Below are 138,685 nucleotides of genomic sequence, written 5' to 3'. Positions count from 1 at the left end.
CACACAGGAGCCCAGACAGAGATGCATACACACCCCATCATGCAAACTCAGGCAGCTGCACAAACACCAGTGTGCACAGAGGTAATAGTAGGCACGGCAGTGTTAGGCTCGTCCTCTGAATGATGGCAGCAGCATACAGCCACAGGTGAGAGTTATCTTACCACTTTACAAACTCTGTGGTGCTGTAATGTGACACCAGCATGGCTAATAACATGCAATTCCCCCTCCCTTTTCACAGTTTCGCATCTATCTCCTTCTCTCTTCTCCTCTTTGGCTTTCTCGCTGGCTCCTTTAAATTGCTCTTCTCGCATCTTTTTCACTGCTCTCCATCTCTTTTCTGCTCTCCTGCTTCCTCTTCTGTGCTCTGTTTTGTTCACTTTCTTTTTCCAGCTCTTCTGTGATTTCTGTTGCAGATACAGTACAGGAAATCTGTTCTGTGGGGAACCCTTGAGGCAACAATGCTGAGACCACATCACACAAGATGCATATAGATAAACAGTACTTAGGTTGAATGTAGTGCAGCACGCATGCTGCTATACAGAGGACTTATGGGATTATGCCTGCAACAGCACGTACACTCTTTAAATTTCAGTGTGAAAACGTATACATAATGCAAAAAGAGAAGAAGTAAAAACACAGGAAATGTATCGTCTTGAGAGAGAAACACTGTGGGGTGTGCACTGGCGGTGTATCATTAATGCCGTCTCACAAGACCGATCAACCAAATAAATTACTTGTTTATGTTATGACCACCTACTTTATTCATTTATTGTTTACCACAGCACATATTTTTAATAAATCAGTTAAGAATAGCATTGTGTGTTTGTTTGGTTTTTCCCCAATATCTGGAGCGCCTGTCGAGAATCAGATTATGAAATGCAAATTCATAACACTTTATCAGTAAGACCCTGTAAGGCACTGAAGCTGAAAGCAGGAAATTCTCCACAGAAGAGGAAGTGAAAGACCTACTTATGGCTCCCAAACTAGAATTCATTGCACCTGACAGCAAGAGCTTGTCCCTTTTATCATCAATAAACAAATACGGATGGGAGGAAAACAGTGGACGTAGCCTTCTCTGTGCAGAACCCAACAACGGTCAGTTCTGTACTGAGACGACGGCCCCACTATATATCGTATATAAAAGATGGACGTGGAATATGAATTAGACACACAGTGCGTGGGCTCAAAATTGACACAAACATTTGTAAATCTTAGTTTATGCTTGTGGGTTATATGAACTATAATATGCATCTGTAAGACTTTTGAGAGTAACTTCACCCATTATACACATTTTATGGAGCAAGAAGTTAACATACCTGGAAAGAAGTGGTTATTAGTGGTTACAGTATGTATGGGTGCAATACACAGACACAGATAAAACATTAGAATTTCACTCATACAAACTGGAGCAAAACCTTCTTGGATGACCTGCTAGCACAGTTAACTACACAGCAAGCCATAATATTTATTATATAATGCATTAAAAATTCAAAAACACATTACAGTATCAGTTCAGTGCCTTAAATTAGCTGAGGTGAAGCCTGACAGACTGTACTGTCACTCAAAGTGACCAGAGCCCTAATAAAAACTTTAAGTCTTAATAATATTTAAGCAGATGAGCGTGTTCCTATGCACATGCTCCCTCTAGGTCAAATTATTCATCAACACAAAATCTTTTCTTTGCTATGCAGTATGGATTTACCTTTGAATCTTGGAAATCACTGTTCCATAAGAGGGCTCATTGAGTGCATTTAGGATATAAAGTTTCTTACAGCTAATTGAACCTAAAACAGGGATCATATTGTTTGACCCTCCACTATTAGCTGAGAAGCTGAAGGATAATTGGGGTTCTTATTTACTTACTTTATTAAAACAGGTTTAAAACCTTGAAATAATCACAAATTTGAAATTAGACAAACAAATTCGTGCTCCAGACTATCATCTATTTTAAAATCATCGCATCTGAAAAGGTTTTTTTGTTTGTTTTTTAACATCTACCACTGTAATGCACTACATATAGGAGTTAGTCAATCATCTCTAGCTCATCAGCAATTAGTCCAAAATGCTGCAGCCAGATTACTGACTGGAACAAGAAAAGAGAGATCACATTACTCCAGTGTTGGCAGCTTTGTGCTGGCTGCCTGTGCACTACAGAATGAAGTATGAAGTGGCACTCTTTGTACTTAAAGCTGTCTTGCACCTGCTTATGTGGTAGACATGCTGCATCCATACATTTCCTCATTCCTCCTCATTAAGGTCTGGTACCCGATCACTACTGCCCATCCTGTGGCTGAAGCTTATTTAAAAGAGGTCATGCCTTCGCTGTGGTTGCGCCAAGACTCTGGAATGATCTCTCGAGTCTCTCAGAAACGCAGCGACTGTGACTGTCTTTAAATCTAATCGAATACCTTTTATTGTCAAGCTGATCTCTGGAGCTGTGGTTGAAGGGCAATATGTTGTTCTGGAATTTTATATAAATACTGTAAATGTATGTAGCATGATTTTTTTTAGGAACCCTTTTGTTTTATTTATTTTAACTTCACTATTTTACATTTTTTAAATTGTAAATCAGTTTTGTTTTAAATCTAAGTAAATGAAATTTGCTTACTTTATTGCACTTTACTTATTTATTTAAGAAAATCACCATCTGAGCATTAGTCACGAAAGGTTTTAAAAAAATTTTAAAGATTACATTCGGCTGTAAAGTTGTGCATTTTTATCTGGAATCTGTGCGGATTGGCTGGTTTGTTATTGGGGGGTGGTAGCCATTTGAGGAATTGCAGTTTTGAGCTTCAACTCTTGGACCCATATTTGCAAATTTCCAGCTGAAAACATTTTCCAGTAGGCCACAGTCCTATCACTGGTCCATTTGGGCTAATCCAGCTAATCCCTCCTCTCTCCACGGACACCTCTAGCCTCTTGGCTTTCTTCCTTTGATCCAAAGTTGCTGGGGAAGAAAAAATAACTCTTGTCTTGTCTATGTTTCTCCATACAAAAATCCAGTGGGAGGAGGAGGAAACTTGGCAGCCCAGCTTCCCCCTCTCTCTCTTATTTCTGAAAATATCCTGTTCCCTAATCCAGCTAGAGATGGCAGGGAACAGAGCAGGTTGGCGTCCAAGGTGGTATATAGGATTCTGCCTGTTCTCCATCTCCATCCTGCAGGGACTTTGCCTGTTCAGTAATTAAGATCTAACACAGAGAAGATTCCCTGTGATTGTTCTGCATGGTTAATGACTACTGTAAAATGAAACAGTGACATAAGAGCAATGATACCACTGCACTGCTCAGCAGCCCCCACCCCGCAAAAAATATCCTCAAACACTTCACACACTGAGAAAACCGACTGCTGACAGAAGACAAAACACACAGAGAAAAATGTGCTGTGCTTTTTGAATAAACCAAAACCACCAAAATGTCATGTCAGCCACTGGAGTAATTGCTTGTGTGCTTTACTCTTTGCATATTTGTTTCACCTTTTTTTTTCCAGATCAATACTTATAAATACAGATAAGCCAAGCTCGCACTTGTAGTACATTTAGACAGATGAAATTAATGAGGAGTAGCCTGTCAGAAGTCAAGGATCAAAGAAAATACTTTTATTTTTGTCAGACCTTTAAAAAGAAAAAGCTCCAAATCCAATCAATAGCATTTTGTTTTGGTTTTCGGTGTTACTGGGTGAGAGTTTTTGTGTGCGTGTGTTTGCATATATTAACGTCAACTTTTGAACTTTATGAGCTACTGTGTGGATGCGTTTGTGTTTTTGTCTTTTTTTCTGGATGCTTTCAAAGACGTCTCTGTGCGTAAAGATGTATTTGGGACTGTAGGAGTGTGGGCTTGCGAGGGACGGTGCTTGAGGACTGTGCGATCTGCGCGAGATGTCATTCAAATAGCGCACGGCGTGTGCTGCAAGGCTGCGATAAGCGTAAAGATCTGATTTCACTTCTCCGTGTGCCTACCGTTTCGGCTAATTTTCATAATTAATTAAAAAGCGGGTAAACATTACATCACGCAGCTGATAAGGTTCCCTGTTGTTCTCCTTGCTTCCCATTAACTGAGCATTATCAGTGAGCAATGCATTTTCTCCGCTTCATTATTGAACTTCAATGGAGTGATAGTATAGACCTAATGTTTGACACCAAAGCTAACTGACACAGTGTGGCCCCTGTCAGTCTGCCAGTCAATGTGATGAGGCTGATGTTGGCATCAAAGACTCGCGAATGTGATTGGTGGGTATTCAAACTGGCCTCTTTATCGGAATAGGCCCTTTTTATTTTGGCTTAATGTTCCTTAATATTATCTTCTAAAGACTTATAAATATATTCCCTATAGATAGAGAAAGAGAAATAAATTCATGAATCACATCGGGTTATTCTCAACTTCCTTCACATCTTTTCAATAATGAGCAAGTGGAGGAGGCTTTGGCCCACTTACACCCTGCACGTTTACTGCCAATTTAAAGATGGAGTGAAAATCAGAAGAGGAGGCGAAAGAGAGTTTTTAATTTACTTATTTTTTTCATTTTAATTAACCCTTTTGTGTAAAGTGACTCCCACTGTGATCTAAAATCTCATTTGCAAGCTAAAACAGCTGCTTCATAAAGAGCCACAAACAAACCAACAATAAAATAAACAATTAATAATAAGTGACATGCAATCTAAGCAAAAGGAAGCAGGAGAGCGGGCAAAGACAGGGAGAAGAGGGATGTGAGAGAGGTTTTTAAAATGATGTGCTTGCAGCTGCCTGCTGTGAACAAGCCCTCTCAGCATCCAGGTCCTCATTGGTTAGGATGACTTAGAGTGGCGCCACGGGCCCTTCACTCTATTCCACCTCCATCCTCCATCTCCATCTTCTCCCCATTAATCTTTCACTCGTATTCCTTCTTTTTCTTCCCCTTCCTCCCACTTTTCTCTCTTTTTTTATTTGCCGTCCTATTCAGCTTCCTTTTTGGAGTCCTTTCCTCTTTTTTGCCTCTCACTCATCTTCACATCCCCCATCAGCCAAGCATCCTCTTCACATGCTTTTCACTCTGTATCTGTGTCTATCTCACTTTCTGAGAGCCATTACACTGCATGCCAATCCATATTGCCCCGCTGCTTGTCGTACTTGTGTACCGGCCTGCATATATCGCACAATTGCGACACTCGGTATAACTGTCTCTTCCTCTCTCCAGCCCTCAAAGAGTGCACTGGCTGTCAGCATCACCCACCCGTAGCAGCTCCACTGTTTGCTTTGGGCTTTTGGTGAATAAGCAGGTCTCCTGTTGTTCGAGCGTCTCCTCGCTGCCCTGTATGTGAAGTGTCGCTGTCAGGATTAAAGCCTCGTAATGAAGAGCAGAGGGAGAGTCACGGACCCGAAGGTTGGGTTAGAACACTACTCTGAAGGATTAACACAGCACATAAGTGTTTGGTTGCACCACGGTGTGTTATTTGACAAACTCATTCTTGGGGAAATACTCTCTGTGGGTTACTGCGAAGCCAACAATGAACACAGTAAGCTTGAGTGAGACTGGCGCATCAGGAAAATCAATCGATCCTGTTATAAAGAACAATATTTAAATGTTTACATGCTGACATGGGTTGTTATTTAAAACACTCAACTAGGCTGTTCAGGAACATCAGAAACATGTGTGATTTGTGTTGTGTTGTCTCCTTCACAGGCAACATGCTCATAATACTGTTTCATCCATTAGTGGGAATCCCTAAAGAGAAAAAGATTGGGGAAATAAAATGGGCTAATTCCCACTGGATGTCGCTCAAACCTAGAGGTGACAGAAAAGATGGCACGAAGCAACGAAAAACTCCCGAGCCCCTGAAATCAGGTGTAAGCCTAATAAATATGGACCCACAAAGCGCAAAATAACTGTCCACTTTAATTGCACATTTTCCCACCGTAATTGACGGAATAATTAAGACTCAGAGGAGTCACTGAAACCATCTGTGCAGGCAAAGAGAGGAAGTGCAGGAGGGACAACAGAGGAAGAGCAGAGAGAAACTATAGCGGGGAAATTAGGAGGGGGAGTATGTATAAGAGAGACAAATTGAGACAGAGTAGGCTGAAAAAGAGAGACAACAATAATGCAATGTGAGGGAAGGAGCAGGAAGTAGAGACAGCTGAATGTATTAGCTTCAATGTTACTCGTCATAGAGGAACTATGCTGCCAGATTACACTTCTGCCAAACAGATTTACACAAGAAGTGCCAAGTAAGAATAGGATGTACACACCCCATAGGTGTATATATATATATATATATATATATATATATAGCAGGGATTCATTCAAGTCCAAGGAGCTCAGTGAAGCTCTAAGAAGGAGAATTGTAGATTCACACAAGTTGATAAGGCCTCTTGGAGCTATTACTAAACAACTGCAGATTTGTTAAACAAATGCATGTAAGTACAAGTTATTCACATGTGTCACTACAGTGACAAAGTCTGGAAGAAGACCCATCTGTCACAGCCAGATAAGAGAAAACTGATAAGCATGGGAACAGGTGCAACAGAAAAAACATCAAAGCTCAAATCTGCAATTAACTGAAAACCTTTTACATCAGGATGGTGCCAACCAAGAAATAATGACAAGAAGCATGTTTATAGGAGTAAAGGTGAGGCTTTCAAACCTAAGAATACTGCACCAACTGTCAAGTGGTGGTGATAGCATTATGCTCTGGGGCTGTTTTGCTATATTACACAAAGTGGATGAAATAATGAAGAAGCAGGAATACCTCCAAATTCTTTAACTTCACCTCTAATCAACAGCTAGATGGTTGAAACTTGAACACAGCTGGGTGTTCCAACCGAGCAATGATCCTAAATACAGAAACTGGTTTTGGAATTGTTAAAGCGGATTAATATTATGCTTTTGGAATGGCCTCCCAGAGCTCTGACCTCAACCCTATTGAAAATCTGTGAACTATGTTTAGAAGCTGAATCCATGCCAGCAAACCATCTGCTTTAAATGAACTCTGCTAATTCTGCCAAGAAGAGTTGTCAAATACCCACCCAGAATTATGCCAGAAGCTTGTTGATGGTTAGCAAAAGTATTGTGGTTGAGGTGCAACCTTCAAAGGTACAACCAAATATTAGTGCAGTGTATGCATATATATGAGCCTGTATGAGTAAGTTACGGCATCGGACCCCAACCCCCGGGCCTCGGACCGGTACCGGTCCGTGAGTCCGCGAGAGTTGAGGCTCAGGTGTGAAACGTATGGTTTTCAGGATTTTTATCAGTTTTCAGCGTTATTTTGTTATTGTTTTTATCGTTAACTCGGTTTCCTGGGTCTTTTCACATGTGTTATGAATAAATCTTCTTTTTTTCGGTACCGGTAGTAGTTTTATTTTGTTGTATTTATCCGCGACACCTTAAAGGCCGGTCCGTGAAAATATTGTCGGGCATAAACCGGTCCGTGGCGCAAAAAAGGTTGGGGACCGCTGAGTTACGGTAGCTCTGAGAGGCCAAACGGACTGCAACTTAAGAAAACATCAGCAATAAGAAAAACGCTGCAAAAGCACACAAAACTGAAATAGGAAAAACAAAAACTGAAATAAAAAAGAAAAGAAAAGAGAAATAGGGAAAACAAAAACGGAAATAGGAAAAACGGAAACAGAAATAGGAAAAAAAATGATTTCCAAAAGCACAAGGGAAGTGTTTCTGGGGAGACAATAACCCAACGGACCAGTTGCAGGAACCAAAATATGCTAGGTAAGTGTGTTTTAATCTCATGGTTCATATAATACTGATGACGAATTTTTAGGCTAATAGTTAGGCTAACACACTTACCTCTCATCTTTTCTTTCCTCACAAAACCGATAGATCCTCCACTTCTTTCAAGTGTCTCCCAGCGCAATTCTTAGCATATTTTGGTTCCTGCAACTGGTCCGTCAGGTTATTGTCTCCCCAGAAACACTTCCCTTGTGCATTTTGAAATCTGTTTGTTTTCCTATTTCTGTTTTCGTTTTTCCTACTTCTGTAGTGTTTTTGGGTGCTTTTGCAGCGTTTTTCTTATTACTGGTTTTTTCTTAAGTTGAAGTCCATTAGGCATCTCAGGGCCACAGTAGTATGTCTAAATTTATGTAAAAGTCTAAAATTACCATGAAATTCATGCCCATGATGAGTGTATTTAAACTTCTGACCACAATTGCATGTGTGCATTTCCGATAGCAGTTACTTATCAGTGTGTCAGGGAAATAATTCAGTTTAGAGGACAAACACGGGGACAGAAGGCGATATGAAGAAAATAAGGAGAGAAAAAGACACCACCATTTCTCTTCTTTCTGTACAAACATTCATTCTTTGGTTAGCATGGATATGCACGGGCCATCTGTGCATCTCTACACATGTTACAGCTAACACAGCTAAAAAAACCCACCAGCCTGTCTTTGTGCATGCTCGTATTACAAATTGTTGGCACAGACATGTCATCAAGACTGGCTCACAAAAAGATGAAAAAGATTTACTTTACAGTACCGCGCTACAGTTTTTGTTTTTATTTTGAGGCTGTGCATCTGTAGCTACATTTGTGTTGTCAGTGTTTGAGAGTGACAAGCTCTTTGCTAATGAGAGTGAATTTCAATTTGTGGTGCACAGCGGAACAGAATGAAATAAGGGCTCTGTGCGTGCGAACAGGTAAACACAGTTAGCTCCCTTAGCCAATGAATAATGCCTTATTACGGTCTGTAACCATAGTAACATTTAGTACAGACAATACATGGCTTGTACCTCACCAAATAACCAGAGGTGTGTATTTGTCCACTACATTAGGTGACAAACTGATGCCAGTAAAAAGCTTGTGAGAGCAGTGGTCGGATTTTCATGTGGAACCGCAGAAAGCTGATAGAAAATGTGACACAGTTGTTGCACATTTGTCGTTACCGGCAACTTAAAGGTCTCTCCAGTCCAATCATTGCAGATACCAACCACATGCACAGTGTTTTTCAGCTGGATTTAGTTTAACGCTGATGTGTGAGAGCTGTATTAAGCTGTGGTGTGAATATGCTGCAGTCTATCATTATCCACTGTAAATGTGGAAAGAAACGGCACGGGTATGGATGACTAGAGTAGATATAAAGGCTTTTTTTTTTCAAAGGCAGACTATATTTTTGTTTTCTCCAAGTAACATTACCGCAAATCATGGTTGTTTTTTTCTCTTGCTCAAAGGTAATATTTCCTTTTAATAGGAAACAGAATACCTATCCAATTTGTGCCACTTTTTCATAATCCAAATCATGCTATTGTCACATAATCCAATTTTTGGAGTGGGAATGCAATATAGCCATTACTCGAGTCCAGAGCACACAATCTGCATTTTCAGTTTTATAAGAATATATTGCAACATGTGGGCTCTCTGCCACATGGGCTTTCTCTAATAGTTTCTCCATTTCTGTTTGTTTAGTCTTTGAGAGAGAGAGAGAAAATAAACATTAACCTTTAATAAAGGCAGGACAAGAAACCAGCATGGGATAAAAACATATTATTAAAAAAATGGGGAAGAGGTAGTCAACAGGCTTCAGCTCCCACAACGTCAAGGAAATCCCAAGAGGAAAAGACAAGGAAGGGAGCTAAGTCCAGGAAGGCCCGTAGGGAGGGCAAGAATACATTACTGTCAACGATGGCACAGTTCCCCACACTCACAGAGCTACAGATTAGTGTTTAGGGCAAAGGGACCGAAGAACACAACCAATTTTTACAAACTACAAAGACAAAGAGTCCTAAATGTTAATGAAGCTGTGAATGATGGGTTTTATAGCAGTATGCATATTTGAATGTAGTAATCCTTGTACTGTATGGACATTAATCACCTGGCATTTATTTCTGAAGCTTTTTACAAAGGTTTGCTTTTTATAGATGTACAGTAAACCATAGATTTGCGTACTTGAATCTGGAAAGGGCTGTTTTTTGTTCTGCAGTTGCTCCTAAACAATGAAACCCTTGCTTTTTTTCTCCTATGGCACTTTGGAGAAAATTTCTACTACAGAATATAGACAATTTCACAGAAACCACACCCTCAGTCCTCACCATTGCATGATTGCAAATTGTGCTCGAGGGGACATCATAAGTGAAATGCAAAGAAAAATAGCGGTGGTTGGCAAACAAAATAATCCCTAGCCAGTTGGCTCTTCCATTGATCCTGGTCTTCTATCATCCTTTGCCAAGAGCTTCAGCTGTCTTTGTGTTCACATTATAATAACATAACAACCTGCCATTTAACATGATTGACAAGAAGTCAGAATTTAAGCCTGTATAAGAGAAAATTACAGTCTCTTAGCAGCACTGTGTTTTATTCCTCATGTGTTAGACTGAAGTTGTTGTTACAGTATATTAGCTATATTAGAACTGTTTAGCATGCTTACCTCAATAGACATCACAGTAACAAATACACTCACTGGCCAGTTCACTAGTTACACCTTGCTAGCACCAGGTTGGAACCCCTTTGACTTCCAAACTGCTTTAATTCTTTGTGGCATAGATTCAACAAGGTGCTGGAAACATTCATCAGAGATTTTGGTCCATATTGACATGATACCAGCACACCGTTGCTGCAGAACATCCATAACGTGAATCTCGCATTTCACCACATCCCAAAAGTGCTTTGTGAATTGAGATCTGGTGACTGTGGAGGCCATTTGAGTACAGTGAACTCATTTTCATGCTCAGGAAGGCAGTTTGAGATGCTTTATGACAGGGCAAATTATCCCGATACCGTCAGAAGATGGGTATGCTGTCGTAACAAAGGGGCTGAAATCGTGCCAAGAAAATATTCCCCACACCATTAGACCGGTTCAGCAGCCTAAACTGTTTGTATAAGGTACTTTATTAGGCACACCTGTTCCTATAATTATTAGCACACATATTTAATCAAGCAATCACTTGGCAACAACACGATGCATTTCAGCATTTAATGGTGGAACAGGAGATTCTCATCATGGATGTGCACCTGGAAATCTGCAGCGACTCTGTGACACTATCATGTCACACGGACCAAAATCTCTGAGGAATGTTTGTAGGACCGTGTTGAATCTGTGCCATGAAGAATTAAGACAGCTCTGAAAGCAAAAGGGGGTCCGACCCAATACTGGCAAGGTGTACTTGATAAAGTGTCTGGTGAGTCTATGTACTGTCTTTTGGCCTTTATATGTGAAGTGGATGCAGTCTGGAAGTCTGACCACAGCCATTTAGGTACCACATCGACTGTGTGGTTTTGCAGCTGCAGTTTTAGCTGTTGGGGTTCAAACCATTTTCCAGCAGGAACACATCACCGCTGTCTCTAAAGACTCACATTTATGTGCAGTTTAATAGCATTTTTCTAGGATAACTCTTTGGACTGCTACTATTTTGTTTAGCATCATATCAAAAGCAGCGGCCATCTGTTTACCTGCAGCACAAAGTTTTCCACACAACAGTAGAAAAAAAAAGCTTGCTTTAAAAAAAAAAACCCTGTGCATTTATTTTCTAACAGCTGCAGTTACAGCTAACCTGAGAGATGAATACATTGCATCTGTTCAGCAGTGAAAAGTACTCTTTGTTTCAGCAGTTCAAAACCTTAAATGATAAGCCGCTGCGTAGAGCTGGGCGATAGAACGATAACGATATGTATCGCGATATAACTTTTACTCGATAGAGAAATTAAGCTATCGCGATAGACCTCGCCGCTCTTGTCCTCTTTAAAAAAAAAAAAAAAAAAAAGGTCAGCCGATCCAAATTCAGTAGCGCAGAGCCGAACCAATCACAGCCGCAGCGTCACGTCGCGTGACTTGTTACGTACAGCACAAGTGCCAAGCCGCACGTGTGTTTGTTTGGGAAGCAGCCAGCGGGTAATGGAGCCAGCGCATAATGGAGGAAATGAGTGTGCCGACTAGAAAAATCAACCGAGCGTGACCGAAGAGAAAACAGATGATGGTTCCAATGCCGGAGAGATTGTCGAACGGAAGAGCCATAGAAGTTCCGTAGTGTGAAGGTATTTCGGCTATTTCAAGTCTGACAAAAAACAGAGTAGCGCGCACTATAAATTGTGCCGAAAGCAAGTCTGGAAATACAATAAACTGGTGCATGCGTCACACTGTGCGCCACGTTATTGTTTCGGTGAAATGAATTTCTACAATACTGTTACTGTTAATTCTACTCTCTGCAGTGTTTAAATGCTTACATATACACACAGTTACTGTCCGTCCACACATACGACTCGGTTCTGCTTCTATGCCCCAGCTTTGTTTACTTTTTCCCACCGAGGCTTCTAGACTTCTGATTGGCCAACATTTCTGCACGGTTAGGAATCTAGCGCCACCTGCTGCTTTGGCATGTTCATAGCAGCGTTTTCCTTCATTTCTGCCTTTATGTGTGGACGGGATTATTTTTCAAAACGAAAACGGAAAATCTCCGTTTTCAAAAACACCCGTGTACGTGTGGACGTAGCCTCAGTCTCTGACTGGAAGCGCTAATTCGTCATTCGGCTTTTGTCAGACTAAAGTAACTGTTAAAACTGTTTGAAAAGCTCAGCTATACAACAAGGAGAGATTGAGAATTTCCTTTTAGTTCTCAGTTTATTTGATATTGACAAAAGTTAGTCAGTTTTGTCTGTTCTTCTGTAAAACAAACTAAGATTTATTTTTAGAATTAATACTTTATTTCTAAGTGGAATTGACAATTTAGTCAGTTTCATTTGTTCTATTTTGAAACTTAAACGCTTTAGCGGCTGCCTTTTGTGTAGTTTGCAATATTTGCCTTTATTTAGCTGAAAAAGTCTCATGTTCCTTAAGTACATCTACCCTGTTGAACTTATTATGGGAAATAAATATTTAAAAACAAGCTGCTGATTATTTCACATTTTACTTGTGAGCAACGGCACATTTAAATCTTACAAATATAGTTATTTGGCTTATATCGTGATAGATATCGTTATCGCCTGAAATGAAAAAAACATATCGTGATATGAAAAAATCTCATATCGCCCAGCTCTACCGCTGCGGTAGGAAATATTAGTGGTGTGTTACGGCCGCTGGCCTCAGGTGGCCCCGCCTTCCTCCCTGGAATCTACAGTGCTCCAGGACTCACGGGGGATTGGCTGGCCCGGACATATGCCCGCCCCAACTTCATGCGGATCCGAGCCTGTCAGACTACACACACCATTGGCTCCCGCAGGAGCCTGGAGTACGACGGACAAGTGACACAGCTGTCTGCAGTTATGACAAGTGACACAGCTGACTGCAGTTATGACAAGTGACACAGCTGACTGCAGTTACCTGATAGTATAAAAGGCTGAGGAGTCTTCATTCGTCGAGGGACTTGTTGATTTGAACAGACTGTACAGAGAGTCCCTCCCTTTTGCCTTCTGCCTGTGTTTCGTGTTGCCTCCTGCGAGACGTTTAGTAGAGCAGTGCTCTACTGGTGTTATTAATCGTGGTGTTTGTTTAAAGTTTCTCTGCTGCCTAGTGAGTTGTTTCACTAACGGATTTCAGTTGTGTTAATAAACCTTATGTTTGTCGTCCTATCTAACTCCTTGGTCTCTGGGCTCGTTTATGTTACGTCCGCTGCCGCCTAGCCGAGCCGGGCCGTAACATAAGTGGGGGCTCGTCCAGGATCCCTCATAGGGGGTCTTTGTTCCTGGGAGTGGGGGTCAGACAAAAAAAAAAAAAAAAAAAAAAAAAGGGAAAAAGGAGAAATTGAATTTGCTAAAGATTAAGCACTATGTCGGCTGCGTTTTGTTTACAGCACTTTTTAGCTGCCCCGTCTCTTGAGATTATTAATAGCTGTCGCAAAAATGATTTGCTGCAAATTGTGGATCACTTTCAGCTGCAGGTTTCGAAAACTCTCCGTAAGAGTGAAATAAAAGCCTTAGTGGTGGACAAGTTGGTGGGTGCTGGGGTGCTTCAAGCGCCTGTTTTGCCTGTGGTCTCTGGTGTGCCAGGCCAAGCTGCCGTAGTTGAAGAGGGCCAGAATGGTTCCAGTGGGGATGGTGAGGGGGATGAGCGGGGAAAAACGCCGCGCACGCTTCCTCGCTATGATCCACTCTCTTCTGGGAGTTCCGAAGGGAGAGAAGGAGCTCGGCTGAAGGTGCGGCTGGCACGTCTCCAGATGGAGGCTGAGGAGAAGGCTCAGAACCGGCGGGTTCAGCTTGAAATAAGGAGGCTGGAAATAGAGGCGGACAAGGCCGTTAGGCTCCGACAGCTTGAGCTGGAGTCACAGTCTCAAGCCTCATCTGTCTCTGCTGTTCATTCCGGTCCCACCTCCACGTCCACTTCTGCTTTTAAAATTGATAAGTGCATTTCTTTAGTGCCCACTTTTAGAGAAACTGAGGTGGATACATACTTTGCAGCATTTGAACGTATCGCTGGTGCGCTGCAATGGCCTAGCGAGATTTGGCCTCTTTTGCTACAGTGCAAACTGTCCGGCAAAGCTCAAGAGGTGGTGGCTGCTCTTTCTTTAAAGGACAGTTTAGATTACTCGTGTGTTAAAGCAGCTGTCTTGAAGGCCTATGAGCTAGTTCCAGAGGCCTATAGGCAGAGGTTTCGCCAGCAAAAGAGATTGCTGTCGCAGACTTATGTGGAGTTTGCAAGAGAAAAGGGGGTTCTCTTTGATAAGTGGTGTGTTGCGTCAAAAGCGACTGACTATGACGCTCTGCGCGAACTAGTTTTGTTAGAGGACTTTAAGAAATGCATTCCTGAGCGTATCGTGCTGTATTTGAATGAACAGAAAGTGACGTCACTCACATCTGCTGCTGTTCTTGCTGATGAGTTTGTACTCACTCACAAAGCCTCATTTACTGACAGTGAGAAGCCACGGGTTAGCCCTGTGCAGCAGCGCCACACAGCTAAAGAGTCTGGGTCCAGGGAACACCGTGAATGTTTTTACTGTCATAAAACCGGACATGTGATTGCTGACTGTTTAGCATTAAAACGCAAAACATCACATGCTCAACCACCCAAAGGGGTGGGTTTTGTAAAAGCTGAGACCCGTCACGAGGACCATGAGTGTGGTGGTAGGGTGCCTGACCCCTGTTTCGAACCATTCATTTTTGATGGCTTAGTATCGCTAACAGACAATCCATCCGAGTTAAAACCTGTGCGTATTTTAAGGGACACTGGAGGTTCTCAAACTGTCATCCTCTCAAGTGTATTACCATTTTCTGCTAAAAGTGAATGTGGTTTTAATTCTGTTCTGCGGGGGATAGAGATGGGTTACGCTCCTAGACCAGTTCACAGAATTTTTATTAAATCTAGCCTTGCTACAGGATTTTTCCCTGTTGCCGTTTGCCCGGCCTTGCCAATAGAGGGTGTGGCCATGCTGTTGGGCAACGACATCGCAGGAGGGGTAGTGCTCCCTCGTCTGGAGGTTTTAGACAACCCCCTGAATCAGAAAACTTCTGATGTGTCTATGCACCCTGGGCTGTATCCAGCCTGTGCAATTACTCGAGCACAAGCTCGGAAAGATACTGATATTGCCCTCTCTGATTCTGTGTTGATGTCCTCGTTTTCCGGGGAGAATGATGTACCCACTAACAGAAACAATGTTCTGTCACCTCCAGACTCTGTGACGCCTGAGGAGCCTGATCCATTTCCTAAGGACTCCGTACTGCCCTTGACTAGAGACCAGCTGTCAGCAGCTCAATTAGCTGATGAAACAATAAAGAGCTGTTTCAAACGTATGGTAAGTGCTGAGCAAGCCAAAAAGGAGCAACAAGCCTATTTCATAGAACATGATGTTCTAATGCGTCAGTGGTCTCCACCAGGTGCAGAAGGTGCAGATTGGAGTAAGGTCAAGCAGATTGTAGTGCCCTCTGCGTACCGGCAGAAGATCCTGGCCCTTGCCCATGAAAGCCAGTGGTCAGGACACTTGGGCATCACAAAAACATACCAGCTACTATTAAAACATTTCTTTTGGCCTGGTATGAAGCGTGATGTTTCTAAATTTTGCAACAGTTGCCATGTATGTCAGATTGCAGGTAAACCCAATCAGGTCATACCCCCGGCTCCGTTGTGTCCCATTCCTGTAGTGGATCAGCCGTTTGACCATGTCATAGTAGACTGTGTGGGTCCACTACCCAGAACAAAATCAGGAAAGCAATACCTACTCACGATCATGTGTGCCGCTACCCGCTTCCCCGAGGCTGTCCCGTTACATAAAATTACAGCGAGATCTGTCGTTAAGGCGTTGACAACCTTCTTTTCAGTGTTTGGCTTGCCTAAGGTCGTACAAACCGACCAGGGCTCGAACTTTCAGTCTAAGGTATTCAAACAAGCAGTTAGCACTCTGGGTGTTAAGCATATTGTGTCCTCTGCTTACCATCCTGAATCGCAAGGTGCATTAGAGCGGTGGCACCAGACCTTGAAGACGATGTTACGCAAATACTGCCTGGAGAGTGATAAAAGCTGGGACGAGGGTGTTCCATTTGTGTTATTTGCTGCCCGTGACGCCGTTCAGGAGTCACTTGGGTTTAGCCCTTCTGAGCTAGTATTTGGCCATAGGCCACGGGGACCCCTCAAAGCTCTGAAAGAGGCATTTTTGAGCCCACAAGGGGTTTTCAAAACAAACGTCAGCAGTTATGTAAAACACTTCCGTGAGCGTTTGAATCAAGCCAACGCTCTGGCTAAGCAACACCTTGCCGCGTCACAGGGAAAGATGAAACGCCATTATGATAAGGCTTCTGTTAAAAGAACCTTTCAGGTGGGTGACCAGGTTCTCGTGCTCTTGCCTGTCCCTGGCTCAGCCTTGTCTACTAGGTATAGTGGCCCATTTAAAGTTTGTGAAAAGAGAGGGGAGACAGATTATGTAATTTGCACTCCCGACCGCAGACGCAAAACACGTGTCTGTCACGTAAACATGTTGAAACTGTACCATCCGCGGTCAACACCAAAGCCTGCAGGGCTCTGTGTTCCTCTTGTAGCCTCAAGCCACCAGGAGGAAGGAGGGGCGGATGGGGGTGATGGGTTAAAACTATGTTATCCCACCTGTTCTAGACCCCGTTTGTCTAACTCTGAAATGCTAAAAGCATTGCCGGGTTTGCTTGGGCATCTGATGTCAGAGCAGCAAGAGGACCTAATTGCCTTAATTAGGGAATACACCTGTTTATTCGGGGATGTGCCAACTGCCACTACGGTGCTAGAGCATGACATTGATGTCCAGGGCGCTAAACCTATTAAGCAGCATCCTTATCGAGCCAGCCCCCATAAGCGCGTGCTCATGAAACAGGAGGCTGACTATCTGCTGCAACATGGTTTAGCGAAGCCCAGTCAAAGCCCCTGGAGCTCGCCTTGTATAGTGGAGTCTAAGCCAGATGGCTCGCCCCGTTTTATTACAGACTTCCGGAAGGTGAACTCTGTGACTGTGGCTGACTCACATCCTCTCCCAAGGGTTGAGGATTGTGTAGACAGTATTGGGACTGCTCAGTATGTCTCCAACTTAGATCTTCTTAAGGGTTACTGGCAGGTCCCTTTAACTGAACGTGCCTCTAACATCGCTGCCTTTGTTACACCCGATGATTTTTTACAGTACACAGTCATGGCTTTCGGCATGTGTAACGCTCCTGCCACCTTCCAGAGGCTAGTAAATAAAGTCCTCCGTGGTCTGTCCAACTGCAGTGCCTACCTAGATGATCTAGTAGTTTACACTGAAACATGGCAAGATCATTTGGAAACGTTACAACAGGTATTTCACCGTTTGGCACAAGCTACCCTAACTCTCAACTTAGCTAAGTGTGAGTTTGCCAAAGCTACTGTGACGTACTTAGGCAGGGAGGTGAGACGTGGACAGGTCCGGCCCATAGATGCCAAAGTGGAAGTGATTAAACAGTTTCCCACACCTACCACCAGGCGTGAGTTACGTCGGTTTCTAGGGATGGTGGGCTACTACAGGAACTTTTGTAAGAATTTCTCCTCTGTAGTAAAGCCATTGACTGACCTGCTCAGCCCAAAGGTTGAGTTTAGCTGGTCGAGTGAGTGTCAGGATGCTTTTGAGAGTGCAAAAGCCCTCCTCTGCCATTCTCCTGTGTTAGCTGCACCTGATTTGACGCGACCATTCAAACTCGAGGTTGATGCCAGTGCTGTCGGGGCTGGGGCAGTGCTGTTGCAAGAAGACTTGTTGGGTTTGAACCACCCCGTTTGTTACTTTTCCCGCAAGTTCAATAAAAATCAGTTAAACTACTCCACCATTGAAAAGGAGACCCTGGCTTTGTTGTTGGCTCTTCAGCACTTTCACGTGTACCTGGGGTCCAGCATGTTGCCTCTTGTCGTGTACACAGACCACAACCCACTTGTGTTCCTGGCGCGTATGTTTAATCACAACCACCGCCTTATGCGCTGGGCTCTGTTGTTGCAGGAATACAACTTAAGTATCCACCACAAAAAGGGGACTGAAAATGTTTTAGCTGACGGTCTGTCCCGTTTGTAAACATGTTTTACTGCTTTTGTCTTTTGTTGTTGTTTATGCTCTGTAACGTTGGCTTCAGCCCAACATAGTTGGTATTTTAAGGGGAGGGGTGTTACGGCCGCTGGTCTCAGGTGGCCCCGCCTTCCTCCCTGGAATCTACAGTGCTCCAGGACTCACGGGGGATTGGCTGGCCCGGACATATGCCTGCCCCAACTTCATGCGGATCCGAGCCTGTCAGACTACACACACCATTGGCTCCCGCAGGAGCCTGGAGTACGACGGACAAGTGACACAGCTGACTGCAGTTATGACAAGTGACACAGCTGACTGCAGTTACCTGATAGTATAAAAGGCTGAGGAGTCTTCATTCGTCGAGGGACTTGTTGATTTGAACAGACTGTACAGAGAGTCCCTCCCTTTTGCCTTCTGCCTGTGTTTCGTGTTGCCTCCTGCGAGACGTTTAGTAGAGCAGTGCTCTACTGGTGTTATTAATCGTGGTGTTTGTTTAAAGTTTCTCTGCTGCCTAGTGAGTTGTTTCACTAACGGATTTCAGTTGTGTTAATAAACCTTATGTTTGTCGTCCTATCTAACTCCTTGGTCTCTGGGCTCGTTTATGTTACGTCCGCTGCCGCCTAGCCGAGCCGGGCCGTAACAGGTGATTAATTACAGCTCTGATATGAAACTTATCAGTGAGATAAAATTACAAACAGTAATGTATTATTTGCATGCACTGTTTCTTTTTCACAAATATCAACTGCAATAATGAGAGATAATTATAGAATATGAATACATTAGCAAAATATGGCTCAGATTTCTTGAAAATCTTTAAGATATCATCGTACCTGTTGAAGCTCAACAGCACATAGTTAAATGTACTTATCAGTTCAGCTTCTGTGGATTAAAGTGCCCGGCTTCTAATCTTCAAGAATTCCTCTGAGCTGGTATTTAAGGTATAATGTGTACAATTTCATAGCAAACTAAAGGTATGAAAGAGACAAGCCTACTAAGGCACTCACATGTCCTTCTGCTGCTATTATTAACCCAGGAAAAAAATTTAATATAGAACTTAAAACGAATGAGATCAGTTTCTTGATGTTGCTCATTTCAAACATTAGCTAGATACGACAGTCCCTGCCCTCTCCAGGTTATTAAATTACCCATTGAGGGCATCTATCTCCTTTGATAATTAGGAGCTGCTGGGAAGCTCTTCCTTTTATTTAACAATTACATGTCTGTGAGACAGTCTAAGTGTAAAGATATATTTTCTCCCACCTATGCTTCATTCTTTCTGGCCCAGTTTTGTGCTGCCATCTCTTCCTAGATCTAAAAAGCTCCAACGAGAGCGTGAAACTGTGAAGTTTGTGAGAAACTCTGAATCTGAACGTTTAAAGAAGCAGGGAGCTATAGGAGGAAGCGTTTAAGGAGGATGTAGGGGGATAATGTAAAAAAGTGTAGAAGAATTTTTTAAAAGGATAGAGAGAGGACTATAGAAATAGAGATAGGCCAAAATTCAGAGTGTGTCCATCGGAGACAGAAGGAGGTGAGGATTTGTTCGTTCAGCACAGTCAGGGTGCAGTGACTGTGAAACTGCTTAAACAAACACTGCATGAGAGTCAGAAGGGGTGGAGGGAGGGGGAGAAACTTAGAAATTTGTCCCCTTTCAAGGAGACAGAAAAAGGAAGAGAAGAAAGCGTAAAGGAAAAGAACAGAGCCTTTAAGGAGTTAGGCACGAGGGTAAAGAAAGCGAGGTAGATGGTGTGTGTCACCAAAAAAAGAGAGATAAAGAGGCAGATTATGAACCAGACCGTGGAATTGAACTCAGAGGTGGGGCGTTGTAAAAGATGGAAGCAATGAAGGTGAAATGCGGTTGGCAAAATAAAGGGAAAGATAGTGAGTGAGTGAGGAAAGCGAACTGATGGAAAGAGATGACTGCCAGAGGGGGGAAAAATGCCTCAGGGACCGTTTCAACCTTAACTCACATAACGCGGCTGTGACAGAAAACCCTTTACCTCCAATCCTGGTAATTTCCATTTTCAATTCAGCCAGTGTTGGCACAGTCTGTTATGTGAGGAGCCAGAGTCATGACTCTACAGGGATTATACAGCCTGTTTAAACCAACTGACATTTGCAAAAACAAATGGATATTTAACAGAAAGTGCTGGAGTTAAGATCTGAGCTTTTTATCCATCGGGTGTCCTGTCTTTTTTCCAGCACTGCGAGTGTACTTTTGCCAAAGGCAGAAAATAATTTTGTAGGAACAGGCATATAATTACTGTACACTACGCATGGGTGATTCAAAATACATCTCAAATGGCATTATGTTTGGAATTTCTTGTATGTTTGACTTTTATCTTCACTCTTTCTAGTTTTACAAATTGCATTTTTTATATTATTTTTGGCATTTTTGCCTTTTATTTAATTGGACAGTGAAGGTTTTCCTGACAGAAAAGGGGAAGGTCATGGAGCAAAGGGCTCTGCAGTGGAAAAGAACCCACGCTGCTCAGTCAGATGGTTGAGCAGATGAGTTAAACTGGCACCCTCTAAATTGTATTTCTGACTTGTTTAGGCATTTCTGGCATCTGATGTTTATCGTTTATTGATATGACCGATCAGAAATCAGTAATCTTGCAACATAGCTAATTAGTGACTACATGTGTGAAAAGGGGTAATCAGGGTCATGGTGGGGCTGGAGATGGACAAATGTGATATCCAAGTTCTTATCTGACCACAGTTAATAATAGTCCACTCAAGGATTAATATCAGGTCTTAGACTAGTGTTATACTTTATGTGTATCCTGAGTCTTAGACCAGGATTTTACATTCTTGTTTATTATTTATTGGCAGTTTGAATCTTAGTTTGCTTACTGTTCTTTAGTTTTTAGTTCCAGTTACTGTTTGTATGAACGGTTATTCTAACTGTCTAGTTCACGTGTGTTTGGTGTTATTATTTCCACTGAGGAGGTTATGTTCATAAACATAGGTTATGCTATGTTTTCATAGCATTTGCATGCATGTCACCATTCTGTCTGTTAACACAATAGCTCAAAAAGAGTGATGTCTTATTAGCAATCCATTAAAACTTAGCATAGATTCACCAAGGTCTTTAAGATCAACTTAATAATTCATTGGTCAAAAATTGACAGAAAGCCTTATAACTTGTATTGTATTGTCACAATATATAAAGTACTGCATAAGGATTTAAAATATCAAATATCATTTGACATCTGACCTGTCCTTCAAGGTCAATAGATTGATGCAAGGTCAAAGTGAAAATAATACCACATAGAGCTTTTTAAACTGACAACCAATTTTCAGACTGATTATTTTTAACATGACTGTGTTATGTGCATTAGAGTAACAGGTTATAACCATTTACATTCACAACAATTTGAATACATGAATACATCTTTGTAAATAAGAAAATATTATTTTTAGAAAACTGGATAAAATTTGTTTTCACTTGATATTAATTACTAGTCATTCATATTACTTTTACTAAACATGAAATGAATGTACTACACACATGTACTACATGCATGGTAAATAAAATTATGTCAAGTATCTTATTTAAATCTAAATGAGTTTAAAGGGGAAAATGGCAAAATTTGTATTTTAAACTTGCTTTTATGCAACTACGGAAATTCTGAAAGTATGAAAAAAAAAATCAAAATGAATATGTAAAAAATACAACATGAATCCCTTAAAAGTAAATACTGCCCAGAGGGTGAGGTGCCCTGGCGGAGATTTGCGTTCTCTGAGTGCTTCTTGTTGATTTTATAAAGTTCTCATCTCTGCATCTTCCTGTTCCAGTGATTACTTCTCACTTCCTTGTAGTATTTTGTTAAGTCATTTGTCTCCTGTGTCTTGCATTCATTTTGAGTTCTTGTGTGTCATTACCTTGATTAGTTTCAGCTGTGTCTCATTATCCTCCTGTTTCCACTTCCCTCATTACCTTGTGTATTTATAGCCCGAGTGTCGCTGGTCTTCTGTTGTGTCATACTGGGTTTCTGCCCTGTAGTTCTTAATGTGGTCCCTGCATGTATCCCTGCATATTTCTTCTTATAATTTTGGTTGTTCTGAGCTTACTTTGGATTTTGGACTTTCTTTCACTGCTCTATTAAGGTGCACTGTTTTTCTGTCAAATTTGTCTAAGAAGTCTGCATTTGGGTCAGCGACTTTCACACACTTCCACCTTATGGCACCTGCAGTTTGTGTCAGTTTGTTCACACAGACACTACAATACAATGAATCATTTCCACATCCTCTGGACTTCAAGTGGACTTGAAAAAAGTGCAGTTGTCCATAACTGCCTATACACATCCCAAAGCTGCTGTAGTCTTTGCATTATTGACAAATTATTGACATAATGGGTGTGTACATATGAAATGTGAAAACGGATTAGATTTGTTACGGGTTTCCCCAATAACTGTTCTCTTACAGGTTATTTTAGAAGGTAAAGAAAATAATCATCCATAAAGAATATTTTATTTACATATGAGGTGAGTTGTTTTTTTTTTTTAATTTGCTTCTCATCAGTTTCCTTGAACATATAAAATAAAGCACATGCAGCACATGCTCTGGTAAAGCTTCTCATGAAGTTCAGTGATTTCCACCCGTGAGACTTAAATTTAATATCTGGCTTTTAGACTTTAGTTTATGTTTTGGCAAGGAAAAACATCTCTGACATTTGAATCGACTGAAGATAATAAATGATTTCTTCAAAATGTTGGACTGTTCCTTTAAAGTTCTGCAGATAAAGCCAAATAATAGTTTTTCTGCTTGTTGGGGGAAGAATTACTTTTTTTTTCTCGATAATAAAAAAAATTCAACAAATGTTTATTTTTTTGCTATTATAGCGAGGTTATGTCCTTTAACAAGGTATCATAAGAAAATGTGAACTTTCTGAATTGATGGATATTCTGCACAGGCCTAGTTTATCCACTGAGGAAGACCTCACATATAATTCTATGTATCCTCATTTCAACACTACACAAGTAAAGCTGACAGTGTTGTTATTGTTTTTGGGGAAGAGGTTTGCAACATCAGATTAGTTTGGAATGTTATTACTCTCATATATCATATTCTCATACACATTTCTATTTTGTACTACATCGTGATACCTTATGCGTTTCCCCAAACTCATCCAAAGCAAAAGTGTGTGTTTCATCTTTCTGGCTGTGTTTGTATATGTATGGCCTACCCATGTGTGCATGGGCACTGCTGCTCCAGCTGCCACCTTCTGTCTGTCGTCTCCGGACCAAAGGTCAGCAGCTCAACTGTCACATTTTGTCCGTCACAGGATCTGCTCTGTCCTACAACAATGGTGTGCAGTTCAAGCTCCGCTGACGACATTCGACCCTCCAGTGCGGGCTGCATGTGAGCCGGGACGAGAGTGACAGGGACGGGTTGAGAAATGGCAGTCGACACAGGGGTCATGGAGCCAAAGGGCCATGAAGACAGTCGCAGGGATGACGAAAACACATCCAGGGTGATGGAGGATAACCAGAAGAAAGGGCAACTTCACCAGGTAGCATGTGGGTCTCTCGCATGCTCCCATGCTCCATCTTCCTATATTTCATTCTTCCACACCTGACTCGGCCTCCCTCTGCCCCCGCACCCTTTCTTTTCTGTTCTGCACTTTCTCTCTTCCTTTCTCTCCCTCTCCTTTGCTCGCTCTACTGCTCCGTTGGCTTCAGGCGATGCTGTCCGTTCCCCCCGCTCACTCTGTGATGGAGGGATGGTTTGTGGAGTGAAGGCGCAATGAAGCGATGGAGGCCTTCAGCACAAGGAAAAACTTCCTTCCACTTGCAGCTATTACGCTCCCTAAATATCAGTTTTAATAATTCTTAACTGGATGAAAGTAAGACTTGTAAGAACACAACAGCCACATTTATGTTAAAATAAAGGGCCAGCTAACATTTTCTCTCATACCTGTAGCCATGGAGTTTTAGCTGTGCAGATCAATCTGTTGAATTTTATTTTTAGCTGGCTGGAAACTCTTGACAAAGAATTGTCATGGTACAGACAATCCAGAGAAACAATTGTGGGTCGTAACGATGCCTTTCTTTATTAAAGAAGAAATTGTTCCCTGGCAACAAAGTGCTATATCCCCGTTCTTATGTCCTTATTCTAATGGACAGTGGTTGTGGAAAGTACCGGGCTCCCTGCCGGGTGTGCATATTGAGCGTTGCACATACTACATTAGTATAAGAGTTGACTTTTCTAAAACTCAATGAGAATTTCTGCCTCAAGTTAAAAGAAAAAAAGTGCCTTTTGAGTTTTTTAATATCCCCTAATCCGTTCTTTAATTTGTTTCTTGACGTAACCAAAAAAGGATGGAGCATTTTTTTAGCTATAATTAGAGGATGGTGCATTTTAAAGCTGGATGTGGTTGAGAAACATTTAAATAACTGCCATGAGATTTTTACTGATTTTGCTTTAATGATGTTTCCTGTTTCCTAATTATGTTAATGAAAAATAATCTTAGACATAAAGCATTATGTCTGTCCCAAAGGTCTAGGCTATTGATTATAGCCGTCAACCTATAGTTATACGCGTTTTACAGCGTAAATAAATGTGCCAATAATGCATTAATATAAATACCTAAACGTACACATAGGAGGAAGGAAACACGCTGTGAAATTAGGCAACAGAGGGTAGCATAATAGACACATCCAAATTATTTAGGCATGATTTTAATTAACAGGTACCCATTCTGTTACAGGATACCGCGTGATCATTACCAAACAACAAAGATGGAAGTTTAGAAGATATGGTAATGAGTCCTGTGGCACCTAATAAACCTGCTCTAATTTACTTGCAAATTACCATAAACAACTACAGACAGTAGATTGGAACAGATGTTAAGAAAAAGGGTGTAACTAAACTATAAATGCCTCTCTTTTTTTTTACATTTGGGGTATCAACTGAATCACTACAAGGCAGATTTGTGTTTTTACACTGCATCAAAGAGTGCAGAAAAAAAGTTTGAATTGATTTTGTAGTTTGAAGACAGTCTTGTTTTTATTACAGTTTATCCCTCGTCATTATCTAGCTTCACATCTTGTTCCCTTATAACAATGCTTCTCAAACTTTTTGTCTGGCACCAAGCTCTTGTTTATTCTCCCCAATAAAACTGTTTTTGTTCAACTTTATTTCACCAGTATTGTTTTTCATGCCTCTCTTTGTACTGACACGTTATTAATACATAAAAATGATACTTTTCCATTATTGTGCTATATGTGTTACATGCCATAATTTAGCATTAAGTTTACTTTCTAGGAGACAGGATTGGGCTGCATATGGTCTGTTGGTTGGGTAGAAATTGGGTGGAAACAATCTTCAGAGATACAAGTTACAAGAACCTGGAAGAATATAACAGAATACATGCATGTCCAGGTAGTTAATGGGAAAAATGGGTATTTGCAATTTGGTTAAAATGACCCTTTAACAAAACTCATTATGCGCATTGAGCTGTGCCCTTAACGATCTCAATTATTGGAAGCATGTGCTCCAAGTGTGTGCTTATTGAGCTGACACAGACGCCTGCATAAATGTGTCCATATAATGCCATGTGTGAATTGACTCTGCTTGGGATTTGCATGCGTTGACTTCACATTTTTCTTTAACTTTGCACTATCCTTCGTTATCTCCTTGCACACCTTAATGATCCAGTTATTCACGATTGGACCAATTAGTCTCAGTAACCTGGTCAATTTAGCCTCTCTGCCGTCTCTCACTGCTCTCCTGTTCGATGCCTTAGCACTGAATTGAATGGTACTGGAGGAAAGAGGCATGTTATATATTTGGCTTGCGCGGAGGTCAGTGGGGGTGGTGGCGGGAGGAAGGTGGAAGCTATCGGCAGTTCAATATCATAATGGTGCATTACGGCTCGGAAAGCTCCCAGAGCGCCTCTGCTAGTTGCGTGCGAGGTCAGAGAGAGTATCATTTAGCTGTGATAGAAGCATCTGTGCTTTGAGCGGCAGCCTCTCTCTAGTTTTCTCTCCCAAAGGCATTATCGTTTAATTGCAGGTGTAGCGGGTACACAGGGTTAGCAGGGGTTATCCTTAATGTGAGGCAGTGTGGCTCTAACCATGTATTGCAGCCACTCGTTTCTCCATTAGACTGAGGCAAGCATTGAGGGGAATCGATTTTCAGGCTTCATTTACATCCGTGCTTTAACAATTATCTGAGCTTTAATGAAGATTTTATATCTGTATTTGGATCTGGTGTGACCCCTGTGTCTAGATGTGTGGTCCGTGGCCCCATGTGCCTTCCCCCTGACCCTGGCTCCATTTTCTCTCATTATATAGTGACATTTGTGCAGCAAGCATGACTTCAATCTAGCATAATTAGCCCCTACGTATAATTAAAGCAGCTCTTGTTGCCCTTCTCTATCTGATTGTTTTGCTGCGTTATGCTGTTATTAACTTTGCAGAGGAAAAACTCTACGGCTTCTGCTTTTCTGCTGATTTTCTCCTCGGGAAGACACTCACTTAATACTTTAATGTATATGTTTTGCAACTCTATATTATAGCTCTGTGGCAATTTTCTCTCTTTTTTTGGGCTTGTGAACATGAAAAGACACATTATTCTTGTCTGAATGAATGAAATGGAATAAAATTATAGATAAATCTCAGATTTTAACAATAAAACAGTGCTATTACATCTTGTGCAACCCGCTGGTTTATTTGTCACATCATCTTTCACTCTTCCCTGCTTTAGGTGTGCATAAATGACTCCTTCATCAAAGTATACGCTAGCAAAATGAGCAGTTAATTGAGATACAGCATGTTTGTCTGGGACTAAATATACTAACATCATATCGATCCCATGGCCTTGTTTATGTCACATTTGACTGAGCACAATCAATTCTGTCTTGGGACTTTGATTGATCACCAATATGCTGTCATAGGTATTGACTGGGGCTATGGTTAGAATAATGCCACTATCCTAAATGGAGTGAATGAAGACGAACATGCTGAGCTGGCCCGATTTGGTTTTGGTCTGTCCCTTCTCCTTAAAGATTCTCAGTATGTTTCTCCCTGCTCTCTGTTTCGATTATTGTCAATGTTTTTCCATTTCTGTGTGAACATTTCTTTCCTTCCTTCCTAGGCTCTCTGCAATAAGCTTCCCCTTTTTCTCCACGTCCCTCTTGGCTTTGGCCCCCTCCAATTTGCACACAAACACATACTTTCTCCTCTACATCTCTGCTCATTATCCCACCTTCCCCAACTTCTTGACTTGTCATTTTTTTTCAAAGCCTCTCCCATATCTCCTCTGTGCATCTGTGTATTGTCTCTCTCTTCATAGCAGTGCCCCTGTACAGCCAGACTCTTCACTCCATCCATCTCTGTCTGACTCCTGCCTCTCCCCATTCCTCTCATCCATCTCTCCTGCTCCCTTATTCATGTCCTCTGAGCTTTTGCTCCTCTCCACTTTGTTGCGTGTCATGGCAACCAAGTTTCTCCTTGACCCTTTACATCAGAGGAAAACGCACATATTACTGTGAAATGTCAATACGTGAGGAAATCGGTTTTCCTGTGATGTCCATGTTACATTGTTCTACCTACCAAAATTTGTGATGTTGGCCACTGATGTTTAGCAACAAGGCGATGATGCCTGGTTTGCACTGTCATCCATCCCGGAGGTGTTGTTTGTGGTTAAGGTGGGATCTCGGTGCAGGCCGTGGGAAAGCATTTTCTTATGAGTGTCTCTTTGTGCTTGAAAAATATACTTCTTATTAAAATTGAATGAGATATTGTGTAAAATATGTACCTTGAATATACTGAAGGGTCATTCTGGTTTATTTCCTCTAAATGTGGCCATTACAGTCTTATGGTCACTTTTATTTAAGACATTCAGCCTGCAGTGGTGCAAACAACAGCAACAGTTTTACAAAAAAATTAAGTAAAACACCAAAAGTAGCTGACAGAAGCAAACATTATACCTAACTGCATTAGAGAGTGACATCAGGGGCAACTCACACTCTCGGTTTGTGTTCACGAGCTAATAGCAAACAAGTGCCGATCCTAATTGCCAAAATGAAATGGTAAGAAATACAATGCTGCTTGATAACAAAGCCTCCAGCTGTGGCTAATTGACAAAAACACTGCTGTGAGATGTGACACTCGTTTCATTTATTTATCCACTTATTCTTTTTAAACATTTGAAACTTTGATTCAGCCTTGACTTTAATATTATTAAGGCACACATTGCACTCCTTCACGTACATCCACAAGCCATTACACTTTGAAATCTCAGGCATTTGGTCTAGTTGGCCTCTGGCTCATCTTTAATTGTTGGTTAATGCCAGTTCAGGTAAATAGACCATCCATTCCATCCAAAAGCCAAATGCAATTCCCCTTAAAAACAGATAACTAAATGGTGTTTCCATCACTTTCAGCCCAAGGCAAGTATTTAAAATTAGTAATTTAAAAATCCAGGAGGCTCTTGTTGCTTGCTATGCAGTCTTTTGTATAAGTCCTCATTTCTTCGCAACTATGGAAAGAGGTAAAAGGTGAAAAGTTAGCACGGATGAAACACAGGAACAACTTTTAAGATATACTGTCAGTCCATAAGCATATGGACAATAACGCAACTACAATGGAAGTCAAATTAAACAAACAAGTAGGTCTCAGTGGCGTCTCACAAAAGTATTGCATTAACTGAATTATAGCCATTTTTACACATAGCCCCTGTTCCCAGATGCGCAAAAGTAATTGGACAATTGACTGATAAGCAGTTTCATGGCCATGTGAGGCCTTTTCTCTTATTATGGACATGTATGACAGTGTGCCACATGTGTGCAAATGGATAATGATCCAAAGCATACTGAAAAAGAGTTTCTCAAGGAAAGAAATGGCTTCAGTGGCTAAGTTACTCATCTGATCTCAACCCAAAAGGCCTAGAAGCTCAATCTCAAAGATATAAACACAGCATTTGGTTACACCCATGAATTAGATCAACCATTAAATCCTTAAAATTATATGTGACATCTTAACTCATCTAAATTCTACTGGTATGTTGTACAGAGTCAACATTGCAAAGAATTTTATCATTGTCCAAATATATATGGACCTAACTGTATGACAGGTGAAAAACAAAAACTGCAGTTTTCCTTCCATATTTATCTTTAATCCAGCTAAACAGACCATGCTGGTAAAAGCATAACTTCTGTAGATGAGAAGTATAAGTAGAAATAAAATATCAACCTTTATTTAATATAACATATTCCTGAATGTAAGATAGCACAAAAGCTCTGTAAGTATGTTTATTATGTTTATTTTTTAACATACAGGTAACATGACAAAACTTGAAGTTGTGATAAAAATTCAGGTTTTTATGTACATTGTCATAAATTACACTTTTTGTGTGTAGTAATTACACTACATGGTCATGGTGCTACTGATGCAAAAAGCCAAATGCAAAAATGTCTTCCCTCCTATATACGTATTCCACAATCAGCTGTGAGTGGTATTACTGCACAGTGAAAGTGTTTAGGAACCACAGCCACTCAGCCTTGTAAAATTAAAGAGCAAGGTCGCCGAGTGCAAATGCGTAACAGTCACCATCACACTGCAGAGCTCCAAACCATCTGGCATTAAAATCAACACAAAAACTATGCACTGTGAGCTTCGTGGCTTGGTTTTCCATAGCCAGGCAGCTCCTATAAGCCAAATGTGTGGAATGCTGCACCACTATATTTGAACCACTACATCATAACTGAGCAGTTATATAACCTAAAACTAACCTCCAAAAGTATTTCAAGAACTGCTCTGAGACTGTCTTGTCTCTTAGGGCTTGCATCAGACTATCGGTTCTACTGTACCAGTTACTGTTCATTAAGCAACAGCAGATAGGAACTAAAAAGAGAAGATCACTACATGCTTGCCTGATATACTGAAAGTAACTGGTTACTTTACTGAAGCCTGGCCTATGGAGACTAAAAGCAGGGGGGGAAATAATCCTCCAACCAGCAGTTTGTTTAATATGAATAAAAATGTTGCAGTTTTTATATTATCATTTCAACACATTACTAATAAGATAACTGTTTAAAACTTTATACAGAATGGGTCATTCCAACTTACCTATCAGCACAAGGTGTACTTTGGGGTGTACATTTAAACACACCTCTATATTGGACACTGAGAGGTAATGATCACACTTTAAACAACATTTAACCCCACTGACGGCATTAAAAATGTAAAATTTTAACTGCATTTGAATGTAATTTTTCGGGCATCTGAAAATGCGATAAGTCAGGAGTGACAGACCCATCTCTCTATTACTTTGTATCTGTGTGACACCGGCAGCTGTGACAAATTTTCTTTCATCAAAGTACTCAACATGAGTAAAGTAAACTTACATAAGTTGTAGTGAATACAGTAAATAAGGTTACATATCTACCAGACGAAAGTCCAGTCGTTTCTCCCGCTTCTCTTCTCCTCCCTCTTGTGCCTGTCTCATCTGTGCTTCTTGCTTTTTCCTGCTTCCCTCCCTCTCCACAAAGCAAGGCCAATTAGAGAACATCCCATGCTCCTTCTTGGCTCAACCAAGACACTCTCCAGGGCCGCTAATTAAACACAACCCTTCCCCCTTTCTGTCTCTTTCTTCCTCTCTTTCTTCCTCTCTCTCTGCACTGTCACCTCTCTCCATCTGCCTCGCCTCCTCCCGCTCCTGTTCTCCCACCCTGCCTTCCTCCTCCACTCACAGCAACCTCTTTCCATCAATTCACTGGTGCTTCTCTCTTTTCACAACTCTCCCCCGGCCCTTCATCCCTCACCCTCTTTGCCTATTTGTCACGGTGGAGGTTTGATATTCACATTGGGACAGTCTTCAGAGTCAATCTGTACAAAGCACTGGACTTGTTATTCTCTTCTGCTAGTGTTAACCATGCACCCTGTGACCTCATGTACACTTTAGGAGAATGTCCAGATCTGACAGTGCTGCTCCTTTTTAACAATGTTCCTCCAGAACTACTGTTGCCCGCTGTCCACAGCTGAGCCCACTGACACTGACAACCAACCCTGTTAATGGGCCAGTCATAGTTACTGGATGTTCTCCTATTTTCTCCCTCAGTTTCCATTTTTCTTTTTCACCCCTGCTCGTCAGGGAACTTCACGGGGAATATATGCGGCTTTTTAGAACCATTCACCTGGCTTGGCAAAGCGTTTGTTGTCTCTGCACATAAATGTTGGCATACAAAAAAGGAGGACATCTGTTGTTGCCATATTTTCACATAATGAGTTTCATCCAAGAAACTCAATTAGTCAAAGATATGATCCAGTCGTGGTGTTTATTCCCTTTAAGCACATATATTTGTTCTTTTTTTGGCAGCAATGCACACTCATGTAACAACCAGGGAGCTAGTTAGTGCTCCTTTTTTTTCTTTCCTTTTTTTCCCCCTCATATCCACACAACTTTGAAGAAAACTTCAGACACCACAAATGGTTTCTTGCATCATTTTCTTACCCTCTATCACAGGAAACAACACCCAGTTGAGCACTATTTCTATGTTAAAAACTCTCTTGACATCCTCAATAAAAGGAAAAAATATATCACAAGCAAATCTTTCATTTCCAAGGCAAAATAGGAGCAACGAGAGATCCCTGCCAACTGCTAAAGGAACAGCTGTAGAGGATTTTTCTGACTCATGTGCTGTAAACTAGTTTCTTGTTTTTGGACTGTTCTGAGTAATTACTTGTGATTTTTAGGAATCCCAAAAAAAAAAAGAAATCTGAATGCACTATTATTCGCACTAATCCGCACTTTGTTTACCCGTAGCTTCCATAAGCAGAAACTGGCTGCCAGTATGGGTGTAAAGACTTCAAGAATAAAAGATAGATCTGCATATGCAGAATGATTATTATTTTAGTAACAGCTGCAAAATAAAGCAAATGTTTATAGAAATGTAGCTTGTCCCACATTCTTTGTGAAATACTTGGTGATCCTAACATTGACTACAGTACCATGCAAAAGGCTTGTGTCCCCACTCATTTCTTTATTTTTTGGGGATGAAAATGGAAAATAAGTACAGCAATTTATTGAAACAAGCAAACTTCTGCAATCTGGTAGAAGGTTCCGCATCTTCCGGGCAAGGACAGAGAGACTCAAGAGGAGCTTCTATCCCCAAGCCATCCATGCCCTAAACACACACACCCGCCCGCTCACATCATCTATAATTGACTGAGTCAGGACTCTCTTCCAGACACTAAACCAAGGAACAATGTACATTTCAATTCCTTTAATTTTAAATATGTTTATATTGTCTATCCTGTAAAATAGTCAGATGTCTATTCATATTAATGTACAGAATTCACCTGCTTGCTGCTACTACTGCACATTCACCCAATGTATATACTATATATATAATGTTCTTCCTCTACACCCCCCCCCCCCCCCCCCCCAATTTCTTTGCACATGTCGAGGAGCGTGTCGGGCTACATTTCACTGTGTGTTATACTTGTATAACTATGCATGTGACAAATAAAGAACCTTGAACTTGAACTTGAACATGCGGTATATGAGACAGAAACTTTACAATTCTAACAAGCTTAAGAGTCAGTATTTAGTATTACCACATTTATTCTTCAACACACCCTGAACTCTCTTAGGAAGCTTTCTTGTAATTTCCTTAAGTAGACTGCAGGAAAATTTCTTGAAGGACATTCAAAGCTATTCTTTGGATGTTCTCTGTCAAGATGATCCCACACTGCTTCAACAATGTTGTGGTTTGCACTCTGGGGAGGCCAGTGCATTACTGATAGTGTTCCAGTGTCTGTTTTTCTATCCATGTACAGTATGCTTCTACTGCATTTGCAGCATGTTTGGGATTGTTGTCTTCTTTGCTAACTACTAATGACTGTGGAAACCTGCTAATGACCAAACAAGCACGAATACATTTTTAGTGCAGTAATTTGTACTCTTTGTGAAAAATTTCATGCTAGCAGCTGCCAGCAGCCTCCAGTAATCACTCCCTAACCAGTCACAGAATACACAGTTTCTCCTGGGAATGGGTGTTTAGCGAAGGTGACTGATCTCTAAGTTTGCATCAATGTGATTTTAGCAGTCAGTTTCAGAGTGGCTGCCAGTAACTTCAAGCAACTACTTCCAGTTGGTCGACAAATACACATTTTTCTGGTTTTGGGGGTTGGTAAACCAGTTTCCAGGCCTAAACAGCACAGGTGTTGTGTACTTTTTAAAACATATGAAATTCAACACTGTGTTTATTTTATACATTATGGCCACCTTTAGTGACCAACGGGATGATAAAGCAGGGTTTGCTTGAGGGCTAGCATACCTTGTTAATGAAAACTCTCTATATGAGCGCAGTGTCCTTCGATTTTACAGTGAGATCCACAGTTTAGCATCTTGTTTCAAAAGAGCTAAGACAGCCATGGATGAAATAATCAGCTCGAGGCTGCACAAACCAGTGAATGAGGTCATGGTGGCCCGGTCCATCTTTTCTACTCAGTGAGCGGAAATCACCAAAGTCACTGTGATTCATCTTCTGGGAGTGCCTTAAAATTTCACAGCAATCAATCCAAAAGGTTGCCAAGAAAAATGACTAAAAGCCAAAAATGTCAACCTACAGAAGCAGCAGAGGAGTTAAAGGATCACCATGTGAGTAGCATTTAACTCAGTAGTGGATAGGCATATGTATGTTGTTGTTTTTTAGTGTACCAAAAGTGATTACAAAGTTAGCAATATTTTTAGGTATTTTTTTCAAGTATAGACACTGCAGTTCAAATCTTTTATTAACTGCTGCATCATTAGTTATAAACTGTGCTGCAGGTGACGTTCAATAGATAGACACATCCCAGAGGGCTGTGAGAGTAGGAAATGAGAGAGATTGCTCTGGGTCTCACGTTGTCAACAATTGATTGATAAGAGGTTTTGTTTTCATGACGCCAACCAGATCACCCAACTCTCTCTCCCTCATCCAATCCCCAGCCTCTGAAGCAAAACTAATCCTAACCAAACTCCCAGGATTCCTCCCATCTCCCATCCCACTCCTCTTTCTCTCACTCACCCATGTTCTGTCATTCCTGAAGTGGCACTAATCCTCCCCTCTTCTCTCCTTTTCATCTCCTCCTTCCTCCCCTTCGTGTTTTTATGATCTGTCGTTACCGGACCAAAACTAATCTTCACCCCTCCTCCTCTTCCAGCATCCCAGTCCTCTTTGCTCCCACCGCCCTGCCCTCCCTCCTTCCCACTCTGGCTCCCACTTCTTCCCTCTGACACCCAGCTGTTATTTACCTCAGACCATAACTGTATTTACCTCTCAGCCTACTCCCTCCCCACCGCAGTACATCTCTTCTACTCTCTACAGGTAAAGTCATATTGACAGCAAAGCCTTTGGAAAAAGGCTCAGGTGAAAGCTGCCGCCACGCATGTGATGCTCCTCCTCAAAGCATCTTACACAAATAGACTTCATCTGACACTTTGTATCCAAGAGCTGCACTAGGAGGAAGAAGATGTACTGTGTGATTGTGTTCTCCCACCTTTCAAAGAGGAGACAGTGGCAGTGCACAAGGAATAAAAGCAGAGCCGAAGAATTTCCCCATACTTACCTGCAGCCCAGCAAGATTCAGACATCCTCAGACGTCTCATTCATATACTGAGATACACCCGTGAGTCCTCACAAAAATACTTGTGCATTTGCACTGATAAATGCCCTGCAATTTTTTTTTCGCTGCATCTCAAAGTCCAAATAAGGAAAGTGGATGTGGAGAGAGCATGAGGCTGTCAGCTCATTCTTCACAGCTTTGCTACAAATGTGAATATCTGCTGTAGCCGCATAATTACAGAGTTATCAGAGCCTTTCTCAGGTCCTCTGCTACCGACAGCATATGAAAAGACCCCAATTAAGCAATTATCTTTAAAGGTAGAGCATAATACAGTCATTTGAGCGCCAAAGAAGCATTGAGAAGGAGACCACAGTGGCTGACAGCTAATTCAGAAAGTGGGGCTAAAAGCATTAAGGCTCAGATAAAAATGGAGAGGGCTTGTCATCATGTAACGCTCTGAAAAATTGCAATAGCGGCGCGCAAATGTCAGACTCTTTTCAGAAAAGATTACAGTTTTTACATGCATGCCTTGGACACTTATATTACTTTATCATACATGTCCATTCTTTCCAGTGGCTTTCACATTACTATAGCACTTACTCATGGAGTGCAATTCACTTTTATAAGGCAATCAAGTGTGGACTGTTTTTGTTTTGTTTGTTTTTTAACTAATTGCTAAATTCTCAATAAAATGTCATTTTCTGTTTCATGCCACAATTTAGTGGCTTAATGCTGCTGCCATTTTTACAATCAGTTTCTCACGCTTTCACTCCGTCTTTTTCACTCTCGCTGATGTGAGAAGACCTCCTCCCTAAACTGGCTTCTCGCTGTAATGATTCACACAAATCAGCAAAGCACTTACGAAATTCCACGTCTTTTTGAAGCAAATTAGGGCATTTTCTTTGCACCCATTTGCCACTTTTGCTCTTTTTATTTATTTATCGTTTTAATTTTGTAACTTTTTCATTGTGCACATCCTTTGTATATCTCCTCTCCGTGCTTGATCACTGGAACGTAGTTGTCCAGAGCTTTCTGTATGTCTCTGCGGTTGTATTAATCTCAATTGTCTGTGTTATACTGTTTGTCAATGTGTCTGCACTACTGGGGCAAAGCGAAGTGATAGACGACTCAACTACCTTCTTGCCTCTTGAGCTTACACTTTATGGGGAAGGAACTGACAACTGCAGTTCTAGCGTTTTATAACTTTTGGGTGTAGTGCCACATTAAATTCGAACTGTATAGGGGAGGCTGAAGATATGTATATTTGCCTTCGGACAAAGTGAAAGAGCTGCGCTGAACATCTTTTCCCTTCAACAACAGTACTTTGGTTCATTCTGACAACAATCAACACTGTGATAACCAGACATATTGTGATGCATTATTCATTTTTGTCTGTCTGATTACCCGCCACCATTTGACAACCATCACACTCAAATGTGTTTGGATTACAAGCAGTGAGCAGTGCAAAGGGGAAAAATGGCTCATATATTGCCTATCTATCATGCAAAGAGGGTATTTTGCAGCAGCAAGTAGGGTTGCCAACTCCCTGAAAAATAAATAAGGGACACCTCGTGGCCAGGGCCGGGCAACCCAGTTGTCTTCACCCTTCCCAGTGTGGTGAATTTTCTAGCTCTTTTTTTGTGTGTGAAATTATTTTTTTTAGTTGATTTAAGTAGATGCATATTCTATTCTTTGTGATATGAACACATGTGAAACAAATGATCATTTAGCCATTTATTTTTAGCTCAAAATGACAACATTAACACAGTAAAACAGGTCTCTTTCTTAAACAGAAGCCTGTCATGCTTAACTTTTGAGAATAAAAGTAAATCTTTCTTTAAAAGCACTCTGTCCTGCTTAACTTAAAATAATAGAAAACAATAGAAAGAAAAATATTCTTGTAACTGTGCACATTTAGTGCATTTAGTACAATTGGCTTCAGTTGAGGTATTATTTCAGCTTTTCTAATGCTAATCAGCTGCTCCTGTTTGTAAACCCGCTTGTTCCCATGATTACGCATCATAACTCATCATCATTATTCATCTATGTATTACTTTTATGTATTAGTCATCAATTTGTTGTAATCATCTATCCTTGCAGTTGTTTATTACACAAAATAAATTATATTATCACACTTCTGGCCACATAGCGCTGATATTCACTGCACATGCCCATATTAACTTTTTCCAGCCAGGTGTTTTCCTTTTCCCATTCTTCCCTTTCTCTGAGGGGAACAAACATTGCTGCTCTAACGCTGGGCTCACACTGTGCGATTTTTGGCCCATTTTGAGACGATTTTTGAGTCGTGCGACGGTTTTGGCGATCGGCCCGATTTTGGCCTTCATCGTGCGTCGTGTAGTATACGTGGGGTAACGAGAAGTGATTAACACCTCACGACCAGCTCCCGATCATCAATCGCTCGTGAGGGTGTCACCACAGCCGCTCACACTGCTCACGCGCAAACACGTAAACGTTGGTGAAAAAGACGAAGCAGCGCGGCTGTGCAGCGTGTGATCTGGACACAAGCGATGGAGGCACAACTTGTAGAACTTTGGAAAGCTCATCCGAGCCTTTTCGATGTGGCCTCACAAAATTATCACGACCACAACAACCGTGAAAATAGTTGGATTTACATTGCTGCTCATTCACAGCTGCCTGATCATGTTTTTCATTAGCAATTTAGCAAAGTTGATGGTGGTGGTGTGTCTGTGTGAGTGAAAGACTGAGAGAGCGAGCGACAGATTGTCTGTTATAACCTTCATGTTATGGAGGCACAGTGTGAGCACTCAGGTCGCATCAGAGCATCGGGCGGTATAGTGTGAGAGTACATCGTGACATACGAACTTCTAACCCTGCGAGTCAATCGTGCAGTTTGAGCAGGAGCTGAATAACGTGACTGAAAAAAATCGCACAGTGTCTGCCCAGCTTTAGGTGTACTGTCATCCGAGACTTGCACCGCAGTGTCGGCGTTTGTTTCCCTGTTGGCCATGCTTCTTGTTGTGGTCATCTGTTGTCTTCCGGTATTTTCTCCGCAAGCGACCTTTCCTCGACCAATGAGATGAGCAGTAATCTGAATTGTCATACTCGAATTGTCATAAGTGTGCTGTCAGCTCATTGGTCACAAAGCAGGAGAGGGGCTGGGAATTATGTTTTCAAACAAAGCGTTAATTCCATTAAAAGTTATAGACTACTTTTGATTCTCACTGTATTACGGGACAAAGTGCGTCCCTTATTAGCTCAATACGGGACGTGTGCTTTTGTTTCGAAATACGGGACGATTCCGTATTTTAAGGGACGGTTGGCAACCCTAGCAGCAAGGGAAAAGAAGTAAACATCCGCTGACTCACCGTGGGTATAGTTCATAAACACTAAGCCCCAGCTTGACACAATGTCTACCCTGAGGGAGGATAAGTAGCCTCACGAGTGGTCAATAAGTCAGACAGTACCCCACCATCCACAAAGATAAATCCACTGTTGCAAAGGCAATTCATAATATTTGAGTTGTGTGGAGGGTCATTTAACCATTTCCATTGATTACTGTCATTTTGGAAGTGGTTACTGTCAAGGGGCCTGAATGGAGCGACTACTTAAGACTCGACATGCTGATCAATAGTGCAGTCTCTAGGTCCAGACAGCATCTCACACCTCAAGGCCATGTGGAAGTCCTCTCCAGCTCTCCTCCAGCTAGATCAATATGCCATGCATACTCGCATGCACTCCATTTGCTCCAAACCACACATCAACAGGTGCAGATTAATATGCCTCATTTATATGAGTGAGTCCCTGATTCACCTCAGATTGAGCTGCCTTGTTCTACATAAAGAGCGCAGTCAGACGATTCGACCGCCACTTGCCAGTGCAAGAAATATACTAATGTTTAAAACACCCCTAAAGGATCTGCCAAGGTTAGAAATCAAGATAAAGCGCTCAGCCTATCCTAAAATTGATTTATAACTCACCTCTTACAAAGAGCTCTTGAAAATACACGAGCCAGTGCCACATTGTTTAAGGCTGATTTCATTTTGAGCTTTTTCCCTTTCAACAGAGTCTCAAGACATAATCTGAAAATATTCTTGGATAATACCGCCACTGAATGATGGTGAGGAAAGAATGACACCTTGAAATGCTGGGTTATGTGTTTACTGTACAGCACTTTAAGGACAGGCAGCTTGACCCCTGCCGCTCATATCGACTGACATTACTGATTTTTCTGCTATACAACTTAGTGTGACGCTTGCTATTCCAACAGGTCGGCTTACGAAAGAACTCTTCCTGCCAATCTCATTATTCTTTTCAAAAGGCCAATTCATAGTATTGCTGTTACACAAACATGTCTAATGAGCAGTCTGCAAGGTTAGATCAATACAGCTAACCAGAAAAGTGCCCGGAACCAAACATCTTAAAATCAGTATCACTAGGTGATGGACTCATTTCTCAGGCCAGATCAATGGCTGACCAGAAGACTCCATTAGAGGACCTTTTAACAGCAGCAGTGATTGGTGGAGGCTTTAACATTTTACAGCAATTTCCAGTAGTTGGATTCTTTTTTGAAGAAGAAGAAGAAGAAGCATTCAATAGAAACAATTAAGCCACATTTAAACCCCTATACGAACTAATTCCAGAATTTAGGCCAAGTTTGGCACCCTCAACAGCAAAGATAGTATGAAACTGAACAGCCATGCAGTTCTGGGTAAAGGCTGTCAGTGATTATAACATTTATACTTATATGCACTACCATCAGAAAAGTATATTATTGGTCACAAAAGCAGTCATGAGGTGCCATAAAGAGTTGCCTTCGGCAACAAGGAGAACAAAGAGCACTGCAAACAAAGGCTCCAACAGAGCCATCATTTCAACATTGTAGAATCAGTCTGAGGTTACACAAAGAGACAGAAGATACAGAGTCCACGGACAAAGTGTTATCTTCCAACCAAATCCCTTGAAAATATGTTTACCTTGGAAAATGTGCTATATTTTAAAGAATAACAGTAGTCACAGGAAAATATTTATCTTATTCAAGTTTTCATTCTGCTTCAATGACATGAAAAGAGGAGGAACTTAACAGAACTCCAACTCCTTTGTCCCAATCAGCCCAACAGCAAATTATTCTTTATACTGATCCACATCTGCCAGCCCAGGAGGACTGCAGCTGGTTAACATTACTGTTTTCATTCTGTCATGAGGACGAGCCACTTGTTGCAGATAGAGGAACACTTCTCCCGTGCAGTGTTTGGCAAATATGAAATATGTCTTTTATGAAAAACGCACCTGAGATTTTTGGATTAATGCTGAGATATTTTATCTGTGAGGCACCATAAGATGACTGCTCTTTGCTTCTGTTATATTTGAGATACAGGAAGACAAGTGTCGAATCAGTCTGTCACACCAAACAATAAATAAAAATAGGTTAAAACTAAGAATGCATTTTAAAAATGACAGAAAAGATATCTAAATTTGATTTTGGGAAGGATGGCACAGATTTGCCAATGTTCTGCCTGCCAAAGTTTGGATTTTATGCTCAGGTTTCTTTCCTCAATTGAAAGACATGCATGTTGGTAATTGGTTGTTCTGATTTGGCCTGAGAATGAGTGGCAGGAGTCCATCCAGGGTGTGCTTTGTGATATATTTGAGCTAACTTCAACTGCTGTAATAGGATCCATACAAAAAAGCCTGTTAATTAGTTTGCACAGGGTTAAAACTGAACCTATTTATCAAGTCATCAAGTTTCTCTGACCCGTGCTTTACGGCATATGACAAAAAACTCTGACATTTGATTCATCTTCAATAGATTAGTGACCGAATATATTCCGTGCACCATACGAGATACTGTTGTCATATTTGTTTGCATTTTTCTTGAGCAGTGCAGAATAAGGTATCCAGATTTGACAATTACTGAACAATGTTAAATATCATAATGCAACCCTTAAGCTGTCGCCTTGACTGACGTTCCCTTTATTTTAATTTTCATTTAAAAAGAAAAAAAAACATGGCATATGAAAAACTCACAGTAGGGTTTTTCAGATGCTCTTTTCATACCGAAACGAGTTATTTTTTCATTTCTTTTTGTCTTCTAAAATGTGCTCAGCTTTGTGCCTTTGGCTCTGGACAAATCCCACCAGGATCTTTAATTTAATATACACTACAGCACTCATTTCGACAGAATTGCCCTTCTAGCCTCAAGGTCTCATGTTGTGTGTCTTAGGGCTGGGAGATCATTTTTATATTTTCACTTTCCTTGACAGAATCAGTCTGAGAAAAATCGGTAAATCATATTAGCTGAATTATACATTTTGTGAAATGTATTATTAAAAGATTAATTTATCACAGACAGTTTGTTTTTTCACAGAATATTAACCTTAGAATGACTTCCAATCAAGTGGCTTTTTTGTATACTTTGATAGATTAGTCTTATAAATTATTCCATGCTTCATTTTTAGAATATGATTTTCTGGACAGTCTAATGGAGCAATTTTGGGCTCTTTGTTCCATCAGCAATCTTTCAAACACTAGCGCTCTCATCTCTCGCACTCTGTATCAAACTTGGCTTCTTTCAGGAGGTGTCCCACTGTGCTGACGACACCCAGACATAAATATCCCTTCTCGCCAGAGCACTTTTCATCTCTCTGTCTGACCTTCTTTCTCTGCTCTCCTAATGTCTTTCTTTCTCTGATTCCTCCCTTTTTGAATTTCTTTCCCATTCACGTCTCTCTTCCACCTGCTCCTGTGAAGACTTACCTTTTTGCCCAGTTTGGCTTTGTCTCTTTGTGTCTCAACTTCTTTTTTTTTTTTTTTTTGCAGTTTTCAAAATTTTCCTCCTCTGGTTCTCTTTTCATGTCTTTAACTGAGCACATCTACACACCTCGCTGTCCTCCATTACACCTTCTTAATTCTTTTCAGTTGAATTTTCTGGTTAAACTTACTGACACTTTCGAGGTCTTTCGGAAATTGTCTTTTTTTTAATTGAGGTAAGAAGTGATTTAATAATAAAGATATAGAAGAATCAAACAAAAGCAAACTCAGATTCTGTCCCTGAGTTTTTTATCCACTGGGTTTTTTGGTGTTCGAGTTTTTTCTATCATTATTTTTGGTTCTCTCTGGATTTTGGTTCAACATTCTGTATTGTTGGAATACAGATTTATGGTTTCTTTTCTGATGCGTTGTAGAAGTTACTGTTATTTCATGCCTTCACATCTGAGCTTCAGTTTCATTCAGTTAATCCCATTTTGTGTTCTTATTGTGTCCCCCCAGCTTTGTCTTCATGTCTGTCTTTTGTCTCTCTGTGTTGAGTTTGGATGTTTGCATCTTTGCCTAAGTGGTTGTTATTTCCTGTTTTATTTTGATGATTTTCTGTCACTCGTGCATCTTATTTAATTCTACGTCCTTGTCTCGTCTTCATGTGATTCGTTTCAGCTGTTCTCCCAACTGTTTCCTTTCCCTGGTTACCTGGTGTGTCTTTATTGTCTGAGTCTCCCCCTATCCTTTTTCATGTCCTCCCTCGTGGTTGTGTGTCTTCATCTTCAGTGTTTCCTAGTTTTCAGTTTCCCTCTTCCTGCCCTGCTACTGTGTTGGACTTTTATATTCTGTTTAAACTACAGCATTAAAATTAATTTTGAGTTACCACCTCATGTCCCTCGTCTCAGTCTAAATCCTGCCTGCCACGCCACACATCTGTTTTATGAAATATTTGCTGTCATGTTGCATAAACATTTCGATTTGGTGTCCTAATCTAGTATGTACGATGGTGTAACAGTTCTAATCAATCACTGCTATCACAATCCAAAGTGAAATACCATTTTTACTGCTTTACTTGTTTAATTAACCAAGCCTTTACAGAATTAACACAAGATTAATGATTGAGTGAATATAAGCTCTATCTGTAAAGAGTAACTTAGCACCAGACTGACAAGTAGCACCTTCACTACAGTAGGTGGATGTTTGAACTCTGAGCACGTTTTGAATCCTTGAAATGGGTGTTTCCATTTTACCATCTTTATTGCAAAAAATCAGATGTGACGAGGAAGTGCAAGTCTGACTGGGACTTGTGATTGACTAGTTGTTAGCTAATGAGCATCCACTTTAGCTAATAACTAATCAATCACAGAAGAGACTAGTCAGTCACTGATGGACATAGTTGGATGCAGAAAGGACTGCAATTACCCCTGAAAATAATTTGTACAGCAGATGTTCCTGACTGGCCAGCACTTCTGAACACACACACACACACACACACACACACACACACACACACACACACACACACGTCTGGTTTGCTATCCTCATGGGGACATCCCATTGACATAATGCTTTCCCTAGCCACTTACCCTAACCCTAACAATCAAAAATAACCTAATCCTGACCTTTACCCTAAACCTAACCATAACCCAATTGTAACCCTGACACGAAAACCACATTTTGAGTGAGAAAAGGGGACCTGGATTTTGGTCCAGTATAGTAAATTTCAGATTTTGGTCCCCACCCAGATAGTAAGAACCTGTACGCACGCGCGCACGCACCACAAGAGAAACTTATCTCAAATCACATTGTGCACCGTTTCAAGGAAACATGTTGTTCGACCCAGAAAAAGCAGAAAAACAATATTGTGCACCGTTTTCAGATTGAACATGCCCCAGGTGAGCTGTTGCACCTATAAACACACCCAACAGTGATGTCACAGGGTCATGGAGCCCAACTGTGCATCGTTCAAGAGGACGAGGCATTAAACGTCAGGAGGTCAGCAAAAATGTTTTCAGACAGTTTTTCTGCAGAGAGGAATTTTTAGCAGAGCCAAAAGAAAATCACCACTATTGAAATAATAGTTGAGGCTTACCACTAAGGAATAATATTGGTCAACAAAACAGCAGAAATAACAAGAAAATTCATCAAGTGCTGTCAAACAGGAAACTGACCAACGGCCAACTGTACATGGAACAATGGAACAATACTTATTATGCTGTCACCCAAGGCCCAAATCTGAGCCATGGAAAAAAATGGGTATGAGGTTAGAATTTAACTAAAAATTGCTCTGTTTAAAATGCTGGATCAGCGCAGCACTGATACACAACACTGAGATAACTTTGCTTTGTAGAAATAGGTTGTTTCAGCCCTATGTTTATATTACTGTTGGGGTTACTAGACCAAAGTAAAATATAATTATCTTTACATTGAGTTATAGAAGTTTTGAAAGTAAGATATTCACCTGAGGCTTCCTGTGTTTTGTTCATTTTCTACATTTAGACTGAAAGGGAAAGATGCAAAAGGGAAAATGCAATTTATCATCGGGCAATGGCAATTTTTGTACAAATGGGAAACGTGTCAGACATGCTTAATTTTCTTGTAACTAATGGTACAGACACGGTCAGTTCAGCAGTTGTTAGTTTAAAAAAAAAAAAGATTTTCTGAGAAGATCCATGGGCGATCGTGGCTCAAGAGTTGGCAGTTCGTCTTTTAATCGGAAGGCTGCCGGTTCGAGCCCCGGCTCGGACAGTCTCGGTCGTTGTGTCCTTCGGCAAGACACTTCACACGTTGCCTACTGGTGGTGGTCAGAGGGCCCGGTGGCGCCAGCGTCCGGCAGCCTCGCCTCTGTCAGTGCGCCCCAGGGCAGCTGTGGCTACAATGTAGCATCACCAGTGTGTTGCTTCACTGTTGACTTCGGAAATTTAGGTTAAAAAAGAGAAAGTTTACATTAATCAACAAAAACTTTGTTTGATAAATGCGGGAGAGTCTGGGCCGTGAGCTTCCACAACTTTTTCTGTAATTTTACACATTTATCATGTAGAAAAACTGAGGGGTGCTGTTGAAATGTGTGTAGTTAAACACCTTCACACAAGTGGATTTTCACTTTAAGTGGGCTGTATGTAGCCCTCTATGCAAAATGAGTTTGACATCTCTGGTCTACACGCTGGTGGTGGCAGAGGTGAAGCAGGTGGAGACTTAGACCTCTATTTGTGATGGAGAGGAGGTGGGTGGCATGATTGAAAGTCTGAAAAGCAGAATGACTGAAAGGCAGTGAGATTTTAAGCACACAAGACAGAAGCTGATTAGCTCATAGAAGGTGGATAAGGTGGCGACTGGGTCAGAGTGATGACAAGTTTGACAGCGTGAGAACCAGAAGTGATGTAAAGAATAGATTAGCAGCTCAAACACCCAGGAATGCAACCAGATGTGTCAATACAGGTCCTTCCTACAGTTTGGTATTAACAAATAATCTTGACATAAAATGTAGCTGCCATGATGTCAGCCATTGCTTTCTGAAGTCCCGTCTTAAAGCCTTTAAATGAGCGTTTCCATTTTTACCATCCTGGTTTCAAAAAAATCAGGCAGAACAAAAGCGGTTCTGCCTGGGATTAGTCGTTAGCTAATAAGCGTGCACTTTCATACCACAGATAACACTGTTTTACATAATAGACTTCATTTTGTATTCAATCTGTTCCAAAACGAGTGACTAGATCAAAAACTCATCAGTAGAGGTCAATACAGAAAACAGTTTTCTCATTGACTTCCATAGGATCAAAGTCTTTACTAATGGTGAATAGTTGTCCTTCTCTACCTCTGCGATGTAGTAACAACCACCTCTCACCTAATGTCAGGTGAAATTGGTTTCAGCCATCCCACGATCCAAGCTAGATTACATGAAATCTAAAACTGCTTTAGTAATCATTTCTAAATTAATTTCAAGGAAAAAAATACTGAGTGCCAGTTTTTGAATTTGAATTAGAACATATGCAGCATCTTTGGGTTTTAGGATGGCTAGTCAGGGAAACAGAAAAATCTGAACACAAGTGTTTGTTTGACATTTTCTAAACCAAATTATTCATGAATTATATGTGAGGAGAATCTGAAGCTTACTCAATAATGAAAATTAGCGATGTTTGAAGCTCTAATTTCAGCTTCCATTTACTCCGTGTTTCCTTCCTGGACTTGAAGTCAGGGTGAAATAATCTCCTCCTCTAAAAATGACCACAGTTATATTAGTAATAATATTATAAGGCGCTGACTGGTCGAGTTTCAGTGAAAAGGTCGTCGGCCTCATAAGCTGGTTCACCATTTTATTTTGAGAGTACAGTGTAGGTTACCATTTACCTTTAAGATTCCACAGGAACCAATTTTCAGCATGATTCATAGATATCTGGCCCAGAGTCAAGGTTTTTTTTCCTCCTTAAGGCGCCAAACGTCTTATTCTGCCCACTACACGTCTCTGAATCTCAGCAGGAGGCACAGATTGCTGGCCATCATATCCTAGTTATTACCTGTAAAACATTTCACAGAAACTGCGAGACATTTTGCTGTAATTCAAGAAACATTTTCTTTCTTCCATTACCTCTGACTTCCAAAGTTGTGTAGTTTCTACCCACAGTGTGCGATTGTTGCCATGAGCTGCTTTCACCCACTGTTAGTCTGCATGCGTCGGGGACCTGCACACTAACACGTTTGCTTTTAACCACAGAGACACTACAAGCCTACAGTTCAGAGATGGTTTTAAAAATGTGATTCATGCAAACATAAGATTTAGATTAATTCTAATATAACACTGAGTCAGACATTTGTGTTTATTTTCTGTGTTCATTGCAGAATATATGCAAGATACCTGCTGAATTAATGTAAATGAGCCCCTCTGCTTTATACCTGTGTTGCACTGCCCCCCACAGTCCAAAGTGTGCAACTATGATTTTGTGGATGGTTGCAGAAACATTTTGACACGATGCTGTATTTGATGAGAGGGTTCTTTTTCATTTCTTTCTCTGTGAATGAGTCCATCACTTTGTGACTAAAACCATTCAGCTTAAGGCATCTGGTGCGGATGGTAAACACCTGTTATTCACATTTCTTTGTTCTCAGAAATGACCGATTTTTGACTGCCAAAACCAGGGGTGTCAATATTTTATCATGTGCAGCTCAATTTGCCCTTAAATGGACCACACCAGTGAATCAGAGTGTTTCCTAATAACCTACAGTATTGTGCAATAAGTAAAACCCCTCGTTTTACTTCCAATGAGCCAGACTTTGGTGAAAACGCAACTTTCTTTCGGATAAGCGGAGGAAAAAAGGATAAGAGGCAGGCCTACAAAACAATCTACAGGAGATGACTAGTATCTGAAAGCCATGTCTTTAAGAAATTAGGGAAAATGTTTGGCTGAACTATGCCAAATTACACAAGAAATGAACTGAGAATAAGTAAAAGCAGCTCTCAGGAAGTGATAAATTCAAAAATCCAAATTTTGGTTCAAATGATTCTCAATATGTGCAGAGGTCAGAGAGGTACAACAGTGTCTATAGCCATCTTTAGAACACGATGGAGGTTCGGTCATGGTTTAGTGCTCCATTTCAGCCAGCAGTGTCCATGATCTTGTTAAAATTGACAAAAACATTATGCACAGAGAAAAATGATCATTTGTATCAGCACGTGCAATGCTATCTGGAGTTTCATTTTTCAGCATGACAATGGTTCCGAGCCAGTGCAGTAAATGCACACCTGGATAGAAAAACACACACTGGAACACTATCAGTCATAGACTGGCCTCCCAGAGTGTGGGATAACCATGACAGAGAGCAGAAAAAAGGCAGCCAATATCCAAGGAAGAGCTTTAATTGTCCTCTGAGAAGCCTGTAGAAGTATTCCTGAAGATTACTTACTGTAGTTCCATTTATGTTTCAATAAATCTCGTGTCTCACGTTCCCTGGCAAAATACAAAGAAATGAAGTGTGACGCAAGACGTTTCACTGTACTATATTAAAAAACATTAAAAACAACTGTCAAGTGTTTCCCACAATAATCACCTGGACATTGTCTTGTAATTAAAACCCGAAAAGTTCGATTAATTCTCACACACACACACACACACACACACACACAAATTGTTGTTATGGACCAACAATTTCTATGGTAAATATGAAAAAGTGTCATTTAATAGAATACTAGTGGTAAATACCTGTCATTGGCTCGGTCTGTGATTTACTTATATTTTCATACATCCATATTTTCATATAGGATGCCAGATGTCTTCGTCAGTGAGAAATCTGTAAAACTGAACATTGTTGCATTGTAGGAAACTCAACCGAACGCTTATGTTAAGAGGGAAAATTCATTTTTAACCTGCTCTGATTTCCTCCATGAAACTGAGGCGTTCTCACCTTTCATCTTAGCGACCTCTTTCAACTTCACGCAACATCCCTCCTGAAGTTTTCACAACAGCTCTGTTTTTTCAAACCTGGAAATTTTAAAGCTGGAGGGATTTGATTTTAGATGCACAGTGATTCTAATTGTGTACAGTTAGTAGAGCTAAAGTTATTAGGCAAACAAAAATTTACTTTTTTTTTAAGTCAGCAATGCAGTAAGCTAGAATTTCTCCAGTTTCTTGATAGCATCATTGTAGCATTATTCTTTGAAAGTCTGTTTATAGTTTCTCAGAATCTTACACTTTAGAGATCAAATGATCAAAAAATAATAATCAGAATAAGGGAGAGAAAAAGTACTAGTTAGGCTATTTGACAAATGGACCTATTAAAATTCTGCTGTCAAGTATCAAACTCAGTATTTTGCTGTTGCCATCTGCTTGTTTGAAACAAAGACATGACAAATGAGGGGCAGAGAAACTGAAGGATACTCCACTGTCATGAGCTGGTGACTTTTTAGTCACGTAGCAGAGTATACCATTCTTTCAATTTCAAATGTGTTCCAATTGAAAGACAAAGTCAGACATCCGGACTTCCCAAATTTGAGCTGGAACGTCCCTTCAAGTCGACTTCCTACTCGTAAAGTCAGCGAAGCCACACCAACCACGTCTTTCCTATCCAAGAGGGGAGGAGTGTATAAAAAATAAAATTAAAAAAAATAGTAAAACTGTAGAACATGTAATCTGTGCCTCCACCATCATGTATTTGTGACTCACTAAACCATACAAAGAGTAGCAAGTAGGCTCTATCTTGTAACATTTTCCTCACTGCTACTACTGACATCCAACTTCTGAACACAGCACAATTTTCCTTTTTGACCCTAACAGGTGCTATAATATATAAAATGAACACCATGTTGTATTAAATAAGACTTTAAATTACCGATTTACGCCACAAACATTTCAGGAAAGCATTTACTGAGGTCACAGATCAATAAAACAAAAGGGACATCACCTCATTAATTTCATTACATTCTCACATTTTTTTTTAATTTTTTTTTAATTTTTTTTTTTTTTAAACGCTGAAGGCCATTGGGAAGAACGCAGGTTTAAGCCTCTCTTCAGATCTTGAAGCTACAACATTCTTGCTCTAGTGAAGCAAGTCTTACACCACTCACCCTATCAAGGCTTTTTTGTCTCTAAACTCAAGCAGCTAAAGTTGGTTCATAAATAACTCGCAAAACAAGTCCTCTGAATTATTCAGCCTCATTTCTGGTTTTGATCCCTGTGGTTAAAACCCCCAGTACAACAATAATCCATTAACCTTTTACACAGAGCATAACTGCTAAATGTGTGGCAAACATTGTGCCCGTCTCTCCCTTTATGTAAGTACACCATCGTAACAACATGCACGTTCAGGAAAACACTCCCAGAGAAAGCAACTCTTAGATGAGACACATGCTGCACATTAAGCAGCAGGAACTGGTGGTGGTTTGTAAGCAACTAATAAGAAAAATGAGAGTCTAGTCACAGTGTCAGACAACAGATGCAGTATGACTGCCACTGGAAGAACACCAACTGTGCACCATAATGCCACAAGTCAGCTGTCTGGCACACAAGTCTATTTTGTGAGATCACACTTTAATCTAGCGGGGTTTGCCACACTACAGTACGACAGGTAAGGCAAGCTTCTTTTATATATTAAAAAAAAAAAAGTGTACATTTGCCAATTTGAAAGCAGCTATAATTCGCACTTAATTGAGCAGCACAATAAGTCAGTCTTGGGTCCAAGGCTTTTTTTTTTGGGGGGGGGGGGGGGGGGGGGGGGAGGAGACAACTATACAAACTGAAAAGATGCAATTTTAAAAAAATAAATAAAAAATTGCATACTGACTGCTACTAACTATAGATGAGACCAAATATTGGCAAGGTAATATGCATCGTGAATAGAAATTTTTAATGCTACAGGCATCAGTGTGTTATCGGATTATTTTAGCCCACACAGCAGAACCATGTCAATTTATCAGGATTATAGAGGCTAACCTGGTTCAGAATGGGCCTCTGGGGGATAACTTCCACAACATTAAGTGTGATTGATCAGCCTTCAGTTGATGTGTAGGTGGATGTCAGCTGGAAATCACCGACATTATATACATATTTGGAGAAGATGGAGTTGCTGTTTCTTTGCAATCATTTTGTATGGGTTATTTGCCTTTTGGGGAAACATCAAAACTCCCTATGCAGTAAAAACCTTATCAAACGCATCACTCATTCAGTGCTTCAACCAATGCAATAAGTTGTTCATGGAGATGTTTTTTTTCAGGATCTGATGGAGTTCAAGTATTAAGGTTTGCATACTATGGTGCAAAAGTCAGTTAATTGGTAGGTTTCCAGTTATGAGCTCCAAAAATCTTGTTGCTTCTTCCTGTAGCAATTGTGAATTTCAAGATAAGCCATCGAGTGCTTCATACAGATTTGTTTCCTCACATAAACTGACACAAATAGATTTATTGAATTCAACTCTGCTCGAGCTGAAAATGTCACAAAACTCCATGTTGTAAAGATTTCCCCCCACCAACCTCATTCAGGTTCATGCTGCATTTGAGATCAGTAAACCAGCCACTTTGCCACTATCAAAACACAAGTCCACATTAAGATTTAAAAGATTACATTTATTTCAGAAAGGGCAAAACATTTCATAAATACTGAGCAGCTCATTGGTATAGACCCAGACATTAAGCCAGAACTAATATACATGCTTGAGAAAACTGGATCAAGGCTAGAATCTATCCAACTCAAATGCAGGCTTTCCCTCATCTGCATATGGCAAAATGTCATTAAATGCCAGTCTACAGTGTCATTTTAACCAAGCAGCAACATGAGACTTTGAAACCTTGATTTGTGGCTTCAAAGTCCAACTCAATTTAGGATCCAACTATTCTGCTAGAGCTCAACCCAGAAAGCACTTATAACTCAAATGGTTGATCAAGTTTCACTCCCCACATCTTACAGCAATTGTTCTAAAAAGCTGGAAAAATCCAAGCATGTTCACAAGATGGACAGGTTAAGTCAAAAAGGACAGTTTAAGCTGAATTGAAGGTTTCTGGCAAACGTCGTGTTGCTCTTAACACATGCAGAAGTCTTTTCCCCAAATAGGTGGGTCATAGTTTTTTCCTTCAACACAATCCATTCCATAATCACTGTTCATAAATGCAGCAGTCCTTCTCCAGGTCCAGCATAATCAGCCGACATGGCAATCAGAGCATGGTGATGAGTTGATATGCGACATGGTAGACTGATGTCCCTGAAGGACCCAGAGAATCTCCTTTATGATTTTGGGTTGGGCAGAGGGCGTCGGAACAGCAAGATGTGTGGCTCTGGAGGAGGAACACCAAGAAAGTTTCATTATCTTGTGCAAAGTAGCAATTTAAGTCTTGGGGGGGGCAAGCACATCTCTTGTAACTCTTAATTAAAAATAGGGCGTGCCAGCCGTTTTTTGTTTGTTTGTTTTTTTAATTTGGGCCACAAAATCCAGTAGCAATGACATCTAGTCTGCATCACCTCAACTGCAGAAACCTAAGTTTTAAATTACTTTGTTTATTTAAATGTTAAATTATTCTCTTCTGTAAAATTAAATTCCTTGTTTTAGACTACTGATTGGTCACCTACGCCACCTGGTCATTCTCAGAGCTTTAGTTAAAGGTAACGTCACAGAGTGAGAAAAACAATAGTGGTCAAAGTGATCAGCTGCAGTTTTAGTCTAATTGTGAGTTGGCCTTTGCTGCAAAATGATCACCATGAACTATTACAACTTGTCTCAAGTTTCAGTTCAATATGATCAACAAGCTACACCACCATACACCCACCAGCAAGCACAAATTACCAAACCAATATTTAAAATCATGACGCTGTCAGTTATTACCTGGTTGGTGAATCATGTAATGCACCCATCCTTGACTCTGTTGGACACCAAGGTTTCTCCACTCGGTCTCCGACATAAGATGGGTTTTGGGAACACGCTTGGCAAGCTCTTTGGGTAGCATTACATGCCTGCGGGGGAAAAAAAGGTAGTATTACATTCTCAACGCAGTTGCGTTGGGCATTAAAAAATACTCATGATGTGTCGTGTAATGAGCTGAAGCCATCTTCTTCAAAGAGTCATCTTAATAAACCTTAATGTAACTGCATGTCGTAAAAGCATGCCTTACGTACCTGTACTCGTATTTGTCGTCGTCATATTTGTCAGAGTAGTAGATCTGTTTGTGAGACATGGTGGTACCCTGTGGGAAATGTGTTTTAAACATTAACGGTCACAATTAGAGAAAAAGTAAAGAAGCTAAAAGAAGGCTACATGAGTGTAGCTATGCTATATCCGTTCAAGCTAGGTCGACGAGACTTTAAAACATGTGTGCGTATTTATCGTCTTAAAATCAAAGTATGTGTTGTTGTCAATGCCCAATACGAATAGTTAAGTTTAAGAACTTACCTTTTGTTTTGTTTTTTCTAATTAACTTTCCCAGAGATTTTAAAAAAGCCAACTATTCCAGTTATTTCGCATCCGACAGCGACGATTTGTTTGCTCTCTCTTTGTTTCCCTCTCGAATGTCTGCGAGCCCGCTTTTCACCGTTCAAATAGACCTCGCCTCGTCCTATTGGTCAATACGACCGAAAAACTCGTCTGCTATTGGTTACTTCTATCTGTCGCAGGACATTAACGTAACTTCTTTGATTTCCTAATTCGTCATCAGGGTGGAAAAATCTGGGGAAAAAACAAAAAACAAAAAAACAAACATTCCATTTCAGTCCAAAGTTCGACCACAATTCTGTCCTGACATGCTTTGGTGTGATTACATAACCAGTCCCAGACTGAGCTTATAATCGTTTTTAGCGGTGATATCGTGAGAAAGTTTTAAGCCTATTATAGTTTTTGACACTGTTTTATTCAATTGAGAGAAAGGTGACGTCAACAAGGTTTCTTCTTATTTTAGCTCTAAATTTTTAACATTTCAAACGGTTTTACTTCAGTTCGTTTCCATGCATTTTCTCATTGTATCTTAGTTTTTATTTTATAAGAGTTTATATTATACAAGTTTCCGTATTTTTTTTTATTAGTAGTAGTAGTAGTAGCAGTAGTAGTAGTTTATTTTTTTATATAATTAAACAGATAACACTGTGAGCATGTGGAAGAGAGCCTGGAGAGGTGGAGGTCTGCAGGTAGTAAAGATGGATGACTTTTACATACTTTGGGATCAACCGTCCAAAACAATAGACTTTGCACAATAGAGCTGAAGAACGTGTAGGTGGAGAAGATTGATATGTGAAAAAAGAATAGCATCGAGAATGAAGGTTAGAGAGGGAAGGATGAGATGGTTTGGAGATATTCAGAGGAGGGATAGTGGATATATTGGGCAAAGTTACTGAATATTGGAGCTGCCAGAAAGAGGAAGACCTCAGAGATTATTCATGTATGTAGCAACATTAGTTTTAGTTAACCAGCCTATAATTTATAGTCTAATGTTATCATTTCCGCACCTATGGACATTTTCAACACCCTACATGTGTATCTAGAATCTCTTAATTTTTTACTTCTAAATAAATTCTAAACTGACCTTTGCCCTGAAATCTCACCCAGTCTCACCAAGTTTTTCTAGCTCACTTTAGCTTGGCCTGCAGTACTTTTGTGAGGATTCTTGGGCTTAAGTCCCTCCTACTTAGGGGCTTAAAACTTTCCTTTTTAATCAAGCTCACATCAGGGACAGATCATGTGACCCTGAGCCACCCCTTATTTATGCTGGCTGCCCATTATACTAAGCAATCCTCTGTTTTTCTCTCTTTCACTCTCCAGTTATTAATATATGCCACCATCACGTTATTGTCTTTGTACCCTCTCTTTCCCGTAGTTTGTCCATTGTCCTCTCTGTGTTTTTCTCCTGAGCTGAATGTTCTCTTATCCCCCAAGCCTGCAGAGTATTTATTGTTATATTGTTTGCAGTGGCTTTGTGCTCTTCTTTTCTCACTCCACTGTCAGATGGCCACCCTCCCTGAGCTTTGTTCTGTGCAAGATTTCTTCCTGTTAGTAATGAAGGTTTCTCTCCCAATGCACTGTCCTCATTTGCTTGCACAAATGAATGTTTTTTTGTCTTTAATATTGTAAGGCGAGGTTGTTATATTACAATGTAAGAGTCCTGGGATTACTTTTGTTGCTAATGTGCATTACAGTATGCACAATATAAATAAAATCTAAGAGATCCATCTTTATGCAAAAGTGTTTCCCTATTTCCTGACTTTTCCCTCTTATTTGTCACACTTACATGTTTAAATTGTAATATTAGACAAAGATAACATGAGCAAATAAAAAATGCAGCATTTAAATGATGACTTCAGATATTAAGGGGAAAAAACTATCCAAACCTAGCCCTATGTGAAAGAAAGAATTGCTCCCTAAACCTAATAACGGGTTATTAATGCAATTCCTTTATCACACAGGGCCAGGTAGGTTTGGATAACTTTTCGCCTTAATATTTGAAATCACCCCTTAAAAACAGCATTTTGTATTTACTAGTGTTTTTTTTCTCTGATATATATATATTTTTGATGATCTGAAACAAGTAGGTGTGACAAAAAAAAGAAGGAAGGAGGGCAAATACCTTTTTACACCACTGTATGTGTACATTTACCTCTGGGGATAGACCACCAGAGTAAACATACTACACACACACACACATACATATATATATATATATATATATATATATATATATATATATATATATATATATATATATATATGTATTTCTCCCCAACAATCAGTTATGTAGTTATGTGATTGTTGTTGTTTGATTTAGGAGTACAGAGGTGTAAGAAGGAAAGTGCTTATCCAGAGAAAACACTTAAATTACTAATTTTAGAGGAGAAGGGGTCAGATGATGAAATGAATGCCCACATTGGAGCAATAGTGGGAAAGGGGTTGTCCACTCTGGCAAGTCCCGTACAAATATAGTTCAGCAGACGTGTCAGTGAGCGACTGGTGGCTCCTGTATATGTGTGTGTATCTTGTGGGATCACACATGAACTTGTATTATTATAAACCAAGGAGAAAGAGCCGGGACCATCACCTGCCACTTTCACCTGCGTGCGTCAATCAAGCTGGGATGCACGTCGCTTTCCTGACGCGACACTTTTATCCGATTGGTCCAGCCATGATTCGGGGGCGGGTGCTCCCGCGGCTTTGGTGAAATCCCATTGGATGTGAGACACGTTGGTCGACGTGACGCTACTTGGAATTCCCGAAGTTCCCAAGTTCAGAGGAGAGGAGCTGTGCTCGTGCTAAACAAAACAAAAGCAAAGCCCTTTGAAGTGGAAAACGCCGAGCGACTCAAGTGTGAGCACGCGGGGTAAATAAACGTCTTGTTCGCGTTTGCGGTGATGGAGCCGAGCTCGTGTCGGGGGCAGCCTGCTTAACAGCTGGGCCTGAGTGAGAACGCGGAAGAGTGGGAGTGGGAAATTCAGCCAACCATCCTTTGTTTACCATCATGAGTGAACCTTGAATTTGGTTGCTACAACAACCACAGCCGCCCAGCATTTACCTCTTATAAGAGCAAATCAGAACCTTAGCGCGCGCTAGCGTTGCCGATAAGTGAGTATTGACCTTTATTTGCATGCTTGGATCAATGAAGTACCCGTACAGTTTGGGGGGGGGGCTTGACCATTTTTGGGCATTTAACTGCTGCACAGATTGACTGGATGAATGGATTTGAATGAATGGCTGGCTGGAAATAGCAGTAGCGATGAATGCAGTCAGGAGATTCTTGTTTTCTGCACTGACTGAAGCCTTTGTTTCACTGCGCAGCGGTGTATTATGGATGCCTCCGTTACATAACTTGAATCAGCGACAATCTGCTCTTTATCCCGTTTCCGTTTGCAAGGTTTTAACTGTGCCACAACTGCGCGATTCTGGCCTCTTTTACCGTAGTTTAAAAAAAAAATTGCATGCGGATGCTGCATAAAATCACACACGGCTCATCGAGTTTTATGCATATTTTTTAATGTTCTCAACTGCGCCTTATGCACCTGAACACGTTGTAGTCGGGTTATTGCATGTTGATAATGAGGCTCACATGTGTGCATTAGGCGTGCTCGCTGAAGACACGTTGTTTTTGTCGTCATATGCAGGATTTTTAAAGCTCAATCTGTCCCGTGTGCTGTGCCAAGTTAAGCCTGACGGGGGCGATGTCTGACAGCAGCAACAGCACAGGCAGCACAGGCTCCTCCACCAACAGCTGGACCCTCCTCTCCCCGGAGGTAAGACGAGATGAGCATAGCTAAGGAAAGTCTGGGTATCATTTGGAGCACCATGATTATTATCCTGCTCCATGAATACTGGTTCATTTATAATTTGTCTTGTCCTAACCTGCAGCCCAGAGCTGCTTAAAGTGGGAAACATCCTGGTGAATGTTTGCAGAGCGCCAAATTGTGCCTCATCAGGCAGATAATGTGCACAGTTCAGATGAAAATAGGATTTATTTCACTTTGGCCTTTTGTCTATGCTTTATTTATACTATTCTAGCAGTTCTCATACTTTATCCAGTAATGTACCCCTCTGGAATAGCTTTCTATGCCACTTGGCTATCTGACCAGCACAAGGTATTTATAGCAAGCAAATATCCCAGTATACACTGTGCCAACTAAGATAATATTGTAGTCACACTGAACTGAGTCTTTCTGATATGTTGCACCTCAGATTTAGTGACACACATGTGCTTGCACTTCGCTGTGAACCGTTGTCATTCTCAGTGGCAGAGAGGCAACTGCAGTCAGTCGGTGTGATATCCAGCATCAGGGTTTTTGAGTCATGAAAGAAAAGCTGCAGTGGTTTCAATCACAAATTTCTGTTAATCATTAAATATCAAAAACGGGCTTCCCACTCACAGTGACCACACTGAGGTTTAACAGCAGGTAAGAGGTGGCAAAACAGAAGTACTGAATGTAAAATGTATTTTTTTTATTGAAGTCATTACTGTTTAATTGTTTCTAGAACTATATATAACTGGCTTTTAATTCAGCTTTTATATCAACAACTTGTATCCCATACAGTACTCAACTTCACAGTTGTTTTTTTGTGTGTGTATTAGCTCAGTATGCAAGCATGACTTGGCCTGTAGTAAGGCTGCTGTGGTTTTAGGAAAACCTTGTGTTACGCTGAGAGGTGTTACTAATATTTTACCCAGCCTCGTTTGTTAGGATAGAAAAACCAATGACAGCTGCATGGATATTATTTTGTCAGTTTGGGTTGGAGAATGTGTAAAAGCTCATCAGACAGTAGTTTGACTGTGATTTGTAGCTTTTGTTATCAAATATTTCAAGATCATTACAGGAAAATCTGACTCCATAATTAATTGGTAAGCAGTGCCAGTTGTAATCATTGGTTAGTGTGAATGCTACTCTAAATGTCAAGGTTATGGCTACAGGTGTAAATTTTTACCAGCTGGTTCTCATTAGGTCTTCTCACTCAACAGGAAGCTGCCATTGAGAATGTCGGGCCCGTGGATGATGGCACAGAGAGCCTGGGGGATGTCCCCAGTCTCTCAGAGGAGGTGGCAGGTACTGACAAGTCAACATATCTGCCTGGTGTCTAAAGCTTTGACCTTTTCTTGGGTTCTACATCTTTGTTTTTGCATTGTGTCGGTGTTATTTCAGGAGCTGCTGTGGAGTTCAAACCCGTTGGTATCCCCATAGAAACTGTACTATCTGAAGAAGGCCACCAGGTTAGTAACTACGCAGGAGTTCATTAAGAAGACAAAAATTCAATCACATCATATTTAGACTTACCAACTGTGCCAAATGTATTGCTGCTTGACAGATCATAGCTGAGAGCCAGAATATCATCTTCTTTTCTGAGTTTCATAGCTGCTCAGAAGGTGCAGCTCCACCTACTTTACCACAGTGTGTAACCTCAGGGTATTTTTGCACATCAGGATAGATTTAAGGGGGGGGGACACATCTGCAAAAATATTTTAAGTAGGAGCGCTTCCTGGATTCAAGTTGTTTGTGTGAGGAGGTCTTTGGAAGTGATCTATGATTTAAAACCCCAAGCTCTCTATAAATAAATATCATGCCTTTCTTCTCATAACATGGTCACATTTCACCTAACAGGTTTCAAGCTTAAACCTTAGGAATTTTTCAAATCTTTTTATCTGTATCTCATCTTCCGATCCACCGTTTAAGAGAAATAGAGCTTCGTCTCATAAAGCTTTATGCAAGATCTCTGAATTATATTTAAAAAAAAGCTTAAGCTATGCCTCCCTATTTCCAAATAGAGCTTTTCATTATGTTAGCCTCTAATTTCAACTCTTACTTTGCAATTTTGTCTGCGTTCCCATTGCCCTCCACGCTAACATGAGCATAAGTCCAGCAGGACTTTACACTCATGCCTACTCCATGTATTCTGACTATTTTTGTAAGTATTTCCTTCAAATATTTACCTCTGATTGTTTCTTTTGACTTTAAACTACCAAGGACTGCTGGTACACAGTCTCAATAACTCATAAATCAGGTCTTCTGATATAGCAGGTCTACAACTGTAGCACCTGTTTCTGCTGTAAGTACAGTTAGTCTGTCTGTAGTCTTTTTCATATGACTGCACCTAATTCATACACATACACTGCCACCCGAAATCCAGTAGTAACTACTGGCGTTACCGGTAATATCCTTTCACTACAAATCTGATTAGCACAACAAATTGAAGGAACAGATGGTTATAATAATTCCTGTTTACACCGTAAAAATAAAAATAAACATCCAGTGTTATTCATATTTCTACCAGTGAATTTTCTCTTTCACTTCAGTCTATAGTGGGCACCAAAATATCCATGGGCAAATATAAGTCCACACACAGAATTTGGCCCATACTCTATATAAACAACAGCTTAACTCCTCAACCTTTCTGTTGCTTTGAATGCTCTCAACAATCACACAGCATCTACCCAATATGCAGCTGACAGCTTTGATAGACTTACATGTAAATGAACGTTCATCAACTTGCACCAGCAGCACATTAGTAGGAGTTTAATGTATTAAGAAGGCCCGAAGACATCTAGAAGTGATTACTTTGTACAGTATGACATTAAAACTTAAGCTGCATTATCTAACCTTCTCTTCCTGGTAAAGAACACATAGCATGACTTCATCACTCATATTTTAAAACCACAGTCATATGACCACCTTTCTATCTTAAATGTTTACCCCCTTAAAAGCCTGTAAGGAGTAACCCTTGAAGCTCTTTTCTGAACTTTACAGATGCCTGAAAAATGAATAAATAAAAATTTAACATTTTGATTTTAAAACCTGTAAATAGAATACGAGTAATGATTCATCTCTCTTCATCAACATAAAACTATTGCTCACTATTTCTACCAACATTTATACAATTTAATGTATCATTCTGTTAAACATAATAGGACTAATAGCACAACCTTGGGGAGTACAGTTTGTAATCTCAAAATTCTCACAGAAAAATGACCTTTAATAATGACTTTGCATCCCTGCCTGCATCAAGACACTGAAAGGAGAAAACATAACAGTAGACATTGTGTTGTCTTTAAGTAAACTTAAAAAAAAGTTACAACTGCTTCAGTCTTACTGTCATGCTCATTCAATATCAATTAAAGGGTTATTAAAATTGTCAAAGTAATCCTGGGCAGCATCACTTAATGAAAGAGAAATACTGTAAACGATACTGTATGCAGGGAAATAACCTCAATAACACGTAAAAGTCGCTGCACTTTATCAAAAAATAAAATAGAAAATAACAGCCAGCAAGTTATATTAGTGATCATTGTTATGCAATAAAAAGTTTAATAAATTGTACACAGAGAATTACTTTCTCGATTCTTGCACGTGAGTGTTACTCGTTAACACTTTGAGCAACAAATGAAGTCCTCGTAGTCAGGGTGTTTTTTCATTCATTCATGACATTTCTAAACAAACATCTCATTAGTAGACGTGTTTAAAATATCTTGTGCAGGAACAGTCAACACTGAAGTATTTAACAGTTTAACCACCACTCTGTTATTTGAAGGTTAATTAAAATGTCAGTTACACTTTTGTCCTTGTCATCAGGTGTGTCAAGAGACCTCTCCAGAGTCCAGTGAGGGTCCTGTCCCTTCTAGTCCATCCCGTATGAGCCCTCTCCCACCCAGCCTTCTTGACCCACCAGATCCGTATTTGGAGAGTCAGCCTCCAGTTATCCATGACATTGTAACCAGTTCTCCCAGTGACAATGAGCACCTAGGTGCCATGCCATTTGTCACCAACATTGACATGGGGGCTCCACTGGATATTCCAACTGTTGAAGTCCCCCCATTCGAGTCCGAGGAGTCCTGCTCTGCACCTCTGATTATTGAGATCCCCATCTCTGCAGAGCATGAGCTCCAGAAGCCTGTTGATGTTGGACTGATTCCTGCGAGTCCTCCTGGGGAGAGTCAAGTCTTCAGTGCTGAACCCGAGGTTAACATCCCCACCGAGACCCTTACAGCCACGGATCCCCTGTCTCATGTTGAAGCTGATATCAGCTTTGTTCCAGACAGCACAGAGTCACAAAGCCCAGTCCCCGAGAGCCTGGTGACAGAACATCCTACTGATGAAAGTCCTGCACCAGAGACTGTTGGTTCAGCTGAGGCAGATGAGGAGGCGGCTGTTAAAAATGAGCCTGCAAAGCCATCGGAGCCAGTGAGACAAGATGAGAGAGACGATGAAGAAGGTATTTGATTATCCTACATAAGCGTTTCAGTAAATGTAAAGGCACTCGCACAGTATTCCCAAATCCAGCCAGGCACACACGGCTGTGTATTCTACTTTTCTTTGATTTTTTTTTTTTTTTTTCTCAGTAGAAATAGATTCTTTCAAAATAATCTTCACATGAGATTATTAGTGATGGCAAAAACAGTGTTATTGGAAATCCACAGTAAAGCCATGGTATGCAAATAGCTTCAAGCACGCAACCTCATTTTAAGAATTAAATCAAAGAGTGTGGAAGATCCTGCTATGATGTATTCTTTGAGTCCTGCAAAATTTATTTTCTAAAACTTAAATTTAAAATCTTCTTTTAGATGAGAGTTGAGATATCTTTTTTTCAACAAGCAGGACAAAAGATTAATAAAATTAGAGATGTAACAGAAAAAAGAAAACTAGCGCAATAAGAAAATGTAATTAAACAACACAAGTTTCTCATTTCTGGGGAACCGGTCTTCTTATCCACTGTGGGAAATGTACACCAGAGGCTGAAGTCAGGGCAAAAATTTGTTGTTGGAGTCTTGTGAACGTCTGTCTCCTCTTTCTGTGTGCAGTGAGAAATATACATTACTGTGCAAAAGTCTTCATTTCTTTATATTCTACTAGAAAAATAAGAAATAAGTGCAGTGATTTTCAAAATATGCACTAACATTAAATGAAAATACAACATGCTAACGAGGCTAAAGGTCAGTATATGGTATGACCACCATCTTCACCATAGCCTCTCTTTGGCAAGCGTTCTTCTTTAAGTGGTCTTCAGGAATAGTATCTCCGCAAGGACATTCAAAGCTCTTCTTTGGATGTAGGCTGCCTTTTGTTCTGTTCTCCCACACTGCTTCATTAATGGTGAGGTCCGGGCTCTGGGGAGGCCAATCCATGGCTGATAGTGTTTCACTGTGTTTTTCTATCCAGGTATGCGTTTACTTCACTGGTAGCGTGTTTGAGATAATTGTCATGATTAAAATTAAGTTGTTTCAAATTAGACATTTTCCAGATGAATACTGCAGGTGAATTAAAATCTTTACTGTGTTCAGAATTTCATCCGATTTTACAAGATTACCAACACTACTGGCCAAAATGAGGCCCCATCACAAAGCCTCCACCATGTTTTACAGCCATCTGTAAAATATGGTGGCTTTCTGTCTCTCTTCCACAGCATGTCTTTTATCCTGTCTTCCTTCTCTCACCCAACCGGTCGCGGCAGATGGCCCCGCCCCTCCCTGAGCCTGGTTCTGTCGAAGTTTCTTCCTGTTAAAAGGGAGCTTTTCCTTCCCACTGTCGCCAAAGTGCTTGCTCATAGGGGGTCATATGACTGTTGGGTTTTTCTCTGTATGTATTATTGTAGAGTCTCAAGGCAACTGTAGTTGTGAGTTGGCGCTGTATAAATAAAATTAAATTGACTTGAATAGACACTCACTGTTGCACCTCTCTCCTAACCTCCTCTGTACATATTGGTGACAATTTGAAATAGAAATGTGGATTCATCACTACAAAAGAACTGTTGCCAGTGATTTTTCAGTCCAGGTCTTGTGTAATTTGGCATAATTCTGGCTTTTCTCTTTTTTCTTCATTAAGAATGGTTTCTTGACAGCCATCCTTCCGCTAAGACTACTTCTGTTGAGACTTTAGTGAACAGTAGATGGATCAACTGAGGTCCTGTGTCAGGGCTTTATCTGTTTCTTCCTCTACTGTAGATACTTTTTTTTTCTTCATTTGTCCTCCCCTCATCCACTTTTAGTTTCTTTTAAGGATACACTGCACACTATGCTTATAAGTTTTCAGCTAATAGCTCTTTAGGAATTGTCTTGTTAGTGCAAAATTTTCTGTTTTATGTCTATTAAATCAGGACTTTTGCACAGTTCAGTATGTGAACCTCCCTTTCTTTGTTGTCAGTTAATCTTAAACCCAAACAACTGTAAAATGTCTTTTAATAATGGATGTCTTAAAGCTTGATTTTGACACAGTAACCCTTTTTTATTCTCAATCCCAAGATAAGATGACATTTTAAGTCAACGTTGTACCTGTGTGTAACAATATTACAGCTGATCTTATTTGTAAAGTGACATACAGCGAGCATCCTGCCTTTAAATATTTGCATCTGGGTCCCAGGCTCTGAGGCTCTTAGCAGGTTTTCCAAGCTGCCTCTGCAGCTTTTGAGGAAAGTAAGTGGTGCTTTATAATAGGAACAAGTTGATAAAAGCAGAAAAATGAGAGAATTTGTTAACATGTTTCTTATCTATGTCTCGCTAGCAGCTGGAAAGCGATTTATCAGTATGACAGGAGAGCCCACACCCCGCTGAGAAAATGATGAAACCCCCATGCATGAAATTACTGTTGTTGTAATTTAGTGAGAAAATGTCATCCATTCTGAGAACCAGCAGTCGCTTTTTTTGTCAGACACTTTTCACATGCTGTTTACACGCTGTTGTGTTTTGCAGCTCATTTGCTCACTTAGAGTCTGGTATTCTGCGTGAGGAAGTCGCCAGCACATAATTATTCACTTCTGACAAAAATGCCACAGATGTTGAGATGATTTGTTGAAGTAACTCCAGCCCACAGTTGAATACATGTGGTTTAGGTTTAGGCACATTATCATCATCTGTCACAAAAATACAACAGAAAACGTGACAGATCTTTGCTGTCTTGCCATTTCTTTCTCATGCTTAGAATTTCTTCTTATTTCCTTCTTACATTTTTCCTTTCTTAGAGCCTTCCATTAGGTATGACTCGGGTGACGCTGGCAGCTTTGATGATGGGCTGCGGCGGAGAAATGTGCCCACCTTTGAGGCACAGAGACCAAGAACATCAGACGAGGAGGATGAGGAAGAGGAAGTAGAATTCAAGCTGGCTGAGAAGAAGGAGGAAAAGCCATGGTTCTCCTTGAACAAATGCATTGTGGGTGCTCTGGTCTTGCTATTTCTAGGTTCCCTCTTTCTCTCAGGTCAGTTCCTCTCATAACTAAGGTTGGTTCTGCTTTTATTGTTTGATTTAGTGCAGTATTGTGGCTACAATTTGTATGCTGCACATTAACAGTAAGAGTGAATGCTTTAATACCATAAATTATAATATTTATAGAACTGTGCAAAAATCTTGAGCCACACTGTATCTTTAAACTTTGCTTTAAAGTGCTTTTGAGCAATAGTTCTCAGGTTTTCCTGACTATTTTCAGAGTCCTCTGGCCTATGAATCATTCAAGCATAAACGGACGAACCAGTGTTTTGTCTGCACACAACCGAAAAGAAAACAACGGTTTTTATGAGCAGCCTGATGCAAAAAGCAGATAATTTTTTTCCCATTTCTTTACATGAATCTTCAAAAAACAACTTTCAGACTTTTTGGAATTGTACAAGCTCTGTTTTTGTCTCATATGCAGTGTTTTGGTATATGTTTGTGTCCCATCAAAACATAAAGAAAAGAGGGGTTGGCTCAAGACTTTAGCACAGCACTGTATGTTAAAATGTCAGAAAATAAACTGTGATCTTCCTACGCAGCATCAGAGTTTGGCAGTGTTAGGCAGCATTAAGAGTTTAGAGTAAATATTGCCATAAATTTCCATCATTTCACAGTTTCTGTTTGACAATGACAGTATTTACAAGTTACATAAGCACCTTTATTTGCTGTTGTCAGCAATAGTTAGATGTCTGCTTTCAGATCTTGTTGACTAAGCTCTACTATGTCAACAGGCTTCCACAGTGACCTGGATAATGGTAGGTCCAGAGCTAAAGATAAGGCAGCAGTGTAAGCTTCTGCGCTCACTGGCTAATGCTCAATAGCTTGCCCAAGCACTTATCTGGGCTGACAGTTGATGCTGCAGCAGCAGAAAAAGGCAAATAACATGCATTCTGAATTTTAACGCTCCTTATAATATTTTTGAAGGACTCACTGAATGTTTTCTGGGGTTTAAATTAAATGGGAAGGTGTCTAATGCAGTCACACTGTGTTGAAGGCAAAATTTATTAATGAAATGGAAAAGAAAAACAGTTGGTGTGGCGTGCAGTGAGTGGCCTGAGCTCATAAAGTTCACTTGAGCATCTTGAAAGGCAGCATGGCAGTTGTGTGTCAGTGAAAGTGCCTGTGGAAGGACTCGTTCTAAAACGTTGTTTTCCTGTCTGACAGGTGACTTTGATGCCTCCGATCTGAGTGACGCAGAACAAAGCCAGGTCTGTTTCCACAGATTCCTACTTCACATGATCATGTGATATGAAAATTTTAAAAACAAACATAAAGAAATAGACATTTTAAAAAAATATGTGTTCTATTCATGTGCCAATGATTTTAAATCCAGGACGGGCTTAGCAGTGATCCACAGGATATGAAAGAGCTATTGGATAAACTGACACAGGAAAACCAACAAATCATTCAGCTAGAGGCACAACTTCAGGTCAGTATGGAGTCACACTGATGCTAATTATTTAGTTTTAATTGGTTTTATGATGTTTCAATGAATGTTTTTAATTGTTAAACAACTTGCGCAGCACCTTAATTTACCTACAGCTTTGTCCACGTTATAAACTGTCACTATTTGACCATATTTTTCAGTCTAAGAAAGAAGAACTTGACTCAGCACTGAAGGCGTTAGCAGCAAGTGGCGATAAAAAGGGTGAAGCAGATCTGGAAAAAGAAAATGCAAAGCTGAAGGAGGAGCTGTCATCTCTGCCAGAGCTGAAGAAAGAGCTCGAGACTCTCAGAGCCAGAGTGACTGAACTCAGCCAGCTCGCAGGTATAATGTGGCGACTACATCGCCCTTTAAGTTTATACTTATTGAACGTATCCTGCATGCATAGAGACACGCTGGTAACGACCAAGGTCATTTTAAGTTTGATATATTAAATCCTTCACAGCTGATCAGGAAATACTTCCAGCTGCATCTAGTTCGGCCCCACAGCCTGAAGACAAAGATGGTCAAAGTAACCAGAAAACACCTGGACCAGAGAGGGGGAGGGACGCAAAGCAGGGAGGAAGGCTGAAGGAAGAACTCCATCGGCAGAAGGTTCTTTTGGAGGAGAGCAAGAAAAGGCTGGACGCAATGAAAAAAGATGGAGGCAAGAGAAAACAGGTCAGGGATCACTTGGAGGAGATCCAAAGGAAACTCTCCAAAGAAGTTGAGATGTGGGGGAAGAAGAAGCCCCAGGAGTCCAAATGGAAAGGGAACAAAGGCAAACACAATGAGCGGGACCACTACAAGAAAGAGGAGAGGGGAGGAGAGAAAGGGTGGAAGCACAACAACGAGGGAGAATGGAGGGATAAAGAAGAGAAGAAGCAGAGAAAGGTGGAAAAAGAGTGGAAAGATAAGGAGGGCGAATGGAGGCACAAAGACGAGAGGGGGGGACGAGGAAAAAAAGAGTGGAAAGACAAGAAGGAGGAAGACTGGAGGCATAAAGATGAGAGGGAGCAAAGAGGAGAAAAACAGTGGAAAGACAGCAAAGAGGAAGGGTGGAGAGACAAAGAGGAGAAGAATGAGAAAGACTGGAAGCCTCAAAAGCAAAACTCTCATAAAGAGGCTTGGAGGAAACACCAGGACGAGTGGGAGAGCAAGAAGGGTGAGAGGAGAATGGACAGAGAGGAGAGGAGGAAGGAGAAACCGTGGCACAGCCGGTCTGCTAAAAACCACCAGCACCAACATCACCATCAGCAGCCCCGCCATCCTCATCAGCACCACAACAACGATTTCTGGAGAGACCAGGAGCAAAAGCTCCAACGCAATGTCCGTCCCCAGCTGGGCTGTACTTCCGTGGAGGACTGTGCCAGCAAGGAGGGGCTCTATCCAGTGGAGCTGTCAGAGTTTGAGGAACTTCTGGAGGGCTACCTGAGCAAGCTTGAAAGGTCATCATCAGAGAGCAAGGATAGGTTCAGGAGGCTGACCGCAGACTACTTTGAGGACGGCGTGTTCATCCACGACAGGATTCGTTTCAGCGACTTTGCTGAGGACGTGGCAGACATTTTGGAAGACATGGTGGATGTTTTAGAGGGCGACGGGAAGAAGGACGACGACTCCCTGGAGGAGGAGATGGAGGAGTTTGAGCGAGAAGCCCTGTGGAAGTTTGCTGCCACGGCTTAAAAAAACGGCTGCAGAGAGGAAACCAGTGGTGGTTTTATAGGACATTTCTTGCCTTCGGAGCTGTAATAGCAGTAGCTTCTGGCACAGAGTGGTTGTGCCTCTCATAAACATGTCTCTCTGAGTCTGTAATTATAAGCTAGACTTGTATTTGTCATCTTGGACTTAGTCGTTGTTACCTACCTCTGTCGAGTCATGCCTCCTAAAGCAAAGTCCTTCAGTAATGTGTCGTGTGAATTTCCTCTGCTGTTTAGTGATTTACACACGTGTAGTGCATGTTACAGTTCATTATAATGTCAGTTTAAATTGATCACACAGATCACAGAAGATGGTATTTGCAAATAACCATCAGCACAACTTATATACCGTTATATAAGTTGTGAATAGAAAAAAAAGGGGGGGGGGGGTTATTTATGTCATTTTATCTTGTATGGGAGCCTGACTAATCTCTACTCCAAGCAGGTTAAAAAAATACTAGAATGTTTTTGCAGATAGCATTTATCCCTGCTCGGGTGTGACTGTCCAATCCCAGAGGATGAGATCGCGGTCCTTTCAGTGATAACAATCAGATCAGGTCGGACCAGTTTTCTGTCAGCAGCGCTTTATTTGGCCAAACACACACAGAGGACTGCCTGAGAGGGCCTGATTTCTAGATTTGAAGAACTTTTCCATCCTCTTGGCCGACGGCAGACGTGTGGAACAACCAGGAACCAGTTTGTGCTGCTCAAGAAAAAAAAAAAGCAATAGCCATAGTTAAGTTGAACATTGCTAAATCACTTTAGCACTTTTCTCAAACATATGAGAACCGTCTTTTTTTTAATTTTCTGTTTCCAATTAGATTTATTTTAAATAGGCATTTTTGGGGGGGGGGGGTTAGGACAGGTTTTTTTTTTGTTTGTTTGTTTGTTTGGTAGTGTATCCATGGAGACTGCTAACACCGCTACTCTTACTCAGTATCCCACAATCTGACCCATATGGAAAAGATATATATAAATCTTATAAAGTTTGTATCTGTCTTGTGTGAAACTTGTATGAAAAGCATACAAGAGTGAAAACAGATATAAGATCCCTTGAAAAATTATATAATGAAACTTGTATGTTTTGGATACTTACTAAAACAATATATGAAAGTAATGAGAAAGTGGCCACTTTCATGAGTAAATCATGTAAGTTTTTACTATTTCTTTTCCATATGGGGAGTACAATTAGAGATATTAGTGAGCTGAAATAGTTTCATTTACTTAATCTGTTAATTTGCCAAAATGAAATTGGCAACAAAATATATATATATATATATATATATATATATATATATATATATATATATATATATATATATATATATATATATATATTTTTTTTTTTTTTTTTTTTTTTTCTCACGCATAGATTTGAAGTGGCATGCGTGACAGTGACCTAGACATAGCTTTGTTGTTTTTAGGTGATATAAATAAGCACGAAAAAAAAACCATGTTATTTTTAATTTTATTTTAGTGTAGGTAGGTGAACCAGCACAAAGCAAAGTCCAAAATATATTTCAGAATTACTTTAAAATTGTGAAAAAATAGTTATTTTATTTGTGTTTTGATTGTAGTGAAATTTGACTTTTCCCTCTATTTGTGGATGTGAAGTTGAACAGATTGTGATTGTTTTCTCTCAGCAGTGATTTCATGTTTATTTATTGTCTCACTACAGTGCATCTCTTTTTCTTATTTTTAATGAGAAGAACCACAGATTTTATCCCGGGCTGTATGCTTTGAATGTGAAAATGGTGACATTTTCATTAATTTAGCTTGCCAGCTCCTGCTTATGTGCCTTTTATTATATTACAAATCCTTTTGATTAGACGAAAGGTAGTTGATTTTATCAGCTTCTGCAAAGATTAGTAAGAAAAGCAAGTTTACGCGACTTGTAATTTTACTGCTGTTTGAATGAATGTCGTAGAGTTTACACATAAAAGATTGAGCTGATGTTAAGTTTTGGAGAAGTATGTCTTGTCTTTTTGAAGGTGTCCAGACCAAAGGATTCAGACGAACGCTAATCACAATGGATGAATCTTTTAATGAAGCAGAGTTTAATGAATATTTGAGGACTATTTTTGTGTTTGTGGGACAACAGTAAAGCTCTGTGCTTACCGATAATGTAGGACCTGACTCAAACATGCATGTAATTGATCACTGGACAATTTCTAGTTATTCCCCCAATCAACAGTTATGTCCTCATTTTCAAGATCAATATTAAGTTCAATAAATCTTTCACCCTTGATACGTAAACAATGTCTTTATTTAATCATTTCTATTGTTTCAAAATATTCACACGTTTTTCTTTTTATACGATACTCCTGTACATATTCCACAAGCAACTGTAAATGGCATTACTGCAAGGTGGAGGTGTTTAGGAGCATGTGGCCCTAGTGGTTTACACTTCTTCACCTAACAAGTCAAAGGTCCCCAGTTCAACCCTGAGAGGAGAAGCAAATCCCTTGGGTGTCAGGAAGGGCATCTGATATACCAAATGAAGTATGTGTCGTAAATAAGGGACATATTTACGGACATGAACTTTGCTTATTGGAAGTGTTTAGGTACAACAGTAACTCATCCACAAAGTGGCACTCTGCATAAAGTTACAACATCCTCTGGCGTTAGCATGAGCACAAAAACTGTGTGGCAGCAGTTTCACTGCATGGGTTTCCATGGGTGAACAGCTCCTGTTGGTGGCACAGTGCTTATGTCTATACGGTGTACAACTATTGCTGCCTATATCCCTAGTATTTGTCACAGTGATAAGTATCAGTATCAGTGTGACCTGTGAGCATTTTTGAAATTGTACCGAAAAACGTAACGCCAGATACGCAGCTTACTGGAAGTCTTTAGATGCCGTGTGTGCACGATATCTGACTCATTCTGAGTGTGAAGTGAAAGTGTTGGCACGACAGGCATCTATCATCACAGCTGTGATTGCAAACTGAAACATTTACACCCAGAAAAAATACTCAACAGCTACACGTTCACAGGCACGAACGCACTTTGCTCACGCTGATACGACAGTCGCAGACCTGACACGCACAGTGAAAGCTTACCATTCTTTAAATTCTACATACCAGTCATTATAGAAATGTTTCAGTACATTTGTGCTTCCTTCCGAGTTGGGTCCTCTTTACATGTCCATCGTGGAGACGTGATCTCATTTAAATGAAAAGGATGACTGGAAGGGTCATTAAAGCGCAGACCGATTTTCAGCTATAAAACATTGAGACAATCCTGAGGAAGTGAAAGACAAGTAAAATGCTGAGGGGGAAAAAGATAAAATGTCTAAAGTTTAAATGCTGTTTTAATCTTTTTTCAGAAGTTTAATCAGCTTAGTGCAGTTGGAAAGGCTCGCACATGACACTGTGTGTTTGTACCATATTATTTGAGTCATGTTTTGTATAAACTAATTACTGCTTAGGTATGCATGATTCGGTCACTTGATAAGAATGGCCTGATGCTACCACTAAATGCCTTGCTCTGCAAACTGAAATGGGTTTTGTGCTATCGTTAGTACAGTTTTGCCCTTTGTAGGGCAGAATGGCTGTTTTCTGTTCTCTGTGTGTGTGTGTGTGTGTGTGTGTGTGTGTGTGTGTGTGTGTGTGTGTGTGTGTGTGTGTGTGTGTGTGTGTGCTTTGTTTTGACATCTGTCTCCAGAGAAGTGGAATCAGGCAGATAAGGGCAGGCTGGGGGAGAAGTGGGAACGGTTTAATATTTTCCGCTGATGTTTGCATCAGTCGTGAAGATGAAGCGTATATATTTGGAGAGGTGATGGTCACAGTCAAGGGACAAGGTTCTCGGTACTTATTGCGACACACCGCACTGCAGACACAGAAAGTAAGACGGATGCTTTTTTCTTTCCTACTGCATTTCTTTTTTTAAGCTCTTGTGTGAGAAATACATTCACTCTACTTGTTTATTTCGCAGGTCATCATGGAAGCTGCTATCTCAACCCTTGTCACCCAGTTCAAGACATATGCTGGGAAAGACGGATCCTCCAGCACCCTGAGTAAGGATGAGTTCCAACACCTGGTGGCTTCTCAGCTGCCCAACTATGTCAAGGTGCGACTCTTAAGTTGTTCTTCCTCTTTTCCTTGTTATTTGTGTCCCTGAGCAGCCTACACACAGATATTAAAGAAACTGTAACTGTGGCATTGATCTGTTTGGCAAATGCACATTTTTTTCTACTCTGAGCATTCACCCAAACATACATGCACCTTTCTATACTTAAGCACCTTGTATGACATTCACACATGCACACACATTCACACTGCACGCATTGAGGTTAACATATTACCGAAGGATACTTCGACATGCAAGCTGGAGTAACCAGAGATTGAACCATCAACGCTCCGATTGGTAGACGACCCGCGCTACCTCCTGAACCACCACAACCACCCCAGCGTTTGGAGCCGTGTCGCTCTTTGTTGTTCCACTGGTAGGGCTGTATCTCCACTGTTATTTAAGTAGCAAATCAGTTTTTGGCACCAGACATTTTTAAAGATGCTGAGCACTGTGGACAAATATTAAGATTACGCCCTTGGCAGCCAATCAGAAAAATCCTCCCTCATCATGTTGTATCACGTGTACTCTATACAACACGATACACACTTTGCATGTAAAAATTCAACACTTGTGTGTGTAACATATATTACTATAATTTTGCTATCAAATTCTAATACTGTGCATTTTAATTCTACATGCAACGTGTGACTGTACATCATGTGACATAATTCTTTTTTTTTTAACTTCACTTAATGTGTTTCTCTGATTCTGATTCTGATAATAACATTTTATACAAAATCACCATCTGCATCATAAGGTAATGTCTGATTTTGTATTTACAGTGGAATTGAAAAATTGTCAATACATTTATTTGATTATAACAAAATTATTAATTGATCAAACCGTGGTCAGCTGATTCTTGTAAGGAGTGTAATCTTGTAATTTGGGATTGTATCGGTGTGAAAGTGGAATGAAATTAATTATAAACTGTACAATATCAAGAAAAACACTTCTGCTGCATGTATAATGTAGTAATTTAATGTGTTTTATAGCCCAATGGCCATAGTAACTTACAGGGCTTGAGCTCTTTTCATAGCTGTTTTCCCCATGATCAAGAAACGTTGTGAGTGTGCCTACAAATGCTTTTCGGGTGTTTTTGTTACTTCATTCAACCATTAGGTGGCAGGACAGTGTTTCAAAGTAGATGATACTGCATCTGAGATCATTATATTGTATTGATCCTGAACTGTACTTTGTGATCACCCTCTGCAGAATGCCAGTGATCCCGCTGTCATCGACCAGCTCATGGGCTCACTGGATGAAAACAACGACGGGGAGCTGACTTTCTCCGAGTTCTGGCAGCTGATCGGAAAACTGGCGAGCAAGCAGGGAGGCTTCAGTCAGTAGAGCTCGTCGCTTTCTGTCAATCGAGACTGAAAGTGAGCTGATTGTGCAACGCCAATCGTCTCAGTTTATGCTTTTGAGTTCAAGACCGTTTGAATTCTTTTGTCACCCTGCTGGTGCCACTCTTCAGTTAACCATTTGTTGAATACAGAAAACTATGAATTAAAGGCTTGATTGTCTTAAACCACCAACAACAACCAGCACTGCCTCCTGTCATTCATTCACTATATTATATGATGTCCAGCCACCCACATTGTATTACAACCCTGATTTAGGGGGCTGTAATCCAGTATGCATTACCACTATTACAACTACACCATCCAGACAATATCTTGTTGCATAGTGCTTTATAATACCTGTACAAAGCTGCTTGTCCAAGCATTAAGCAGGGATGATGTAAAAGCATAGCTTAGCCTTTGCTGTCCATCAGTGTGGCCTCAGTAGTCTGCAAAATCATTCTATTATATTTTGCTTGTGCAGTTTAATTGCAATGTGCCTCTTCAGCTGGCAGTTCTTAGTGTTACGGTCACTTTGTATTAATTCCAATGTCTAGACAGAGTTATGTGTGTTGGCGAGCTCCCCAGCTGTTTTATAGCCTATAGGCCTGTTTTAATTTTGCCAGAGAGACACAAGGAGGTTATGCTAACTGATTTGGAGAACAATGATCTTTAACTGATTAATAAATGTGACCTTTGTATCCAAGTTACACAGATTGAGGTGCCAGTGTGGGAGGAATGATGCAATGAGTCATCAACTCCAAAGTGATAGACAAAATGAAGTTGGAACACACAAATGAATTGTCTGTATGACCAACTCCCTTTGGTTTGAAGTCCAGAGCGTTACCAGATAGCATTAATGTGAAGGCTTCTTTAGAACTTATCAGCACAGAGCGGGGGATATTTAGTAAGAGATAATCTGTGGCATAAATTCAAAATTTCAAAGTCTCAAAAGCTCTTTCGGGGATCTGGAAAGACTGCTTTACCTCTTCAACCATATTTGCCACCCACATTAGCTTTCCTGCAGTATGTTCAGTAGAGTCCTTCGCCTCACCCTCACATTTCCAAAGTGTCAGCAGGAAAAAGAGACAGGCCATTATTTTCAGCCTAATATAAGTTTTATCCTATTCTGTTAGTTTAAAAGAGTTAAAAAGTATTTATTTATTTATTACATTTTTATTTCCGTCAAAGAAAGTGGGTGCGTAAAATTGTGCCAATTTGTGTGTTATTCATTGTTTCAATGTTTACTTGCTATCTGGGAGACGTACAGATGTGTGTCTGTTTTACTTAAGACACATCCTCCCGCAAAATTTTGCAAGATTCTGGGGTATCGCTATGCTTTTTCTTTACTTTTAGTGAGTGAAATACTTTGGGAAACGCCTGAGCTGTGTGCAGATGAAGTAATCCCACCCGCCCTGTCTCCTCGTCCCAGCAGATGAAGCCGCTCCAAGCCACAAGCCTGCCTAGTTGGCGTGAAACTGAACAAATCACACATGACGTGAAACAGCTGGCTCGAGAGCCAAAGATAATTCCAATAAAAACCGAGTATAAGTGTTTTGATACACTTTCACTCCCTTTTCACGAAAGTTGGGGTCGCGCTCTTGCACATTCCCAATTCTCCGCTCTCTCTCTCTTCCAGGTACACGCCCTCTGACTTGTGAAGGGGGAAAAGTTTTAAGGACAGAAAAAAAAAAACCCTAAATCACGGAAGAGATTCTGCAGTCCTACTAGTTTGGCAAGTTCTCTGGGCGCAAAGCAGCGTAGAAAGGTGGAGAAGAGGGCAGAAACTCAAATTTGCGCACATTTGTATACTTCTCTTGTCCCGCAGGCTGTAAACGGTGAGTTAAAGGGGTATTTTTTGGCTTATTTTAGTGATCTCCTCCGTGTATGCAGCTTATTTGCTCATCGGGTTTTTTTGCCACGTTTCGATAAACTCTCGCAAGAGCCATCCCATGAAATTTGGCCGCTGTCTGACTGCGGGACGGTTTCAATGACTCGACTCTACCGAAGTTTTGAGTTCACGTTGCACTTCCATAAAAAAAAAAGTAAATCATTATAGTTAGTGGCTGTTTTGCTTTCATGTGCGTTTACATTTTAGCTTTTACAAACTGTGTGGGGTTGAAGCATGAGCTCCTTTTCTTGGAAAATATATTTGATATGATTAAGGCAGATGCCGACCATTTTGCCAAATGCCAAATGGTACAAAAAATTAAAGTAACTCTGAGTGACAGTATTGGGCTTTAACGTGACACATCAACCAGGCATCCGGGTCGCGCGTAAAAATGCATTTTTGAGCGATTTTTGGTGCCGGTTTTTACACCTTTGCGCACAATATGCTTTTAATCGAGAGGCCCGTGAAGGCGGCAGTTTGTCTTGCTGAGTGGAGTTTTGTATAGCTGTGTCTGTCACTTGTGATAATTTTATTTGTTTTGGCTTAAACATTTAAAACTAGTCTACTTGTGGTATTTGGGATGAGTCCTGGAAAAAAGCGTCATGCTTGTGGACGATGTGGATTCAACATTGTCTGAGTTTTCTGTATTTGCAAACTTGGAAGAAAGACAATGACTGCGCGCTGTATTTTACAGCCACAACCTAACTTGTTCCTCTCTCAATATTTAATGCCACACTAGCGGTAGTATTGTCATTACTCTGCGCACCTACCGTATCACATTCGCCCGTTTGGAAACGCAATACTCAATCCTCTCTGGGCTCTGGAGGGAAATGGGAAACCTCTGGTTGTAGGCCTGCATATTTAATTATTTGCGCAGTAGTTTTGGGGCCTTTAAGGCAAATAGCGGGGATTAATGTGCCTTCTCTCCCGAGTCCAACAAGGTGAAGCTCTGACGTGGGATATTTGTTTAAAATCGTGCGCGCTTTTAGAAGCTATTCAAGCAATACTGACTTACGGCAGGTCGTAGGTGAACAATGAATGTGAGAAATGAAAGAAATGTCAGGCTGTAAATAGAAGAAATGTATTTTGAGTAGGACGCAGTTAAGGCTCTTGTGCATTCAGGCTGTGGAGGGTGTGTCACCAGCGGAGGAAGAAGTCCCCTAAAGTTCCTAAAAGGCCCGAGTTTGTTTGTTTTAGCATAACAAGAAATTAACAGTCGATTTCTTCATCCATAGCTGGGCAGTTTAAAACTGGTGAAACTAACTTTCCTTGAAAATACTTACGCACACACACACACGCTTGTTTGTAACTTTATTAGGCCACTATTGTTCAGTGACAGCTGTTTTGACGATCAGAGATGTGCTCACTCGCCTGCATGCAAACGTGTGGTTATATTGTGCGCTCTGTTGTGGCACAACAAGGTCAGACAGATACAGAGCAGTAGGTCAGCTGCAAGTGTTAGATTTAAAACACTCTATGGTGTCAAAGCCTGCTGCTAATTAACATATGCTGAAACTAACACTAGCACCATAAACTTCAGGTGGGTGTTGTAAAGTGCACAGACTTTAGTAACTAATGATGTTAATTTTCTGCATGACAGCTTCCTTGTTGAAACAAAGAACAGTTTGTTTCTGTTTTGTACTTTGCGCTGCTACATTTGAATTCTGAAGTTGACATGCAATATGTTTGCCTTAAACATATCTTCTCTCTGCGTTGGGGCAGACTAACTCGGAACTGGCCTGTAAATTCCTGTCTTAAGTGGCAGGCAGCGATGAATGGAATTTCTGCGAACATGTGTCACCTATTGGCATGTTAAACTTGGGGAAATGCCTGTAGACTATATGAACGAGTTTGTAAAGATCTAAGGTCCTGATAGTCTCTCTGTCAGACTCCAAACATCTGCAAAGGTTTTAATGTATAGGAATTGGCTGCTGATGTGTAATGAAAGAGTGATAATCCACAGCAGGCCTAATTGTCCCATTTGGTAGCGTGAAAGGGGGTAACAGAGTGAAAACAAGAAAGAGACAGTAGCAGGTAAGAGAGAGGCAAGTACAGCTGGCAAGGTAGCAAAAGCAAGACAGAATGAGGGAGAGGGGGAGCGGGAGAGAAGCGCAAACAGGGACTAGGTAATCCCTTAGGTAATCTGAAGCCCAGTCCCCTCGGTAGCTTCAGTAGATCAGATGACCTATCAAAGATTAGAACTTCCATTGTGTGTTACAGCTTGTCTCTCAATCAGACTCTCCACTTATCTCACGTCACCATCCCTCCCTTATTGGAACTCAAGGCTCAACACCTGAAACAAAAGGACGCGCATGGAAATGAGGAGATCCTCTGTTTCATTTTCCACTGCATGTGCCTGTTACTGCAACACACTTGAACCACACTGTCTCCATGCAACTTCCCTCAAACAGCACGCAACAGTGATTATTACCATCTAAGTATCTATCTATCTATGATCATTGTTTTTATCTCTCCCTTTTGTAGAGAGAGAGAAGTCATGGAGAGTGCCATTCAGACCATGGTGAAGGTCTTCCTGAAGTCGTCCAAAGGAAGGGAGAGTCTAGGGAAGAAAGAATTCCAAAACCTTGTCTCATCCCAGCTGGGAAACATCCTCACGGTTAGGAAATCTTTGTTGAAATCTCAGAATTGTTGCTTATATTTGGATTATGTAATCATCTTCCACAAAAGCAGACAATGGTGTTGTGTTAGCCCTGGCCAGCCTTAACCTGTCCAGATTTTTGAAATGTTAACTGTGAACAAATGTTGCTGTAATATACAGCCAGTACATGGGAAAAGTGATCCGGTATGATGAAATGACACGGATCAACATTATAATGTAAACGGAGCTACTGATAGAGGGCCATTTACTAATCTTGTACGGTGATATGACCAGTAAGAGGTGAGGTAGAGTTACTAATCATCATGATTGTATGTGCCTACTATTCAGGACACAGACAGCAAAGAAGCGATAGACAACATGGGTAAGGGGCTGGATAGCGACCAAGATGGCAAGGTTGGCTTTGAGGAGTTCATGAAGCTAGTCGGCTATGTGGCCTGCTCGCTGAGTGAGCAACGTTCGCTCGCCAAAGAGGAACCTGCACAGAATTCTGCATCTGCACAAGTGGCACAAAGCGTCCCCAACAAGGACGCTCAGAAGCCCAACGCGAACGAGGAAGCGAAGCCCGAGGCGAACGAAGAGGCAAAGCCAGCAGCAAGTGCTGAAGTGAAGGTAGAAGCAAATGCAGACGCAAAGGCAGAAGTAAAGGTAGAAGCAAAGGCAGAGGGGCAGACGCAGCCGGAGGCAGCAAAGGAAGCAGCTGTGTCTGCCACAGCTGCAAAAGCAGGAGAAGCGGCTGTAAAAGCGGAGGAAAACGTGGAGGAAACGGTAAAGGTGGGGGAAACTGCAGACAAGCTCCCCGCTGCTGTGAAGGAAGATGTGGAAAAGAAGACAGAGGAGGCGACCTCATAGGGGACAATTCATCCTTCACAACAAAAAAAGAAAAGAAATCACACTACACACATTCAAAACACTACACAAAGCACAGCCTTATCAATGTTAAAACAAATCGAAAAGCCACTAATGATTTTTTTTTATGTTTCAAACACAGAACTTTGAAATAAAGCAATATTGGGAAAAGTTAAAACACTACAAGACCAGCTCTAAAAAAATAACAAGATATTCCTTTTTATAAGATAATAACTGTCAGTTTATTGCTTTGTACTACTAGTTACCACTATGTTCTTATGTACAGCATGTGCATCCCACTATATAGCACATTTACCTCATTATGATAATATACTATGATAGCATGCAGACGTACGCTATCCCGTGCATGCCGTGTCCCTGTGAAAACCTTGCTGCACACGTGACCAACGCACCACTGCCAACAAGACCTTTAGCTTAAACCCAAACCTGTGCTTCCTGCACAGTTGTGCCATGCAGTCCTTTGGGTCCTTGATAAAACAGAAGTAAATTACATCTTAAAGGAATAGTTTGACATTTTAGGAAATATGCTTTTGAGATTAATAGCCAAAAATTCCTATACATTAGATAGCTTTGATTTGGCTAAAAATAACAACACGAAACATCTGCCAGCATCCCTAAAGATAAGAAATAACATTTTACAACAACTTTTTTGTTTAATAAGTTGTTCGCACCTTTTTAGAACAAAATACATTGATCATATCTGTTATTTAGTGCTAAAAGAGGGTAGCTGTTTTCCTCTTTAACTATAATTGATTTTCCATACAGACCCTAGGGTGCTTTTTTTCCTCTCTTCCGACTCTTTAAAGTGTATTTCTGAATGTGTCAAAGTGTTCCTGCATTAGGTGCATGAAAATCTGACAGTACATTTTTACTAACATTCTCGTGCTATATTTCTGATTGAGCATGACAATAAACAGAAGTGTTTTGCTGATGCTTTGCATTACTTCAGCTTGTCTTAACTGTGGTATTGGCCTCCTTTAAACCTCCTTCTTCTTCTTCTTTCTCTTTCAAGTCTGCTTCACGGGCTCACTGTGCTGCAAAAGTTAACTTCATCTGGTGTCTGCAGCGTATTCTCGTCACTTTTAGTCTGCCATAAATTAGGAACTGGAAGATCAGGTGTGACCTTTGGCTAAATAATTAAGGTTCAGGGTTGGAATCCACACCAAAGGGCCATTAAGTGGCCAAAGGGGAGCCCAGATGAGCCTCATATGAGTGGGCTGGTCACTAGAGGGGCAGGTCAGAAAAGACGCTCTTGTAACCTAAGTTGAAGAGAAGAACATGATAACTAAAAGCCAAGAAGTCAAGCAGCCTTAACAGGTGTCACTTTTTAAAAATTAGTGCCTGTATTATGTGTATTTGAGACAGCAAGTCCTGCCTATTTAACCCTTAGGTGTTGGGCGGTTCATTATCAGGAGTGATCACTGGCAGCACAGGACAGAGGAGGAGTGACTTGACATCTGTTTTGGAGGCTTTCCTTATAGTTGTTCATCGTCGTGGGTGGGGTTTTTTTTTTTGTTTCTTTGTTTTGTTTTGTTTTGTTTTGTTTTGGGGTTGTTGTTTTTTTGCTGGTTTAGGCACCGTTTGTTCATCCCTGTGTGTTTGTCTGTCAGTCACACTCTCATTCTGTTTAAAGACCCCGTTTGACCTGCAACTGGATCCTTGGGCATTAGGCATTGGGAAACTACTGGATTAGGCATTTGATGGGTAACACACCCTGGGACACAAACAATTACATGAAAGTAATCCCGGGCTCCAGTGAACCTGCCTATCAGATGAGGTGGTAGTGTCAAAGGTATCATTGTCAGAGGTTGTGCCTTTTTTTTTTTTAAGCAAAAAAAAAAAAGAAGAAGAAAAAAAGAATACTGAGCCATCAATGTGTGAGCTTCTGCAAAAGGCTAATAATGAGATGTTGCATGCTTTTGGAAACGTATTACCATTTTATTACCATTATTGTGGCCATTATTTAAGTTCTACATGGCCTCTTTATAATTAACTATTAAGCCTATACATAACTCTTATCTGGACCACTATGGAGATAAACTTGAAAGTGTACTTCTTTGTCACATTATATGCAATTTGTTAATTACAATTTAATGATTTGCAAATTGTTTCATCATCAATAATGCACCCATGAAAACAAAAAGGTTTGTGTTGCAGGCCTGCTGTGTTGCAGGTCTGTGAGACCAGCTGCAAAGTGCTTCAGGCACACACATTTTGGGCAGCGGACCAAATGTGTACCTTATGTACTGTTAGAGCACCTGGCACCGCAAACCGCTCAACAGCAACACGGGCAAGATAAATAAGCCTTGAGTCATGTGACCGCCATGGCTCACTGCGACACTCCCATTGTAAATAACCTCATTTACACACTCTGCTCAGACTTTATACTCACAGTATGCTACGTTTCCCGCCGCAGTTATTATTAACACACTTACTGAACAATCGGGGCTTTTTACACTACGTTATGATTTCTTTTAATAAAATACGTATAATTTTTATACTGCAAATACATTCTGGTACTTCCTATGACTAATAGAACCATGATCTCTTAAATTGCTGTAGTCAGCTTCCTGTTTAACTTGCACTAACAGCAGATGCCGTGTTTTTGAAGTGAGCATACCTGGGTTGCACATCATCTAACAAAGGTAATATTTGAATCTCTGCGATGATGACCTATGAGAGCTGCAGCCTCTTTCAGAGAGCTTAAACTGTTTGCAATGGCAGTGTTATTATTCTGTCCCTTAGTGCAAACCCCACCCAGCTTTAACTCATGTAGATTAAAAACATGCTGGAACTGAGCACAGCAGATTTGCAGTGGGGATTGTTTGCCGTCGTGTTTTCATTGCGACACAATGAATCTCTTTCATTCTGAGATACAGAAGATGAAAATAATAGCATGCGTTAAGAATCTCCAAAGTGATACACGTACGAGTGTACGAACGTGTGAGTCATAATGTTTGTGATTACGGGGCCGTTCCCAGGGAACTGTGCAGGCTTTTATCACTGTGCATTAATGCAGTCCTGCCAAGTACAGCAGTTGGACTTATTCAGGTCCACTGACCTGTACAGTAAACTTTATTATGCTGATTTTTTAACTTCATATGTAACGCTGTATCGTTTTGGATAATTTTATGTAAAGTGTAATGGCTAACATTGAATAAACTGTGACAATAACAAGTTTTTGTAGATTGTTCAATTAAAAATCCTGGTGTTGGTGTTAAGGTTTTTACAAATCAGGATGTAAAATACCTGAAAGTCAGTGACGTAGAAGCTCATCTGACTGATGATGCACCACAACTTACAGGTTAACATAATCTGTGAAGTAAAGAAAGTAAATACATCACTGCATGGGTGTTTTGCACAAGTGTGGCCATGAGATTGAGCACAATTTGGATGAAGATCCATAAAGTACAAGAAGCTGAAATTCTGTTGAATAGTTAAAGGGTATCATGAGCTAAAAATCTATCTATCCTTTTTCTATCATTTAATGGTAGTGGTCAGTAAAAGTATTCTGATACAACCTCAGATGAAAAGCAGCACATGACAGATTACACAGTTTCATCATTTATTCAAAAGAAATTAAGCCAAAATGCAGAATCAGTGAGAAAAACTAAATACACCCTTACTGCTTCCAAAGAAATTAAGAAGGAAAGTGTTGGCAGGAAAGACATGAGCAATGATCTTAAAGAAGCATTTGTTGCTGCCCTTCAATCTCAGAAGGCGGTACTTTGCCATTCCCAAACAGGTTTTTGTCCATCATTCTACTGTGAGAAAGATAGGTGGAAAGACAGTTGTCAATTGTTCCAGGAATGGGCAGCCCAGCAAATTCACCCAAAGGACAGACCATGCAACGCTTAGAGACTCTGCAAAACACCCAAGAGCTGCACTGGAGACTCTACAGGTTTCAGTTAGCATGTTAAATGTTAGAAATGAGAAAAGACTAAAAAAAAGCGTGGTGTTTTGGAAGAGGTTCCAAGAAAAAACTTTTAAAATGAACATTGCAGCAGAGCTTAGATTTGCAAAATTGCATCTGAACAAATCCCAAGGCTTCCGAAACAGCCTTGGACAGACGAGACCAAAATGGAGATGTTTAGCCATGAAGCGCACCTCATATCAACTCTCCTGCACGGTGGTGGAGGGGTGATGATTTAGGCTTGTTTGGCAGGTGCAGGACCTGGGCAACTTGCAGTCATTAATTTCACCATGAACATGAACACTAGAGTGAAATGTGAGGCCATCTGTCTGACGGCAAAAGCTTAACCCAAACTGGGTCATTCAACAAGCACAGCAGCAAATCTATAACAGAATGGCTGAAAAGAAAAGAATGAAGATTCTGCAATGGACAGATCAAAGTCCCAACCTCAAACTGATTGAAATGTTGTGGCAGGACCTTAAAAGAGCCGTGTGTAAATGAGTGCTGGCAAACCTCAATGAACTGAAGCAACGCTGACAAGACGAAAAATTCCTCTGATAAAGTTATAAAGAAAACGAGTGCTTCAAGTTATTGCTGCTAAAGGCAGGTTATATAAGCTAATGAATCATAGGGTGTACTTAATTTTTTACACACTGCCTCTGCATTTTGATTTAGTCTTAAATATATTACAGTGTAATATATCACACGCTGTTCATCTGAGGCTGTTTTTACATAAATTCCTTTTCATGACTGTATGCATATGTGATGAAGAAAGGAGGGGAGCTGAACACCTGCGCAGAGAGAGATAGATGTAAAGGAAACTGAAGTAGTATACGTAAGTGGGTGAAGGAGTTGGGGGTTGGGTGGGGGGGGGGGGGGTTTAAGGAGGAGGAGGGAGAGGTACAGGTGATATTTAAGCCACTGGCAAACTCTCTCCTCATCCATCTCCGCCTTGGCTCTGTCCCCTGCACCTCTTCAAAGACAAAAGAGGCCCTCCATCAGTACTCAGGTAAGACGGATAGCTTGGATTTTGGACTTTCTCCTCTGTATCCGATGAAAGTTTCTTTGTAAAGTGTTTTAGCAGCTGCACAGCCGAAGTAAATACTCAAATGCCGTTAGTGCAGAACGGATAGTGGGCACTCAGCAGCAGACTTGGAAAACAAACTGCGTGAGTCAGTTGGTGATTTTTTTTGTCTGGACAAAGCACTGCTGGCTTTCCACTGATGTGCAAGCTTTGAGAGGAGCATGACAGGAAATTTGCACATCAGTGAAATATGGAAACAAGCGAAGCCAGTAGGGATTTGTGGCAGAGCAGCAGAGCACTGGTAGGAAAGATAATATACTGAACATACTGGACATACAAAATCTTTTAGTCTCAGCATGTCTTGTTCCATTAAGCTGATTATCTTCTTTTTTTTAAACTCAAGATATTTAACGCCATGCATCACTCGATACGGATATTGCTTCATCGTTAAGATAACTTCATACATATGCATTATTACTATACTCACTGTGTCACTGATAGCATTTCCATCTCCATGGCTTCCTTTTGTATTGTGCCAGTCAGTGAGACAGTGACCCCTATAGATTTCCCAGTGAGTCAGCTTTGGTGTCCACTGGCCTCATCTTTTGTCTGTGCTGCCTGCAGCTCTGACCTCTCTGGTACAATGCTCTGCAGCATGACGAGAGGCAATAACCGGTGACTGACATTAACATCCCTGTCTCCTTATGTCAGAGATGATAATTAATAAATCATGCACAGGGGAGCATGGCAGACTGATTGTGCCCTTTGGTGTTACGTGTGGTAAGGATTAGCATCAGCACAGCTCTGCACACTGTTTTCCAGTTAATAGGTCCCTGAACTTTAAACTTTGGGCCAAAAGCTGAATGCATCTTGGCAAGAGTGGAATTGAAGTCCCTCATCTGTATGCACTAGTTAGTGTATATGCTGGCAACTCAGGTTACTTGCCCCCTTAGTTTCTAAATGTCGTTACCAGGCAAGTGTTATGTTTCACTTGTGGTTTCCATTTGAATGATAAGACTTGTTACACGATCAGCATATAGAGAGATGTGGTTTACATCGAAACCATTCATTGCTGATGCCGTGGAGTTAATTGGTACATGCATTACCAATTCAGCTTACAACACCGATAACCCAAGGATCAAAGAACAATGAAGCGTGTGCTTTTTTTGTTGTTGTTGTTGTTGTTGTTGTTGTTTTTGGGGTTTGTGTTTTTGGAAAACCCTTCACACTCATGCTTCATTGACAGTGACTTATCTGTGTCTGTGTGTGCACAGTCTCTCCACGAGTCCAGCACAAGAAGCTCCACGATGCCGGACACAATGTGTGTAAGATTGTTCAAAAAAAAGCTTTCCCAAAGCTGTCCTGCATCTTTTCATCCACATCTCTGAAACGTAAAACCTACTAAGGTTGCACACACACACATACAGTGACCTTAGTAGACTCTGCAATGCATGCAGAGCATTATTAAACCCAATGCTTAGAAATAGGGAAAAACCTCTCTGCTTTGCTTTGCTTCCTTCTATCTATCCATCCATCAACTATCACTCTTATGGAGGTGGCTTCACCCTTGACTGCTATGTGACCGCACATGCAGCTAGGGCTGGAGCGGGCATTATGTGGCAGAGTCTGACCTCTTTACTTGAATCCCCCTTCCAGCATGTCCAAGGAGCCCAGTTCCAACCTGGAGAGTGCCATGCAGATGCTCATAAAGACCTTCCACAAGTATTCGGGGAAGGAAGGCGACAAGTACACTCTGAGCCGGGGCGAACTGAAGGAGCTGCTACTAGAGGAGCTGGGGAGTTATTTAGGGGTAATTATGTGGTTTGCACACTAACACACTAATACAGTTTACAAATATGCATGATGCAAGTAAAGATATTGGCTCATCTCCTCAGACGCACAAGAACAAACAAGCCTGTGCAGTTATATATGCCCACAGATGCACGTGCATGACACCTAACACATTCTTAAGCCTGTCTCTCTCTCTGTTCCACACTGACAGAGCTCCAAAGATAATGAAGCAGTTGAGAAGGTGATGAACGACTTGGACGCCAACAACGACGGGGAGGTGGACTTCACCGAGTTCATCATTCTGATGGGCGCCCTCACAGTCGCCTGCAACGACTTCTTCCTGGAGTTCAAAACAGACGACAAACCCAAAGACGGCGAGTCAGCGCAGAAGAAAGCTTGAAACACTGCAAAAGAAGGAGGGGGGGTGGGGGGGGGGGCGAGAAAAGTGAGATGGAGAGGGCGTAAAAGAACTGTAAATCAGCAGAGGAGATAGAGGACAGAAGTGCAATGGCTTCTCTTTTTTTTAAATCTTATGCAATATGTAAACACTACAGCTACACACGAGGGAAGAGGTCCAGCGCTTTAGTTTATGGTTTCACAGAACACAGAGCATTCAGGAGGAGTAGTGTTTTTCCTTCTGCAACTGTTTCTCATACCACAGCTTATCCGGAGCTAGTTGCACTGTTCTCAGAGCAGTGGCTAGTTTTATATACACGACAGGGTTAATTTCAGCTTCTTCTAACTCAGATTCAGCAGTCACTTAGGTTTAGTAAGGCACGGGAAAGACAGGGAGTTTGGGGATGTTTGAGAATGTCTTGCACGTGAATAACTTGACAACATATATTTAGTCACAGAATAAGTTACAGATTATACCAGATTGTACTCAGTCTTGAAAATATTTATGATTTGTCCCCTCTCTTTTGCTTTTGTAATCTTTTCAAAATATTAAACGTGGCATTTAACCAAATATTAAGCGTGGTGTTTGCAGTGTCACGTACTTGAAAATATAAGCGGACTCTTACAATGCAGAAGTACAAATCTATAATTTGTCACACACGTGTGGCAGCTGGAAGTCGAGTTGAATATCAGCAAACTGTGAGGCTGTGGTTGAGTGTAAGCACTGACATTTTGTGAGTACTGCTTGTCTGTGTGTGTGTGTTTATGCATGTCTGTGTGTATCTGTATATTGGGGATTCCCACAGAGTAAACTGCTCTGGCTCACACATCCTGCCAACAATATCCTGCAAGTCTTGTTCCACTAGATATAAGCTGACCCAGATGTTTGACTTGGAAGTGCAAAGAAAACTTCTTCAAAAGAGGAAGACAGAGGGAGGAGAGAAAGAAAAAGAGCGAGTGTGAGGCAAAATAATGAGTGCTTTTGTGCATATGCCTGTGTGTGTGTGTGTGTAAATGAAAAGAGGGACAGCAAAGCCAGAGAATGGATCCAATTTATGAAATACATCAGTCAAGTATGTAAGTTGGAAAGTGGTGGTATAATCACAGAGGAATGCTCAAGCTGCTGTGACTGTGAGCACACTAACTGTCCCTCTCTCACGCACGCACACATAGATCAGTAAATCAACACGTCCTCTTCCACCTCATTGGCTTTTGTAGCTGCTCGTCACTTTTAAAATATGGCTGGAGAGGGAACACAAAGCAGATGAATTACATTAGATCCTCTCCTTTCAAACCACTGAGGGATTTCACTTGGAGGTGTAATTGTGCTTGGACACTGATGAGCTTAACTACCTGCTCTTCTTACCTTCAGCAATATTAAGAAACTGATTCCAGGTCAGCAGTGCGTCAGCGGGCGTGGCTTAAGCGATCCGCTTTCATTCCTCTGCCCTCTGTGTTTTCCAGAGGTGTCCTCTGGTTGGTCGGTTTGAATATTTGAGCTCGAGGTGCGCAGCCCGCAGACAGGTAATGATTTCAAAACAACGCGTGTAAATGTTAACCCTGTTTTGGCCCGAGGCAAAGCAAACGACCTTTTATGGCTGTTAACGGTCTTGTTTACTGCTTTTCTTGTTTCATTCCAGAGCAATGATTAGTTTCAACGACTTGCAGTGAGGAAAGTAAATAAGAGAAAAGTACAACACACACACGGATCTAGCAGTCAAGGGGGGAAAAAAATATACAGATCATAACAGTGGACCTAATTCTGCAGAATAAAATTTGTAATTCTAGTAATATTTTCCCTCTATGCTGCACATTTCAAGGCTTGGCTTCCCAGCTGTCTAACTGTCTTAGACTAGAAACTGTTTTTAGTGAAGATCTTCACTGAATTCTTCCTTTTTTGCTTTGAGCAATTGGGTTATTCAGTGTCAGGGAAACTGCCTGTAAATGTTTATAGTCACTTCAAATAAAAAAACTCTAAAACTCCTTCAGCTAGGAAGGGTAGAAAGATAAAGATGTTGAGGGTGAGAGCAACAAGATGCAGGAAAGCCACAATTCACATGTGAAAAACAGGCAAAATCCTGAAATGGAATTTAGTTTGATTTGTTTGTCACCTGAATCTAGTGAAGCAAACTGGTTTGTCAGCTCTGCTTGCCTTTCTGTACAAGTCTGAGATACCAAGTCAAGTCAATCTGCAACACACATGGAGGGCACACGCCATATATTTTACTTGGGTAAAAGTGCCAAAGGTTTAGCTGCTTTGGTGTTAATAAAATTAACACCAAGTGTGCTGGAGTGGCAACAACGACACAACCTTCAAAACAGGCCGCTGACATTTTTTTCCATGCTCGTCTTTTCCGACTGTTTTTCACTTTTTTGCATTTGACTAGGGTCAGAGTCATGAAGTGAAAATCCAAGTCCCCCAACATGGAACATCAATAAGTGCTATTTCCAGAAGGTTTGCTGCATCTCCCACCAAAGTCTCAAGAGGAGGAAGGAGATTCCAGGAGATAGGCAGTTACACTAGGAGAGCTGGACAGGGTTGTAGAAGGTCCTTAATCCATCACCAAGACTGGTATCTGGTCCTTTCTGCAAAGAAGAACAGGATGAGCTACAAAATGACTTCCAACAGGCCACTGGTGTGAATGTCTCTGCTCAAACACTCAGAAACAGACTTTGCCTCAGGCCCGATGTCCTCTAGTGGAGCTGATCGGAATTTGCCATTGAATACCAGAATTGGTGCTTCAACCACTGGCACCCTGTACTTTTCACTGGTGAGAGCAGGTTCGCTATGAACACATGTGACAGACAGGAAAGGGTCTGCCTATAAGATTGTTCAGCATGACCAGTTTGGTGGTAGGTCAGTGATGGTCTGGGGAGGCATATTCATGGAAAGACACACAGACCTGCCATTAGGTATCAGGATGAAACCCTTGAACACACCGTCAGATACTACACTGGTGCAGTGGGTCCTGGGTTCCTCCTGGTGTACAACAATGCCTCATGTGGGAGAGCATGCAGGCAGTTCTTAAAGGATAAAGGAATTGATACCATTAACTGCCCGCCACATTCACCTAACCTAAATCCACTAGAACAGCTCTGGGACGTTGTGTCTCGGTCCATTCAATTCCACCAGGTTGCACCTCAGACTGTCCAGGAACTTCCCCAGGAAACCATCTGTTCTGTCACTGGTAGCATGCATCATTGTCAGCCATTCATAAAAGCAATAAAATTTCAGCAAAATGTACTAGCCTGCATCATTTTTAATTTGATTTTCCTGGTGTCTTTGAATTCAGGCCTCTGTACGTTGATAATTATCATTTCCATCAAACGACAGGGCATCCTTTCACTCCTAACCCATTATTGAGTCCATGTCACTATAGATATCCAGCATTTTTTTCCTACTGGGATTTGTCTTTTTAAAGTTTTTCTTTAATTTTTTGAGCAGTGTACTACTAAAGTGTAAAAGTCTTAGGAGAAAAGCATGCATCACATAAAAAGTACTTTTCCTAACTCTGCAATTCTGTCTTATATGTATATTGAGAGCAGTCCTGGGTTTGTCCGGTGAATTGTAGGCTTGTAGCTGAGGTTTATCAGCTCTGAATCAGGGTGAGACAGACATGCTGCATGAGTTATGCTTCAGAGCAGTTACTTAATTCTCAGTCAAATGACCTTTTCAACCACACGGGGATGAACAACAGTGCGGAGACATCCTGCAAACAGTGTCTAAGAGCACGCTTGACCTCGTGAGGTGAGCTGATTTAAACTTAAAGACAACAGTCTCTGCATGGCAGGTGCATCCTGTGTGAGGAGAGGAGACGAGCATTACAAAGCCAGGCCATGTCACTGGCACAGAGCCTGAAGCATCTGATAAGGACCTGCAGGAACACTTCGGTTACCAACAGAGCAGGTCAAGCGACACCCAGATGTCAAGCCACCCTGTCCATCAGGCAGTGAATCCTGAAGCGATCATGTCAGGCTGTCATGCAAGCCTGAGAGGGGCTCAACGATTGCATGACAGCCCTGACGGCACTGATGTGAGAGCAAACTAAAATTAGTCATTCGAGTATACAGTAGCATAGGTGGCTCCAGGTCTATATCATTTGACGATTCATTCTTTTCCAGGTGTATCTCCCTCCCTCTTGGGTAGAATTTGAGAAGGCCTGCTTTCCTCCGCTTCATGAAATCCATCTTGATAGAAGACCGCAGGGAGACCTTATGGGTGCAGCACATTGCCAGAAAGAAGTCAGCAAGCAAGTGGATTACATTGATAAAGAGCAGGCTTTGTTAGTGAAAAGGGCATTACCTCAACTTCTGAAGTGCTTTTTGTTTCTTTTAATTGAACTTCAGGAATTTTTTATGCTTTTGCATGACCATTTAAATTACAATTCTTACTCATAAAAATTCTGAAATAATCTTTAAAAGTGTAATACAAACCACCAACTTGACCACGCACACACAAAGAGCACTTTAGAGTTAAAGCTAAGAAGATCAAGATGGAGACTGATGTGACTAAGTTGAGGTACAAAGTTTAAAAACACTGTACTAAATCTTATCAGAAAGATTAAAAAAATAATATTGCTCACAGGGATCATTTTTCTGCAGATTGACATCTTTTACTTTTGTTTCTTTCAGTATGTTTTGTTGATAAAGCCTCTATTTCTATACTCTTGCATTTATTTCAGAATTTGAAATATCGGTATTTTATTTAATTAAGTAATCTCTGTGTGGTTTTTGCGAACATTAAAAAAAAAATTTGTAGCCAAGCAGGTTAAAAAAAAAAGTGCTACGTAAGTCACCTGACACCTATGAACTGCTTAAACAGGTAACGGCAAACAAATATCCATGACGTGACAGCACGCGTGAGAAGGCTGAAAGTCATCTCCATATTAGGACTCATGAAACCCAACTTGTGGCTCTCCTTAATGAGCTTAAGTACAAACTCTTGGCATCACACACAGGCGAACGGTGACGGTGTCCTCCGTGAGAGTCAAGGAGACAACCTCAAATAACACAGACAGGGTGAAGAAGGTAAAGGAGAGGGGCGAATGATACGTAAGAAAAGTAGGGAATGAGAGAGTGATGGTGTCAGTTGCTCCTGTTTTTTCCCCCTTCACATTAAGTGTCCTTGACATGGCTGTAATGATACTACTCTACCTCTTTGTCTGTTTTTAGCACTGCATTTATCTTAGATCTACACACGGCACATGCCGGGTGTTCATTGTAGGCACATCAGCCATTTGTTCTTAACATGATACTCACCTGAACTCCCCACTGGACTTTTGCCCTTAACCTGGAATATTATTCTGTCTCCTCATTAGCAGCACAGAGTACTAAACCTCCAGGTAAATTATCAAACTGCTAAAACCACAATCAATCTCTCACATTTAAAGATTCATTGTGCTCAAAAATGCCCTCATTCAGTCACTCGGCTCCTGTAGGATGTTGGGACACTTTGATCTCTCTCCGTCTTTCATCACTGACACAAATACCCTCACATTCTGCTGTTTATGTTGCTGATTTATTGGGATCAGAGACAGGCTCACAGGGGATATCCAGCATTGAGATTCAGGACCTTTTATTATGATCTGCTCTACAGTGTTCACACAATAGGTTTTCATATATCAAAAGAGACTAATAAAAAAAAAAGAATGAAATCTATAGCAGGTGTGTCTCCTCAGATTACTACTGTTTGAAATGTACTCTCATAACATCTTTGAAGAGACATGTTAATGGCAGACCTCCAAAAAATGTATAATAAAGCCAAATGTAACCTTTGGAAGGATTTTCTTGTCAGCTGACAGCTTAGCAGGAGACTGTGCTGTAGATCAAAGTGGTCCAAGAATGAATTCCAGCATTTAAGAGTAAAGACACAATGCCAAATATTTTAGATTTAGAACGCAAGAAGAAACACACATTAAGACTTCAGTGAATATAATATAGTCACCAGTTTGCACTTCTGCCGTTTAGCACCAGAGGGCATTACACCTGAGGGATAGCAGCATTAGAAACAAGGGAACGTTAAACAGAGACGAGACTGGCATTTCTTTCATGCACTTTTACTGTAGGAGCCCTGTAATTAAATGGAATTTCACTTCTTTTATTTAAAATTACTATGTAACTATATTTAACTACAAATACTTAAAAGGTAGGCACACTAAAATAGGGAGTAACAAGTCAGGTTTTTATAGGAAACTAAGATATATAAAAATACTATAAGTAAATTAAAATACTGTGTAAGTGTAATTTCATGGTAATTTTACAGAAAAACAAAACAATATTTCCCCCATCTTTTTTGGGAGGTCATAATATGGAGTGGAATAACCTTGGCGTTTTACATCTTTATCTTTCTTTTTCTTTTCTTTGTTTGCATCTTTTTTGAATATTCCTTATGTTGACGTGTATTGTGGATGTTCCATTATTTAAATGTCCTGTTATTTTACCAATAAAAATGTGATAAAGACTCTTCTTGCTTACAATCTTACAAGAAAACATGAATGGCACAACTTGCAGATATTTGTGACCTAATTGTGGAGCCAAGCAGTGGCGGATCTACAAAGTTTTACATAGGGGGGCAAAGGAGGGGCGAGAGGTTGAGGCTGGGTGGCACATATGTTAATGGAGTCAACAACATATAAACAAAAACACTTTAAAACAATTTATTGTATCATTATCTCTTCTAAGAAAACAAAGACAATTTTAGGTGGGTAATTTTAGACAATTAGTTTTTACAAGTATTTTAAAGACATAAAAGGAGGGCAAGGCTCTACAGCTTGGGGGCAGTTGCCCCACCCCCTGTATATCCGCCCCTGAAGCCAAGTCTAACCTATTTTTTTGTTTGTTTTTTTCACAATCACTGTTCAACAGTAATTTTCAAAAGAAGTGTACAGAAAATGGGAGGGTCTTCATTGTGTATAACACCTTAAAATCACGTAAGGGTTAGGTTACAGTATTATTGTTTATTTCCTGTTAAAACCTGACTTGTTTCCCACATATTCTAGTGTACCTAACTTTAAGAATTTGTAGATATGTATAATTACATTGTAACTTCTAATAAAATACATTGAAATTCTGTTCATTTATTGGGCAATTACGCCATCAGTCGTGGGTCATATTAAAAAATTTTATCTAAAGTTTTCTTACCACAAATCACAGTAATATGCAGAACTCCTTTACACGTGCTCCCCCAAAAGTCTCATTAAGCTGGGCCCAGACATTAAAATTCAGCCTCAGCTCTAACTATTGTAAAGCTTTCGTGTCTTCAAGCACATTGCACCAGGGTGAATCACCAACTCTTCACAGTGCAGATAATACAGCAGAAACAACACCCTCATTCACAGTAACACAGTGGAAATCTTTGAGGCACCGTGGTTACAGATAACCAACAAGCATACAATCATAAATTAGAAATGCATTAAGATGATACACATAAAATAGATGGGCTTTGTTCATATGTTTGTAAGTGGAATTAAATGCTTATGTGCATGGGTTTTTGTGTGTGGAGAATTCTTTTTGTTGGGAATTTGGTACAATGTCCCAGCAGCTCCACTAGAGGGCGAAAGAGAGCCAACTGAAATGTTAGGTCTCCATCGCAAAAGTACTTTCTGCTTCATAGACAGTGTCACATTGTAGCTTTTGGCATAAACATAGTGAGTGATTAAAACATCTTGTGTGTTTACAAACTTCAAGTGACTTTTTATCAGTAAAAGTGCCCCATCGTCCCTGCTGAGCTTGCTTGCATGCAAAACACCAGCATGGATGTTTTGCATGAGCTGCACAACAAAGTGAAATAAAGGAAGCAGCCAATTGTACATTTTAGATATGGAGACAGTCGCAGTCAATTTGGTGATGAAATAAAGATAATAAAAAAGACCACATAAGGCAGGGTGAGTTTGCTGTATGGATGATAGTTCCCTGAAATCAGAGCTGATGTTTTGATTGCTTTTTGGAACCATTTCTTCTCCCTTACAAACATCCAGGGTGTGTTTGTTTTGCATAGTCAAGCTAAGTTATGTTTGACTCAGTGGACGCGAGGCACTGGGTGCAGCAGGGTCATGTGCTCTGCTCCGTTGAAAGGCAGACGCTGAGTGGAGTAGTGGTGCACCACCTCTGGGATGCTGGGGAACACGCAGCTGCTCTGATCCAGGGTGTAGCCATTTTCTTTCGTTTGGGCAACAATTATATGAACGCATCCCTGACTGGTCCTGACTCACACACACACACACACACACACACAGGAGAGGAAAAGAAAAACAAGATTTGACTGCGCAGCCGAACATCCAAAACTGATAACAGATGGACAAAACCAGCAGTAGTCTGTCTCTCTTCCCTGTTCAGCTTTGCACTTTAAGTGGGAATCTTAGTTTCAAATTAGTTACTGAAATATAAAATATGAATAAAAATATGTGTATCCTGTATATGAAGTGTAACTTGGATATATTTACTTATAAATCAGCTTCATCTGCTGATCATCTGCCTCCATTGCACCCTATCCCTATGCTCTTTTGTCAACATTCTCTACGTCCTCCTTCACTACATCCATGAATCCTCTGATGTGCTTCTCTTTTCCTCCTCCCTGGTAGCTCTATATTCAACATGAAGCCATTCTGCTCACATATAAAGATATAATTTTAAGCAAAAACGTAGAACAGTCTTAACAAGCTTAATTAAATTATATACTTCAAGCTCTTTAGCTTAGGATCTTACTTATTTTAATCTTGTGATACATCAATGATTCATGTGAATTAGGTAAGCAACATTTCAGCTCTCCACACAGTGTCAATGCACTTTCAGACTGCACTCACTTGAGGGCGATGGAGTACTTGCTGTTGTCCGACTCGCTGTTCCGGACCAGGAAGCTGGCCTCTTTGCAGGAGTGCAGCTGAAACTCCGCCTCCTGCCGAGTCACACAGCCATGGTACCAGCTGAGACAGAGGGTGGGAGCGAGGGAGATGTCATTTCATCTGCAACTGATTATGTGTAGGTCCTCATTTTATGCAACTCCTTGGAAATGAGCATTACTCTTACATAACACAAAAATTTATTAGTGCTCAGGAGTGAGATTTATAGCCAGAATAAGAAACAGATGCACACTGTGACCATGAAATTCCTGGAGAAACTGTTTTATGTGTCTATGAGGAACATTCCCCACTGTGAGGTACAACTCCGATTCTGCCTCACTTCATTTGTCAAGATTCACATTAATAAAATGAAACATTTACTATCCTGGTGCAACGAGTACATAAGAACCTCCTCACCTCTGTTTTTCCAGTGGCAGGGAGGGGTCCACGGAGCAGGCCTCGGTTTCAGAGCTGCTGCTGGAGGTAGAAGATGGCAGCAGGGCTGGCAGAGAGGATCTCAGAATCTTTTGGGTCCAGCTTTTCTGCCTCCGATGCTGATGCTGATGCTGGGCTGGTGGATGTTGGGGCTGTCTAGTAAGTGTAGGGTGAGGCGTCTCATCTTTGGTGGTGCGATCAGAGCTGTCAAACTGTGCTAGGGGAAGACGAGCACCACGAGAAGATAAGAATTTATGTAAAGAAACAGCTGACTGCAGTTTGAACTGGGTGCAGAAGCCTCCCGTCAATATAAAATAATAACACAGACTTTGATGCTGCTACATGATGCTTTTCAGTATGCAGTTGGTCTATGCAGTAATAAAATATAAATGTGAGGCTAGTGCTGGCTGGTTCACATTTATCTAGTTGGGTTGTAGAAACACTGTTTCTATAAAGAAACTGGTTGAAAAGTGGAGCAAAGTCAACTCAGGAGTGCACAGATGCACAAATGTATGTTATTTGGGGGGGGGGGGGGGGGGGGTCTTGCTGTTGGCTTTTATTGCATGGCTATAGTATGAGAAGACATGAATAAATTCTACTGTACCTGATAGGGTTTTAACAATATGCTCCTTCTTCCACTCCCAGGGTAGCTCGTACTCAGTGGAGGGACGAGTGTCCAGCTCTGGCCGCGTGATTGCCGTCTTCTCGCTGTCGCCACCTACCTCGTACGGGATGTCATAGATCTGTACGGGGGCAGGATGAGCTTCATCTGCTGTTGCCTCACTCCCCTCCATCACCGCACACACCTTTAGCAGGTCTTTAGATCCTCGACGTCTGATCTCTAGAAAGCAAGAGATTAAAATATAATCAGACATAAGCACCTGGACCTGGAGAGGAAGGCTGCAGTGATGCATCACCTCCAGTAGCTGAATAAGGAAGATGGCATCAGTGAATGGCAACAGCTGTGGGCTGGAGACTGAAAAAACACTCGGAGCAGTTAGCATCAAATCTCTGGACCAAAAACTACAATAAAAGGAGTTACTGCTGCCATAGCTAGTGACCATGAAGTCCACAAAAACTCATCAAGAAGGGCATAGATATTCATTCTTAATCATTTGTTATTACAACTACTAATCTGTAAATATCCTTAATCCATAAATCAATGCTAATAAGTTGCATTTGAATAGATTTTGGTCCATAACATGACTTATGATATGTTCCAGTGATTTGAATGGATTATTCAGGTTTTTTTCCCAAGTTCCTCTTTTTAATGAGTGCTTCTAATAATAATGTAACACACATCAATGCAGTTCTGAATCTTCATTAAAGTAACCATAACTGTCACTATTCGATAATGAACCCTTATAAACATCATTTTAACAGCTATTTTATTTGCTAGTCTAATTCCAGCAGTGCATTTCTCAGCAGCTGTTGGGTGCTTACATGTGCTAACTGGATAAATTAGGAATAAAAGTGCAATTTTGCACTACTGCTGTATATCAGAGCATCATTATTAGAACCCATGTGTCTGTGAAGGTTCTCAGTCATCCAGGTCATCGTAGTCAAAGGAGCTTGCAAAGAAAAGCGTCTGGACTCTTTAAGTTGCTTGAAGACGTTTCACCTCTCATCCGAGAAGCTTAGACCTTAGAACTGAAGAAGCTTCTCGGATGAGAGGTGAAACCTCTCCAAGCAACTTAAAGAAGTCCAGACGCTTTTCTTTGCAAGCTCCTTTGATTAGAACCCAAGCAATTTATTTGGTGGTTTGTTGTTTTAAAAGTCTGATTTACTGGCAGATATTTTTATTCCCCAGATACATAAGATGAGTAGATTTCTGCAAAAGTTATCATGTTTCATTATTTATTATTCGTTATTGAGATAATATGAAAATATAGTTTAATTGTAATCTGGTTTTATTGTCAGGAAAAACTGTATTAGCTGGTTGATGTTTGTGGTGTTCGTTTCTACAGTTTAAGATGCTTCTCAGTGTTCAGTTGTAATCATAGAGAACAGAAAACTATAATAAGGCTTTACTCACAAAACTAACACATCTAATGCCTTAAAACACAGAGACATGCACTGGACAGCTGCACTTTACGTCAAGTTTACAATGCTGCCTTTTAATGTATTGTGTATATCTATTTATTGTGTGTGTGTGTGTGTGTGTGTGTGTGTGTGTGTGTGTGTGTGTGTGTGTGTGTGTGTGTGTGTGTGTGTGTGTGTGTTTTAAGCAGAGAACTACCACACAGAGATTTATTATGTGCAATAAAGAATAATTAAATCTTTGAATCGTGATATCGTCTTATTTTGTTATGTCAGTGTTAACAAGTGAAAATCTGAAGTAATTTCAATTGAGTTTTTTATTCATATGTGCCAATTCACAACAACAAACACGTTAAGGCAGCTTAAGCCATTTTCAAAAGAGTAGAAAAAGGTTATTATTGCAAAGAGTCCTGCTGCGTTTTAGAGCAAGGTTGAAAGTTATTACACTTTCATAAAATAAAACAGCGACCTTCAGGGGAAAAAACAGAAGCCGTTACATTTCACGTTAAAGAGGGCAATGCATTTAATGACTGAGACAAGTGTTTACCACTATTAATTTAGCCGGCTACATAAATCAGGGGCCATGAGAGAAGGGTGTTTACCATTTTTGCTAATCATGCTCAAATTGAGTTTAAAGCAACATCACGACTAGATGTAAAATAATTGTAAAATCTATGTAATATATTTTGTTCTAGTCACTGAGATCAGCTGCCAACTAAAGATTAATTAGGATGCTGTATACTGAGTCACAGTATTGTGCACTGCTTACTTCCTCAGTATGATTTGAGACTCTTAAACTGACTCATTCACATCATCACATCCTCAGTAGACTTCTCTGATGAAGTGTGGAAGTCGCACAGCCACTCACCAGACTAGAAGCTACTACAGCAATAAAACATTTTCTCATTCACAGCGGGCTATTGTGAGTAACTCTTTCAGTTTAAACAATGGACTGATGGAAGGAAAGGTCAGGGGAGCATGTGATTGGACGACTGGTCACCAGTCCTCCTTGACGCTGGGAAGTTTTGATTAATGGTCCGACAGCTCCATATGGGGGTTTAAACAAAACTGTGTCATAAATGCGGGGGGAGCGCACTGAGGGCAAACTTCCTTTTTAATGAATAGTACCAGGAAACAGAGGCAGGAAAGAGGAAGCAGGAACAGGAAACTACACCCATTGTCCAGATGGGGTACAGAGAGAGCGCTACGGGAGTGAGTTCATGTTCTCACTGCGCTGCCTGGAGAGACTCAAAATGGGAATGCTGTCAGTCACAGGAGGACCCTGTGGGAGTAAAGACCAGAGCATCCTGATCAAAGTCTTACCGGTTATCATTTGCTGTGCATCGTACGGCTCCATGTAGCCATCGTTCTCACCAACCCTCTCTGCCTCCCTTTGCTCTCTGGTTTTCTGAGCATCAAAAGGATCCGCATAGTCCTCAAGGATAATGACCTGGTTAAAAACACAGTGAAATCATTCTTTTTTCATGTGTAATTAGATTCTTTAAACACAAAATAAGGTTTTCAGAATAAAGTTTGACAAGGGTCAAGGAAAAACTGTAGGAAAGCCCAAGCAGTAATCTTATATAGACAAAGAAAATGCAGATGTTGTCAGCTGATGATCACAATTAAAACATTTAAGGGATGCAGGTCTATTTATAATAATCAATAATCAAGAAAGTTGGACAGGCTGAATGAACAGGACACACCAACCTGAGCAGAGGTAACAACATAATAAATTGTCTTATAGCAGGTGCTAAATATAATGTCATCCATCATCTCTAGCATGAAATACAGCTCAAACTAACAATGCTTTCATTAAAACTTGGCCTTGAAGCCATTTTCATACTTTTTTTGTCTATAAAATGTCAAAAATAGTGAAAAATAACCTTTACACTGTATCCTGTCAGAGCCTCTTTTTTTCTTTTGGGAGAACAAAAGTTTGATAGTACTCCTTTTTAATAAGAACAGATGTCAGCATAAAATATTTAATACAAAGAAAAAAGTTACAACAGATCCTAAAATTTGAAGATAAGCAGAAAAAACTAAGCATTTTCCAGATGTTTTTTCTTGTGATAAAATTTAGTCTCAGCTTCCCTGAAGACACTGGGAACGAGGTATTAAATTAACTTCAGTAAACAGCGAGACAGGCTTCAGTTAGAAGAATATTTAATGTCTTGTTTTACACATTTACTGAAGTCTATTGTCTCTGCATATTTACTTAACCTCAATTATTCTGCTGCATCAATCACACGCGAGTGTCCTGTCACCTTATCAGTGACACAGAATTTCTTGTTTATTTTACAAGCCATGAGAGACAATGGCAGGCTGTAAAAACTGCCTCCCTAAAATCACTTCCAGCTGCCTTTGGAGTTTGAATAAAGGTGAAAAAACTCAGCCTGACAAGTGTAAATGAGCAAACCGACAGCTGTTAATGGGTTTAGATCAGAAGGATTCAGCAGGACAAAGTAGTGCAGATGACAGCACAAGTATACAGACATATGAAGCCTTGATCAAGTTTTATACTCTTCCTCCCTGTGAAAAAAGGCATCATTTTTTTTCATTAAATGGGAGAACAAAAGTTTAGATGTGCAAGACTAGAACTACAAGAACTTGACTGATCAAACCCAGCAGCAACTGCAAATGTCTTTTTTTTCTTATCATCTTTTCCCTCACTTTTCTGTGATTCTGTGGGGGTTTTTTAAACTGAGCTGGAGGGCACTTGGGTTAACGCCTGAGTGTCAAGTAACCTCTGCTTTTTATAACATGATAGCCATTACTGGAGGGAGGGGATGAATGTAGTAAGAGAGAGGGATGAGGTAGAGGGAGGAGCTGAATAAAAGGACATCACTGAGCCATATCGCATGCACGAGAGGGAGGTGAAGGCCTCACGTCTGACCACAGCTTTGTTTTCAAGGTGGGGAAGATGGGCGTATGGGCGAGGGGTGGAGAGGAAGAGAAAGAGAGAGAGGCGGAAAGAGAGGAGGAGGAGGAGAGGACACAATGGGAAGCAGAGACAAAGGGGGATGGGAGAAAACAAAACAATAATATCAATTTTCAGAGCCGACTCAAATCTGTTGGCCGACTTTGTTGCCAACAGATTTGATGACTTTCAGTGTAGAGTTTGCTTACGAGGTGCAAACAGATGGTTTAGATCCACTGCTGCTACATCTGTGTCAGTTAAAGTTATTCCACAACTGCTTGAAAAGTTTGTATAACTCAGAATATAATAAGATTTTATTATACTAGTATAATTAGGCTGAATAAAGTACAGAAACAAACAAACACCGCAAGCAGATGTTATTTTTTCAGATTATTGTGGATCACTGGTGTAATGTATCAGTTAAGTTGGAACTAATTCTTATAATTTATTGTTTAATATAATAAAAATAAATGCTCTTAAGGCCCATTAGAGGTCTGTGTGCAATCTTAATCTGAAAAGCAACGAAATGAATTAATGACATAATGAAATACTATACTCTGGATACAATTATTAAGTATTTAATAGCTTTTAGTGGCCTATTTAATTTTCCATCTAAATGAACCAACAGCTGCTGCACCCTGAAAATATAATGGGGGGGGGGGGCTCTTTTAATTAGCTAGTCTTCACTCTTTTCCAATTATTTTCAAACTACACAACAACACGATTTAAATCAGATGGGGTTTTTTAAAGATCCATATCCCAGAAGCAATATTTATCTGATAGGGCAGCTTACAGGGAGGGTTAAACCTTCTAAATCTGAAAGGGGAACTTACGGTTTCTGTTTTGCACTGGGCTGCTTTCTCCGCCTCAGGTGCCACTGCGCTGGTGATGGTACCGCTGTTGAAGCTGGGACTCTTGTCCTGCTTGTCCACTCTGATCAGCCGACTGATGTATGCGTTGGCAGACGGAGAGCTCTTAATGGATCTGGGCTGCTCATCAAACACCGGCTCTGCTTTGGAGTTCTTGCGACTTTTCCCAGACAGGAGGTTGTCCCACACTTTCCCATCTTTCGGAGAGCTCACGCCGTTTCTACTCAACTCTATAGCCGAGTTTTTTCGGTTTCTTCCGGACAGGAGAGACCCGACTCCTCCACCTACTCCTCCTCCTCCGCCTGTGCTATCCGCGGAGGAGTTTTTGCGATGGCCCGTTTTGGAGGCCGGCGCTTTGGTACCGATGCTCGCCATCAGACCTGCTTTATTGGCTCTCGGCTGCGTGCCTGATTCGGAGACTGAGCGGATCCTGTCGGTACCATTCTTCAGGTTCATGGGGAACTCTTTGAACCACTTTGCCATTGTAACTCGGATGGAAACCTCCAAACCTCTCTGCCTGTTCCGGCACTTTGTATCTCCATACACCAGGGCCCGAGAGACGCACCTTTAGAAATCACAGCCTTTCTAACAAAAGACTTCCGCTGCTTTATTCTAGGATACAGTCTGTGTCGACTGGATCTCCTCACCTCAGTTTAAAGCATGTCACAAAAGCGTGTAAGCGAATAGATCTCTTCTTAAATCTTCAATTTCGAATAAAAAAAGTTTCTCCTGCCTGTTTGGCAGGCAGTAACAAATACCTCAATTTTATCCCATCTGTGATCTCTTAAAACTGTTCCCTTTTCTACTCTGAGGAAAAGTTTATTCCCTTTGAATGAAGAGATGTCTCTGGAGAGGGATGATCCGAAAGAATGTCAGGGTTTTCTTGATTCTGATTTGTGGTCCCATTCCCAGGGTGGCTTTTCTGAGTTTAAAAACTGTCCACTGTTTCACTGACCCTCCTGGATGTGCCTGGAGTGTGGAAAGGAGGGGGTATCTGAGGTCTAGAAGGGGGAGCCAGGACATGGTAGGCGGTGATAAGCCTTTAATTGTAGACAGCGTGGAAGAATATCCATTTTAGGAATTTAGAGAGTCATGTGTCCAGGTAGCCGAACAAGGAGACTGACACTTCAATTATTCTTTATAGATCTTATTTTAAAGGCCTCTATTTTAATATGGAAATGAAGCAACAGAAGCATAAATGCTTCATAAAATTGTGTTTTTATTATAGATTCTACATTTCACAGTGCAGAGTGACACTTCCATTTATACATTTTCTTTTCATGACGAATTTTCATAAAACTGACAGATGCAGTTGAATATTATATTTAGGTCATTATTAACATTTAATCTTAATAAAAAAAAAATAAGAATTATATACATAAACATTGACAAACAAGAACTGAATTCAACCATGTGATTTTTTAACTGTTTTTCATTATTATTTACACAAAGTAAACACCGCAGGGTTAATTCCTCATCCTAAGTACTCCACAAAACGATCCCTGTGACAGATGTATATTTTTTATTTTAAATATTTGAGCTGGCCCTTGCTTTTTTTTAACCTAGTTAAGGTTACAGTTATTGTGCAGATGTGACCTCGGGTAAATCGTAAAATATTATTCGTATAACTTCTGTGGCAAATAAACTGGATTTGTGTTGGTTTTCTATGCGGTTCCCCACTTAGTAGGTCCTGTACAGAACTGTATAATGGCTTTTGTGTTCAAAGTATCCGTATTTTTTATACAATATTGGTGAATGATCATCAATATACCACTTAATAACGTACTTAATTAACAACTTCTACTTAAGATGTGCATCACTACTTTAACTGTACAGGGTATCGTTGAAAAATGGTCCGTTCTAGGCCGCTTCACCTACGTCAATCATAGGTGTGTACATATTCTATAGATTCAAATAATAAGGATATCGAGGATAATAGTGATAATTCTTCTGATACAACATCTTAAACTCTCATGTGTTATGCAATACAAGTGGTCTTTTAAGAGAAATTCTTATACGTACGCTTTATAGTTTTTACGGATACCTTTCGACACCCCCATATTGGTTTTGAGATAGAACCTTCCACGGTGCGCGATACTCTCGCTTTATCCCTCTTTGTCCGGTTGCGATAGAAGGCCATGATAATTATGGCAAAATTTGCGTTTTTGAATGAATTATAGTTGAATGGTGAAACCGACAAGCATACACCGTGTGACGACTGGTTTGCTGGCAATGACACACCAGAGATTTTCAATTTAAAGGACAGCAGAGCGAGCAACGGAGAAAGGGTACAGTTTGCTTCCAAGACAGTCTGCAAGATGGCTATTAGTAGCATGCTAACGTTAGCTAGTAAGCTAATGTTAGCAAAGTAAACAACAGCTTTTTTTTTCAAAAACATGACCGATTTCTTTAAGTCATAAATGCTTTGATGAGTGAAATTGAGTGCATATGTTCACACTTGGATGTAGAAAGCTGAACCACGCTCTCGGATTTTTTGTCGCTACTAGCTAGCCACACTGAGTAACGTGGCTAGCTAGTTAGCCAAGGTAGTAACTAGCTTGCGTTAGCTAGCTGGTCATAGCTACACATCTGTAAGTGATCATTGAGAGAGAGGGAGGGGGTTGCTCTGTAACTTGCTGCTTGTACTGGCAGGCAGAGCCAGGTATCAAGCAACCAGTTTCACTCAGCTAGTAGAAACTGGCTTGCAAAAAAAACGTGAACGTGCTCAGTCTTAAGTGACGGTGATTTGGTGACCAAAAACCCGGCGTGACAGACACCGTGGCCAAAGATTTGCAGCTGGAAAGGAGTTTGCAGACCTGGGCCAGCTTATCTAGTTACCACTAAGTGCCAGTTTATGTTGTGATGATATTAATGGTAGCGTTACTGACATGACCTGAAGGCAGAATCCACCTAGTCGCCCTATAGCTTTCAAGACGTCGTCATTTTTAACTTTTTTTTCTTGCATATGAACGGTGATTTGCCACTTCACCGACAGTCATATTAGCCAATGGCTGCCGACTCGGGGAGACTACAGGCGGGACAAGGAAAACGAAGCAGAGGTAGGAATTAATTTCACCCATCTCCAAATCAGATCGGAATCATCCATTACTGCGCTGCAATGGGCTGCACTGGTGCTGTTAGCAAATCCCTTCTCGCCTCCCCCATATGTAAACTTCACGACTGTCTCCGGTGGTGGCTGTTTCTCACAGAGTGGATCTGTGAACGGGGTTCATGTCTATCTTGCTATCAATGTACCTTCAATTCCGTTTCCTCGTTCTCATGTCTTCGTCTTTTCCTGTCTCCCTCATTGACCTTACCTCTTCTGCCTCTGTTTGCGGCCTCTCTCCCTCTTGCCTGGGTCATTTGGTCTGCCTGGGTCATTTGCGATTCAAGGCTTCATAACCTTGGTGATGATAACGCCTGGATGTTTAGCATCTTGTCCTCATGCCAGTCTATGTCCCATCATTGAATCCATCTCAACTGTTGGACTTGACAAAGAGGCCCTAGGTCTAAAGCTGCTCCAATCTGTCACTAAGGGGTATTGGCCAATCCAAATGTGATGCTGCTACAGTATGGTGGTGAACCAAAAGCATGAGACATGGATGCTGTGTTTGTTGTAACTTATGGTGTTTCCATCCTTCCACCCCTCCCTTTCATGTTTTTCTTTTTCAGCTTCACAGATGAAGAGCCCGGAGAAGAAAAAGGCAAGGAAATCCACGGCTCAGGTAAAAACTGTTAAAAGTTGATTCTGTTCATCTGGACGTAACTTTTTGAGTGGGAGAAACGTTTTGTCACTCGTTCAAGTGACAGGTTTCCCCAACCTAGACGGTTATTGGCGATCTGCAGTGTTGTGAAAAATTGTTTCCTGTGTTCCTGATTTTTTTTATTTTTTTTATTTTGCATATTTGCCATATGCAAATTTTTTTTAGATAATTAAACAAATTTTAATATTTGACAGATATAACCCAACTAAATTTAAAATGCTGTTTTTAAGAGATGATTTCTTTTCTTAGGAGAACAAAGCTAGCCGAAGTCTGCTGGAATTGTATTAAAAACAAACAAAGAAACAAAAACTAATTCTAAATCATTATTTAAATGTCATTAACCGCATATTTTGGAAAGTGGAGTTCAGTTTCTCTAGCAACACCCAAGCCTGATTACTGCCAAACCTGTTGAATCAAGAAATCACTCAAATATTGAGTGCCTGATTCTAAAATCAAGTAGGCCAAAAAAAAAGTCCATGATCTAAAGAAATAGCTGAGAAACAAAGTCTGTGACATCTATCAGCCTGTTCCAGTGAAACACGGTGACAGCCATTATCCACTAATGAAGAAAACTTTGAACGAGGGGACCCTTCCCAGAAGTGAGCAGCCTACCAAAATTACTTCAAGAACACATCGATGACTCATCCGGGACCTCAGTCACAAAAGAACCCAGAACACCATCTAAAGAACTACAGGTCTCACTTGTCTTAGTTAAGGTCAGAGTTCATGATTCAACAATAAGAAAGACACTGGGCAAAACAGTACCCATGGGAAAGGAGAAAACCACTGCAGACCACAAAGGCTTATCTCACATTTACCAAAAAACATCACCAAAGACTTTTGCAAAGGTATTCTGTGGTCTGATGAAAGAAACTGTTTTGGAAGGTTTGAGTCCTGTTACATCTGATGTAAAGCTAACACAGCATTTCATTTAAAAAAAAACATTGTACCAGCAGGAAAACATGGTGGTAGTAGTGTGACGTTCTGGGGTTGCTTTGCTGCTTGAGGACCTGGAGAAGCTGGCATAATTTAGGGAACCACAAAATACGAATGCCCTGAAACTCAAGCTCACTTTGGTTACGCAGCAGGAAAATGACCCAAAACACAGCAGCAAGTCCACCTCTTGCTGTTGTGCATGGTCAAAAACAGGTTTTGCAGTGGCCTAGTCAAAGTCTGTACTTGAATCTGAGTTATTTTAGCATGACCTTAAACAGGTTGTTTATGTTCAAAAACCTTGCCTTGTGTGTTACTGAATTAAAACAATTCTGCAAATAAGAGTGGGCCAAAATTCCTTCACATGTGATGTGAAAAACTCAAGTGTTAGTTATCGCAAACACTTAATGGTGATAACTTAAAAAAAACAAAATGCTCTTTTGTTTTTTTTGTTTTTTACAAAGATAACATGTTACAAAGATAACATGAGTTATCTTTGTATAATATTAAAACTTGTATGATTTAAAACATTTAAATGTGAAAAATATGCAAAAAATAAATCTGGAAGGGAACAAATACTTTTTCACAAAACTATATTTACATTGCTACAATAAAGAGAATGTTCTCAGTAAACAGGTTGACCTAAACATTTAATAGACTAAGAATTTAAATAATTGGTCTCATATAAGCAGCAAAAAAAGAAAGAATGCATTGTGTATTTTGTTCTCTGTTTCAGGCTGCGGGTTTCTCCCACCTCACTGAGTTTGCACCCCCTCCTACCCCCATGGTGGACCATCTGGTCGCCTCCAACCCGTTTGACGATGACTTTGCATCCCCATCCAGACCTGGTGGGGCAGGTGGACCAGGTGGTGCTCCATTTCTTCCCAGCCCAGGTGCCGGCGGAGGAGGTGGGTATGGAGGTGGAAGCAGAATGACTGGAGGTATGAACTTCATGGGAGGACCAGGAGGACCGGGCGGTGGCCAGCCTGGACGGAGGCCCCCATTCGGCCCTCCGTCTAATGCTGGACCCCACAACCAGCTAGGTTTTGGAATGCCTGGCTTTGGAGGTGGTGGGGGTGGAGGCGGTGGAGGTGGAGGCGGAGCGGGTGGCTTCCCTCCTGGTGGCCCCTCTCAGTTCAATATGCCACCCAGCTTTAGTCCACCTATGCATCCAGGGCCAGGATTCAATCCCATGTTGTCCCCAGGAGGTATGGGAGGACCTGGAGGAGGGGGGCCACCACACCCGCGATTTGGGATGCCTCCACAGCAGCACGGACAGGGTGGGCACCCATTTAACAGCCCTCCGTTACCTGGTGGTGGAGGCCCAAGGGGGCCCTTGCCTCCCATGGGAGGAGGTTTGGGTCCAGGGATGAACATGATGGGAGGCATGAGTGGTGGCCCGGGTGGCAATATGGTGGGAGGCTTGCCAGGAATGCCCCCTCAAGGACAGTTCCCGCCTTCACAGGATGGCCCTTACCCTGGCCCCAGCCCACCGGGGCCAGGCAACGAGGATGGAAAGAGCTTCGGTGGAGGTGGTGCACCACCTGGGCCTCAGCAGCAGCAACAACAACAACAGCAACAACAGCAGCAGCTTAACATGAATCCAAATGGCCCTCCTCCTAATAATACAACACCTGGGCCGCCTCCAAATTCTGGCCCACCTCAGCCTGGGGGTGGCTTCCCTGGCCACTCTGATGTCCAGCAGCCCAATGCCAGTACGCCTGTTCAGCCTCCGTCAGCACCACCACAGCCTAACCCCAACTCTTCTCCCACTGGTCCCTTGAATGGATCAGGTCAGCCCCAGCATCCAACACCAAGTCAGCTACAGCCCCCTAGCAATACAAACACCCCTAACTCTAACAACTCTACCCAGCAGCAGCAACAGTCAACCCCACCTAACTCTGCACCAGGCTCCACCCCTTACAACCAACAGAACAGCACTACTGGTACTGGGGGTCCCATGTCAAATACAGCCACCAATTCAGGTCAGAACAACATGACCAACAACAATGGCGGTAACACTCCCGGCAGCAACCCAAATCCCCCCTCTAATTCTACATCAACTCCAAACACCCAGTCTCCCCTGCCTTCTGGCCCTGCTGCCCCCTCAACCGGGCCCGGCTCTGGCCCTGGAAAACTCGGCAGCTCTGGGATGATTTTCCCTTGCGGTCATTGCATGGCAGAAGTGCACGACGACCAAGACGCCATCCTTTGCGAGGCGTCGTGCCAGCGCTGGTTCCACCGCGACTGCACAGGCCTGACGGAACCAGCATATGGGCTGCTGACTCGAGAGAGCGCTGCTGTTTGGGCTTGTGACTTCTGCATCAAGACCAAGGACATCCAGGCAGTGTTTGTGCGCCAAGGATTAGGCCAGCTGGTGGCAGCCAATGAGAGCTGAGGAGTAGAAAAGAGAGAGCAGCACTGATTTGGGGCGCCTACAGACAAATAGAGAGACTGATCTAACTGAATGACCTGTGTGTGTCTTGTCAGCTACTTGCCCAGCTTTCTCTTGACTATCCCTTTACTTGTTCACTACACAGAGAAACGCGCTCATCGACTTTCATGCTTATATATAGCACTTTGAGTGACTCTCGGCAAATTATTTTTTTCTCCTCTGCCCCACCTCCCCACCCCCTTCCTTCTTACAGGAGTCAAAACATGATGAATGTTAAAACTACACAGTCCTTCAGATCTCTAGCCTGCCAACCAGCAAAGCACTGACACCAACACACTACCTCACACAGTTTGTGACTGACTGGCACGGAAGCTCCCACTCTGACTGTGATTTACTCGATACACTCATGTGTCATATTGGTGATGACTTAAACAGACACACTTTAGGTGGGGAAGGCGAAGTTAAAATATTCCCACAACTGTGTACGGTGAGGCTAAATGAATAGAGGATACGTTATTTGACTCTCATCTTACTAAAACGCTTGAGTCTAGTACTGCCCTATCACATGTTAGCCTTTTTTCTTCTTCTTTTGTTTTACTGCAAGAAAGTGAATGAAAAAGGAGAAAAACATCACTATATTGCAGTGTAAAAACCTCAGCATCATGTGTATTGTGAAATCTTAAGTGTCAGCTGGGGTACGAATTTTTTTTAACAGTTCCTGCGCATCCACACACACACTCTTTGGCTCTTACTTCTTGTATCATTTTATACCCAGTGCTGAATAATCCAAAGGAGACTCGGACGGAGATTTCATCCGCACTTCACAGAGGATCATGCTGTCGAAATAGTTGTAAATATTAGGACAAAACATTTGTCTGGATCTTCCATCAGCTGTGAACATGTCGCAGACTCTGCCAATGATCAAAATAATGAGTTGAAGTCGTGCGTCTCGGTGATATGACGTTTTGTTTTTATACAGTGCGTTTGAGTCGGCTGTTTTATTTTTATCTCTGCAGTACATCATAAATTGTGAAATCAGTGCTTTTGGGTGGTGTTGGCATAGCAAGTAGTGACATCATGTCATATCAGATGTGCATAGTCCTTTTTCAAAAAAAAAAAAAAAAAATGAAAAAAAAAATCAAGATGGGCGAGGGGGGTGCATGTGAGCCAATGCAGTAAGTGTCTGATTTGTTGATGTTTATATTCTGGTTTCTGAGCTGCAGGAGACCTTAAAGTAGACCAAATAACAAAAGAACGAAGAAAAAAAATACCCATTTTTCACTTTTCTGGAGCAGTATAAGATGTTTCTCTTTCTTCTCGCTTTCCTTAATTTTCTTTAATCAATGTCCAAGTTGCCTTTCTTTTCTTGCTCTCAGCTGTTCCCTTTTATTTTGTACTGGTATTCGTGCTGTGCTCTTGTTCTGCTCTGGTGCCTCCTGGTGGAACCTGGAGGAACCAGAGAGTCCTATACCCGGTGGGGAACAGAAAGGTACTGAACTCTTGAAGTAAAGACAGATTTTTTGTACTTGTCCATGTCTGTTTTTATTCCCATTTTTAACTTTTATCTGCTAATCATTCTATTAAAATGATTAGAAAACGCAACAATGTTGTTTGCTGTAAATGCCGAGTTAACGGTGCTTCTTTAATATTTGTGTGGCTTTATTAATGGTTTGTTCAGCTGGGATTATTACATTATTTTGTTAAGCCTTTATTAATGGATGAATAACTGATTCGTAATACTATTGTGACTCAAAAAACACTTTTAATGTCTAATTTACTAATTTGCAAGTATTCTGAAAAATAGCAATAATGAAATCAGATTCCTTAAAATATTTTTCTCCTTTTAATTAGTTCAAGTTAGAACCAATTACTACATTCATAAAAAGGGAAATGTTTAAAGCAAATTATCTTAATATTTGAAATAATTAGCTTTATACAGTTTTCATAGGACTGTGTAGTCCCCTGAAAAACTGTACTACATTTGGCAGCATTAATTAAATAACATCATTCTTTTCTTTTTCAGCCATTCTGTTGTAGATTTGCTGGTGTGCCCAGTTTAGGTTGAACACATTTGGCTGTAGAATATTTTGGTATACAGAAGGGTACTCTGTGGCTGCAAAGCAAGCCCAAAACATCACACCTCCAGCACTATGCTTGACAGTTGGTAGGAGGTAGTTGTGCTGATATGCTGTGAATTATGGCCAAACATCTACTTTAAACTCATCTGTCCAAAGGACATTGTTCCACAAGTCTTGCAGTCTGTTCCGATCCATCTTTGCAAACCTAAGTTGTGTTGCTTTTTGCCTTTCTTCTGGCAACCCTTCCAAAAAAATTCATAGTTGTTCAGTCTTTTTTTTTTTTTTTTTAATTGTACTATTATGTCATTTAACATTCTAACCGAGGCCCTGGGGTTTTTATTGTCCTGGATTTCTTGGTCTGACCATGGGTTAAATTTGCTGGCACATCCGCTCGTGGGAAGACTGGCAGCTGTCCTGAATGTTTTGCACTTGTGAACAGAGGTGTGGACTCGAGTCACATGACTTGGACTCGAGTCAGACTCGAGTCATTAATTTTATGACTTTAGACTTGACTTGAAAAAATGTTCTAAGACTTGTGACTTGACTTGGACTTTTACACCAATGACTTGGGCCTTGAATTGGACTTGAACCGGTTTACTTGAAAAGACTTGATATTTTACCCCAAATATAAAATTTAACATGCATATTATATAGAGATTGAAAATGTGACGTCATTCACGGGTAGAACCGCAAAGGATTCTGGGAACTCGTGGCAAGCGGTACTAGCGCACGCAGGCTTTCAATTAAAATCAGTTATACAGCGATAAAAAGAAACACAAAAATGTCAAGAAGCTGTTGTATTATTAACTGCAATAGCCGGTCGCATGACAGCCACGGGAAGCCGACGGGTAAAGAGATCGGTTGTTATCGGATTACGTCGTTGAAGAGAAATTGTTCGAGCCATGTTTCCAAAGTAACAAAAGACGTGACGGATGGTCTGGATTGCAGCCATTCAAAGATCAAATATAACGTCCCAGAACACTCCAGCTCACAGGTTAGTCTGCTCCAAGCATTTACACGAAGGTCAGTGTCTTTTAGTACTTAATACGTCATTTTCATAACATAATTGGTGATATAGGTTACAAGCAAGTCTGGCACTGAACAGAAATTGTCGCGCTATGCTCCTTTATTTATTGTGCATAAATAGTGAATTGTCCTGACACAATATTGCGTTTCGCTTCTGTTATTATGGTACATTGACAAAAACATATACTTTTATTCACAGGATAAAACAGGTTTTTTATATCACTAATTGCCCAGTACGATTACAGCATACAGTATTATTGTCACTGCTACATTTCTGTGATGGGTACCAGAAATTATTTCCACTACTAATTAATTACCGTTGAGCTCAAAGGTCCTATTAATAAACGGTTAACGAATGTGTATTTATGACGACGATTTGTGAGACTGGTAAACTTATGATACGTACGATGGTCTTTCGTTCTACACGGTGCATTTCAAGGTCCTGCACCCATCCGTCGGTAAACTGTACCTGGGCTTGTTGCAGTGACCGGAAGTTACTAAACTTCATGAGTGTGTGCACTCACTCCAAGAACCGTATGATTATAAATATGCATATAAATATGCTAAGATGAGATAGCTGACTTCATCTAACTAGCAAATGTTTTCCAGGCTACGTTGGTGATTCAGTTTTTTTTAATATGTATGATATTTTTGTCATGCGATTTTAAAGCCGGTCCTACAACCGCATCCAAGAATAACATGCAGCTTATCTCAGAACTGTCGGTGAAAATTATTCTTGGAGCTAGGTTTAATTGAGCTGCATTTTAAAGAGGTGCAATTTCACAATTTGTGTATATTTTCTAAGTTCACTATTTTGTCATGTGTTGAGAAAAACACAGATTTAAAAATTACATGGTCTAATATTTACATTTAGCATAACTGCAACATTATTTTTTCGTTTTTTTTTTTTTAAAGACTCGAAAGGACTTGAAATTCAAAGTTTCAGACTTGTGACTTGACTCGGACTTTTACACCAGTGACTTGAGACTCGACTCTGACTTGCCTGACATTACTTGAGACTTGACTTGAGACTTGAGGATAAAGACTTGAGACTTACTTGAGACTTGCAAAACAATGACTTGGTCCCACCTCTGCTTGTGAATAATCTTAGTGCAGAACAATGGACTTAAAATTGTATGGCGATGGCCTTATAACCCTGATGGGCAGAAACATTGGCTTCTCTAAGACCATTGTTGATGTCTCTACTCAGCATTATGCTAACACATCTGAACAGTGTTTATGTATTACATTTGCTGTTGATCAGTTAAGCACATTTGATTAGCGGCACCTGGCTGCTACTTAACCACTTCATGAAAGCAGCATACTTTTTACAGACCTGTACCTGCAGGAGTTCAGATGCAATAACATTTATTATAATATTAATGCACATTATGAAGGAGCTTTTAAAAATAAAATAGAACCAAAATTATTAACTAAAGCATTTGCTTCATACAGTTACCCTTGTTCTAAAACCAGTTTTTCTAACCAGGAACAATAAAATATATAGAAGCTACATTTCTTAATCATATCTCAGTTTTATATTTTCCCACTTTGACCATTTGTGTAGCTTTTACATGGTCGTCTAAAATGAACAATGTTAATTATCACAACTATTCAGCATTTTACTGTTCCATGTTGGCAGATACACATTTATTTTGAACCTGTTTAACATCCTGCATTCAGACCGTGTCATTCTCTCCAGATAACCCCTGGATACATTTTGCAAGTAGAGTTTAAGGATCTTTAAGAAAACAGACATCAAAGGATGGAGTTGCATCGTGTAAAAACTTTGATAGTGAGCTGTATTGGAGATGCTATATTAACATATAGAAATACCACCAACTCAAACGCCATTTTCAGCATGATTAAGAGATTATTTACCGTAAGACCTATGCATGGATGAAATGGGTCACACTCGATGTAGTGTATTAACCCCTGATGTGACTGAGCCCAGGCAGCAGGCTCCTCCCCCTCGGTCTTCCTCCCAACTAATGAAGGCGGCACTGAGGCGGGACGCTCACTATCGGATGTTCTGGCAACAGGTTGTACTGGTAGCAGGGGATAGTTACCCCTATGTTATCGGTTCACTGAGTAGCACCTTCTCATCCCACCAGCATTGTTCAGCGCTGCTGCTGCTGCTTCTTGAAGGACTGTCAAATGCAAGATCCGTAAGTGAGGAGGATCATTCAGCATAAGGCTCATTTTTACAGGTGCAGTAAAATAACCATCTATGTGTTTGTCGTTGTTTTTTCTTTTTAAAAATTAAACCAAATGTGAATGAGATCTGTTTTGCTGATGAGGCATTTTACAACATTTGGGTTTGCGCAGATGGACACCTGTGGCTTTGTGATTGGATTTGGCAGCCGCCCTCTCGTGTTCGGCTTTTCCTGTTCTTGATAATGAGCTAAACAAAACAAAACAAAAAACCCAAAACAAAGCCTTTTATTGTATGCTGTCAAGCGTTTTTGTTTGTTGGGTTTCTTTTAGGGGGGTTTTATGCTCTGTGTGCGCTCACAGCGCTGATGCGCGGGCTATAATCGGATCCTTCGGCGCTGCGTAAAGAGGATATGAGAGATTATTATGGCAGGTAAAAGCTACAAATAGGCTGCGACGACGTCTCGCTGGGAGGCAGGTGCGTCGGTTGTTTATCTTGTTGCTCCGCTCGTGGTCCCAGTGGCTCGTGGAAAAGGGAGAGAGAGGGAGGGGAAAAAACACAAGACTGTGGTTTCGACGCGCACCGATACTGACTGACCGGAAAGGTGGGTGTGACGCAATTAATCCACGAGTACACAGGTGCTTGGGTTCTATTTAATGGTTAAACTTCAAAACGATTATTTGTCGTATGAGTCAAGGTTTGTGAATTAAGTGTGCCGTGGAAATACAAAGCAGCCTTTGTAGCGCTTGGAGTAGACGGACGTGGCGGAAAAGTGGGATAAGCCTCATGACAGCTCACTAAAGTTTACAAGCTGTTCTAAAATCGAGTGTTTACTTGATTTTTGTCTTAAAATAAATTGCCCCAGAAATAGTCCTGACCTCAAATTTATGCTCCAAGCTCATTTTGAGGTGTTTGCATAAACATGCGCCTTTAACGAGGGAATATTATTACCATGTTGTTGCTATTTTAGACCACAGAACTGCCCCTTTCTTCTCCCAACACACAGCCCCAAAACTAGTTCTTCTCCTGTAGATAGTTTGATGTTTTTTGGCATCAAATTATTATTTTTCTCTTAGTGTAATCGTTTTAATTTGTGCGATTTTTACATAGGCTAGTTGTATAATGTAAATTATTTATTACAAGTTATGATCCACACAAAGCCATCCATGTGTGAATCGAGAAATACTGAGAAGATATTGCAAAACTATCAGAATAAAATCATTTTTATTTATTTATTTTTTTTTTTGGTGTGGTGGGGCTGGAGTGTTTTTAGGATTTGAATATCTCAGGGATGTCAGCTTACATCATAGCCCAGACTGGAGAAACTCTCCGTATCTCTCTGTTTCCTCCATGATAAATGTGTAAAACAGCAGAAAAGGGTCTGGTAGCTCATTGCAGACTCTTCTGTATTTATAATAAATATTTTTTTTTGTCTATAATAGAAAGTTTCTATAGTAGATATTGGAAAACAGGAAGTGTCATTTAATTGTTTTTCTATTGTGCAACTATTTGGTGTTGCAATAATGGCAAAAAGGGAGGCCTTTATCATAGAAAAAGCTGTAAAATTAATGAAACTACAGTTAAAAGTTCAAAATCTATCCCTTTCTTCACATTCTCCAAAGCCCTCCACTGGGCTGGATTGGAGTTTCTGCTGGGCCAATCCTGGATTCCGAGCCTTATGTTTGACACCCCTGCTCTATAATATTATTTGGTGTACTTGGATATGTGTTTGGACTGCAGATGGTGGCTGAATCCGATACAAGCCGTCTTTTGTCTGATGAATTGCAAGAATAAAGAAAGAAGCTGGAATTTTAATGTGCAGAGATTTCAGATTTCAGCCACGTCACCAAACTGTTGTATCAAAACTCGTCTCCTTAACATACTTGTGAACAAAAGAAACTGTGGAATAAAAATGAAGCTGATTGGGGTGCAGGAACAGCACCGGAGGAAAATTAGAAGAGTCGGCCGAGTGAGGAGAAAGGGACCAGAGATGGCTGATTGGCCAGTTTGGTGGCATTCCTGTGTCTGTTGACACAGCCAATCCTTGTGCATGAGAGAAACAGAGAGAGTATGAGAGGAGGTGAACCAGTTGTCGCCAAACAGTTCTCAGCTACTGGCTGGTTAACAACAGCTGTACAACAACTGAGCCTTTGTGTGAAGCCGAAATAGCCAAGAGAACATAAATACACCTGAGAGATTTCAGTGTGAGGGCTGAGCGCCTGGGCAATAATACAATAGGCATCTTCCCTTTAAAAAAAAAAAAAAAACTAAGCACAGATTTTGCTCAGGCATAGGCCATTGTTTTGACACACAACATGGTCTGAAAAACTGGTTGCTTGATGTTTGATTTATCTCGCCCCATATTCCCCACTTTGTCTAACAGTTTTTCCGCATGTGTAGGCTTTATTGTTGATGCTGTCCTCAATTTCTTTTAATCTGTTCTTATTATACAAATGCAAACCACGCGCAATGCTGAAAGGGAACGTCCGGAATCCTGAGAATGGTTTTAAGGGAAGCCAGAGTCCCTTTGATCTGCTAATCTAACCTCACTGGCGGTCGAGGTCCTGCTTGTTACACTGTAGCCAGCAGTCAAGGACGGTTACATTTTAATCAAAACGAGAGGACAAATGAGATGATGGTGAGATAAAATTAACATTAGGAGCACCTAAATACATGCAGGAGAAGGCAGAGAAGGGTTTTAATATGATCACATGCAATTTCATCTTTTTCGCTTGCAATGAGAGTGAGAGGAGCGATGCTTATTCACTCGACTACAACCAGATGGGGAATGCACAGCAGGTGGATGTGTGTATGCACAACCTTGCATATTAAAGTAAACAGTCTATGCCTGAGTGGCTCTGCTCTGAAGTTTGGTGGCAGGAGAGGGGGAGCCCATTCCTCGCATAGCCCCTTGTGTTTTATGCTCCGCGGAGCCTGGACAAAGGGAGGAGTATTCACCTTCTCATGGCGTTCATCGCCGAGGTCATTTGAGCTCATCAGACTGTAAAAGGTGGACTTGGTTAGGCTGTGCTCTTAATATTATGGCTGACTGAGTCACTTAAATTTAGTCTTTAAACCCAAAGTCGAGCTGCAATTCCAACCATCCTGAGCGCTGCGATGGATCTCTTTGTCAAGTTTGTAATATACACATTATCTTTGGTTTGACATTGAAAATAAGTTTCTGCAGTCATTTAGTGTTGCACTTCTATAAATTAAAGTTTGTAGCCCTGCAGCAGGTGGTGGTGTACCCCCCTTTCGTGCTGTGACAGCTGCCATAGGCTCCAGCCCAACCACAACTCTGAATTAGAGAAGTGGAAGAAGGATGAATAGACTCATATAAAGCTGAAAGACTCTCAAAAACAGCTTCTGTTAAAGCATGCACTTTCTCATATTGAATCAAATATCATCCTTTTGTTTGACCCTCCCTGATATTCCTCTCAAATACGAAGAGGGTGGCAGAATTTTTAACTTCCGAACCAGGATTCATTTCTCCTTCTAGAAAGTTTCTTCAGATGTGCAGAACCATTACAATAACTCGCAGACAGACGTTCATAGAGACTTAATGGTTAAAACTGGTGGATTAGATCTTTAACTTGATATTAAAACTTGTGTTTTAAATAAATTGTAGTGCTAACTGACAGAGTGGGGTTGAGTAGGTCCTTGTTCCACCTTTTTTTCTAAGTTTTAAATTAAAATAAGTCATTAAGATGCTGCATTGCACTCATAATCTGAATTGGAATCAACTGAATGACCCTCTTTTTCTATCTTGTTTGTTTTGTTAACATTTGTACAGAGTGTGACTGTATAAATAAGAGGCTATAAACCTCCAGGTGTCTCATACAGAATGCCTCCTGCAGTTTTTTTCCTTCTCACAATAGACACACCCTCTGGAAAAAAGTAGGCCTCGACCTGTACAAAGAGGTGCTGAGTGCCCCAGTGGCATATTTGGCATGGCACGAATACAATACAGTTCTTGCTGAGAAGGAATTCAACTTGTAGAGCAGCAAGAGAAGATGATAGTTTCATCAAGATATACGCGCAATGTGATATTTTTGCCCAGTCATAATGACTCCACCTGGGAAGAAGCAGGCAGTGTACACATCAACAAGAAAACAGACAATGAGAATTTAATCTTCTGGTGTGTGAGAAAGATTTTAAAAATGGCGTCAGCAGTTAGTCTTCCGTGTTCATGCAAAAATAAATGTCCTTGTTACTTGTTCCACTGAATCACCTGATTTGCATTCCTGCTTTTTTTACCCCTTGTTTGCTCAGGCTGCTTGCACCAAAAACCAGGAAGTGAGCATGAGTAGCCTGTCTGCTGACAGGAAGACGCCGGTGGATCATGGCGTTCAGATACGCTTCATCAAAGACCTCCATGACACAGGCGGCGTTTATCCTGATAAATCCAGGGGAAACAACAGTGCGGTGACTCCTTCCAACAAATATGGTGTGGCAGTGAGGGTTCAGGGTATCTCTGGGCAGCCTTACGTGGTCCTGAAGGATGGAGAGAAAGGCGACTCATACGGAGTTCAGTTAAAAACCCCCACCTCCAGCTCGGGGACACCGTCACCGTACAACAGCCTTCCAAAAATTAATAAAGTTCCGAAAGAATTTTTAAATCCCTACACACCTGCTGATAACTCATCACAGTCCCCTGTTTCCCCAGCAGAGGATGAGGATGGGGAAATTTTTGGGAGCCCTCTCAAAAGACCTCCAGGGGATGGTCAAGCAGGGACACAGGGCGAGGAGGAGAATGGGATGGGCAGAGAAAAACAGGTAGAGAAGCCGAAAGCTGAACACCTACTCAAAGCGACACCTAGTGAAACAGAGAAAAACACAGACTGGACAAGTAAAGGAACATATAACGAAGCAGGACTTAAACCTGTCAAATTTAACCCCGTGGGACCAAGAGGGGTAAACCAAACTGGCTCTGGTTTCACCGGCTCTTTGGGGAGGTACAGTGATAAGAAACCAAATCCAAATTCTTTGTCACAGTCATTCCCCGAACCTCCAGCATCAACTGACGAGGAGCCTGTCCCTGTAATCGACACCAACTCCCTGGCTCCCATCAACAAGCTCATCAGTAAGTTCAACAGTGGAACACCGGGTAGCGCCCAACAGACCAGGGGGCGCTCTGGAGCGAGGCAGCGGCTCGGATTTGAAGAGCGGAAAAGGTCCACGAGTCTTGACGCTCGAAAAGTTGTTGAGCCAGAAGTTTCCCTCCCCTCTCCAACACCGAATCCCTACGCTTCACCCCAGTTTACCTCCTCCAGCATTGAGATCAAGATCCAGGCTACTCCAGCAAGTAGCAGCCTCGGAAAGAGCCCTCGATCTGTTGCCAAGGTGACAGCCTTCGAGGCTCCCAAGTCAAATTTCAAGATACCAGAGAAGTTTAATGCCAAGAGCACACCTCCAACTATAGCAAAAAAGCCTGTAAGTAATAATGATGCAGAGCCTGAGCTCTTAGCAAGAATTGAGCTGTTTGTTTTGGGTTTATTTTCTCATCTTAACTGATTCTCTCTTTGAAGGAGACACTTCCTAGAAGTCAAAGTGCAGAGATCATGGGTGGGGGAGATACTCCAATCAAGCAAACTAGCTTCAACATCCTGAAAAACAGGTAATTAAAACTACATGATACATTTAAAAAATGCTCTACTTCTATTGTTTATGTGGCTTGTTTTAACAGATCGTTCATTTAACTGTGTCATATTGTATTAAAAAATAAGGTGTAGCTCTCTAAATTAGCGAAAGGCCACAGGTAAACTTTTTTCATTCTCTGTGTCTGATGTTTCCTTTGTAGCATCGGTGACAGTGAAGGATTCCTTAAACCAAAAGTCAGCCCCATTGCTGAAACAACCGGCAGCTTAAAGGTATGACACAGCCTGGGTTATCTAACCACAGAGAGTATAAACTATATGGACTATGGACATGGCCACAGGTGTATAAAATCATGCATCTATCCATGCAGTTTGCCTTTACAAACATTTGTGAAAGAACGGGTCATTCTAAACACTCAGTGAATAATGGTGTGCTGCTGTTATAGGATATCACCACTGCACCATTGCAACAACTCAGTTTGTGAAATCTCTTCCCTCCTGGATATTCCACGATCAGCTGTGGGTGGCGTTACTAAATGAGGCTCATTGTCATAGGCGATTTGTTTTGACCGCTCTCTTGTGTTCATGCTAGCTAAAGTGATTTAGCTTCATGGCCTTTGTGGGATTTTAAAATTGTAAAAAGAAAAAGAGATTTTGCAAAGTCCATCAGTTAGGTTTGCAGTGGTGAGGGGGAGGTCAGGCGGGAGTCTCTCTGGACTGTGATCTTCACAGTCGACACTGTGATGTGTAGAGAAAGTATAAAGGAGGTGGAGGTATGCGCTGGAGAGAAGAGGAATGAAAGTCAAGTCAGGATAGATGGGTGTGAATCAGATGGAGATAGATGGAAAGGAGAAGATGCAAAAAGCAGAGGCAGTAAAGGTGGATGAGTTTCAACACCTTGATCAACCATGCAAACGTACAGCGCAGAAGAGAGGTGATGAGGAGAGTGCAGGCAGGGTGGAGTGTGGAGATGAGTGTCAGGGGTAATTTGTGATGGAAGGATAGCTTCAAGAGCAGCAGATAAAGATGCTAAGAATTTTACTTTGAGTGATCCATATATATGAGATTATAAATGAGTGTATCAGCGAGACAGATGGTTTGGACATGTGATGCTGAATATTTTGGGGAAAAGATGCTGAAGATGGAGCTGCCAGGCAGGAGGAAAAGGGGACATCAAAGAGAAGATTCATGGATGTAGTGAAGATGAACATGCAGAGGGTTGGTGTGACAGAATAGGATGGTAGGGTTAGCATAAGATGATCCACTCCTAAAGGAGTGACTCCTAAAGGGAGCAGTCAGAAGAAGAAGAAGTAGGCCTTTCCTTTTATTCTAGTAATTTTTAACAGTAATCATGATAACATGAGTCAGAAAAGCAGTTACATGCTGGAGACACCCATGAACGCATTGTTTACACTCAGTAAAATACGACACATCTTTCTACCATCCATAGTGTTTTCATATTCATATTTCATGAACACGATGAAGTGAAACTCAAGAAATCCAACCACGTCAACAACCCTTGAATGCTTGGATAATGTTTTTATGTTTACATCGAGGTGCCAGCAGTATTTTGTGGTTTTGTTTTGGGGATGTCTAACCTACATCTCAGAAAAAGTCAATTATCTTAATCCTGAAAGTATAAAAAGACATTATTCACATATATAATTAAAGGGAATTTATTTAGCTTTTAGTGTAGATGCAGCATGTTGGTTAGACAAATTGTCATCTCTGGGACGGGAGCTGTTTCTCCCTTCATCTTGCAGTGAAGCTAGCAGATGGTTGGCAGCCTGAAGTTTCTGTTTCATTCATCTTGTCTCCTCGATCCTCTTTTGGCAGGCCAAAAAACTTGAAAAGGAGCAGGCTGACTATTCCTCTCCCCGTCTTGGTGCCATGTTTGCTGCTTTGCGCTTCTTGTTACGCCTTATTGAAACAGATTGTTCCACACTTATGAGAACACACACGCTTCCTCCTTTAAATTAGCATCTTTTTGAATAAATCTGCATACAGAAATGATTCCTTTGTGGCCTTACCTTCTCATATTACATGCCCTTGATTATGTATGATCCCTTGTTATGTACTTCTTATTGTGCTTGTGACCATGGCTGCCTGTGAATTATTTTGCCCATCTTGTCTCTTGGCAACGATGCACCTGCAGAGGAAAGCTCAGTGTGGTGAGAGCGCAGTCATTGAGAGGCATCAATAATTGAGTTGGAGTGGAACCCTGCACCAGCTCGGGGTTGGCTCGCTGGATGGGACAGAGCCTCCTCTGAGGGGTCTCGTTGTAAAAACATATCCTTTTATTGTGACGTTAACCACACTGTCCACTTTAGTATATTGCTGTGGCTTTAGTGGCTTATTCTTCTTAGCAGAAGTCATCTCAGGCTCTTCAGCAGCTACTGAAAAATCCACAAACGGCATCAAGCCGTAGGATGAAAGAGTCTCCTTTTTTTTTTTTCAAGGCTATTTATTCTCCAGCTCTGCCTTTAAAGCAAAGTGCTGCTTTTGTCTGTATCAAACCTCAACATAAGATCAGAGCAGGGATACATGATTGTGTTTCCAGAGGGAGATATTTTTGATGCAACCAGTGTCCAGATTAAAACTGACTTAGCCTTAATAATTAGAAGTTTGTATTTTGAGCTGTATTGACTTTGTGACACTTCACTGTCAGCACCCTCGTGTCTGTGGCTTTCTCAAAGCGCTTGCGCTGTGTTTTGAGTGTTTTACTGTGGTGTTACCAGTTAATTCTTGTTAAAGGGAAACTTGTTGAGACTATACACTGACACCCTTTCGTCTGTGTTGGCTTACTCGAGTCTAACATTGCTAATGTATGCTTGCTTGTTTGCGTACAGTGTGAAAACTGTTGTCTGTTTGTTGACTCACAAAGGTCACATTCACATGTTGTGACCTGCTAAACCGATGAGTGAAGATTAGATTTTATTTACATTTCTAGAGAATTTTACTTCATACTGACAGACCACGTTCAATGAAAAAGGTGAAACTACTTGTCTTCGAGGTAACTAAGTTAACAAAGCCCCTGCTACAGATTGCAATGGTAACCCGCAGTCAGGTTTAGCTTTTTGGTCTGATCACTCAAGCCGGCTAGCTTTGTCCACATGTCTTTTGTAGTGTAAACATTCATGTGCCCTGATGCTTTGCCATCACGGACGTAACAGGAAGATACACTCAGCAGCCACTTCATTATTAACACCTGTTCAGCCAGTCACATGTCAGCAACTCTGTGCATTTAGGCATGCAGACATGTTCAAGACGACCTGCTGAAATTCAAGCTGAGGATAAGAATGACTAAGAAAGGTGGTTTAAGTGACTTTGAGCTTGGCGAGGTTGCTGTTTGGCGTATTTCAGAAACTGCTGATCTGCTGGGATTTCCCCACACATGTCTCGGGTTTACAGAGAAAGAAAGAAAATATCCAGTGAGCTGCAGTTCTCTGTGTGAAAATATCTTGTTGATGCCACAGGTCATAGGAGAATGGACAGCCTGTTTCAAGCACATATCAGTGCAACAGTAACTCAAATAACCATTTGTTGCAACTAAGGTATGCACAGAAGATCATCTCTGAATACACCAAACATGAAGATGTGCTACTGCAGCAGAATACCACACCAGATGCCACTCCTGTTAGACAGGAGCAGAAAACTGAGGCAACAATTCACCAAAACTGGACAACAATAGAGAAAAGAATGTTGCCTGGTCTGATTTCTGCTGGTAAGGTCAGAGTTTGGCATAAGCCAGCTCGTGCTGAGTGTGTAATGGTGTGGAAAATTTTGTTGGCAGACTTTGAGGCCCTTAGTGCCTGCTGAGCATAATTTAAACACCACAGTGTAATGGGTATTGTTGTTGACCATGTCCATGCCTTCATGACCACACTGCGCCATCTTTTGATGGTTGCTTCCAGCACGTCACATCTCAAACTGTTTTCTTGAATATCACAGTGAGTGCACTGTACTCAAATGGCCTCCACAGTCACCAGATCTCAATCGAATACAGCACATTTGTGATGGAACGGGAGACTCATATCATGGAAGTGAAGCAAGAAAATCTGCAGCAACTGTGTGATGTTATCACGTCAATATGGACCAAAGTGTCTGAGGAATGTTTCCGGCACCTTGTTGAATCAGCGCCATGAAGAATTAAGGCAGCAAAAATAAAAATATACAGTGAGTGCACTGTACTCAATGCAGGATGTGTTTATCCATTTCGTCATCTGCCCTTTTTTTGAATCACAAATTCATTTTTCCTCCAAATGTCGACAGCTCGAATAGCCCGAACCTCCCAAACTTGCTCTTAAACACTTTCTTTCCTTTGCTGATGTTGAAATTACGAATGAATCGTTTCAACCCACAACATTAAAATAAATACAGGTCATTACATAAGAAAAAGCTGTGTAAGTACCAGCTGTAATTCTTAAAGGTTTAAAATCTGAAAAGAGAAAAATCTTTTTCTTCTACGTTGATACTTCCTGTGTTTTAGAGTCCAGAAGAATGATCTGGTCATTTAGGCAAGAAATGTATCAAGTGTGAGAAGAAAGTCTTTCTTTCTTTTACTATTATTTAACCAAATATGAACCGTTCGCTCTTTCTACAATCACAGGACTACAACCTCTCAGAGGCTGAATGCCAGCTGTGAATACTGATGTGCAGTTGCATTTGAATGTTTTCAGGGACATGAGCATTAGGACAACATCTGGCTTTCAATAATTTCTTTTTTTTTTTTAAAAAAGAAGTATTTTTTGCAAATTTGTCACACTTGAATGTTTCAGATCATTAGACACATAATATTATACAAAGATAAACCAAGTAAAAACAAAATATGTTTATATAAATGTTGATTTCACTTACTTAAGGAGAAGAGTTATCCAAGCCTACCTGGCCCTGTGTGATGTAATTGTAACTGTAATAATTTTGGCCCACTACTCTTGTTTTAATTCGGCCACACTGGAGGTTTTCGAGCATGAACATCCAGCAGTTCTTTAGATGTTGTTGTGGGTTCTTGTGTTGCCTCCTGTATAAGTCATCAATACACTTTTGTAATAATTGTAATAGGCCAGCTGCTCCTGTGAAGGTTCAGCGCTGTGCTTTTTCTCTCTTTCCTCCATTTGTAGATAACGGCTCTCACCGTGGTTCACTGGAGTCACAAAGCTTTAAAAATGGCTTTGTGAGCCTTTCCAAACTGATAGATGTCACTGACTTTGTTTCTCAGCTGTTTCTTTAGATCGTGGATTTGTTGCTTTTTCGGATCTTGTAAACTACTTGATTTTGTCAGGCAGGGTCTCTTTAAGTGATTCCTTGATTCAACGGGTCTGGTAGTAATCAGACCTGGGTGTGACATGTGAAACTGAACTCAGTTTTCCCCAAAAATTTATAAATTCATGATTTAACAAGTGGGGCAATTACTTTTTTTTTAAACGGGGCATCATTCAAAATCTCCATTTTGCTTTTACTCAGGTTAGCTTAACATAAATATTAAGATTTATCTACCACATCTTTAGGAACAAAAACAAGAAATTGGTAGATAAGTTTTATTCTATTTAGTGTTCTGAACTAAATGCAGGGTTAACATTATACATACCTCCAACACTGCTAAACTTTTGAACTGTGGACCCAGCAAGAAAGGCTCTTTTTTTTTTTTTTAAAGTTGTTAATACACATCATTATACAGCTGATGCAATTCATACAGAGTGCTCAGAAGAGCTTACACTTATTCCCTTATTATTTTATCCTCTTTTAATTATCTTTTTGTGAGGATAGAGAGCAATGTCCCAGAACGGGATTATCTACAGTCTGTCCTGCGGGGGACGAGAAGAAAGTGAAAACAAAATATATCTTCATAATCAATGATAAGTAACAGAAATGTGAAAGAGTCCCCCGAGGAGCAGAACCGTCCGTGATCCTCGCTTTGTCTCTTTCTTCTCCGTGTGTGCGTCCTTGTAATGAGTGTGTAGGAGGATAAGAGGAGTTTCATGGGCAGGCAGGCTGCGCTTATTCCCCCTTTTTCACTGAGGAGGAGGCCTTTCCGAATGGCAGAGCGGTGTGGGCGAAGAGCGAGCTTTTTGCTGCTTCTCCGGCTCTTTTTCCCCCTGCAGCCTGTCAGAACGAGCTGCTTCTGTGGGGAGAGCGTCTGTGTTGACGATATCTGAGCGCACTGGCAGGGCTTGTTCTCCCAAAGATTTTCTGACTGTCAGAAACTAGGGCAAAGAATCCAAGCCAGAGGTTTTCTTTCAAAGGTTAAGATAATACAGAGTGCATAATGCATTGCGAGGCCGAAAGTGGCACTAGCTCCAGCCTTCCTCTTTGTGTTTGTCCCTTTGCTGTTTTCTCCTCGTCTTACCTTTAGTCTCTTCTTCTCCTTGTGTGTGTTTCATTTTCTGCAGAAGGAAGGATCTGATGGAAGCCTCAAAACAGGAAATCTTGAGGAACTTCAGGAGCAAATCAAACGCCTCAAAAAAGAACTGCAGCAAGCCCAGGAAGAGTAAGTGTGTGTGGTTTTAAAACAAAGCTCCAACTTTTTGCTTCTGTGCTGTTTTGGAGCATATTTTCACTGTTGCAGTACTGACTGCGTGTGTGTGTGTGTGTTTCAGACTGGCCGAGGAGCGTATCGCCAGAGAAATCGCAGAATCACGTCTGCACATGCTGGAAGATCAACTAGCTGAGCTTCAGGAAGAACTGAGGAGGGTTTCCGAAAACTCATCTCATTCAGACTCGATGCAGACGGTCAGGACGCTGCACAGTTACGCATGCACAAACAAACTCACCATTGCACCCACCTGAATGTGCCTTTTTTTTTTCCTCTCTGCAGGATGTGGCCGCTCTGCAGGCCCAGCTGGCTGAGGCCACCATGCTGCGCCAGCGTCTAGAAGATACGCTACGCCAGCGAGAGCGGGAGTTGACGGCCCTGAAGGGGGCACTAAAGGAGGAGGTGGAGTGCCACGACAAAGAGATGGAGAGTCTGAGGGAGCAGTACAGCCAGGATATGGAGGACCTGAGAAAAACCATGGAGCAGTTCACACAGGTGGATGCCTCTGTTGTTTATACGCAGATACGACGTCACAAAATATAGAAGCTGGAGCTCTGATTTTTCCAAACTGATCTCCTGAAGTGCACTCCTCACAAAAACATACACATTACACCATTTTCTTTTCCAACAAATCTTAAAATGAAATTCCTTTAGAAGATTACTCTACAGATGTCAGACTTGTTTTAGTTGCGAAAACAATTAACACTGAAACTAGAGATGAAAGCAATTAAAACTCTGCAGCTGAGAGTCATCAGGGGGCTGTCTTTAAAAAACAAATCATAAATTTGTCAGGAAATACTGGAGCTGTTTGATGTGAGGTCTGTGATCTCTGCATGATTATCAGCGTCCTTAGAAATACGTCTAAATTAAGACTTTTCCATCACCAGCTGTATGATTTTTGGCTGAATTTCTTGAGTGTAGTCTGACCTGACGAGCTCTGGAAGAGAGATTTTATTTTGGTCAGTTAAAAACTAGAAACATCACTAGAAACAAAGAGTTAATGACACACTTGTAAGTGCCAATTTAAGAACAATAGGTTAACTATTAACTGTTTAAGCATTCCTCTTTTATCACAAAGTCAACCTTCTTCACAAAGATAGATGCTTCAGGCAATAAACTCTGACTGTGATGGAAACAAAAAAAACATGTGCACTCGCTTTATCAATGAGCAAAATCAGCACATTTCCGTCTGTACTTTCATAGTGAAAAATATGAAACAGTGTCCTTTTTTATTTCTATTTCATTTCTACTTTGATCTTCCTTGTGATGCTGCTTCAGTGTCACACCAAGAGACTACAGATTACAAGATAATTTGCCTCTTCCTCCCTTGAGCCCTCTGTGCCAGGTCCAGGCAATATCTGTTATGAAAATGGAGCAAGTACCTTTATGGAGGGGGGGGGACGTGCCCCACTACTGGAGCTGCCTACAGTGGATCTAACATTTGTTGTCTTTGATTATCTGAAGGTTCAAGCTTGGCAGGCTGTCATTGAGAGTTTTTAGAGGACGATTAATAAAATCACTTTTCTTTAGTTAATGTATGACTAAAAATAGGCAGTTTGCTAATAACAACTAAGAGATTTACTGTTTTACATAATTCTCCCGCTCGTTTCGGATCCATACGACGAGGGTTAGCATTTGGGCCATGTTGACAAAGAAGGAAATAAACTCTCTGGTTACAGGAAAACCTGCAATGCAGCAATCACAGTGAAAGTTTCTCTGTTTCCGATCACTGAGTGGATTTTTTTTTTCTTGTGACATCACAGTCATACGCAATTTCTTGGTACAATTGTCTTGGGAGAACAATCAGGTTATGCCTGTCAGGTAGTTTGTGTCCTGCATGAATTATTAAGGTGATGTTAACTTGTGCTTTGATGTTTTATCTGCCCCTCATTCACCCAGGCTTTATCTTGCCATTCGGTTTAATGCAGTCAGTGTTCAAACCAGGAGTCAGGGTATCACAAGGTCAGACTGAGCTTGGTGTGCAGAGTTAGAGAAAGAGAATTTTACTGCTTGTGATTGCAGAGTGAAACTTTTCTAGCTGAATTTTTGGTAAAGTTTCTGTTTCCACCAGCCGACTGTTTCTGGGGTGCTGCGGGGTGTGGTGAAGAGGAAATCTGAAGAATATATGTATATACAGAAATAGATCATTATGCAGATTTAGGGGAAAGTAGCAGCAGTGTCAGAATAAAAAAGTGTAACAGACAGCCGGAGAGCAGGAAGTAAGCAGACAAAGCTGGCAGTTGCTTTTGATGAGGTGATTGATTTGGCGAGCGGAGGATTAAAGCGGTTGAATCGCTGTTTACACTGACTGCACAGTACCGACCGTACAGCACCCTGTCATGTTTACCTGATATATTATGGTGATATTTCTTATGTAGTATTCTTCAGGCGTGGGATGCTTGTTGTTGAAGGTGCGAGCTGAAAGATCTGTTGTTTTCTTTTTGAGTTTTTTTCTAATCCTGCGGGCTGAACATTTGTCAGAAATTTTTTTTTAAAAGAAAATGTGATAGATTTGAGTGCGTTAGTTCCTTTTGAATCACTTGCTTTAACGTGTCACGATAATGAGGAGGAAATGAATGTGAGGACCAAAAGCATTTTAAACGCTCACTTTCACATCTCTAAAATGAAACTCTGTGTGCGTTTCCGTGCGCCTCAGTCTCAGGAGCAGATCGAAGAGGAGAGGGAGAGGGTGAACGCCTCCGTGTTGACACTAGAGCAAGAGCTGGAGAGCTGGAGAGATCAGGGAGAGCAGTGGAAGACGGAGCTGGAGGCCACCACGCAGGAGCTGCAAACGACCAAAGAGGAGTTAGTATCACAAGTCCTTCTTTGACATAAATGCATATATGATCGATCACCTCAGTGAACAGCAACAAAGACATATTTGTAAACCTATTAAAAAGCATGAATATGCATGCTGGTAGAACATGTTTCAGCTTTGGTCATGCATTAGAAACACTCTGTCACTGTCACATTTCATATTTCAAATGGGGAACTGGTTCAAATCATCTGCACTGCTCACTGAAAACTTTACAACATCCTGTGAAAAGAGCTCTCTATGCCTCAGTCTAATAATATTATATTTCTCCAGAGTTATTTTTAATGCCTGCCATGTTTCACTTGGCTTTTCATTTGGCAGGAACGAGGTGAACCCCAGCAGCCAAACGTGAGAGAGAAAATTAGTCTTGCTATGTTTGGTTTGAGTAGTGTAGATTTAGCCTGGTTTCAATGAAAACTTGAGATCCACTCCCTGAAATTCACCTGTAAGGCTCCCATCAGAGTGGATTCTGTATCTGATGATGTCTGATTCGATCATTAGATCAGTGAATCCAACTTTACTAAACAACTTTCCCCTGCTCATCCTCACTATCCTCATAATTTTTCTGTTTGCTGATGAAATTCTTCTTCCTTTAAATAAATAAATAAGCAAATGATGAATTGCAGTTTCGTGTGCAATCTTAGAATCTGAGAGTTTTGTGGTTGTGGTGATTTCATAGTAACTTTTACTCCCTTGTGCTTTGTTTGTTGCTTGCGGTTGCTGTTTTTGTGCAGCGTTTTACCCGAGCTGTGTGCATATGTGTATTTCATTTATTTATTTTTTTAATGGCCTTGCTGTTTATAAAGTGACTCTCTTTCTTTTCATAGCTTGCAAAAATCTCATTTGGAAAAGGAAGACTTGGAGGGTGAGCTAAAGGATCTTCAGGATTCATTGCTTGCCAAGAAGAAACAAACGTCTGCGTCTGATGATAACCGTTCTTTAGCAGAGGTAATTCAGCAAAGATTATGCTCAGTGTGTGGGTGAAATGCAGGAGCTCATCTCCTTTGTTTTACAGTATGTTTTACTCCCTCTTTTTTTTTTCCCTTTAATGTGTCGCAGCAGCAGTGTGGATGTGGGCTTTTGCTCTTTTTCTTTAAATTTTCCTGCAGACAGACATGCTCACACTCATATGCCTCTTATTAATACATTATTATGCACCCTGGCACATTCCTCTCACTCACTCACTCACACACATTATCCATCTCTGATTGCCCGTCCCTAGGAGCTTCGGTGTTGCCATAACGACCTGAAGAGGGCTCGCACCGATCTGGACAAACAAAGAGGTCAGCTGGACGAGAAAATCGAGGCACTTCAAGCTCTGAAGAAGGCGAGCGGAGAGAAAGAGGCCGCGCTTCAGTCCGAGATCAGCAAGTTGAAGGAGCAATTTCAGAAAGACAAGACTGAGCTGGAAAAGGCACTCGAGAAGGCAAAGGAGGTGAAGCATCATCTGAATTGTAGAAACGAACCAAGAGTCTTACAGCATAAAATTAAGGAATCCTGCACCATTTGATGTTTAAAAATAATGCAGATATGGAAGTTTCTCTTTAGATTTTAAAAAATAACAGGAAAAGTGTAGGCATAATGAGCATGTTCGACACAGAAAATAAAGCTTCAGTTTCTGTCTTCTCTCTGCTTTGATGCACTCCTGTCTACAGTCGTCAGCTGGTGCAGGAAGTACTGTGGTGGACCACGGCAACAACAACCTGGAGCTCCAAGAGACAAACAGTCGCCTGAGGGAAAGGCTGGCCCGCATGGTACTGCTCAAAAAGCGGCTACACTCCACAGCTGTACACACAAGCAAAATTATGTAAACACATATACTGCACAAGAACAAAAGAAGTGTCCTCCCACACAGACACTATATTCAACCAAGTGATGTGAAAAGAATTACACTAAAAAAAAAATCCCCTTTAAGCACATAAGGCTTAGAAATCCCTCTGGGATGAATTTGCTTAAGATGAGCATTGTGGATTGTGCTGTATGTTGACTGGAACAGATGTGTATTCCAGCTGTTTAAAGAGCTGTAATCTGTGTGTGGAGCAGTCTTTCACAAATCTGTAGACAGAATCAATGCACAGCAGTTTATCAAATATGCAGACAAACTGGACTTTTTGTGCAGTCGTCACGTTAATGCTTCAAGTGCAGAACTTCGATTTTAATTCTGCTTTAAATATGAAAGCTTTTTATTATTTGTCATTCTCCTTGTTTTGTATGCCAACCAAATTTAATAACTTATTACAAGCCCAAATTATAAATTAAACACAAGGATTTATTCCTTTTTTTGGCCCAGTGCAAGTCTTGACTTGTAATACAGTTTGTTTGAGTAATAAAAAGACAATTTAGTCTATCTGCTGTGTTCATAGCTTGATATGCTCCCCAGACAAAGCTTCACTCCAGCATGCCTCGGAGCCCGGGGGACGAGGATGCCGTGGAAGCCCTGGAGGATGAGAACCGCTCCCTGAAGTCTCAGCTGGAGGAGGCCAAGAGAGGAGCCGCCCGCCTGAGCAAGGAGAGGGACGAGCTGGTCCGACGGTTGGAGGACCGAGACATGGAGAGGGAGGCGCTGAGGAGGGGCAAAAGCGAACTGGAGGAGCAGAAGAGGCAGCTGGATCGAGCGGTTGAAAAGCTTAACAAAGAGGTGTGAAAGAGTTATGGATGGTCAGATGGAGATGTCATTTTCTCGAGTCTTTCTTAATTCTGTCTCACTCTCAGGTGGAGCTGATGATGGGAGATTCTCGTCACTTGGTAACCAACCTGCAGATACAGTTTGATGAATACAGGGAACGCTCGAGGAAGGACCTGCTGGAGGCGCAGCGCAGCAGTAAGGACAGGCTGGCCGAGCTGCAGAGGGCTCAGACCAACCTGAAGACCCAGCAAGAAGAGGTGAGGAAAGATGGCTCTAGAAATGTACAGGGTGGTAGCTTCCACTGCTGCTTAGCTGACACAGTAGAGGTGGGCAGATCACTGCTATTGCTATCAGATAGATACTTTCTATCCTCTAAGTTCAGTATGTAGCAAATTATCTAGGAAATTATTGTTTGGAAATGAAAAAATACACCTCAGACATTCACTATAAAAAATGTCTCAACCTTTTCCTGTTGACTGTTACTATTTGATTTGAAGCCTACAGCACATTTAAACAACAGAAGTTGACCTAAAGTTCTTTACAGACACATTTACATTTCAAGTCTCCAAAGATTTCAGTTTCAAACGATGATTAAAAGCTGAAAGGTCTCTTTTGTTGCGTTAACTAATTATTGTGGAAAGTAAAAATCATAGTGATTTAAACCAATGATTCATCTGATAAATCACAACACACTGCTCTCTCCTACATGAGCTGCCTTAATTGGTTAAAAGTATTGGCATCTGTGTCGCTATCGGTTTTGGCAATAACCTGTATAACCCTGTATTTATTTGGTATTGGATTAATACCAAAATTTACAGTATGACACGGAGCTGTGACACATGTGTAAGCAAGTAACAATGAAAGAGCTGGATTCCATCGTCTCATTGGTGGATGTGAATCTTCCCTCCCTCCAAATGGTTGATATTTTTCACGTGTTTTCATCAAACAAGTCTTGTATACACATTTTAATCTATTTAAACCTATTTGCCTCTCAGCATCCCTGCCTGACTGTCTGTCTGTTTCTGAGTGTGGACATTCAGTAATAGTAACACAGACACATTTTTGAGTCAGTTATCTGCTTCTATGTGAGGTTATACTGCAGTTCAAATTAAAACCATCACAGTTTCAAGTCTTTCAGCTACCACTCACACTTTAAAGCTGCCTTAAAACCCTGCCTTAGTGGATTTTTTCATCAAATATTGACTGCTATTTGTCTTCAGTTTTCTTAGCCAGCCTATTTATCTCCAACTTTATAGCAGCAAGTGAGTCCAGCAGTAGCAACAATCCCACTGCGGTTTCTCCAAGAACTGCATAGTCCAGTCTTAGTGTCTAATATGTTTTTGCTGAAGAGTCGCAGTTACTTATATGGGGCATAATATAGATCAAAGAATATGGAGGAAAAAATGTGGTGAGATACTGAAGCTGTTGAAACTTTAAATAGAAATTTATGGAAACATCACATTCGCAGAAGGTACATTTAAGTTTCTCACAGTGAAGAAGTGCGGATTCTAAAATGAGCAGCCATGCCCATTAAACTTTGAGGTAAGCCTGGAGGGAGTTATGAAGGCAAAAAAAAAACAGAGAGAAAGGGGAAAGAAAAAATCCATGAAAATAGAAAATTTCATAAGTAATACTTTGTATCTTTTATCCAGGTTTCTCGTCTGAAGAAGGAGCTGCTGACGTGCAGTGAGGAGAGAGACAGCGCTCAGCTGGAGAGAGACCTGCTCAACAACCGCCTCAAACACTTGGAGAGCGAGTTCGAAGCAGAAAAGAGCACGCACACTGACCGTGCCCGGGAGGTCAGAGGTCTGGAGGTAAGGCTTCAAGGTCAAAGGTTATAACCCCGGAGTTATGGAGGGGATTAAGGGGTGGGTCAAAAAATGGAGATCAAGTGTTACAAGTGGTTTGGGAGTCATGCACGGGATGTCGAGGTGTCAAGTGGCTTTGAGAGAAATGTGAATATGCGTCACTACACATTTACTTACTTACTTACTTACTTACGTGTGTGTGTGTGTGTGTGTGTGTGTGTGTGTGTGTGTGTGTGTGTGTTCACAGGATAAAATTAAAACCCTGGAGATCGAGCTGGATGAGGAGAAGAGTAATGTGGAGCTTTTGAACGATCGCATTAGCAGAAGCCGAGATCAGGTGCGACATACATTTGAATACACATGCAAATAAGCAGGAGACATTTCACTGTAATATATATTTCATAACTTAACCTGCTCACTTTATCTACATATGATTATGGGGGGTTTTTTCTCAGGTTGACCAGCTTCGTTCAGAGCTCATGCAGGAGCGTTCAGCCAGACATGACCTGGAAATGGACAAGAGTGCACTGGAGAGACAGGTGCGCACGTACACAGATCTTTAAAATGGCTTCTTACAAAATATGTGGCTTGCTAGTTGTCACACTGTCACTCTGCTTGCAGATGAAGGAACTAAAGTCTCGTGTGGCAGACATGGAGGGACAGCCTCGACCCTTGGCTGGAATCACACTTCTAGAAACCAAAATTCAAGAGTTAGAGGAGAAACTACACAGTGAAGAAAGGTATGACTAAACAGGTCATTTTTGAGCACTATTAATGACGTTCACTATGCAATCACTAAAACACTTGAGGGGGAGAATAAATGTTTTTAACTGCCAATGCATACAGAATAAAAAAAATTTTATGTCAAAGAATGACGTGGTTCATTCTGAATTTCTACGTGCAGAGAGAAGGCCACTATCCAGGCTTCTCAGAGGCGGACGGAGAGAAAGCTGAAGGAGCTAAACGCCACATTAGACCAGGAGAGGAGCCAGTACGTTGAGCAGAGAGATCAGGTAAATATGAGGATTTGCATGCTCATTCGCTTTAGTGTTTGCTTTCTTTTTTGCTTTTTGCTCTGATACTCAAACGGGATATAACCATTTAAAGAAACAGATTCACATTTAATTGCTTCCTTACATCATCACTAATCTCATCTGCACACCTCCCGACCCAAACCCAACCTCACTCGGGTGCTAAAATGCTCCCTGACCTCTCTCATCCCGCCTATATGTTACCTCAGCCTTCATAGCTGTTGTCACTCCCTTACGAACCCACACATCCAGTGATGCTGATGCCTTTAACCCCCAGCCCTACTCCTTCCTTGCATCACCTCCTCTGTCCCCCTTTAACCCCCGTCCTCTCCCTCTCCATCCCCAGTTGACGCTGCGCGTGAAAGCCTTGAAGCGTCAAGTCGACGAGAGCGAGTTAGAGGTGGAGCGCTTGGAGGGAGTCCGCCGTAAAGTTCTCAGGGACTTGGAAGAGCAGCGGGAGCTGCAGGAAGCACTGCAGGCCAAAGTGACAACGCTGGAGAGTGAATTAAAGTAGGCCTTCTCCTTCGTCACTATGAAATAATGTGGATTTCTACATGACTCGTGTGTATAAATGCTCTTTGCACTAGGTGGCACTGTGTAGTAACCAGCTGAACAGTTAGTCAGTCTAAATGGATTTTCTGTTGCTTTCTTTCTCTCAGGCGGAAGTCGCAGCAGGCACATCGCTCGACTCTGTCCTCCTCTGCTTTAAGCTCTGAGGACGAGGACGGTTTCTATGACAGCAAAATCTCCTCTGAATGAGAGTCCTGAACAAGAGCGACCCACATACCTCCAACTGCTAAATGACAGTGACCACTAGCATGACAAGACCACAAAACTTTTTTACTCTTGAGCATAAACACATTTTCTTGTATGAGGTTCGACTTGTCCCAAAGTTATGTTTCCCTTGTGTCTTTTCAACTTTAAGCTTTAAACCTGCTGTGTTGCTGAGCTTTCCAACACTGTGCAGAAAGATTATCTGAAAATTTCATGTAGCCAGCACATTCTCAAAATGTCAACAAACCACTGAAGCTGTGTCTGAAACCAAATCCAGAACACAGCTTGTGTAACTGGAGTTTTGCCATCAGCGGGTCATTTGTCGGCTGTCGAACGACAGCGAGATGACAGCAACGCAAAAGGACGACATAACAAAACAAAAGGGAGCACGACAAGTCAGAACAGCATCAAACAGCAAGATGTTTGAATTGAAACGGCGTGACGTGGCCATAATTTTGGCACATAACGAGCCTCGTATGTGCACAGAAATGTATTCAAGTCCTCAGTTTTGTGAAGTCATTTGCACCTCTCAGTTGGTTTTATTTTCAGTTCGGCGGTCCAGTCCAGAGGCGGGCGGCCGTGATCATTACACTGCATTTTTGAGCCTTCCGATGTGATTACGATCATGCCAGTGCTGCCACGTTTTATCATTCGCGATCTTTCGTTTCTCTTTTACATCGAGAAGAATTTACAGCTGCTGCAGATTTCTACTTACTGTGCATTAGGTTGTGTTCTCAAGAAACATCTTTACTGTGTTTCTACAATAATTACTGTTTATTACAGCGCTAGTATCTGACATTGTGGTACCGTTTATGTTCCCATCGTACGGTAGATGTGTAGTTTCATATCACAAACCAAGAAACAAAAAGGCTTTGTTTGCTTCTGCATGTTAAGTTACTTCTTGTCAGTGTTTGAAGCTCTTAGTGTTTCTTTGTGTATCCAAAGTGATGTAATGTGTAATGTTTAGTTTTTTGTTTTACTTTGAATGTGACTATTACAGGCAACTTAATCTGAGCCTTCATTTTTACACTGGCTAGCCGAGCATACCTGAAGACAATCAAGTACACATACAGCACTTTGTAGCTTCAAAGATTAAACTTTTCCCCGTGATGCTTTTCTACTCCACCCATCGTATTTCTCATGCGGTTTCATGTGCATGTCTTCACTCAGATGCCTTAAAAACGAGACCCATATTTTTATTTTAATTGCTGCATGTGTTCTGTTTATAAGCTGCTGCTGTAATGATTTAAATAGTGTTTTATATGCTTGCCTTTGCTTGTGTCTTCCTCTATTCGTCCCCTGTTGGAAGAGAAGCAGATTTCCTACTCTTTTTTTTTTGCACCAGGTTGTTCTAAATGTTGCTTTTAGTCTCCTAAAAATATTTTATTGGTGTTGTTTATAACACGTTAAACATGTTACGTTTGTGACAAATTTGTTTATACTGGGGTAATTCAGTAACAATGGTGTTAAAGTTGAGATGAGTTTATTAAGCTGACATATGGTACAAAACTTTGTAAGGTTCCCAACATTTTGTGTACAATAAAATAAAGAATATGAACCTTGCTGCTTTTATTTCATAATGTAAATCTTCTACACTCTACCTATGTTTCCATATTTTTACTGCAATGATTTCAAAAGCCTGTAAACTCTGCAGGTAAAATGTTAAAAGAAAAGATACCGGAGGCATTTTAAACATTTATTACAGACATTAGAAAGATGCAGAAAATACGTCGGAGAAACATGCTAGAAAGATTTGTATTCAAATTGTAATTTGGAACCATGTGTTTGAGAGTTAAAAGATATGGCATAGCCTTTTTAAGTGGTAAAACAATAATTAGGTGCTCATAGACTTCCTGCTATCATTCCCCTTAGTCCTTTGGTTCTGCATAAGCTCTGATGAAGAGAAAATACAGACTTTATCTTGTTTTTTCTAAAATAGTATCAGGTGGACATCATCCAGAAATACTCTGTGTAGTATAAACTATTCTTTGTGATACCATCACCAAGGAACAGGGAAATATGAAAATATGGCACTAAAACAAAACTGCCGGAAGATATTTTGAGTGAACAGAATCAGGCTGCTGAGGCCTGATAATATTCTAGGATTTACAAAAACAACAAAAAACGAGTGAAACATCATAAATGGAGATACAGCATATAAGGCAAATACAAGAAAGCTGCCTAATAGAGTTCCAGCTGTGTTGAAGAATAACGGTGGCCATACCAATGATTGACTTTCAAGCTCTTTGGAATTGTACAGACCCTGTAATTGCTTTAAGTAGTCTTTGGGAATATTTCTCCAGACTTCTTGAAGGACATTCAAAGCTCTTCTTTGGATGTTGGCTGCTTAGACCAGTTATTGGCAATTATGCTTGTAATTTGACATAGCTCAGAATTTTCTTCAGCAGCCACACTTCCACTGAGACCATTTCTGATTAGGCTTCAACAGACAGTAGATGGATCAACTGAAGGCCCAGATGTATCTCTTAGATTCTGTGTCAGGTCTTTGCTTTTCCTATTTCAAGATATGACTGATATTGTTCATCAGCTGTAGATATTTTTTAGGCGTGCGGCGCCGTCTTTTGTCCCCTGCTTTTCAATGTATTCATGCTTTTAAGGACACACTGCAGACAATGCAGAGATATACCAAGGTTTTACCTAACAGCTGTTTGGGAATGACCTTGATAAATCCAATGAGATATGAGATGAGAAACAGAGATGATTCAAGACTTTTGCACAGTACTCCATATGAATATATTAGTACATCTTCAGGCCTTTAGCATTAGAAACCTCATAATACACATTTATGTTTACATTTTTTATATGCTATAATTTCTGCTGTGCTGTGTGAGGCATACTAAAGTAAGGCTTTATTGTGATTTATCTCTGTCATTTCCTCCTGTAAGGAAGTCGAGAGTTAAGGAGACACCAGCACACTACTCACACTACTAAACCATATTTATGAAAGCTGGCTGGTTGGTACCAGACTGCACTAAATGCTATTAATGTTTCATTGTTTAAACCAAACTAAGAAGCAGTGTGGACAGTTCTTCATACCCGTGTGTGCTGCATATGGGAGGAGTTAACTTCCCTACCAATAAAATGTTCCTCATTCCAAGAGAGCCACAAAATTAACCAGTTATGTAAATTTATATACAGTATCAAACATGGTAATGATGCTTATAAATTAGGATGAATTGTTTGTAAGAGACACTTGATTGTTTTCAGTGTATCAGGTATCAGTGAAACCTTGGGAAAAGTTCAAAACTTTGTCCAGCACAGCGGTAAAGGAAACACGAATTTAAATGTAAATATTTCAGGTTCAAAGGCACAGGCAGAGACTCACAGGTAAAGTAATGTTATTCTGGAACTTTGCACTTACAACGGAAACAGGAATACAAGATCAAGGCTTGCCGCTGGCCCGCTGTTCTCTCTGCAAAGCAGGTTTTAGACCACTTCCTCTTCCTCCCCAGTGAAGCAGGTCTGATGTTTAATCAATGGGGCATCAAAACATTCCCTCACTAACAATTACAGAATAAAAGCGGATGAACTGGCTTGTACAGGACACCTCAGCCTGTTCTCACTCCCGAGGCATAATACACTGACGATTTGTCAAATCCGGAGGAGTTCCTGAGGAACGCGAAAGGTGACCTTCCGCGTTCTTATGCTACGCATGGGTTACGGATGAAATCCAGCAGAATGAGCTCCCGCGGTAATACTCAAGTGTTTTCTGATTTAAGTAAAACGAACATACATATGTAGATTCATTCCAAACAGTTCTCCTGTTTCCTCATTATTACACAATGACTACCATCGTCTTGCAGCCGAAATCAAGACCAGCAAATGCTTTGGTGGGCCTGTGTTAAGTGTAGTCTCAGTTTCCTGTTCTTCGCTAACAGGAGGGGCACCCGGTGTGGTCTTCTGCTGCTGTAGACCATCCGCTCTTCAGAAATGCTCTTCTGCATACCTTAGTTGTAACAAGTGGTATTTGTGTTACTCTTGCCTTCATATCAGGTTGAAGCAGCCTGGCCATTCTCCCATGACCTCTGGCATCAAAGACATTTTCACCCAGAGAAATAACTCCAGCTCACTCAGTGTTTTCTCTTTTTCTGAACATTCAGTGAAAACTCCAGAAATGGTTGTGTGTGAAAATCCCAGTAGATCAGCAAGTTCTAAGATACTGAGGTGAGCCAGCGAGCCCAGCTGGCACCAACAATCATGCCAAGTCATTTAAATCACCTTTCTTCCTCATTCTGATGCTAGCTTTGAACTTCAGCGGGTCGTCTTAGCCATATCTACGTGTCTAAATGCACTGAGTTGCTGCCGTGTGGTTGGCTAATTGGATATTTGTGTTAAACAAAAGTTGAACAGTTGAACAGGTGTACCTAATGAGGTGGCCGGTGAGTGTAGAAGTCAGGGAGTTTGAGAGAACATTCACATTCTTGTTTAAACTTGAGGGGGTGATTATTTCACAAGAAGAAACTAATTATTTTCCAAATCAAACTTATTTAAAATCATAAATGACTCTGCAGAATAAGTGCTATGAAGATGAGATCATAATCCACTATCAAATGTCAAGTATCAGTGTCTTCCCCTGAAGATATTATATGATATTCTCTCTCTTCTCTGAATAGCTCAGCTGAGTCTTTCTTTTAGCTCTGGCTAAGTTTTCTTCCTAGAGACTCAGCCTGTAATCCTAAGGTGGTTTACTGTAATTACCAAAGACATCAAGCTGTTCCAGGGACTCCACTTCTTTAAACGTCTGTGTCTTTCTCCTTAGTGAAGAAAGGCAGGCTTAGTTTTTCCTTTTTTTTTTTTGTTTTGTTAATGTACTATCCTCAAATTAGAACCAGTGAAGCTGACTGGATACACTTAATGATAGAGCCTTTGTCTGAACGCTTAAGTGTAAATAAATTACGCAACTGCACATCATATAATTTTCTGCATTTAAAATAGGAGTGGCATGAAAATAGATCAGCGAGCTGCGAGAAAGTAAGAGGCATCGTTTACAAGCGCTAGTTGTAATTATATGGAGCGCTTCTCCTCATCTAAGTACATAACATCAAAGGAATTTATAGTACCAGTGAGAACATGTAAAACACAAAGCAGTCCAAATATACATGTGAGCTCAACGCAAGAGCTGAGCATATATTACTCACCCCTGTCTAAAGTCCTAACCAGAGTTATTTTACAGTGAGATCACTCATGTGTGACATGACCACAACTTCCATTATTGTC

At 40.9% G+C, this 138,685-nt stretch overlaps 8 protein-coding genes across 17 annotated transcripts; 6 read left to right on the top strand and 2 right to left on the bottom strand.

The window, feature by feature from the left end:
* Positions 1-50,686: 50,686 nt before the first annotated feature.
* On the bottom strand, positions 50,687-52,657 carry LOC309699020 (cyclin-dependent kinases regulatory subunit 1). Its single transcript, XM_082521843.1, has 4 exons — positions 52,522-52,657; positions 52,248-52,315; positions 51,958-52,085; positions 50,687-51,412 (listed from the first exon to the last, which is right to left on the bottom strand). The coding sequence occupies exons 2-4, from the start codon at positions 52,304-52,306 to the stop codon at positions 51,363-51,365; spliced, it is 237 nt and encodes a 78-aa protein (XP_082377969.1). The 5' UTR covers positions 52,307-52,315; positions 52,522-52,657; the 3' UTR covers positions 50,687-51,362.
* Positions 52,658-55,294: 2,637 nt separating this feature from the next.
* On the top strand, positions 55,295-68,178 carry pbxip1a (pre-B-cell leukemia homeobox interacting protein 1a). Of its 3 annotated transcripts, none has more exons than XM_082521433.1 (10): positions 55,295-55,416; positions 56,208-56,336; positions 57,551-57,635; positions 57,732-57,799; positions 60,153-60,792; positions 63,532-63,765; positions 64,941-64,984; positions 65,110-65,205; positions 65,364-65,544; positions 65,666-68,178. In XM_082521433.1, the coding sequence occupies exons 2-10, from the start codon at positions 56,265-56,267 to the stop codon at positions 66,880-66,882; spliced, it is 2,637 nt and encodes an 878-aa protein (XP_082377559.1). In that variant the 5' UTR covers positions 55,295-55,416; positions 56,208-56,264; the 3' UTR covers positions 66,883-68,178. The 3 variants fall into 3 exon arrangements, with proteins under 3 accessions (XP_082377559.1, XP_082377557.1, XP_082377558.1); XM_082521431.1 differs by having other exon boundaries at positions 55,296-55,429; XM_082521432.1 differs by having other exon boundaries at positions 55,296-55,671.
* Positions 68,179-70,601: 2,423 nt separating this feature from the next.
* On the top strand, positions 70,602-72,514 carry s100a11 (S100 calcium binding protein A11). 2 transcript variants are annotated; one of them, XM_082522670.1, is made up of 3 exons: positions 70,602-70,742; positions 70,830-70,967; positions 72,183-72,514. In XM_082522670.1, exons 1-3 carry the CDS (start codon positions 70,677-70,679, stop codon positions 72,315-72,317), a joined length of 339 nt encoding a protein of 112 aa, XP_082378796.1. In that variant the 5' UTR covers positions 70,602-70,676; the 3' UTR covers positions 72,318-72,514. The 2 variants fall into 2 exon arrangements, with proteins under 2 accessions (XP_082378796.1, XP_082378797.1); XM_082522671.1 differs by having other exon boundaries at positions 70,607-70,742; positions 70,833-70,967.
* A 1,427-nt stretch (positions 72,515-73,941) lies between these two features.
* s100u (S100 calcium binding protein U) lies at positions 73,942-80,865 on the top strand. The gene is made up of 3 exons (XM_082521842.1): positions 73,942-74,148; positions 76,686-76,818; positions 77,149-80,865. The coding sequence occupies exons 2-3, from the start codon at positions 76,699-76,701 to the stop codon at positions 77,668-77,670; spliced, it is 642 nt and encodes a 213-aa protein (XP_082377968.1). The 5' UTR covers positions 73,942-74,148; positions 76,686-76,698; the 3' UTR covers positions 77,671-80,865.
* Positions 80,866-82,481: 1,616 nt separating this feature from the next.
* s100s (S100 calcium binding protein S) lies at positions 82,482-85,383 on the top strand. Of its 3 annotated transcripts, XM_082520594.1 has the most exons (4): positions 82,482-82,610; positions 83,900-83,946; positions 84,282-84,435; positions 84,628-85,383. In XM_082520594.1, the coding sequence occupies exons 2-4, from the start codon at positions 83,933-83,935 to the stop codon at positions 84,814-84,816; spliced, it is 357 nt and encodes a 118-aa protein (XP_082376720.1). In that variant the 5' UTR covers positions 82,482-82,610; positions 83,900-83,932; the 3' UTR covers positions 84,817-85,383. The 3 variants fall into 3 exon arrangements, with proteins under 3 accessions (XP_082376720.1, XP_082376721.1, XP_082376719.1); XM_082520595.1 differs by lacking the exon at positions 83,900-83,946; XM_082520593.1 differs by lacking the exon at positions 82,482-82,610 and having other exon boundaries at positions 82,621-83,946.
* Positions 85,384-91,454: 6,071 nt separating this feature from the next.
* Positions 91,455-100,911, bottom strand: LOC309699326 (SH2 domain-containing adapter protein E-like). Its single transcript, XM_082522306.1, has 6 exons — positions 99,878-100,911; positions 97,448-97,574; positions 94,689-94,925; positions 94,067-94,301; positions 93,614-93,733; positions 91,455-93,013 (listed from the first exon to the last, which is right to left on the bottom strand). The coding sequence occupies exons 1-6, from the start codon at positions 100,394-100,396 to the stop codon at positions 92,830-92,832; spliced, it is 1,422 nt and encodes a 473-aa protein (XP_082378432.1). The 5' UTR covers positions 100,397-100,911; the 3' UTR covers positions 91,455-92,829.
* A 1,077-nt stretch (positions 100,912-101,988) lies between these two features.
* On the top strand, positions 101,989-108,530 carry pygo2 (pygopus homolog 2). 3 transcript variants are annotated; one of them, XM_082521990.1, is made up of 4 exons: positions 101,989-102,201; positions 102,909-102,972; positions 103,586-103,638; positions 105,347-108,530. In XM_082521990.1, the coding sequence occupies exons 2-4, from the start codon at positions 102,921-102,923 to the stop codon at positions 107,006-107,008; spliced, it is 1,767 nt and encodes a 588-aa protein (XP_082378116.1). In that variant the 5' UTR covers positions 101,989-102,201; positions 102,909-102,920; the 3' UTR covers positions 107,009-108,530. The 3 variants fall into 3 exon arrangements, with proteins under 3 accessions (XP_082378116.1, XP_082378117.1, XP_082378115.1); XM_082521991.1 differs by lacking the exon at positions 102,909-102,972; XM_082521989.1 differs by having other exon boundaries at positions 101,989-102,972.
* Positions 108,531-109,769: 1,239 nt separating this feature from the next.
* cgnb (cingulin b) lies at positions 109,770-135,005 on the top strand. Of its 3 annotated transcripts, none has more exons than XM_082522303.1 (20): positions 109,770-110,077; positions 116,537-117,697; positions 117,793-117,881; positions 118,065-118,134; positions 124,251-124,348; positions 124,458-124,590; positions 124,676-124,888; positions 127,050-127,198; positions 128,036-128,156; positions 128,431-128,643; positions 128,864-128,962; positions 129,589-129,846; positions 129,921-130,091; positions 131,487-131,648; positions 131,890-131,979; positions 132,098-132,181; positions 132,264-132,382; positions 132,547-132,655; positions 133,020-133,183; positions 133,333-135,005. In XM_082522303.1, exons 1-20 carry the CDS (start codon positions 109,865-109,867, stop codon positions 133,430-133,432), a joined length of 3,816 nt encoding a protein of 1,271 aa, XP_082378429.1. In that variant the 5' UTR covers positions 109,770-109,864; the 3' UTR covers positions 133,433-135,005. The 3 variants fall into 3 exon arrangements, with proteins under 3 accessions (XP_082378429.1, XP_082378430.1, XP_082378431.1); XM_082522304.1 differs by lacking the exon at positions 109,770-110,077 and adding an exon at positions 112,084-112,319; XM_082522305.1 differs by lacking the exon at positions 109,770-110,077 and adding an exon at positions 112,722-112,868.
* Positions 135,006-138,685: the final 3,680 nt, after the last annotated feature.

This window comes from Aulonocara stuartgranti (assembly GCF_965226115.1).
Source record: "Aulonocara stuartgranti genome assembly, chromosome: 22".
Classification (NCBI taxonomy): Eukaryota; Metazoa; Chordata; class Actinopteri; order Cichliformes; family Cichlidae; genus Aulonocara; species Aulonocara stuartgranti.
The sequence above is the reverse complement of the archived record's forward strand: the minus strand, read 5'-3'. Positions and strand labels throughout refer to the sequence as shown.

What these genes read in the sequence shown, in the direction of transcription:
- LOC309699020 (XM_082521843.1), bottom strand. Translation starts at nt 52,306, where the DNA reads ATGTCTCACAAACAGATCTACTACTCTGACAAATATGACGACGACAAA. An exon ending in GACGACAAATACGAGTACAG is followed by an intron (nt 52,086 to 52,247) that starts GTACGTAAGGCA and finishes TTTCCCCCGCAG; the next exon opens with GCATGTAATGCTACCCAAAG. An exon ending in TTACATGATTCACCAACCAG is followed by an intron (nt 51,413 to 51,957) that starts GTAATAACTGAC and finishes TTCCTCCTCCAG; the next exon opens with AGCCACACATCTTGCTGTTC.
- pbxip1a (XM_082521433.1), top strand. Translation starts at nt 56,265, where the DNA reads ATGTCTGACAGCAGCAACAGCACAGGCAGCACAGGCTCCTCCACCAAC. An exon ending in GGACCCTCCTCTCCCCGGAG is followed by an intron (nt 56,337 to 57,550) that starts GTAAGACGAGAT and finishes CTCACTCAACAG; the next exon opens with GAAGCTGCCATTGAGAATGT. An exon ending in GTGACGCAGAACAAAGCCAG is followed by an intron (nt 64,985 to 65,109) that starts GTCTGTTTCCAC and finishes TTTTAAATCCAG; the next exon opens with GACGGGCTTAGCAGTGATCC.
- s100a11 (XM_082522670.1), top strand. Translation starts at nt 70,677, where the DNA reads ATGGTCACAGTCAAGGGACAAGGTTCTCGGTACTTATTGCGACACACC. An exon ending in CCGCACTGCAGACACAGAAA is followed by an intron (nt 70,743 to 70,829) that starts GTAAGACGGATG and finishes TTGTTTATTTCG; the next exon opens with CAGGTCATCATGGAAGCTGC. An exon ending in AGCTGCCCAACTATGTCAAG is followed by an intron (nt 70,968 to 72,182) that starts GTGCGACTCTTA and finishes CACCCTCTGCAG; the next exon opens with AATGCCAGTGATCCCGCTGT.
- s100u (XM_082521842.1), top strand. Translation starts at nt 76,699, where the DNA reads ATGGAGAGTGCCATTCAGACCATGGTGAAGGTCTTCCTGAAGTCGTCC. An exon ending in AGCTGGGAAACATCCTCACG is followed by an intron (nt 76,819 to 77,148) that starts GTTAGGAAATCT and finishes CCTACTATTCAG; the next exon opens with GACACAGACAGCAAAGAAGC.
- s100s (XM_082520593.1), top strand. Translation starts at nt 83,774, where the DNA reads ATGAAGCGTGTGCTTTTTTTGTTGTTGTTGTTGTTGTTGTTGTTGTTT. An exon ending in TCCACGATGCCGGACACAAT is followed by an intron (nt 83,947 to 84,281) that starts GTGTGTAAGATT and finishes TCCCCCTTCCAG; the next exon opens with CATGTCCAAGGAGCCCAGTT. An exon ending in AGCTGGGGAGTTATTTAGGG is followed by an intron (nt 84,436 to 84,627) that starts GTAATTATGTGG and finishes CCACACTGACAG; the next exon opens with AGCTCCAAAGATAATGAAGC.
- LOC309699326 (XM_082522306.1), bottom strand. Translation starts at nt 100,396, where the DNA reads ATGGCAAAGTGGTTCAAAGAGTTCCCCATGAACCTGAAGAATGGTACC. An exon ending in TATTGTTAAAACCCTATCAG is followed by an intron (nt 94,302 to 94,688) that starts GTACAGTAGAAT and finishes GTCTTCCCCTAG; the next exon opens with CACAGTTTGACAGCTCTGAT. An exon ending in AAGTACTCCATCGCCCTCAA is followed by an intron (nt 93,014 to 93,613) that starts GTGAGTGCAGTC and finishes TGTGTGAGTCAG; the next exon opens with GACCAGTCAGGGATGCGTTC.
- pygo2 (XM_082521990.1), top strand. Translation starts at nt 102,921, where the DNA reads ATGGCTGCCGACTCGGGGAGACTACAGGCGGGACAAGGAAAACGAAGC. An exon ending in ACAAGGAAAACGAAGCAGAG is followed by an intron (nt 102,973 to 103,585) that starts GTAGGAATTAAT and finishes TTTCTTTTTCAG; the next exon opens with CTTCACAGATGAAGAGCCCG. An exon ending in CAAGGAAATCCACGGCTCAG is followed by an intron (nt 103,639 to 105,346) that starts GTAAAAACTGTT and finishes TCTCTGTTTCAG; the next exon opens with GCTGCGGGTTTCTCCCACCT.
- cgnb (XM_082522303.1), top strand. Translation starts at nt 109,865, where the DNA reads ATGTCAAGAAGCTGTTGTATTATTAACTGCAATAGCCGGTCGCATGAC. An exon ending in AAACAACCGGCAGCTTAAAG is followed by an intron (nt 118,135 to 124,250) that starts GTATGACACAGC and finishes CATTTTCTGCAG; the next exon opens with AAGGAAGGATCTGATGGAAG. An exon ending in GGGAAAGGCTGGCCCGCATG is followed by an intron (nt 128,963 to 129,588) that starts GTACTGCTCAAA and finishes TATGCTCCCCAG; the next exon opens with ACAAAGCTTCACTCCAGCAT.